This window comes from Papio anubis, chromosome 19, assembly GCF_008728515.1.
Source record: "Papio anubis isolate 15944 chromosome 19, Panubis1.0, whole genome shotgun sequence".
NCBI classification, from domain to species: Eukaryota; Metazoa; Chordata; class Mammalia; order Primates; family Cercopithecidae; genus Papio; species Papio anubis.
In genome coordinates this window covers 23,457,894-23,602,072 of record NC_044994.1, presented here as the reverse complement: position 1 = coordinate 23,602,072, position 144,179 = coordinate 23,457,894, and the positions used below count along the sequence as shown (strand labels likewise).

The 144,179-nt window shown below is 40.3% G+C and overlaps 2 protein-coding genes and 2 long non-coding RNA genes across 5 annotated transcripts; 2 read left to right on the top strand and 2 right to left on the bottom strand.

Moving 5' to 3' along the window:
• Positions 1–38,849: 38,849 nt before the first annotated feature.
• On the bottom strand, positions 38,850–92,463 carry DSG2 (desmoglein 2). Of its 2 annotated transcripts, none has more exons than XM_009192567.4 (15): positions 92,344–92,463; positions 69,249–69,284; positions 67,597–67,731; positions 66,570–66,731; positions 66,284–66,428; positions 65,285–65,451; positions 63,262–63,399; positions 62,963–63,148; positions 56,568–56,833; positions 52,453–52,595; positions 51,425–51,652; positions 48,939–49,166; positions 46,596–46,717; positions 45,046–45,378; positions 38,850–42,182 (listed from the first exon to the last, which is right to left on the bottom strand). In XM_009192567.4, exons 1-15 carry the CDS (start codon positions 92,446–92,448, stop codon positions 41,160–41,162), a joined length of 3,417 nt encoding a protein of 1,138 aa, XP_009190831.1. In that variant the 5' UTR covers positions 92,449–92,463; the 3' UTR covers positions 38,850–41,159. The 2 variants fall into 2 exon arrangements, with proteins under 2 accessions (XP_009190831.1, XP_003914320.1); XM_003914271.5 differs by lacking the exon at positions 92,344–92,463 and adding an exon at positions 91,783–92,081 and having other exon boundaries at positions 40,990–42,182.
• Positions 92,464–92,483: 20 nt separating this feature from the next.
• LOC103879649 lies at positions 92,484–106,927 on the top strand. The gene is made up of 3 exons (XR_640358.3): positions 92,484–92,587; positions 104,191–104,357; positions 106,335–106,927. It is a non-coding gene; the product is annotated as an uncharacterized LOC103879649 (long non-coding RNA).
• A 1,847-nt stretch (positions 106,928–108,774) lies between these two features.
• Positions 108,775–111,775, top strand: LOC110741789. Its single transcript, XR_002518662.2, has 2 exons — positions 108,775–109,580; positions 109,725–111,775. It is a non-coding gene; the product is annotated as an uncharacterized LOC110741789 (long non-coding RNA).
• DSG3 (desmoglein 3) lies at positions 110,952–142,999 on the bottom strand. Its single transcript, XM_003914270.5, has 16 exons — positions 141,756–142,999; positions 132,865–132,900; positions 132,223–132,354; positions 130,874–131,029; positions 130,296–130,440; positions 129,466–129,632; positions 128,515–128,643; positions 128,064–128,249; positions 125,024–125,295; positions 123,923–124,062; positions 122,603–122,827; positions 119,999–120,259; positions 116,956–117,095; positions 116,575–116,638; positions 114,957–115,240; positions 110,952–113,700 (listed from the first exon to the last, which is right to left on the bottom strand). Exons 1-16 carry the CDS (start codon positions 141,801–141,803, stop codon positions 113,086–113,088), a joined length of 3,000 nt encoding a protein of 999 aa, XP_003914319.2. The 5' UTR covers positions 141,804–142,999; the 3' UTR covers positions 110,952–113,085.
• Positions 143,000–144,179: the final 1,180 nt, after the last annotated feature.

The following is a 144,179-nucleotide window of genomic DNA, read 5'->3' as shown; positions in this document are numbered from 1 at the left end:
GTGAGAGAAAACCAAGGCTAAAGCATGAAGGAAAAAGCAAAAAACGGAGATGGAACGCATTATTTGTTAAATGAATGCTTGAATGGAACCAATGGCAATGACAAATACAAGAAAAATCCAATGTTTCTTGCCTAAGAAGCAATTTATGATAAGAGAGGGTTATAGGGCTAAACATATGCTCTCAAAGATAAGAAGGTCTTCCTTTCCTGTGTTTATTTGAGTTTGCGAAAGCTCTTTTCGGCGGATGGTTACAAAGGATCCATAAAGGGGAATGAATTAGGGTCAATGGTCACCACATTCCTGGAGGCCTAAGTGGTTGCTGCAGATACCGTGTACTTAGGCACGATCAGTGGCTATCAAGATCCAATGCCTTAAAACAAAAGGAGCTCCAGTGAAGCATTTCAGCTACAAGTGTATGTCTTTTCTTAGCCACGTACTGTTTTTCCTCTCAATCTGACTGTGGGGCTGTAGCGTAGATGTTTAATTGAGGTGAAAAAGATGAATTTGATGACAACATTTCTCCTCCTCCTACAGAATATGCTGTGATTAATGAACAAGTTGCCTGGCTCTTAGTTTAGGGTTCTTCTGCCCTCTTCCTTATAATGGGCAGGTTTATCTATGAAAATTTTTGATATTATAGATAAACTCTTTCTTCTTGGTTTATTTTCTGAGGGTGCATGTCCGCTGCCAGACAGTGATCTGTTGACACTGAAATGCCCACTAATATTAATGTGTCTAAGCTGATTACCCAGAGTGGGGCATAGATTACATGTAGGTAGTCTGGAGTCAAAGTGCTGGGACTCCGAGTGCTGAGACTGGGCCTCATGGTGGAGTTAGGGGAGAGTGGAAATGACAGTATTTGGGGGCCCTGGATCTTTGCAGGTTGAATAATTCAATTTTGTCAGCTCCCCTTGAGGTGAATAAGCCTCAGGGGTTTGATTAATGGTAAGCAAATCATAAAAGATTCATGTTAAAACCATAATACCAATTTAATTAATAGTTAGATGGTTGCTAGGTAAGCAAGAAATTGGAGCAAAGGGCCTGGGCTAATTTTTTGAGAGTATTTCATCTGGACTGCAGGAGACCCTAGGAAAATTATCTGACTTCTCTGTAGCACATACTTTTCTTGTGTTGGGAATGCCTGTGTCTGCCTTATCTGGCATGCCTCTCCTCCGCCAGTGTTGAATAAACACACAAAAAGCCTTTTCCCTTATCTTCCCTTCTTCCCTTGTCCATGTAGATAACCATCCAAGTAAAGGCAAACATTATCTAGGATATATTAATTAGGCCATATTTTATATTTGTTAATTGTAGTCTGAGTTTCTTGGTTGAATTTTGGGGGCCAACCTAGTTGGGAACAACCATTGAGAACTCCCTTGTGTAAGACTCTTCCACAACCCTTAGCCTGCAAGTTGCCATGCCCCATATTTGTGGACTGTATAACCAAGAGTGGCAACTTCAGTCCCACCCATGGCTTGAGAACACACCTGTCACACTCTGGGGGATTTTGCTGTGTATCAGTAGCTCTGATGATTCAGGCAGGACACCCATGGCTTGGTCCAGGTTCATATCTGTCTTAGTGATCACACACGTGTTAGAAGATTTTATCCACAAACAGTTACTAGACACAGTTAGAGTTTTGGCTTCTAGAGTTACTCAAAGCTCACCCACCCCTACCTATGAGGTGTATATGCAGACAAAAGAGGAAGTTTAAAATGTTAAGATATTTTTTTGAAAGAATCTAGTTGACAGGTTTCCTTTGGGCTTCTTTTTTTTTTTTTTTTTTTTTGCCCCTGCAACTCTCATGCAGCTAGTGTAGCAAAACAAGTTCGAGGTTGGAGGCTACCATGATCTGTGAAGGAAGGAGGAAGTGGGGTGTGGCCTTCTGGATACGTGATATGATATATACCATTTCCTCTCCAAACACATCCTTATGATGTGGAATAACTTACCCCATTTACCAGGAGACCGCACTAGAGTATGGGTCAATTGCACCAGCCAGAATTAAAGAGGATTTATTTGGTTGACTCTGTGTCTGTACTTACATATCCCTTAGATCAGCTATACTGATTCTGTGGCCATAATCCACTGTGCATGGTTCAGGATATAGATTTTGGTTACTTCTATTTTCTTTCAACCTTGGAACTGAGAGAGATATTTTAAATTCAGCAACTAATTTAAAATAAGCAACTATTAAGCATCTTATGTGAGTCAGTGTGCTAGCCATCACTGTGGGAGCTATCCAGAGAGGCATGGCCTTCAAATTGCTTATAATTTAATTATTAAGAAAATACACATATGAAAAAATGCTCAACATCACTGGTCCTTAGAGAAATGCAAATCAAAACTACACTGAGATAGCATCTCACACCCTTCAGAATGGCTACTATTAAAAAGTCAAAAAACAACAGATGCTGGTGAAGTTGCAGAGAAAAATGAATGCTTTTACACTGTTGGTGGGAGAGTAAATTGGTTCAACAATTGTGGAAGACAGTGTGGCAACTCCTCAAAGACCTAGAGGCAGAAATACCATTTGACCCAGGAATCCCATTACTGGGTATATACTCAAGGGAATATAAATCATTCTATTATAAAGACACATGCATGTATATGTTCATTGCAGCACTATTCACAATAGCAGAGATATGGAATCAATGCAAATGCCCATCAATGATAAACTGAATAAAGAAAATGTGGCACATACACACCATGGAATGCTATGCAGAAATAAAATAAAATAAAATAAAATAAAATGAGATCATGTTCTTTGCAGGGACATGGATGGAGTTGGAAGCCATTATCCTCAGCAAACTAACGCAGGAACAGAAGACCAAACACCACATGTTCTCACTTATAAGTGGGAGCTGAATGATGAAAACACATGGACACATGGGGGAACAACACACACTGGGGCCTCTTGGACGAGGGGCAAGTAGAGGAGGGAGAGCATCAGGAAGAATAGCTTAATACTTAGGTGATAGGATGATCTGTACAGCAAACCACCATGGCACACTTTTACCTATGTAACAAACCTGCACATCCTGCATATGTACCCCAGAACTTAATAAAAGTTAAAGAAGTAGGAAAAAATATGCCCAGTCAACAGGAAACAGTTGATGAGGTGGACGATAATTCACAGAGGGAAGAAGTAACTTTGGGGTCGTGGAAAGCGTCTGTGAAAAGGTGAGATTGAAGCTTGATCATCAAGGAGAAATACAATCTACAGAGGAAAAAGAGAACAGTGTGTGGAATTCCTCTCCCATACAAATGGGAAAGCATTTGAGAGCTTCAAGTTGTTGGGGATGGAAGAAGAAATTAATGGCGTGAGTGCTGTGGAACCAGGAATGAAGGAAAATCCAGAACCCAGGTGTAGTAACCAAGCATAGAATCTGATGAAACATAAGTGTTAATGGGCTAGGGTGAGAAGGTTGGACCAGGGGTGAGGCAGTGGGATAGTCCTGGAGACAATGGAACAAGCAGGTCAGGAGGGGTAGGAGTAGTTCTAGAGCCTGGGATCTGATGCATTCTGGGCCGTAGAGACATCTGAATGCTGTGCTTCTTCAGTTTTCCACATGCATAAAAATAATTTTTATATAGATAAAATTATATATATTATATATACACACATATTTATTTTGTGTGTGTGTGTGTGTGTGTGTGTGTGTGTGTGTGTGTGTGTATCAGCATTTTGGGATAAATAGAAGATGACTGCTCCATTTGGAGATAATGAGCCCAGGGAATCCAGCTGCCCCAGGCCTCATTTGGCAACTAAACCTGGTTTGGCAATTTCAGCATAACACACTGAGGCCTAGTTAAGAGTGTTTGGCTATGATATTTGTTATTGCTATCATAGATGTTATTGGACTCTTGGAGCCTCTTCAGAGAAGGAAGGATGAGGGAGTGTCTCTGAGCACTAAGTTTATAGGAAAAGACAATTTGTTTTTCAAGACGTAGAAACCAGAATGAGCACAGGTGCAGAAGCGGAAGAACACTAGGCGTGGCCTGAGAACAAGGAGTAGAGCAGGGCCTACCATGTGGATTAGATGAACCTAATGAGATGAGCCAGAGACGCCATTTGGAGTCAGACTGTGGAGGATCTTTAGTGCTCTCCTGAGAAGTTTGAGTTTTCTCTGTAAGTACGAACATAAACCTATCTGGTAATTCGGGCTGTTACCCACAGAGCACTCTACCTCATGAGGTGGGGTGCCCCGTTGCCACTAGGGTACCCAGGTAGAAGCTTGCTGACCCACAGGCAGGAGTACTAGGGATGGGGTTTGGCAGTGAGTCGGAGTTGGCAATTCATGACCTTCAAAGTCCTTTCCACTAACAAGCCTATATAAAGGGGTTATTGAGAGTTCTGAGAGTTCTGGGTTATTGACAGAACACAAAAAAAGGGTTATTGAGAGTTTTGGGTTATTGACAGAACAACAGGGTGGAAACTGGAGAGACTAAGCCTGGAGGAGGCTGGAGGAGAAAAATATACAGGCTAAGTGGCCATTTAGGACACTAATATGGTTGTATAATCAGTAGGGTCCAGCCTGTGGGTCAAGGTTACCTGCACCCCTGCCCTTCTGGAGTTATTGCAGATTCTCGAGTCTACATGCACACTTGTATTTTCTCAACAAAACGTTATTAAAAAGACCTCTATTATGTGAAGGTCTGAATATATTTTATCATACTTTTAAAAGATATATTGCACTATAATTTATGTATGGTAAAATTCTTTTTTAGGTGTACAGTTATATGAATTTTGACAGATGTATGTAAGTCATGTAATTAACAACAGAATCAAGAGTTGTAATATTTCCACCCAAAAAGTTTTCTCACACCATTTTGTAGTGAATGTCCTCCTTCCTCCCAGCCTCTGGCAACCACTGATTTGTTTTCTGCCTCTATAGTTTTGCCTGTTCCACAAAGTCATACCCATTGAGTCCTGCAGTAAACAGCCTTGTCAGTATGGCTGCTTGAAGTTGGCATAATTCCTTTTAATATTCCTCCATATTGTTGCAAGTTTTTCTTAACTTTTTCTTTAATTTGCTAGTAGTATTCAATGAGTAGATATAATGCAATTTATCAGTTCACCACTTAGCAGACATTTCAGTTTCCAGCTTTTGGTGATTGTCTCATACATTTGCAAATGTAAAAAACAATGTTTATGCAAAGATGGAGAATATACCTAATAACGATAGGTAGTATTTATGAAATGGAATGAGTTGCCCAAGAACTTAGAAACTGTGATGTGAGAAATACACTAGGAAATCAGCATGTCGTGAGAAAAGCAGAGCCATGCCACATCAGCTCAGTCGGGGCTCTTAACCCGGGCTCCACAGATCCTTGATGTCTGTGAGCAGAATTCAGGAAACCTGTGATTACTGGATGAGAAAAAAATTACATCTTTATACAAGACTTTGATTGCAGTTTAGCATTTTCTTAAATTATGAATGTAGATAATAAGCCAGAGTAGTTATGAGCAGTAACTGTGACTTTATCACCAATAGAAATCACAGATATACTCATATCACATACAGTTGATGGATACATTTTGAAATATTCTTTATGCTCATTGCTACTTTAAAATTATGACACCCAGGGCTACATTTTGTAACTAATAAAGATGCACATATATTACTATATGACAATTTAAAACATTTTAATAATGGCATTTCAACACATTTAGTTTCCTTTGTCATCCTCTGTATTTAATTTTTGCACAATAAGGTGAAGAACCTGGACACAGAGACAGAATAACCTCCCCCAGGCCATCAAGGCTTGACTGTAATAGAATGGAATCTACAAGCACGTGTAAAGAAAATGGCAGTCATCCCTGGGATTTGGTAGCAGTGGAAGGAAATAAAAAAGGAAGTTGTAGTGTGTTGGCTTTTTGGACTGAAGATTTACAGTCTTACGGGCAGGACTTTTGCTGGAGCAGGAAACACTGCTGCAAAGACTTCCTACACAGATATGCCAGAAAGAGAATATATTAGTCATTCTGGCCTGTGTGGCTGCAGGATTTCTTATGGAATATTACTACATTGAGATTCTTACTTATGCTTTAGCATTTGTGAGCTTGGTTAGTGAGTCCATTTCTGAAATTTCTAATGAAACTGTGATTCTGAGCCTCCCCAGTGGACTTTGGGCATTGGTCAGCCTGAATGAATTGGTAAATTCATCCAGGTAGCCCTGGAGAGAGAGTTAGCTGGCCTCCACTTGGAGACATTGACCTCAGTAAGCACCTCTCCTACAATGTCAACAATAGTAATCTCGGTGGGGGTAGTGCCACTGGTTATAGAAGGAAGGAATGGATGCAACAGACAGTGTTGAGCAAAGACTAACAGCAGAGAGACAGGGTGTTGAGGAAGGTGAAAGTCAGAATGATTCTTTAGTTTAGGACCCAAGAGGATTAGAGAGGGTCTCCCCGACAGAGACCCAAGAGAGTGAATCAAAGTAACATCCAAGTAAACTGAAGATTTCATTTATGACAAGGGAAGTCATTGACTATTTAAAGGCAGAAGCTTAGGAGACAATGCAAGTTTAACTTTAATTCAATGTCCTTGCAACAAACACATGCTTTCCTCAAACAAGGCCTTTGGTGTCCTGGAAGAGATAGTCTTAGACAAATGGACCATGAGAATGGAACAATAGAGGAATGCTTAGGCTGATCTACTTCATCCCTCAGAGATGGAGAAGTATGACTGGTTTTTCCAGTTGGCAGGATCCTGAGACCTGAGTGAACAAAAGGGATTGACCTACAAGTCAGGCTCCATTGCCTTCATCCTCACAGGTGCAAACTCCTCCCTCTTCCCTGACTTATCAGGCTTTCTGCTCTCTTGTGCTCCCTTAGACTCCTCCACTCAATCCTTGCACTGAGTACCAGACAACTTCAATCCCACTGTGGTCAAATTCACCAGTATCCTCAGTCAGTGCCCTAGGTGCTCTCTGTACTTCGTCTTAGTTGGGATCTGGGTTCTCCCAGCAAGTGCACTTCTCTTGAGCTTTCTTCAGTGGTACCAGTTCCCCCATCTGATCAAGAGATCCTGGAGCCCTCAGCACTCCTATTTGGGATTCGCTTATTTTCCCTATCAGCCTATGTCCCGTGATCAGTCGTTTTCTCACCTGGTACCCTAGATGCCTTCTGTCCTTAATCTTCCCCACCTTCTGACCGAAGAATATCCATGGGAGGAGGCAATGTGCTAAGCTTGCTTAAGGGAAAAGCAACAACGTTGTCTTGATCATGCCCTCAAAACATTCATTTAATTATCTAGATCATGCCCTCAAAACATTCATTTAATTCATGTATAACCCTTATTATAGCTTGGTAATTCGTACATTCATGTGCATACTGTATTTACTCCTTGTTGGATTTTCCACATATTTTTAAAGACTTACATTAAACATTCAACCTTCATTTCTTTCGTGAACCATTTCTTAACCCTTCTTTTGCTTTCCTCTCCCATTCAGAAGGAAGTTCATTGTTTCTTCTGTGTTACCCCCGTCTTTCATTCTTCCAGACTATTGTTCCTATTTTGACCTTGATCTTAATTTATTTGTCTTTTTCTAACATTATCTATTATCTACTCTCTATTGTCCTTTCTCCTTCTTTCTCCCTACCTTTTCTAGGTCTCTGTGCCTGAAAACTAATTAACGTCACCCCAAGGCAACACATCCTTCCCAATCTTTCTACAGCCTTTGACTAGGATTCTGCCTTTCTTACTTCTATCACTGCTGATGATTAATTTACTGTGCCACTTCTACTTTCTCATCATGAACAGCAGTGATGGCAGTCTAGTTTCCCCACCCCTTCTTCTTACAGGGCTTTTTCTACTTCAAGAGTGCTGGTATTCTTATCATCACCAATTACAAAAGCATTTTGGTCAGGCTTACACCTTGATCAGTTTCACCCAGAGCTGCTCTTCACCTCTAAGTAGGGCTGTGTGGCTCTGGTCTTTCTGTCCCAGCCTCACAATCTGAGTGCCTCAACTCTCTTAGCATTGCCAATAGTGCCTCAAGCGCAACATGCCTAAATCTGAACATTGCATTTCTTCATTCCCTTCTCCCCTCGCCCCATCATTCTTTCCCTAAGTGAAATCCCCATTCTCCTGGCTAGTCAAGGATAGAACCTCAAGAGTTAATGCTTGAATTCTGCCTCCCTTAACACCAGACTTCAAAAAGTAATACCAATTCTACTTCCAAAATATTTCCCCCATCTCTTACCTTCTGTTTCCACAACTGCCAACTGAATTCAAACCTTCCCTGTTAATCATATGGCCTTTTGCAATTATGTCCTAGCTGATCTCCTTACTGCTAATCTATTTTCCATATAATCTTTTCTATAAGCTACTGCCAAATTAATCTTCTTAATGCATACCTCTGATTATATCACATCTCTCTACAAAAGCTTTTCCGCACTCCTCATGGCCAGCCAAATAAAGTCAAATGTCCTTAGTCTGACATTCAGAGATGGCCATGACTTGGTTTTTTGCTTTGGCCCTTCAAAAACCAGTTGAATCCTGGGCAGAGCCTGTGACAGACCAGCCCAGGGCCCTTACCCTTTCCTTATCCATTCTCCCTCACACTTCTAATTGTCTGAAGGAGCCAAAGTAGTGGAGTGTTGCTGAAGGCAGTGGTTACAGAGAGAAAAGGCCAGGTGAGACACAGTTATGGGAGTAGGAATAAAAGATTCTGGTGACATCAGAAATGGAAAATGAGTGAGAAGAGCCAAAAATGTCTCGAGTATTTTATTTAGCCTGGAAGGATGTTTAGATAGAAAAGCCATTAGCTTATATGATTAAAAGTATGAAAGAAAATGAATCTGTTTTTGGACATGTTGAGATAAAAAGGTTGATATGTAGGTATCCATGCCTAGAGGACAGCTGGAAGTGACAGCCTAGGAGATGGAGCTTGGACGAAATCAGGCTGGAGATGAAGATTCAGCATGTGAGTTCAAATACAGCATTTGGAGGTCACCACTAGACTAAATTATTTTATTTTATTTTGTTTTATTTTATTTTATTTTATGGACAGGGTCTTGCTCTGTTGCCCAGGCTGGAGTGCAGTGGCATGACTATAGCTCACTGCACTCAAACTCCTGAGCTCAAGTGAGGCTCGTGCCACAACACCCAGCTAATTTATTTATTCACTTTTGTAGAGATGAGGGTCTCACTATGTTCCCCAGATTGGTCTTGAACTCTTGGCCTCAAGTAATCCTCCCACCTTGGCCTCCCAAAGCACTGGGATTACAGGCATAAATACCAGCCCTGACCCCAAAAGCCTTTAACAATAAGAAGTCCAAGGATAGAGCACTGGGGTAAACCAACCTTTGGCCAGTGATAAAAGCAAGAGAAACCTCAAGTAGAGGTTTCTCCAGGCAGAAGTTAACTCTCCTATGCAGTGCTTTGTACCTCTGTTGAACATTTATGCCATTCCATCAGAGTTGTTTGTTTTCACTATTTCTCTTTCTTGGGCAATGCCTTCTTACTTTTTGCATCCCCAGTCCTGGTGCAGGGCCTAGCATGCAGGAAATGCCCAGTAAATGCTTGCTGAATGATTCAATAAATGAATGAAGTCAGCTGCAATCACAGCTGGGTCTTGCTTTCTCTCTCAGTGAACCAACACTTGCACTGCCCTCTATCCTATTTCTGGCATTCCTGATTCCAGCTCAACAATCCAACTGCCATTTTCCCATGTTCTTGATTGCATGTGCCCAACTGAGCCAGACTGCTTCTGAGCCCCAGTGCTCCTTGTTCCATCCACTAGTCGTGTCCTCCTTTTCCCACTTGCATTAGTTCATTTTCACCAGGCTGATAAAGACATACCTGAGACTGGGTAATTTATGAAGTAAAAGAGGTTTAATGGACTCACAGTTCCATATGGCTGGGGAGGCCTCACAATCATGGCAGAAGGCAAAAGACACAACTAACATGGCAGCAGGCAAGAGAGCATGAGAGCCAAGGGAAAGGGGAAACCTCTCATAAAGACATCAGATCTCGTGAGACTTGTTCACTACCACGAGAACAGTATGGGGGAAACCGACCCCATGGTTCAATTGTTTCCTACTGGGTCCCTCCTACAACATGTGGGAATTAGGAGAGCTAAATTTCAAGATGAGATTTGGGTGGGGACACAGCCAAGCCATATCACCGCCCACACGCCTGTGCCCACCTTCCATTGCCACCCATCCTTTTCCCTGGGCTTCTATATTTGTCTGAGGATTATTTCTTCATCTTTAATTTTCAGACTCAAATGTAAAGCTTCTTTAGGATGGTTTAGCAGGATGAACAGAAGCCTTTCCCCCTGACATTTAAAAGCCTCTAAAATGTGCATTCTAGAAGATAAATTTCCCCAAACTTACATAGCCTAGAACAGATTTGGAAACTGGAACAAACTTCTTTGTTCTGAGTTTTTAGATAAAACTTTTGTGTCCGTGGGGTCAGATGAGCAACTTTTCCTTCCATCTAATCACACATGCTACCTCAGTGGATCTCCAAGTATGGACCCTAGGCCGAAAGTATCACCATTCCCCCAGGGAACTTGTTAGAAATGTAAATTCAAGGCCCCAGTCCAGAAACACTGAATCTGAAGCTCTGGGGGTGGGACCTGGCAATCTGTGTTTTAACAAGCCCTCCAGATGATTCTGATGCTAAAGTTTGAAGGCCATTGTCTTAGATGCAACCAATAAGCAGGAGTGAGGTTGGGCCATGGAATCCAGAGTCTGGTGTCTTTAAAAGCTTTGCCATCTCCTAGCTGGGTAACTTTGACCTAGCCACTTAACCTCCTTGGACCTTAGTTTTTTTCCTCTAGGAGATAAAATTTTTGAGTCAGTTGATCTCAAATTGTAGTTATTCTATGGCTTTGTGAGCACCTCTAAAGACAGCAGTGGCAAATTCCTATTTTGTTAACAGGGCAAAACTTCAGGGATGACTAGGCACATTAAAAAGGGTAAGCTGACTGGGGACCAGGTGCATAACTACCTCTGGTTTCCTCTGACTTTGCTTAGAAACAAATCCATTTGGCCTGGTGTCCAAGGAGGACATCTGGCCTCCGTTCATCTGATGCTAAAGTTCTGTGTTGAGAGAGGCAAAGCAAATGATCTGTGACACGTGGGTTCTACTGAATCAGGCTCTCTTTAGTCTGCACAGAAAGATTTGTTTGCAGACAGTACTAGCTTAGGAAGGCTAGTGCAAAAACAATGATCAACACAGGTTTCCACAGGCAGATGAGTTACCCAGATAGTGACTTGGTGCTGCTGTGTCATAGTTACTTATAAATTCACTAGAGGAGCTTGTTCATTGTGCTCTCAATTCAAAGAGTTTAAACTATAAGGTCACTCTGAAAATGAGTGCTGATTCTTCCAGAGAAGTAAACCATGTCATTAGCTGCTTGTGTGGTCAATACAATTCCCTCGGAACACAATACAGCTTCTGTTCTTTTAATGCATATTCATGCCAACACTATAATTCTTCAGTTGGGATAAATGTTTGCACAAGAAAACAAAATTAATTTATCCATAGCTTTATCTGAGTCATGTATAACCTCACTTGGCCTTCTCTCCACTACTTAGTTCTGAGAACTGCTCCAAAGTCATCCTGAAGATCAAGTGTGATTGCTGCTGATTGGGGTTCACAGTTTTCCTGATAGCACAGTTGCAGTCAGCCCACTGCTTTTACAGTCTCTTACCTCCATCCCTGTGGTGCTGTGGGGCTGAAGCCAGCTCCTGAAATGGGTGAGCTGTCCACCTTGCATTGTGCCCATCCCCTAGAGTCCTTCCTTCACTGCCCGCCTTTGTCTGGAGACCTCAAGGCGACAGACACAGCGTTTGTACTTGGAGCTCCATATGGTAACTCATTGCCGAGTTTTTAAGTTTACATGAGTGAGTAAGTGGAACATGTCTGTGCATATTTGGTTTTTAAAATCTCTGTCTTATCAGGGTCAGCTGAGGGAATATTGATTTAAAAACTCAGCTAGGACTTCTGTGGACAGGGGATAGTTTGAATTTTTGGTGTCAACACGTTTTTGAGCCTTCTAAACATCTCCCCACTTTCTTATACTAGAGCCATACACAGATCTGTCCACAACCACCCTGGCTGTAAGTGAAGGCTGCTAGGCAAAGAAATGATATTTCACCTGAGAGGCAAAGTAGTGTAAGAGGAATTTGTATGGGCTTTGGATTTTCGGAAAATGTTGGTCTGAGTCTGACTTTGCCTGAGTCTGATTTGTACTAGATTATTTACTTGTGTTTTCTTACACAGCCCACGAGGCTTAGTGCTCTTGTCTGTTAAACAGTGACAAGAATAGCATCTGCCTGTTAGGGAGGATTGAATTCAATAGTGGATAAGAAGCACAACACAGTTTATGGGCCATAGTCATTCATGAATACTAGTCCCATCAGGTAGAGGTGGAAATGGAGATTGGCAGACCTGCCCTAATTTTTATTTGATCACTTTAATCTTTGACTTTGTTTGTTGTTCAGTAGAGAAAGTTGCAAGCCCATGGCCGTCTGGATCCAGGCTCCAGCCTTTTGATAGCAATCACTTCATCATGACTCATTTTAAGACCCATTTCATTTTTGCTCTGAATGCAAATACAGTGTCAACAATATAATATGTAAATCCATCAGAAGTTGGACATTTATTAACTTGATAGTTGCCTCATGGTTTATAAGCATGTAGAAATGTAAGGAGTTAGTGTGGCATTTAAATGATGCTCCCATTTATTTTAGTGGGACACACTATGCTAAATGGCTATTGCGCCAAGCAGTTGGTGAAGATAAAGGCAGTGAATTGGGTCAAGGAAAGAGAGTTTTGTTGTGTCTGTTAATACCATGGAATATGAAACTTGGTCCTCACCTTTCCTAGCTATGCAAGGGTAGGGCTCTGAATAATCCTTGCTGGGGAGAGAGGAGGATTGGAGCTGGGCCTTATTGTTTATTATGAACTGAAATAGAACTATTTAAGTCATATTTATGGATTGTGCATGATTTCAGTTCCCAGCAAATTGGTCAAGAGTGACAGTTGCATCAGTTGCCTTTAAACTTTTCCCTAAGCTTTGAACTTCTGCAAATTCAGAAGCTAATTTTTGGCAGACTCAATGACTGTGTGTTCATAAACGGGGAACCTGGATTCTGGGCTGCAGCTAGCAGCATGCCACCTGACTGTGAATGAGGAGAGGAACAGCATTCATGTATGGATCAGTAGTTCCAAAATGTTCTAATATAACATTGAAATTCTTTCAAATGTCAAAAAATCCTGGGACCTGAACTTCTAATATCTACCCATTTAAAAATACGTTTATAACAAAATGTTAATAAAAAGTCAGCAATGGCTTAAAATGACTTTGTATTTTATTCTTTTAAATTATTATTTGAGACAGGGTCTCACTTTGTCATTCAGGCTGGAGTGGTGTCGTGTGAACACAGCTCACTGCAGCCTCGACTTCCTGGGCTCAAGCAAACCTCCCACCTGAGCCTCCCAATTAGCTGGTACCACAAGCATGCACTGCCATGCCTGGTTAATTTTTAAACAATTTTTTTTGTAAAGGCCATGCCTCTTGGCCAGGCATGGTGGCTCATGCCTGTAATCCCAGCACTTTGGGAAGCTGAGGCGGGTAGATCACCTGTGGTCAGGAGTTCAAGACCAGCCTGGCCAACATGGTGAAACCCTGTATCTACAAAAATACAAAAATTAGCTGGGCATGATGATGGGTGCTTGTAATCCCCACTACTTAAGAGACAGAGGTGGGAGAATCGCTTGAACCCAGGAGGTGAAGTTTGCAGTGAGCCGAGATCATGCCACTGCACTCCATCCAGCCTGGGTGACAGAGTGAGACTCCGTCTCAAAAAAAAAAAAAAAAAGAAAAGAAAAAGACAATCCCTTTTCATGTTGCCTAGGCTGGTCTCAATCTCCCGAACTCAAGCAATCCTCCTGCCTTGGTCTCCCAAAGTGCTGGGATTGGATACAGGCGTGAGTTCTCATGCCTGGCTTGTATTTCATAAATCAAATGTATGTATATGCGTTTAAAAAATAGTAACCCATTTCTGGATGAATGTCGGCTCCAGACCACCTGAAATGGTTAGGCCAAGGATTGGCAGGCCCTCTGCTGTACCTTTGTGCCCTCAGACTCTGGAAGCCCAGGGATGGGGAACGAGAGCACTGCCTTCCCTTGGTCCTGAAGGGAAGTTCTCGAGGGTTCTCCTGCCAGTGCCTACATAGATGAGAGCATGCTGGGACGTGGGGAGGGAGTTCAATCAGTGAGTGAATGCCCATCTTGAAGGGTGGAGTTCTGTCCTAGGTCTTGGCTACAAGGAAAGTGTCTAGCATAACTGTCCTTGAGCAAGTGAAGCCTCTTGTTTGGAGAGTGTCAGGAACCAAGGTTATATACTCGAAACCAGAGGCATGTGATTAACTGCTCTGTTGGAGCTTCCTACTGAAATTGCCCAACACACTTGGGAAAGGGAGAGCTCTCAGTATTCAGGTGTGGCATTAAAGAAGACTTTGTGGAGGAGATTTCACTGGGGTCTGGAGCAAATGATAAGATTCAAAGATACAGAAATGAAGCAGGGAGGAGAGGGGAGTTCGATCACTGAAATTTTCATTACCCTTTGGCCATCTAGAGACTGTTTGCACTTCCCCACTTTCCCTCCTTCCCTCTCTTTCCTTGTTTTCCCCCTTATCTCCCACATATCCATCCTGCGAGCTTGTTGTCACTTGTACCTTGCTAGTAGCTCTAGCAGAGACTGTGAGAAGCATAGAGAAGTAGATCTTCCACAAGAGTATATTAAGTCAGATGTGGTTTGCTCCTGCTTGGCTGGGATAGCAGGTTAAAGTAGGATCCTGGACCCTCTAGACCATCCAGGGGCTAGTGTCCATAGCCTCAATGCTCCGTTTTTAGAACCCTCGGCACAATTGTTCTGGAAACCCTCTCCTGTTAGATACTTCTTGATTTTGCCCCACAGTTATTGCACTGGGTGCTGCCTGAGCAGCTTTTATAGCCAAATCGGAGATTAAGATCCAAACCTTGACAGCAGCTAGACTGTGCCCTGACTTGGGCTCGCAGGAGGAATCTGCACTGTGCCTGCTGCCCTCACCCAGACCTCGTCTGGCCTGGAGGGAACCTCCTCACTTCCTCTAGGGCTGTCTGCACAGGCCCAAGGCCCAAGGCAGTCTGAGGAGGAATCGGCCTGGGAGCCGGTAGCTAGGAGGGAACAGGAAGCATGCTTGGGGCCCTGGTACACCATGTTCTCTTGGATTCTTGGCTGGGATTTGCCATTCAAAGTCATCAATTTTACTTCGTGTGTTCCTTCAGTCTAGGGCCTGAACTTTCTGGGAAAGCAGTACAAAAAATGGTACAAACGAAGTTGGGGGATTATCTGGGGATTTCAACAATGGTTGATTCCCTTTAAGAAGGATAATCTGGAATTGAATGTATAAGGGTTGCAATTTCAAGTCTTATGCAGGCTGCAGGGGGCTGAGTGAAAACAGTGAATACAAGAGAAATGTATACACAGAAGGGGATGTGTCTCTTCCTAGGACTGCGGAAAATTGATCTTCTCATTGTGGCTTCCTCTGAGCGCTAGGCTGGAGTTGCCAGATCAGCAAGGAATCTGCAGTGAGGGGCTCTCAGAAAACACCCCTCTTCTCTAAAGACAGCAGACTCATCATTCGATGCTGTCTTGCTGGCCTATCATTGTGACTGTGACGTTTTTGGGTGTTTGCATCGCTGTTTACCTCTGTGATTTCTCTCATTCATTAGGAGAATTCATTATCCTCTGTTCTTGCAGAGAAAATCTCCTTAGGCAGCTGCTAGGAATAACTGTTAAGTTGTTGCTAGTATTGCCATGGCTACCCCTGTCCCAAGTAGAAGACAAGCTGGGGTCTCCTGTAAGTAGATAAAGTCGGGTGGGGTGGAGGAAGGATCAGGAGCTGTGAGTCGGACCTCGTCCAAACCCTGCTGTTACCGCCTTCTAGGTGTGTAGATGAATCTCAGGTCTCCCAGAGTTTCTGGTTCCTCCTCTGCATTGCTGAAGATTGGTAAAGATTGGGAAGAACAAGGCCTAGAAAGCACGGTTTTAACAAAGAATTGGCTCTCAGTCTATCCTTACATTTCTTCCCTTGAGTGGCTTCTTACAAAACCTCTTTCCAATATGTTGCCTTCTTTCAGCCAAGTCTTGTTCTTTATCTCCTATATAGCATTTATCCCCTTTATCCACGTATCTCCTCAACTCTTCCACCTGACAGCTTCCCCGATGATAGACATCTTGCATCAGTGTGGTGCATTTGTTGTAACTGATAGCCAATATTGATGCATTACTCTCAACTGAAGCCCATGGTTTACATTAGGATCCACTTTGTGTTGAATGAGGTTTTGACAATTGTGTGATAACACATATCCACCATCACTGTATCATACGGAAGAGTTTCACTGCCCTGAAATCCCCTTGTTTTCCACCTATTTATCCCCCTCTCTTTTCCTACCTCCCCTGCAACCCCTGCCAACCACCGGTCATTTGACTGTCTCCATGGTTTTGCATTTTCCAGAATGTCAGATAGCTGGAATCATATAGTATGCAGCCTTTTCAGATTGGCTTCTTTCACTTAGTAATATGCATTTAAAATTTCTTCATGTCTTTTCATGGCCTGATACATCATTTCATTTTATCACTGAATCGTGTTTTGTTGTATGGATGCACTACAATTTGTTTATCCACTCACCTATTAAAGGGCAACTTGGTTGCTTCCAAGTTTTGGCATCAACAATGCCAAATTATAAATAGAGCTACTATAAATATTTATGTCCAGGTTTTTGTGTGCAGGTTTTGATTGGCAGCTAGAATGACTGACCTAGCTTTAAGAATAATCTTAGCTTCTCCAATTATATGTGTTTATTTTAGCATGGTATACTTCACCTGCTACACACAGGGATTTCTCAGTTCTCTGAGCACATGCTTCTTCGTTTAAAGAGAAACAATCATTGTCATATAACTGCAGGCATGGTGGCTCATGCTTGTAATCCCAGCACTTTGGGAGGCCAAGGCAGGAGGATCGCTTAAGGCTAGGAGTTCGAGACCAGCCTGCGCAGTGTAGTGAGACCTCATCTCTACCAAAAAAAAAAGTTAGCTGGGCATAGTGGCATGTCTCATAGTCCCAGCTACTTAGGAGGCTGAGGCAGGAGGATTGCTTGAGCTCAGGAGTGTGAGTCTGCAGTGAGCTGTGATCAAGCCACTGCACCCCACCCTGGGTGACTGAGTGAGACCCCTTCTCAATTAAAAAGAAAATTTAAATGAAAGTCATATAACTGGCAGAATTCTGAGATTCGGGAAACTCTCAGAGCCCAAGTCCACACAATATCCTCTCAGTTTCCAGGCTTGATTAGACTTAGGGGACTGTATCACTCTCAGAGAAATTAGCAACCATGGAGCTTTAGCCCAGAGAAAGGTCTCATGTGGGGGTTTCTGGAACATGGAAGGCCATTCATAGCACTTGGCCATAGGCTAGTTCCCTAGTGACTTTCAATCCCGCTGTTCCTTCTCCTAAAACTGGCTCAAGCAAGGAGAGCTTCTCACCAGCTAATGCACCCCAGAGCACTGCTCAGGTGTAGGTGAACAACTGTGAGAACTGTTAGGGAGGAGTTTTTACTGGTTGGGGACATAATCCACATGTAGACCAAGAGGGAAATACCTGAATCTTGTTTGCCCCTCCCTATTTAGGCAATAGGGCTGTGGAATCGGTTTCCTGATCACTCTGCTGACCTAGCCCTGCACTTTTCTTTTACTTGAGGGCTGAGACGGTAAGATTACCATTTTCTTTTCTTTTCCTTCTTTCTTCTTCCTCCTCTTCTTCTTCTTTTTTTTTTTTTTTTTTTTTGCTAGGCTAGAATGGAATGGCATGATCTTGGTTCACTGAAACCTCTGCCTTCCAGGTTCAAATAATTCTCCTGCCTCAGCCTCTTGAGTAGCTGGGATTACAGGTGGCCACCACCACACTCAGCTAATTTTTATTTTATTTTATTTTATTTTTGAGACGGAGTCTCACTCTGTGGCCCATGCTGGAGTGCAGTGGTGCAATCTCGGCTCACTGCAAGCTCTGCCTTCCAGGTTCATGCCATTCTCCCACCTCAGCCTCCTGAGTAGCTGGGACTACAGGCACCTGCCACCAGGCCTGGCTAATTTTTTTTGTATTTTTAATAGAGATGGGGTTTCACCGTTCATAGGATGGTCTCTATCTCCTGACCTCACGATCCACCTGCCTCAGCCTCCCAAAGTGTTGGGATTACAGGCGTAAGCCACCGCATCCGGCCAAATGTTTTGTATTTTTAGTACAGTCAGGGTTTTGCCATGTTGGCCAGGCTGGTCTTGAACTCCTGACCTCAGGTGATCCACCCACCTTGGCCTTCCAAAGTGTTGGGATTATAGTCATGAGCCACTGTGCCTGGACATTCTCATTTTCTATTTGCTCCTATTTTTACACAGCCATTTCTTCTCCTCTAACTTTTAATTGCCTCAATAAAAAAGAATCTTGCAGGCCAAGCATGGTAGCTCATGCTTATCATCCCAACACTTTGGGAGGTCGAGGTGGGCAGATCACTTGAGGTCAGGAGTTCGAGACCAGCCTGGCCAACGTGGTGAAACTCCATTTCTACTAAAAATACAAAAAATTAGCTGGGCATGGTTGTGTATACCTGTAATCCTAGCTACCCAGGAGGCTGAGGCAGGAGAATCACTGGAACCTGGGAGGCAGAGGTTGCAGTGAGCTGAGATGATACCACTGCACTCTAGCCTGAGTGACAGAGTGAGACTCCGCTCAAAAAAAAAAAAAAAAAAAAAAAAAGAATCTTGCTAGAAATAACTCCCCTCGATGGAGGTATTAGTAAACAAAATTAGTGTATACATGTTGTTCCAAGCTATTAGGTTTTTCTGTTTCTTATTAATTTTCATTCTTTTCAATAGTTTTAGTTAATTTTAAATGAAAATAAAAATATGGTCCCGAGGTTAATTGGGATTGATTTTCTTGGTTGATTGAATTAAAATGCCTCTTTCTTGAGTTGCTAGTATCAGAAATAAAGGAAGGAGCTGAGGTGAGCAAGGCAAACATAAAATGAAGCAGATGCTTTTTTCCTAGTGTATAGATAAAACAGCCCCAGTGACACACACATTCTAACAAGCTATGTGTGAAAATGCATGTATATATGTGTCTACATTTATAAACCTGGATGTCTAGGTGTCCTACTCCATTTTGTGTTGCCATAAAAGAATACCTAAAACTGGATAATTTATATAGAAAAGAGGTTTATTTGGCTCATAGTTCTGTAGGCTGTAGAAGAAGCATGGTGCCAGCATCTGGTTCTGGTGAGGGCCTCAGGCTGCTTCCGCTTATGGCAGAGGGTGAAGGGGAGCTGGTGTGTGCAGAGATCCCATGGCCAGAGAGGAAGCGAGAGAGAAAGGGGTGGTGCCAGGCTCTTTTTAACAAACAGTTGTCGTGGGAACTAAGGGTGAGAACTCACTCATCCTCAAAGGAGGGCATTCATCAATTCATGAGGGATTGGCCCCTATGACCCGAACACCTCCCACTAGGCCCCACACTGGAGATCAAATTTCCACATGAGGTTTGGAGGGGACAAATATCCAAACTATAGCACTAGGTGCAGTTTACCACTGAGAAACACCTACGTAGAGGGACCCAACCAGATATGGAGTAGCGGGTGGGTGTGAGGGTTGTGGGGGCAGAGGGTAGGCCAGGAGAAGAGGCAGCACTCAGAGACCTGGGTATGGATTCCCAGGGCAGGGAGCAGAATGGTAAACCTTGCCAGGCCTGCCTGCAGAGGTGACAGTGCTAGATCAGGGACTAGCTCAAGTGCAGGTAATGGGGAAATGCTGCACGGCCAGGCCCTGTTCTTCTCTAGCTAAATAAGGCAGTTAGAATAATTTGTGTACAAGTGTATTTAATTTAATGTCAGAGTTGAAGCCAAGATTAAAGTCCCCAACGAAGAAGGACAATTAACAAAATTCAGGCACCAAGAACCTGCTTACTTTTTATTGTGAAGTATAATGATGTGCAAACTCAAGACAGATTGGATGTCCTAATAATAACTCATAAATATTACAAATACTGACTGAGATCAGGGTTTAGCTTTGAAATTGATGGCAGTGAAATTTTCACCTGTGCCCACTGTGGAAGCTTAACTACATTCTCTATATTAATAATGACAGCATTTAGCATGTAGTGGAAGAAAAAAAATCGTTTGTCAAAGGCATGACATCCATTAACAGGTATCAGTATTGCCCCAATTCTTAGTGTAGAAGACCTCCACATAAACAAATACATGACTAGAACTAACATGGAGGAAGAGTCTGGGACTCTAATGAATTTGGTATTATTCCTTCTCTGGGCATTGATTTCTTCTTGGTACTATAGCTGATTTTCAAACTTTCCCCTTTCTGGTGTCTGTGCATTCAACTCTAAGGAATTATATAGGACAAAATATTGTTTTTAATTTTATTTTATTAATTTTTGAGACAGGGTCTCACTATATTGCCCTGGCTGGTCTTGAACTCCTGGCCTCAAGTGATCCTCTGCCTTGGCCTCTCAAAGTGCTGAGATTACAGACGTGAACCACTGCACGTTCAGCTGAAAATATATTGTGACTCTAGAAAAATTCCCATGAAGCTTTGTTATACACAGTCCTATGGACTAGCCCCACATGATCTCCATTCATCTTTTTTGTGCCCATAGGAGGAGTGGGTTGGGACAGGTTTGGTGGGCATGAGGTAGACCCAGCTTGGCAGTATCAAGTCTGGGGCATGAGGTTACCTGGGGTGCAAGGATGCATGGGGCAGGAAATCGAATTCTTATTCTGAAGGAGAACAAAGGGCAAAGTTGTGTTAATACATCCAAAGCCTGACGATTAAGAGTCAGCAGAAGCCAAGGTTCAGAGCAAATCTCTGGCAAGAGAAAGTAGCAAAGCCAGGAGGTGGCAGAGTCTGGCAGGAAACACGAGAGGCGGCCTGAGGAAAGCATGGAGATTGCATACAGAGCATGTGGATTTTTCTGTGGCCCTAAGTGGCCTTGCTTGGGCACCCTAGTTAAGTCCAGTGGGCTGTGAAAAAGCAGAGAATCCCTTGCAAAACGAGAAATGTTAAAAATGTATCAGGCATAAGTGTCAGTGTGCATCTACCCAAAAACGCCTACCCAAGAGTGCCTTGATCATTTGGCATGAGAGGAGTCAAGCGCGGGTGCTTGCAGGTTGTCTCACAATGTCAGTGGTGTCACAGGTCTGGGTTTTGCTTCTCTGTGATTCTCCTGACTTCTCTCACAGCTCTCAAGATGGCCACCAGAGCTGTCTTCTGCAGAAGCTTGAGGAGGGAAAAGGATGTTTCTTTTTATCAGGGAGAAAGCAACACCTTCTCACAACTTTCCCTCTGATACTGGGAGCCAGGATTGGGATACGAGGCAGGTCCTGGCTACCTGTGACAATAGGACAGCCAATGCCTGGCATTTTGGGCTTTTATCATCCAGAAAGGAAGATGGTCCAAGGAAATGGCTATTGTAAGAGTGAATGACAGCCACAGCATTTTAATGTTCTGCAGCCTTTAAGGTCTTGTTTAGAAAATATAAGGAAATTGCAGCCACACTGCTATTTCACGTCACAGCCAACCTTTTCAGTTGCTCTCCATCCTTGTTGAAAGAACAGTGATTGACTCACCAGAACTATTCTTGAAACCCTGAATGCGAGGCAGACAGGAAGCTTGGAATTTCCTCTTCCGCCACTGTTTGTGAATAACTGGAGGTGGCAGGTCCTGGTTGAGAACTCTCTGCTAAGGAAGAAGGAAGGTTTGGGGAAGATGTTGTTATCAATAGCAGAGCATGTGTAGGTCATGAATTATATTGCTCATCAGAGAATCTGTTACATGTCAGCTACTATGTGATGAATGTTCAGTGCATGAAAAAATTTTAGATAGAAAATACATTGGGTCCACTTCCAGAGTCAGCTTTTCCATGGCTTTCTCTGAATTCAACCAGTGCTATTTGGCACTGCCACATGTACATATGTGTAGTAACTTTAAAGTTATAAATCCTGGAGCAGGATTGAAATGTACTCAGTGTGCTGGATTGTTTCATAGTCACCTCTGGCTATGTTAGGAACTATGTTTTTCAGAATCCCTTCCCTCTATGAAGCCTAAATAGAGTTGGCCAAAAGAGACACTTGCATAAGATTTGAGAGGCAGAAGAGAAATTGTGGTCGTTTTTCTCTGGAACCCTTTGCAGGCTGATATTGTGGCTATCAGATGGGCAATGCCCTGTGGGTCCCAGCCCGTCTTTGCTCTTTTCATCCCCATGTAAAGGTCTTCTTTCTGATTGTTGGCCCAGCACCAGCCACTTGGCCGTAGACCTGCAGTGGCCAATACTCCCTACCCACACATTCCAGCTCTTCTACTGTCGTCCTATTTCAGCAGCCCAACGGCACTTGGCCTTCCTTCCCTGATATCTAGCAAGCTCTGATCCGGTCACTTGGCCAGGGCTTCAGGAGGACTGGACAGTGAGTGTTCTCTGATACTCTCACTTCCCTTTCCAGATCTCTGCCTTCCCAGCTTCTCCCACAGTTGTGTCAGGTCTAATCCCTATCCTAAGTCTCTTCTTCCACAATATCCACATACAGTGACTCTGCTTTCCTGAATACATGCTGATAGATACATGCTGTTATTCAAATCTGCATAGATTTGGCCTTCATTTATTTTCTGTAACTTCTGTTTAGAGCCCCATTTCTACCAATGCTGGAGGGTGGGGTGCGATACTATTTAAACTTGCCAAAGCAAGAAAATTCTGTTTCTTACAGGTTAAAACAGTCATTTATGACTTAACTTAAGCCGTCTTGCATCTGCCTCCTGTTTTCCTACAATGCCCCTGGGTGCAGGGAGAGACCTACCCATACTCCTGGTGGGACGGGCCTCTCCCAGCATGCTGGTCTCTGCTGTGGAATAGAGAAGCTGTCCCCGAATGTTCTGCACCATTCTTTCGTGAGATGTGTCTAATTGCACATGTCCTTTGGACCCAGATGCTGAGACTTGCTGCTGAATTTCAAGGCCTCTGATGTTTGCCTCTATTGGTGAGGGGGCCATCCTCTCTGGCCTCATCTCCTGACCCTAGGCCTCCCTTGGGCCACCTGTTCTCTCTGCATCTCCATGTTGCCCTCTGGGACACTCCTGGCTTCCCAAATTTCATGCCAAAGCTGTGAAGGAATCAGGGTGCTATCTCAGAACCACTTCGAGGGTGTCTGCAAGTTAGGGGGCATCTGTAAGCAGGGAGGAAAGGGTTTCTAGAAATCACCAGAAAGTGGAAGGGAAGAGGTGATGGGAATAGAGCCATACCCTGGGGCTTGAGATAGAGGTTTCTGAGGTGGAACAGTTTTAGGAGCTGACAGGCTCATGGATCTGGTCCAGGAGAGGGGAGTGAACTGGAGTATGCGGGGAAGTCCAATAATTAGAGTCATCAGACCTTGTCTGTGTGTCTAGGAGAGAGTTCAAGGAAAGCAGTGGGGAAGCACTAGAGTTTGCAGAGAAAGCAGAAGGGAGCTTAGGAGAGGAGAACAATTGTGAACTCTGTAAGTGAGCCTCCTGAGTTTAAATGTTGGCTCTAAGGTCAAGAGTGAATCCTTCCTTGAGCCTCCCATTCTCCAGGTGTTAAATGGCTAAAATGGTATCTCTTTTGCGGACAATTGTGAAATATTCAGCATATAGCAGGACTGGGTGCGTGGTAATTCCCATCATTAGCTGCACTCACCACTCATCATTAGCTGCCAACTGTTAGAAAGTAGTGAAAAATGAGCATATTTCCTTGAGATGCCCCTCACTTCTCCTAGGATTTCTAAAATCCAGATGATGTGTATATTTGTTGTATTTGTTTCCATTTTTGGTCTTTTTGTTCTCTTACTAAACCAATGGTGCATCTTACAATTTTTGATACCTTGAATCCAGGAAATATATTTCTTGTTCTCCTCCATGTAGATACAAGGATGCTGCTACAGTTTGGTGTTCTTTTTGTCTCATTTTGCCACCAGATGGCAAGCCCATTCTGTTATTCCTGCACCCCGCCCCCCGCCTCAACCCCATCAGTGGAAATGAATAAATTTTGCAATAAAATTATAGCTAAAAATTTGAAATGGAAAAATAAGGTAATCTCAAATGGACAGATACCAAAATGCAAAGTTGCAAAAACAAACAATGTCAGAACTTTACACAGTAACACTCTGCTGCCATCATTTCTTTAAACATCTACTTTACCCCATGAAAACATAAGCTCCTTGCAGCCAAGGGCCGTGTTATAAATCTTTCTATGTTCAGGACTTAGCAAGTCCAGTCCTGCTGCCAGGCCCAGTGGATTTAAAAATTGAACCTGGAGAAGAGAAAGGTCTTTATGAATTAATTACGCACATCAAGCAAGACTAAGATAACCCTTAAGAAAGATTGATGCCTCCTTTACGAAGAGTACAAGGAGAGATTAGCTTGAAATAGTAGCAAGAGGGACTCCAGTGAGACTTAAGAAAGAACTTCCTGATACAGATTCTGTGAACTCTGGGAGTGGATAACCGAGAATGATAGACAGTGGTCCCCTTTCTCCTTTCACTGGTTGGGAGGTATCTCCTAATGAGAGGATTGGATTAGTTGACCTCTCAAGCTTCTTTTAATTCTCTTTGTGATTGTAAATGTGTTTTCCCCACTTATTACAAATTATTGCTGTTATTTGCTCCACTGGTGGAAAATCTATTGTACAATTAATTTTTTTGTAGAGACTTCAAAGCATTTCATAGCCGATCTTCATTATCATGGGCTGGTGTAGATTTCTCCACTGAGCAAGCTGGGGACCCTCCCCCCAGTCTAGGATCTGTTCTCTTGCAAAGATCATATGTTTTATAAACCAAATAAACAAAGAAAACTTGTTTTGCTCTGAAGGAAAAAAACAAAAAAGACAAACCAAACCAAACCAAAATGAACAGCAACTTTGTCTGACCTTTCCTTCGCCTGTAAGCCTCAGAGCTGTTGGCCGTGTCTTGTAATAACTCTGATCTTTTGACTAAAAAAGCGTGCTAATCAGCCGGGCTTTGCCAACCTCCATTTGTTACCCAGTTGCTAAGTGATCGCTAAAGATTAGCCAGTCATAGGTGAATGGAAATTTCTACCCAGTGCTTTTTTTTAGAGATGAAATATAGCTTAGGGCATTTAAAGAAAAAAAACAAAAACAAACAAAAAAAAACCACTTGTATGTCTTTGGCTCTTGAATTGTTTTTAAACAGCCTTTCTCTGTCCCAACAAATCCAAAAATTGGAAGAGGCAACAAACGTTTTTCTGAAGTTCTGAAGTGCCCTTAACCTTGGCTTTTTTCTTGTTCCCGTCATCATTTCTTTAGCTGGGGTGAACTGTCTGATGATGCAAGAGCTACGAGACAAACCACCAGCTTTATATATTGTATATCTTCTCCCCGCCCATCAAATGGGGGCCAAATAATAGTACTCTTCCCTAGGACTGTTGTGAGGATCGAATCAGACGATAGTATGAGAAATGCTCAGCATAGGACCTGTCCAGAGAAGGTACCCAGTGCATACTGGATTCTTTATTAGTGGTGTGATCACCATCACCCTTGTTGTGCGCCAGGTTCTCTCTGTGCTTCGGAGTATTATTATTCCTAGGGGAAACGCACACTGAATTTTCTCTCTTAAAAACTACTTGCAGTAGAACACCCCTTGACCGGGATAAGAACCTTTGAGTAACAGAGGCCACTGTGTCCGAAAGCTTTACCTGTGTACAGGTGTGCCACAGTTTCATGAACCTCACCTTTGGCTTGCTCATCTAAAAAGCAGACCAATAAACCATGTGACTGACACACAAGTTTAGAAAGGTCAGATAGCGTGGTGGATAGATCTATTCCAGGTTCCCTTGCGATTACCAAAAGGAGTTTGGGAGGATCTCTGTCTTTTGTAACCTTCAATGCTTCATTAATCCACATGTAGCTCTGCACCGAGCTGATTTTTTTTTTTTTTTTTTGAGATGGAGTCTCGCTCTGTCACCCAGGCTGGAATGGAGTGGCGTGATCTCACTGCAAGCTCCACCTCCCGGGTTCAAGCAATTCTCCTGCCTCAACCACCTCAGTAGCTGAGATTACAGGCATCTGCCACCACACCGGGATAATTTTTGTATTTTTAGTAGAGACGGGATTTCACCATGTTGTCTAGGCTAATCTCGAACATCTGACCTCAGGTGATCCTCCCATCTTGGCCTCCTAAAGTGCTGGGATTATAGGTGTGAGCCAGCACGCTAGGCCCACAGCTCATTTGGAATGAACTCTACCAAAAACCTGCTGTTTACAATTTTTACATGATAAACAGCATAGTAACAAACATCCTTATATGTATATCTTTTCATAATTTTCAGACTCTTTCCTGAGGTAAGATCCTAGAAGTTGGGCTGAAGAACTTGGTTCTCTTTCCATGGGTCGGATCATTAGAATGTACAGAGGATGCACCTGGTAGCAGATGCTCTTCATCCCCAGTTATCAGGGCTGTGTCAGGAGTAGGGGAAAGAGATATGAGGAATTTGTTTGCCTCTATGTTTCTTTTACTTCCTTGATAGTTTGTCTTGGTTTATCCTATTTCTTTTTTCTAACCCCCTGGCTTTTCCTTATGGCCAAATATTACTGGAGTATGTATGACAGTAGAGGGAGACAGACGGGGCAGGCATGCAGGGAGCGGAAAAATTGAGCAAATATTCCTTTTAATCATTATCTTCATTTTTATTTCATCCCAGCTTCTCAATGTGGATCAGGTAGGTGGATTTTTCCAATTTTTAAGACTATAAATCCTAAACGAATTTCTCTAATTTTTAAGACTCTAAGTCCTGTACTAGCAACAATGTGGATTTTTCTACTTTTCCTTAGAGTGTTCTAGATTATGTGGGAATTTTATTTCTCTCTGTTTGCAAGAGAAACTCCTAAAGAGCTCATTCCTTAGAAAAGCATGAATTTCCACATGTCTCTTTAGCCATCAGTTTAACTGCTCTCAAAGAAATCTGAAGAATGCTTTGCTGTGTGTCTTTTCCCTTCTGTGTCCACTTTTAACTAAATGTCTCTTTCCAGTGTCTCCATTTCTAATTCTCAAGAAGGGAGTTAACTGGACTGATTATTCATCGTCATCCATTGTGGGCAGATCTTTGAACAGTCTATCTCTTGGGCTTCCAGACAACCTGTAGATGGCCACTTTTAGGTTCAGCACCTCTCTCATCCAGTAAGCTGCTGGTTGAGTGTGTGGTTGGGTGTGGATCATATGGAATGGAAAGATCCTCTGATGCTCTAGAATTCCGAGTGAGGTGAAGGGCATTCAGTGGACCCTGAATGCCCTTATTCAGGGATTTCTTTTAAATTGGCAAACTAGTCCAGGGGCAGTGCCTCACACCTGTAATCTCAGCAGTTTGGGAGGCTGAGGTGGGAGGATCACTTGAGCCCAGGAGTTCAAGACCAGCCTTGGTCACATAGCAAATCCCCGTCTCTACAAAAAATGAAAAAAAATTAGCGGGATGTGGTGGTGCCTGTGGTCCTAGCTACTCTGGAGGCGGAGGCAGGAGGATCACTTGAGTAGCAGATTGAGGCCGCAGTGAGCTATGATTACACCACTGCACTCTAGCCTGGGCAACAGAGTGAGACCTTGTCTCAAGAAAATAAATAAATAAATAAATTGGCAAACTAGGAGAGAAAAAGCCTGGTAAGTATAGCCTGGCATTTTGTTAAAAAAGAAAAAAAAAAAGCTTCTAGAAAATGCCTACACATACGTTTACCCTATGACCCGGCAATTTAGGTATTTGCCCCAGAGAAATGAAAACATATGGCCACCAAGGCTTGAACATGAATGTTTATAGTAGCTTCGTTTTTGATAACACAAAACTGGAGACAGTCTGGGTATCCATCAAAATGAGAATGGAAAATCAATTTTGACATAATTATACAATAGAATGCTACTGTATTCTGCTGCAAAATAATTTCTTCTCTACAAAAAGAAATGTATTACTGGTGCACACAACCTAGATGAATCTCAAAAAATTATGCTGAGTGATACAAGTGTATTCCAGAGTACACACTATATGACTCCATTTATATAAAGTTCTAGGAGAGGCAAAACTAAAAAAATTTAAATAAAAAAGTCATTGCTTCTTGGGGATAGAGATGAGGCCTGAACAGGAAGAGGCATTGGTATTTTCTGGGGTCATGGTCATTTTCACATCTTGAAAGGGGTTTGGTTACACGAGTGTAGGCATTCTCCAAGACTTAGCAAATGTACACTTAAAATTGGTGCATTTCATGCTATGTAATTTTGCCTCAGAAGAAAAAATGTAAATAAATCTTGAACTCTAATTCAACTCTGATGTGTTCAGCGCACTGATGTATTTAAGTAACTTATGGCTATAATTTAATTTGAAATTCATCTAGAGAAATAAGATGGACTGATGAATGGATAGAGACACGGATAGATATGTAATAAACCAAGAACAGTAAAATGTTAATGGTGAAATCTTGGCAGTAGAAATTCAAGTGTGCTCTGAAAATTCTTTCAGTTTGCTATGTGTGTGAAAAGTTTCCCAATAGAATGTTAGGGAAAATGTCTATTGATGTATGATATACCATTCAATTAACAACAAATAGTCATGCACCTGTCATATATAAAGCATTATGATATGTACTAAAGATACAAGAATGAAGAAAGACAAAGTTTTTGGCTCAGAGATTTCACAGTTTCATAAGGAGATCAAAGTACTAAATTGTTAGGGGAACAAACATGTCAACGGTTTTCTGGAATAGTCTAATTTCAAGTACTTTTATTTATTTTATATTTAAAAGAAATGCATTTTCTTATTATTTAAGTTTCTGTTTCTATTTTTATATAATTCAGGGGTACAAGTGCAGGATTTTTTTAATTTTCATTTTTTTAAAGCATAGTCCTCTGTCATCCAGGCTGGAGTACAGTGGCACAGTCATGGCTCACTGCAGCCTTCAATTCCTGGGCTCTAGTGATCTTCCCATGTCAGCCTCCCAAGTAGCTGAGACCACAGGTATACACCATAATGGCCAGCTAATTTCCTAAAATTTTTGTAAAGACGAGGTCTCATTATATTGCCCAGGCTGGTCTAGAACTCCTGGGCTCAAGCAATCCTGCTGCCTTAGCCTCCCAAAGTGATGAGATTACAGGCATATATTACCAAGCCCGGCTGCAGATTTTTTACATGTATAGATTGCATAACAGTTACGTCTAGGCTTTTTAGTGTACCCATCACCGGAATAGTGAACAATGTTCCCAAGAGGTAATTTTTCAATCCTTACTTTCTCCTACCTTCCTACCTTTTGGAATCCCCAGTATCTATTATTCCACTCTGTATGCCCACGTGTACCCACTGTTTAGCTTCCACTTATAAGTGAGAACATATGGTATTATGGTATTAGACTTCCTGTTTTGTTTGTTTGTTTGTTTGTTTGAGACAGAGTTTCACTCTTGTTGCCCAGGCTGGAGTGCAATGGTGCAATCTCGGTTCACCGCAACCTCCACCTCCTGGGTTCAAGCAATTCTCCTGCCTCAGCCTCCCGAGTAGCTGGGATTACAGGCATGTGCCACCACACCTGGCTAATTTTATATTTTTAGTAGAGACGACTCTTCTCCATGTTGGTAAGGCTGGTCTTGAACGGCTTTCTCTTTTTGAGTTATCTCACTTAGGTTAATGGCCTCCAGTTCCATCCATGTTGCTGCAGAAGACGTGATTTCATTCTTTTTTATGGCTGCTAGTATCCTGTGGTATGTATGTACCACAGTTTTATAATCCAATCCTCCGTTGATGGACGCTTAGGTTGATCCCATATTCAACTACTTTACTTTTAAACATAAGGAATTCTTTAAGTAAATGACTCCCTGTTATTTTGATTGACTAATTTTGTAAGTGTTTTTATCTAAACAAATTCACAAGTTAGGAAAAAAATCTTTCATCAAATGCTGTCGTCTAATTTTGTTTAGGGAAATGTTTTTGTCACAACCATATCTTGCCTGTCTGTTGCCTCTGTGACCTATTGACATAATATTTAAAATTTGCTTTATAGCAAGGAAAAGGGCACTGAAAATGCACGGAAAAGTCAATGAAAGTCAGAAGAAAAAAAGGTGAATATTTAAGGTTCACAGTGGTTGGAGTTATCTTCGACTTTCCCCCACCCTCTTCCTGCAGAATCTCCTCTTCCAGCTGAGGATTCTTTCTAAAACCTGGTTACAAGGTGTCTTGCTCACAATTGTCTGTGGCTCTCTATTGCAGAGAGTCTGGTCCCACAGCCTTAGCCGCTGTTCCAAGTCCTCCACAGGGTGGCCTGTATCTACCTCTTCACCCACACCTGCTGCTGCACTCACCGCCTCTAATCCCCTACCCCCTAGCCACCCTCACCTGTGTCAGGTAAGCTTCTGGTCTAGGTCGTCCCTCCTCCTGTTTACTTACTCTCTGGATGAGTTCATTTTTGCATTACTATAAAGAAATACCTGAGGCTGGTTATTTTTATTTATTTATTTATTGAGACGGAGTCTCATTCTGTCGCCCAGGCCGGAGTGCAGTGGCGTGATCTTGGCTCACTACAAGCTCCGCCTCCCACGTTCAAGCGATTCTCCTGCTTCAGCCTCCAGAGTAGCTGGGATTACAGACGCCCGCCATCATGCCCGGCTAATTTTTGCATTTTTAGTAGAGGTGGGGTTTCACCATGTTGGTCGGGCTGGTCTCGAACTCCTGACCTCAGGTGATCTGCCTGCCTCAGCCTCCCAAAGTGCTGGGATTACAGGTGTGAGCCACCACACCTGGCCTGAGACTGGTAGTTTATAAAGAAAAGAGGTTTAATTGGCTCGCGGTTCTGCAGGTGAACCAGAGGTGTGGTGCTGGCATCTGCTTCTGGTGGGGGCCTCAGGAAGCTTCCAATTATTGGCGGAAGGCGAAGGGGGTGTATCACATGGTGAGACCAGGATCAAGAGAGGGGAGAGAGGGGCTACAGTCTTTTAAAAAACAACCAGATCTCGCGTGAACTATCTGAGTGAGAACTGGCTCCTCACTAAGGGGATGGCACGAAGCCATTCATGAGGGATAGGTTCCCATCATCCAATACCTCCCACTAGACTCCACTTCCATCATTGGAGGTCACATTTCAACTGAGATTCAAAGGGGACCCATATCCTAACTATATCAACTTCCAATTTTCATCGAACGCTCACCTGTGTAAGAAGAGCTGCTAGACATTCCCTTTCCTCTTCAACTTGGAGGAATTGGGAATGACAAGGAGAAATTAATCAAAAGAAGAATTAATCTCTCCCATCAGCCTTGGCATTTTCTTTCTATCTTTGATGTGGTGTTTTTTTACAGGGTGTCTTGGTTTTCAGAATAAGCTATTTGTAACTACTTCCTCCACTATATTGTGAGCCTCCGGAGGGCAAGGGCTGGGTCTTACTCGTCTTTGAATAATTTTAAAGCCACTAAACAGGGCTCTGCACATAGTGAGAATTCAACATATGCTTAGTTGAATCTAATTTTTCAGAAAAAGTCAACATCTGTTCTTCAGATAGCCCACACCAGACTGACTGTGTTATTTGTAAATCCATTGGCCAGCGTCATTTCCTCCAAAGTACAGCATTTTTGATAGAGCCGAAGGCTCATGACTGACCTTCAGAAAGACGTTTTGTGTTTCACCATCAGAGTGGTACAGGTTTTATTAGACTTCCGTAATCCAGGTCTCGTTTCTCAGGCAGCTCTGAAGCATATCACACTTTATCTGAGAGGGTCACAGTTAGTGAAGGAAGGTATTGGCCTTTGCAAGTTTGTGTTGCTCAAGAACTTATTACTTAATTGCTTAATTTTTTGTTTTTCTTCCTAGCGTTGTTAGAGTGACTTTGCCTCTTTTACTGCATGCATAGTGCCATCTTGTGGCCATGAAGCATGTGACACTCATAGTTATGCCACAGCGCTTCTGCTGTTCCATCTTATTTCTGTAGTCCAGAGGCTAAGTGTAGAAACACATGGATTATTACTAGGTGAGCGTACATATAGTTTACTGCTAAGCCAATTCAATCTGGTACATCTGGGTAGGGTATATCTAGAAGCATTTAAGATGCTTGTATTTTGTGCGTTTTCCAACTTCTTTCATTGAAGAACCCCAATCCAGTGTTTTTCTTTGAAAAAGAACCCATGTAACCCAGGGAAATAATAGATGTGGTCCTTGGAGAGGCTGGAAAGAGAAACTCAAGATGACTTTAGAAGGGTCCAACTCAAGAGGGGTTGCAAAACCAAACTTGCTGCTAGAAGAAGCTGAAAGCAGTAGACGAGGGGCAGGGGAACACATAGGGTACGTCTTAATGTATAGCCTCGGGTAAAAAGAAAGAAGAATAAAACAGATTTTTAATACAGTGAGTAAAATCTCCAACAATCCAAGTAACCAGAATATAAGAACTGAAAGAGCTTTTGAACCATTGCAAATAGATCGTGTCCTGCACTGAAACCTCTGTAGTTTTCCTCAGAATCCCTCAAAGCCATTGAGAACCCATCGATTCAGACTTAACAATGAGAACTAACCTGGGATTGGGATGCAGCAGATTAAATGTTGCTAGTTAAATGAATCATGCACAGGTTTAGAAAACCAGTCTGAAAATTTTGTTTGGATTTTTGCAATTGTCTTGCTTGAATGTACCAAAAACCCCTACCCTCTGAGACAGGTAAATTCCTCCCACCACAGTTCACCATTCTTCCTATGACTGGCCCTCTGTTCATTCAGTCACCAACCATTTCTTTTGTTAGTTGATACTGGAGTAAGTATGAGATGACAAATATCAAAAAGGCCCATTCCTGCCTTCATTTATCTCAATACCCACTGACAGTATGCAGGGGAACAATGGGGGATGCAAATCAATTCTTCAACAGCCTTATGACCCTAACTCAGAGATTCTATCTATAGGAACAATGGGAATGCAAATGGTCAGTACCTGGTGCTACCTGACTTTTAGCAACAATGAAGTGGGCCAAAGTGCAGCTTGATTAATGTTTAATTACAAATATATTTGTATTCAGAACTCAGCATGCAATCCTTGTCAACACTGGGGGACAGTTTCAAGTCTGGTAATAATTGAGGAGGAGGCAACCACTACTAATAGGCCTACAGGAACAAGGAGAGAGCGTGGGTCCAGGAACTCAGAGAGGGAGTTGCTCTATAGAGAGATGCGTAACAGAGGGAGGAAGAGGGAGAGATGCCCTGACCTCATTTTTCTCTTTCTCACCAATCTCTAGCCAAGGCCATCACTGGCCAAGTCCATCTAAAAGCCAGAGTCAGCAAGCAGCGCCCGTTGAAATGTCCATAAAAGGTAAGCTCCTGGGCCTCAGAGCAGGTTGAAGGGCAGAGAGAGAGTATGAAGAGGCAAATGGAAAATACCTGGCCCAGGGCATATCTGGATTTTTAACAGATACATACATTCCTCATCACATTTTTTTCAATTTGGATAGGCGGGTTTTTGTAATCTGTGGAGCAATGTGAGTCCATCCACTGATGGACTTGATACTGTATGTTTCATATCATGGCAATAATGCATTATAGCAAGTGGGGCAGGGGTATGATGGAAGGTGTGAGGGACAGAAACAATGCTGAAAGCTTTTTGATTAGCGTAAGGGTAGAAAGAAAGTCAGAGATTGAATGGCATAGCAAGGTCCACAGAGTGAAAGCTCAAGGTTCACATGTATCATTTGTGAAATAGTAGAATATTTGAAGGTTGACTGTGATAAATTAAAGTTGCATATTGTAATTTCCAGAACCGTTGTAATCACCCAGTGGGTTCTTCCTGCACAGACAAAACCAATTCACTGCAGGGGGATAGGGGAATGGGTGCCGCTGATTGGTTGGGGATGCAATCACAGGGGTGTGGAAAACGGTCCTAGTGCACCAAGTCTGCTACAGGACGGGGGCCACAGGAGCAGTTGAGCCAAGAGTCATGGATATCCAGTCATCAAAAATGTAAAAGCCTGAAAAGACATCCCAAAAGGCCAATCTTATGTTCTATTATAATAATGTTATCTGCCGGAGTAATTGGGGAAGTTGCAAATTTTGTCACTTCCGGAAGAATGGATGGTAATTGTTTACATCTACACCTTAGCAGACTAGAAGCCCCTTTCATCCTCCTAACCTGGTGGGCTTTCATTAGTTTTATAAAGGTGGTTTAGTTTTCGGGAAAGGCTCTTATCATTTAAACTATAACCTAAACATCTCCCAAAGTTAGCTTAGCTCAAGCCCAGGAATGACCAAAGGCAGTTTGGAGGTTAAAGGCAAGGTAGGGGTTGGTTAGATCAGACCTCTTTTGTGTTGTGATTTTCTCATTGATATAATTTTTGCAAAGGTGGTTTCACTCTGAAGTTCCCCCCAGATCTACACAATGATATAAATATTCTAGATTTGTGCTGTCCAATTAGTTGGCAGCCGCTTGCACGTAGAGCATAGCCCTAGAGTGTAAGTACAAATGTAAATGGGAAAAAACTGAATTTTCCCTGGTGCAAAAAAGGGAAAATTTTCCCTTGCCATCTCTCATCTCTCTTTTCTTACAGTATTTAGTTTAAAGAACCTGCAGTTGTTAGCTCTTTCTCTATCTCCTTTGCCAGCTTTATAACCAGGGATGTCCTTCTGAAGGACCTGGGGCTGTCTCTTTGAAATGTTAACATCAAAGAAGCCAGCACCCCTATCTTCCCATCTCCATGGCTGCTTGCTCCAAATTATAACTAGCTACCTGTCAGAGAGACCTAAGAAGTTTTGTTATTTCTTTGAATAAAGGCAATTAGCAAACACAATAGCCACCTCAATTACCAGGTGAATTTAAGATGAGCTATGTATGACAAAATGGTGCTGTCAAATCCTGTGACTTGAGGACAAGCTATAGTTTATCTTGTGAACAGGTATGTTCTAAATGGCTATATAAAAAGCAAAAACTTTTTGCCTTTGCAATTTCTTTCTTTTTTTTTGAGATGGAGTTTCACTCTTGTTGCCAGGTTGGAGTGCAATGGGGTGATCTCGGCTCACCTCTACCTCTACCTCCTGGTTCAAGCGACTCTCCTGTCTCAGCCTCCCGAGTAGTTGGGATTACAGGTACCTGCCACCATGCCCAGCTAATTTTTGTATTTTTAGTAGAGAGGAGGTTTATCTGGTCAGGCTGGTCTCAAACTCCCGACCGCAGGTGATCTGCCTGCCTCAGCCTCCCAAAGTGCTGGGATTACAGGCGTGAGCCACTGCGCCCAGCCTGCAGTTTTTTTTTTTGTTTTTTTTTTTTTTAGATGGAGTCTCACACTGTTGCCCAGGCTGGAGTGCAGTGGCGCGATCTCGGCTCACTGTAAGCTCTGCCTCCCAGGTTCAAGCAATTCTCCTGTCTCAGCCTCCCAAGTAGCTGGGACTACAGGTGCCCGCTACCACACCTGGCTAATTGTTTGTGTTTTTAGTAGAGATGGGGTTTTACTTTGTTAGCCAGGATGGTCTTGATCTCCTGATCTAGTGATCCACCCGCCTCAGTCTCCCAAAGTGCTGGGATTACATAGGCGTGAGCCACCGCGCCCAGCCTGCAGTTTCTTTAGGAGCTACCTATGATCTGACTCACCTTCAGGACTTAATGCTTATTCAGTGATAAAACTGTTTTCTTTCTCCTGTACTTTGTGGAAAGGTTCCTTAGGTTGATAGGAAATTTTGTTGTTAGTTATATTTCCTCAATAAGAGCAACCAATTAAAAAGTAAACACAAGGGGGTGTAGGTGAAAGGTCAATAGAGGCACTACAGTGGAATCCTAAAACATGCAGTACACAAAAGAAGTCAGCAAACAAGAGTGGAGAAAACCAAAAAAAACCAACAAAAAACCCAGGTGGACAAAGAGAAAACAAATACAAAGATGGAAGCTTAAACTTATCCATATAAATAATTGCCGTAAAACCTTCTGATAAAAGTCAGAAATTGTCAAAACAGGAAAAGCCAAGACCTACCTGTATATTGTTTACAATAAACGTACTATAAAGGCACAGCCAGATGTCAAGCAAAAGGATCAAAAAGATATACCATGGAAGCACTAACCATAAGAAGGCTGGTGTGGCTGTATTAATGTTAGGCAAAGTAGATTTCAAGACAAAGAATGTGTTAGAAGAAAAACTTGAGACAAACTAAATTTTACAAAGTTGGCTGGGTGTGGTGGCTCACGCCTGTAATCCCAGCAGTTTGGGAGGCTGAGAGAGGTGGATCACTTGAGGCCAGGAGTTCGAGACCAGCCTGGGCAACATGGGGAATCTCCATCTCTACTTTAAAAAAAAAAAAAAATAATAAATTCAAAATTAGCTTGGTGTGGTGGCACACGCCTGTAATCCCAGCTACTCAAGAGGCTGAGAGAATCGCTTGAGCCTGGGAGGCAGAGGTTGCAGTGAGCTGAGATCCCGCCACTGCACTCTAGCCTGGGTGACAGAGTGAGACTCCATCTCCAAAATAATAAAATAAATACATAAATACATTTTACAAACTTTAGTTGAGCAAAGAATAATTCGCAAATTGGGCAGCTCCTAAACCAGAGTAGATTCAGAGCCATGCTGGCACTGCCACGTGACCAGAGAGGATTTATGGATAGAAAAAAGAGGTACAGAAATAGCAGGACTGGTTACAGCTCAGGGTTTGCCTTATTTGAATGCAGTTTGAACCGCTGGCTGCCTGTGAGTGGTTGAAGTACTGCGGCTGTGATTGCCTGAGACAAAAGTAGGTTACAGTCTGTTTACACATCCAGTTAGGTTACAGTTCACTAAGTATGGAGAAACTTTCAGGCCAAACTTAAAATATGTAAGGAGGGCTGGGTGTGGTGGTTCACGCCTGTAATCCCAGCACTTTGGGAGGCCGACGTGGGAGGAACCCCTGCGGTCGGGAGTTTGAGACCAGCCTGACCAATATGGAGAAACCCTGTCTCTATTAAAAATACAAAATTAGTTGGGCGTGGTGGTGTGTGCCTGTAATCCCAGTTACTTGGGAGGCTGTGGCAGGAGAATCACTTGAACCCGGGAGGTGGAGGTTGCGGTGAGCCGAGATTGCACCATTTCACTCCAGCCTGGGCAACAAGAACAAAACTCCGTCTCAAAAAAAAAAGAATGTAAGGAGGCAGCTTTAGGCTAAAGGTAATTGAAGAGAGGCATTTCATAATGATAAAACGATCAGTTCTTCAGGAACACAGTAATCCTAAATGTGTTTGTACCTAATAATACAGGCAAAATGTTCCAAAACACAGGAAACAAAAATAGGAAGAATTAAAGGGGGAAATAATCAAAGCCACACTTGGGAGACTTCAACCTCTTAGTAATTAATGGAAAAAGTAGACAAAGTAATTGGGAATGATATCGAGGATTAAAATAAAACATAATGAAACCAAGAAATTTTGGTTTGTTAAGAAAGTCAGATTTAGTGATTTGAAATGTCTCATTTTTAGGTGATGTTTAGTTAGCAACGTCCTATTGTAGACATTATGATATGGTGTTTGGAATATGGTCTGCAGAGATCAACCAGAAGTAGCTCCATGTGCCACTTGCAGTGGGAACTGAAGTCACAGGAATAAAACAGTCTTCACGCTTTAGGATGTCCTGATGTGCCAGTGTCATGAAATCTTCATTCATGAGACATTCCAGTTTACCGGCAGTGTAGACTAGAATATGCTACACCTCCCAAAATGTTTTGTTAGTATAAGGATTATTTTGAGCTGATTATTTTGAGAAATAGCAGACACAGGAGAAACTCTGAAGATAGAACATAAGTTTACCTTTTGTAAAGGGATTTACATTTATAAAGGAAATGTCCATTTGTAAGTCTGTATCCCTCTCTACCAGAAACACAGGATGACTATAAGTGACAAGGACATTAACTTAAATCTGCATAACAAATCTTATTTAAGCTTACCAGACTTTTCCTGGTCACCTTCCCATAACTTCTTTCCCCTGCCCAGAAGCCCTTAATCCCCTTTCCTTTGTTTTAGCCCAAGTTGGTATATTGTTAAATTAAAGTAAATTCGGCCTGAGGCTGTCTTCATACCTTGAGTCCCCACATGACCAACTGCAGCCTAGCTTGGTACATAAATGAACTGAAAGCCTAATTTAGGAGTATATTTTTGTAACACATAGCTGAGTGTCAATCAAACACAGCAGCTGAGTTTCAGCCAGTCACTGGCTGCCAACTGATCAGCCCACCTCCAATTAAGGCAAAGGCTCAGCTGTAACCAATCAAGCAGCTTCCCTACCTCACTTCCATTTTCTGTCTATAAATACTGCCTGCTCATTATTGTAGAACAGAGTTCTCTGAACCTTTTCTAGTTCTAGGGCAGCCCAATTTTGTGAATCATTCTTTGCTTAAATAAACTGTTAGATTTAATTTGTTTAAAGCTCTTCTTGTAACATTTTACTCCCAAGTTCTAACCACCCCTTTGAGCTGCTCTTCCCAGTTACTGCAAAGCATGCATGAGATACACATGTTAATAGACTAATGTTTGTTTTTCTCTTGTTAATCTGTGTTTTGTTACAGAGCCCCAGCTGGGGACCTAGAAGAAAAAGATTTGCTTTTCTTCTCTTACAGCAGCAACTCTGATCTTTTCCCTTCTAAACTATGACAAGCAATTAAAACAGCCTCTCAAACATTGGTAGAATGATTTCATCTCTTTGCGTTAGATATACTAGTTTTCTCCAGCCAAATCCAGCGGATTTCTCCAGCGTTACTCTGGGCAGAGAGCGACCTTCAATACCTTAGGAACAAGGTTGCCAAAGTTGGAAAATGAAAATGCCGAGTACTCAGATAAACTTGAATTTTAGATAACCGGTAACTTTTTTTATTGCAAGCAGATCTAATTAAATAACAAAGTCCAAGAGGCACCTGCCTTTACGGCACGCTCCCTAACAAACTGAGCTATATTCCTTGCAAAATATAATAGAGAAACAAAAATCTGTGGGGAAAGGGTCACTCTAAAGGTAGTCTTTTTATTTAAATATTTTATGATGATACGCATACAAATATAATCTCCCAAAAAACAAATGCAAAACTAATACAAATCACTTTTTCGGGAACAAAGAAAATCATTTAGAAAATGTGATTATGCTACAAGAGGCAGGTTAGGTTTCCAAGGCAGGTTAGGTTTCCAAGGTTAGGTTTCCAAGGCAGGTTAGGTTTCCTCAAGGAGGAAGCTTAAGACCAACTTTTGTTTGAGTACAGGGGTGATATTTACATTTTCACATACTAGTGATATTCCTGTTGCATACTTGGCAAAATAAAACTGTTAGTAGGTCTACAATAATAATAAAAGAAACAACAATTACTAAGTAAACAATTCTAGATCATGGAAGAGTAACCTCCATTTACACTATAGATTTAGATGTCTTAAAATATGTGCCCTGATCTGTACACAGTTAGTGGAAGCACACTATATAAATACTTTGCATAACACCATTCAATGATATTTTTTAAAGTCTACAACATTTTAAAGTTTGACTTCCCTAGCAAAATATCTTCAGTCAGGAAATTAGTCTTTGAAAATTATTGTGTTGTGGGAAATAGTTATATAAATTATTACTGATAATGCACATATATTTTGAAACATTATTTCTAGGAGCAATAAAATATAACCTATTTAGGAGCTAACCAATCCAAATAATTTGTAAAAAAAATTAACTTGTAGAAAAGGGAGCGATGTTGTGCAAAATCAAGTCAATTATTTGAGGTTTTTATAATATTGAGTACTTAGGTACTAAGCCCCACCCGACCAGTCAATAACTGACAAATCAAAACAAAATAATAATTTCAAAGACAGAATTACAGAAATATAGGGCTTTTTGAGATTTTTGGCAATTGTAAACAAAAATGAATGGTTTGTACAACTCAGTGTAATTCTACAAATATTTATTTGGCACCCATGTTAGGCACTGAGGATACACAGCAGTGAAATAGGCCTAGTTGTTCTCACAACTAGAGAACATAGTTGGTTAATGTAGCTGCACTAAATTGTAGCTGTTTAGAAGATAACATACCCTGAGGTTTTTTTTAAAGTATACTATTACTGTAAGTAAAATTATTTTATATTTATAAATTTTGTTTTTGATTATTCAACTGAATTTGGAGTGTTCAAAATTTTCATGGCGGTTGAGACGAGTAAGAGGTATAATGCTTTTTTTTTTTTGAGATGGAATCTCACTGTTGCCCAGGCTGGAGTGCAATGCTGCGATCTCGGCTCACTGCAACCTCCGCCTCCCAGGTCCAAGTGATTCTCCTGCCTCAGCCTCCCAAGAAGATGGGATTACAGGTGGCCACTACCACGCCCAGGTACTTTTTGTATTATTAGTAGAGATGGGGTTTCACCAGGTTGGCCTGGCTGATCTCAAACTCCTGACCTCAAGTGATCCACCTGCCTTGGCCTCCCAAAGTGCTGGATTACAGGCATGAGCCACTGCCCCTGGCCAGTATAATGCTATTTTTAAGACTATACAGTATATACGTGCACACACATACACACACATATATACACACGAGTCATGTGCACAGAAACATACAATGTGTATTCTTATCATCAATGGGCCAATTTAATGAATCACACTCAGATTAAAAGGGTTCAAGTCTTAAGGAAAACCAAAACTGGTGCTCAGACTGTGCATATATCTTTGGATCAATGAGTTGTTGAAAATCTGCTAGATGCAGTAAAGTATAGAATACAGAACATCAATGTTTAATGTTAATATGGTGGACAAAGAGACCCAATCAATCAGTTTCCTGGGTTGCTCTACTGGACGGCTGATGAACTAGATACTCTGTTCATTTGCTAAACTCTCAGAAGCCAGACTGACTCTCTATGTATCTTCTCAGGATTGTTTGCATAGCTTGCTAAAAGGCACGTAAGAAGCAGCATCATCTCTATGTCCTCAGTAAATCATGGAGCATTTCTAAAATACACTCCTGGAAGCAGAGACAGTGTGGTCCTTTGCATTATCAGTGACTGAGAAACATTTTAAGATCAATGCGTGTGTGTGTGTGTGTCTGTAAGGCTCATGAAAAATCAGGTACATTGGAAACATGAAATTTGTCACTGCTAATTAAACTCGGGGTCAGTTTGTGGCTGACTGATGTTTAGGAGTAAGAATGCTGTACAGTGCTATGCTTGGTGACTCTGGTGGAAGATGTGGTTATGGTAGAATTAGAATGACCAGATTCCTCTAAACCAAAATCAGGCAGAGGGCCAGGGACTCCAGCTCCAGACACCATGGTGTTCCTAGCCTTCAGAGAGTTTTCAGTGGGAATCTGGTAACTGGATTGCAGAGTGGAAGCCGGTGCTAGAACTCTTTCTGTCACTGTCACATTCTGTCCTACTGCTATATTAGGCATGGCCAGAGTAGGTTGCACACCTGAGCTGGGGGCAAGGAAGCTCTCTCTTTCCCTCACCATGACATAAGGTGCATCCTGCAGATGCTGAGTGCCTTCCAGAGGATTCGATCCACCCCCATGAGGCTGTATTACTCTTTCAGTGACCACAACTGTACCTTCATTAGCATAAGGCTGATCTACCAAGGCAGAAGCTGGAGCATACACCCTCTCGGTCACAATAAGGCTCTGTGGCTGTCTAGGACCCAGAATCACAGTGCTTGGTGGCATAGTGGACCCTGTGACATAGGAAGTTTCTGTTGCTATGATATTTCTAGAAGCCACTGGGTCAGGAAGAGGTGTAGCTACCTTTTGCGCCTGCCTAGAAGACACAGATCTTTCAGTGACTATTTCCTGAGTTACCTTCTCTGCATTTGCTTCTTGCAAAGATTTTGGAACTGGGAAGCTACTGCCAGAGGAGTAGGTATTCTCTGAATTAACCATAGTTTGCTCATAGGCTGAACGTGAAGCTGTGTTCATACTTGTTTCTGTGGCAGGTTTTTGCCTCTGCTCAATTTCCATATTTATATCTATTTTTTGACCCAGGCAAACTTCAGCTAGTGTCTTGAATTTAAGTCCCAAATCATCTAAGAAGCGGTCATCTAGCTCTCCTTCAATAAAACTGCAACAACCAATAGAAGCATTCAGCGATTCAGTTTCTTCCTGAGAATAGACCAGAAGGCAATCTTTGGCTGTGTGATTTTCATTCTCCTCAGTGTAAGAGGCCGCTTTCTAAAATGAAAACAAACACAAAACAGACCAATAATTAGTAATACAAATTCATTTAAAAACAAGACTCTATATTCCTGTTCAAAATGCAGTAATGTGAATTTAATTACAAGGAACCATCAGGGAAGCACAAATTGAGAGAGACCCTACAACACAACTGGTCTGTATTCTTAAAAATATATTAATATCAGGGAAAAAAATAGAAAGGCAGAAGGGACTGTTTCAGATTAAAGGAGACTAAAGTGTCAGGACAACTAAATGGAATGCAAGATCCTGAGAAAAAAACTGCTATAAAATATATTGTGATGGTTGGCTAAATTGAAATACGGACTGTGTCAATGTTAAAGTTCTACATTTGTTAACTGTACCATAGTAATGTAAGTCAGTGAATGTGCGTCAGTGAGAGAGAAAATGGAAAAGCAAATAGCAAATGTGGCAAAATATTAATTGGGTCCAAAATTTCTACTATTCTTGCACATTTTCTGATAATTTTGAAATTACTTCCAAATCAAAAGTTAGTACATACATACATAACCAAGAATGACTGGAGCAGGATTAGCGTGGAGGGAAAACATATCAAAGGAAAACAAACAGGATGCTAGAATTGAGCTTAGCGGTGAGACAGGAAAGGCCAAGAAGTGGATTTGCTTGACACCAACAACATCCCTGTTAAGCTGATACTTGGAGGGGGGTGAAGGATGGTATGAAAGACGGGAGGGTGGAAAGGAGCAGAAAGTGGGAAAGCTCGCTAATAATTTCAAATGTAGAAGAGAGGACAGAAGTAACTTGCCTCCTCTCTCAATGGAAGCCCCTCCCCTTACTCCTCTCTAGGGCCCTTCAGATGCCTTATATTCCAACTCTGCCCGTTCTCATGCCCATTCTCATGAGCGCACAGGGCCTTGTTCTCAAGAAAACCACCCAATTCTGTTTTTTTTTTAAAGTATTCTTACTATGTCTGTAGGATCTGTAGTAAAGTTCTTTATCTTATTTCTGATATCCATAGTTTGTGTTTATTCTCTTAATATCCTAATTAGTTTGGTAAAATGTTGATCAATTTTATTGACCTCTTTAAATAATCAGCTTATGGTTTCAATTTTTTTTCTATTGCTTTTTGCTAAATATTTCATTGATTTCTGCTCTAAAATTCATTATGACCTTATTTCTGCTTGTTCTGGGTTTAATTTGCTCTTCTAACTTCTGAGCGTGGAAGCTTAGGTCACTAACTTGAGACCCATCTTCTAAATAACCATTTTTGCCACAATTTCCCTTCAAGCATCACTTTAGTAGTTCCCCACACATTTTCATAAATAACGTGTAATTTAATTTGCAGTCATGTGTATTTATAAATATTTGAGTATATTTTATATATCTCTTTGTTACTCATCTCTGGTTTTAATTTTTTTTGTCATGAGAGTACATGGTATGACTGCAGTTCTTTAAAAGTTATTTACATTTATTTTATGTCCTAGAACAGAGTCTATATGAAAAAGCATGTGTATTCTTCTGCTTCTGTTGCATAGAGTGTTCTGTCAATGTCAACTAGATCCATTGGGTTCATAGTACTAAGTTTTCTATATGCTTCCTATTCTGTCTACTTGTTCTTTCATTTACTGATAGAACAGGTTGAATCCTCCAACTATCAACTATCATTATGAATTTGTCTATTTCTCTTTGAGTTGTTTCTGCTTTAAGTTTTACAAATTTCTGTTATTAGGTTCTGACATATTCAGGTCTCCTGATGAACTGACCCACTTTTCATTATGAACTATCCCTCATTATTCCTGGTCATATTCCTTGTTCTGAAGTATACTTTATGTTACACTTTTTTTTTTTTTTTAAGACAGAGTTTCACTCTGTTGCTCAGGCTGGAGTGTAGTGGTATGATCACAGCTCACTGCATCCTTGGCTTCCCAGGCTCAAGTGATCCTCCTACCTCAGCCTTCTGAGTAGCTGGGACTACAGGTGTGTGCCAGCATGCCTGGCTAATTTTTTGTATTTTTGGAGAGATAGGGTTTCACCATATTGCCTACGCTGGTCTTGAACTTCTGGGCTCAAGTGATCTGCTTGAGCCTTGGTCTCCCACAGTATTGGGATCACAGGCATGAGCCACTGTGCCTGACCTCTACAGTATACTTTTATCTTCAGTCCTGCTTCTAATTCCTTAATTCTAGCATGAGCTTCCTTACTGCATCTGATCATCTTCCTGGAACGTTTCTCATCATTTTTTGGTGAACCCTCATAACAGCAAAGCCAAGTACTCACATACAGAAGGTAAAATTTAAATGCACTTAATAGATTGTGTTTTTTAGGTTATATATTCTCTGCCTCTCCTACGGAGCTCATCCCTACCAAGCCTGCGCCTACAGAAGGATGGGACTTTCCGAACCACTGGCATCTGTCTTGGTCCTACGACGTGCTTTGGTCAATGAAATGTGAGTGTAAAAAGGTGGACGCTTTGAGAGCCATTGCCTGGTTCTGCCTTGTTCTTTTCTTTGGGTCACAAGGACAGCAGCTTCCCAGGTACAATCTGCTCTCTCAGCGGGCATCTTGATATGAAGACATCATGAAGCAGAGCAGAGCTGAGCTGACTGGCAAAAACATAACTGTAAGTGAGAAATATGCCTGTGTGAGAACTAAGATCATGGGGTCACTTGTTACTGCAGCATAATTTAGCTAACACTGACTGATTCTGTGGGTCCCATTTCTCTTTCCTTATTGCCTGTAAGTATTCCCTGAAAAAAGAAAAAAAAAAAAAACCCAAAGTCTCATTTGGATCCAAGGCAATGATTACCCTAATAATAACACAGTCACATACAAATGTTCCCTTCACGCCCCCCTCACCCCAATACATAAAGCCCATCCTTACATCACTGAAATAATTTCTTAAGAATTCTTCGTTCAGCGCAACAGCAGCTGCCTGAGCTCCGGCCATGTCTCTGGAAGCCCCTGTGGCTCTTGTGGTCTTCGTGGTTTCAGTGGTCATGATAGCGCCTGTGGCCCCTGTAACCTGGGTAGCTCTACCAGAAAGCAGGCTTCTGTATTCTTCCCACCTTCCGTCCATCTCAGACATCTCATGCTGCCCTTTGGCAAAGGAAGCAGAGCTACTTCCTTTCATGGTGGCTTCCTTGACCATACCTCCTACTCCATTTCTTCCTCCTAGACTTTCCCCTTGATCCACTGGTAGAAATGATGGCACCACCTGTGAGAGCAAACACAGCTAAGAACTGAGTCAGAAGGATGGAGGGAATCCTTCATCCTTGGTAGAAGGATCCGAGCCAAGTGGGCATAGGAAGGTATAAGCTATTTCCACTGAGGCCAATTAGAAAACATATTTTGAGTTGAATAACTTACATAAGTCTTATGCAGATCTCCTTTCTTCTATCTTCTTGTTTTATAGCTGGATAGAGCCCAAAGAGGAAACAAAGCCCCCACAGTCACATAGGGTCTCAGCTCCTTTACTCTATGGGCACCAATGGCATTTCCATCTTCCTCTACAGTTTGATACCTTCTTCTATAGTCATAGGATTCTTAATTTTGTTTTGACCTGGGTCCATGGCCACCCAAAATAAAGACTCTATTTCCAAGCCTCTGATGCCACTAGATATAGCCACCTGACTAAGCTGTGGTCAATGTGAATGAAGCAGAAATGGTGTATGCAAGTTCTGGGAAGTGTGCTTAAAGAGGGTTCCTCACTTTTCTCCTATCTGCTGGTTAGAATGTGGGGACGGCAGCTAGGTAGCTAGAACTGGGACAGGAGGACAGTGTGGGAATGGAACTCAGCCATGGAAGAGAAACAGGGAAGAGAGGGAGCTGGGGACCATGCTGTGGATGAATCATGATGTTGATCTTGGAATGCCCATTTGAGGGTTAAGCCACTGTTATTCTGAGTTCTCTGCCACCTGATGTTAAATTCTATCCTATTAGAAATGGTGCTCGTAACAGATGGTGGTGAGAGGTCCAGGGTGAAGATGCAATAGAGAGACAAAGGGATATGGTTATGAAGTAGTTGGGAAAGAGGGTTTTGCAACATTTTACAACTGTCATGGGGGTTGTGGGGTTACCTCTGCAAACCCTATGTATTGAGGGGAATGGAAATGAAGCAGTTCCTGGTTGTGAAAACTGCCCATTTAATGTTGGGACAAAAGACTTAGATCCCTACACACTCTGCTCTTCCTGAACCTTGCTCTACATTCTCTACAACATGGGAAGTGTCAAAACAGAGTAAAACTATCTCAATTCTGCCCCAGCAACAAACACAAAATATGCCGTCATTTGAACCCTTTGCTTAACAAAGGCACATGAGTGAAATCCATAGTGACCACTTTACTCACGCAACCAAAAATGTAAGAAACACTTCCCGAGGCCCCTTTAAAACCCAAAAAGAAGACAAGTCATATTGACATCTGATCCACTGACCTTGTCTTCAGGTGGTGCTCCTTCATTATTCCAAGGATGCAGCATCTCTATGGTGCCAGGTATGGGGGTAAAGCCTTTGCCGCCCTTTCCGCAATGGCACATCAGCAGTAAAAGTGGTACCACTGTACAGACACAAAATTGAACACAGATAAGGTTAATCTTGACATATCTCTAAATTTATATTGCTTAATTTTGGAATTTTCATGTCCCTTCCTAGAATTGTCTTCACTTATTTACAGCCCAATTTTTCTTTTCTTCACCCTGATCCAACCTTACCAAGCTTGTTTTGGGCGAGTTACTCCAAAACCCGAAGGCAGGATGAGGGAGTCTTACAGATTCAAGGCCTTGTTCATCAAAAAGAGCCTGTCTGTGGTTGCTGAGTGCACTACCAAGACTAGGTCACATAGTATCCAAATCATCACAACCAGCTTAAAGATTAAATTTTTTTAAACTATGGTCCAATTAAAAAAAAAGTCACTGTTGCAAAAATATATGTCTTATTAAAAACAGTAATTAGAAATAATAAAGTGAAACATATAACAATTTCAGAGCCCTCTTCTTAGATTTTATTTTACTGCTAGGAGGAGGCAAAGACCAAGGCTGACCCCTTGATCAGTGCAGCAAAGAATTAAACGTATCTGCATGCCCATCTGCCACTCCCATTTGGCAGCTTCCAGTGATGAACTGGCAACTGCCTAGATTCATTTTTATGTCGAACAGTCAACAGCACATTAACTATAGCTACTATGTCGAATAAGAAGACTGAACTCAGCCAGTGGCAATTCAACAATTTTAACAAACATACCTCAAGTGTCTATTATGTGCCAAGTACCACGTTAGGCTCCAGGGAATCTGAGATGAGAAAGCAGTGCAAGGAATCCCTGAGCAAAAGATACAGTCCCAGCTCCAGTACCTACCTACAAACTTGGTAAGCTGAGACAAGTCATTTACCGTTATGTATCTGTATATGTAGCCATAGCATGGACACGATGGTATAAAAGTACACTGCAGACTGTTGAGTGCTGTGCATTCAGTTGAACATCTACCAATGGCTCTAACACAGTAGTCCCCAACCTTTTTGGCACCAGGGACTGGTTTCATGGAAGACAGTTTTTCCACAAGGAAGTTAGGGGTGGGGGCGTTGATTTTGGGATGACTCAAGTGCATTACATTTATTGTGTACTTTATTTCGATTATTATTACGTTGTAATATATAATGAAATAATTATACAACACACCATAATGCAGAATCAGTGGGAGCCCTGAGCTTATTTTCCTGCAACTAGATGGTCCCATCTGGGGGTGGTGGGAGACAGTGACAGATCATCAGGCATTACATTCTCATAAGGAGTGCACAACCTGGATCCCTTGCACGAGTAGTTCACAATAGAGTTTGAGCTCCTATAAGAATCAAACGCCAGCACTGATCTGACAGGAGGCAGAGCTCAGATGGTAACACAAGCAATGAGGAGTGGCTGTAAATACAGATGAAGCTTCACTCACTCACCCACCACTCACCTCCTGCTGTGTGGCCTGGTTCCTAACAGGCCACAGACAGGTGCTGGTCTGTGGCCTGGGAGTTGGGGACCCCTTGTCTAACAGACCCCTCCTCTGTCACTGCACTAGCCTGGGCTGCCTTGGAGGTGGCCCTCTGTCCATGTTCAGTGGTCAAGTAGAGTGGTATTTCATGTGACCTCAGGATGCAATCCCTTGTTCTTTTATAAATGGAAACCCGAGGTCTTTGGAGGGTGGGTAGGGCAGGCAGGACTGGTTGAGAACATCTTACAGTCAGGAAGGACAGGAAGTGCTCAGGGGGTCTGCCTACTTTTGGTGCTGGTGAAGAAACAAGCCAAGCGGGGAATACCAGGGAGGTGGAGCTCTGACAAGTTGACTGTACAAAGCAGAATCCATTGGAATAAACTGGGTTTGTAAAAAACCTTGCACCCATAACCCAAAGTCATGCAGCACATCTTTTCTGAGCGCTTACTACATACATGCAAGGCTCTGTTCTACACAATGGGAATACAGCAGTGAAGAGAACAGACACCACACTGCCCTCACAGAGCTCATCGAAATGGGAATACCAGCGAAGTTTATGCCAAAGAGTAGTTCCTAAGTTACTGAAATCGGAACATGATATACATTTATAAAACAAATTTCTGAAGACTCCTATATTATGCTTTGGTGATTTGCCAATCATCAGTTGTTTCCCTGTTCACTCTCAAAGTGCTCTAGTGTGGTTAAAGAATAACGGTGAAGAAATCAATGACTACCATAGTAACACAACTCCAGTAGTGCACTCAAATTCCTAAAAGCACTACAGAGTGGCTTTTACAGACTTACACAGAAGGAGCAGAAAGGCCAAAATCATGAGTGCGATTGCTGCGGGTCCCAGGCCCACGTAGGAGTCACGCTGCGCTTCCCTGCAGCCGCTGCCATGCAGACACTCACAAACCGTGAGTGTGAGCATCTGCTTTTCAGGGCAACTAAAACCCTGGTTGTCTGAAATCAGGAACTGAATTTCACTTCTCCCAAGCTTTTTCTCGCTTTGCTGCAGCAGCACACTGGTACCTGTAAGGTCGGGCAGCAGAAGGAAATAAAAACAAATGATTACCAAGGATGAGGCAACATTAAATTCCAGAAATGTTCTTTCATTGCTGATTATATTTAGCTCCAATTAGATACGTTGTTCTTCCTTCACTTCTCATTGAAGTGTGCTCGTTAAAATTTGTCTATAGGCCCTGAACATGCACTTAAATAGGAAAGGGTCAGACCCGGACACCTTACTTTCATGATGATTAGCTGTAACCAATGTGTGTGGGTCTAGGATAGCTAGGAACTGTTCCATATACTGGGAATACAGTGACAAACAAGTGGTGAGTTAATATTTCTACTGAATGACCTTTATTTTACCATTTCTTTAAAAAAAAACTTTATTAAGGTGATTTTTCAAACATAGTAACAGAGAGAAGAGCATAACCGCCATGGTACCCATCCTCAGCTGTAATCGTTTCCAACAATGGGCCGATCTTGTTTTCTCTAGTCCCATCTTTTTTTTTGTTCTCAACACTATATATTTTCAAAATTGAAAAAAAATTCAAACCTACAGAAAAGTTGAAAGAATATTTTAGTGAATATTAACAAACTATTTACTAACTGTTTATATTTTGCAACAGTGCTTTTTTGCCCTCTATATATCCACTTTTTCTTTAAGTTTCTGAACTGTTTCAAGGTAAGTTACAGATAGCATGACATTCTTCAGCATGCACCTTCTAAGATCAAGGAACATTAGCACTCTTAAACTTATTTTTTGAAATGGAGTCTCGTTCTGTTGCCCAGGCTGGAGTGCTGTGCTGCCATCTTGGCTCACTGCAACCTCCGCCTCCCAGGTTCAAGCGACTCACCTGCCTCAGCCTTCTGAGTAGCTGGGATTATAGGCGCCCACCACCATGCCCAGCTAATTTTTGTAATTATAGTAGAGATGGGGTTTCACCATGTTGGCCAGGCTGGTCTCAAACTCCTGACCGCCGTGCCTGGCTTCAACTTATTATTGGTAATATTCTTTAATATACAACTCAATGTATTTGTAAGTTAAATTTACTAGAATGTTAGAGTATAAGCATCAAAGGGAGGGTTTTTTTTTTTTTAATTTCTCCAGATGGAGTCTCGCTGTGTCACCCAGGCTGAAGTGCAGTGGCAAGATCTCGGCTCACTGCAAGCTCTGCCTCCTGGGTTCACGCCATTCTCCTGCCTCAGCCTCCTGAGTAGCTGGGACTGCAGGCACCCACCACCACGCCTGGCTAATTTCTTGTATTTTTAGTAAAGACGGGGTTTCACTGTGTTAGCCAGGATGGTCTTAATCTCCTGACTTTGTGATCTGCCCGCCTCGGCCTCCCAAAGTGCTGGGATTACAGGCATGAGCCACTGCGCCTGGCTGGGAGGTTTTGTTAATTCAGATCACTGAAATATATAAGAAAGGAAACTAAATATATTAAATTTGTAAATACAGTTTGAAATATTGATGGTTTAATTTGTTAATTGCACTAAACATTATTCAAACCCTCTTAAAATGATTTCAAACATTTGCTAGACTTAACACAATAAAGCTGTAAATTAAAAACAAACAAACAAACAAAAACCTGACCATTATCTATGAAATTTTTCTGAAATGAACCCTAATTGTTTAAAACACAATAGTTTTCTGGATAGACTTTTCTGCATTCAAAACCACCCTGAAGGACATCTGAAAACTCACATCAACACATCATATGTTCCATGTGTCTAGATGTCCCGGATATGGACGTATGGACATGTCCACTGCCATGGGGAAAGGGGAGTCAGACAATCCACTGTCACGTCGTTTCTATCATGTTCTAGCTTTGAGCTTTCCTTACTTAAACCAAGGTATCCTCAGCTTTAATCAGGGAATAATGCTAGAAGTAAGGATTAAATATGGTAATATGTAGGATGGGCTAGCAGAGTGCCTGGCACACAGCAAGTGCCCAGTAAATGTTGTTTTGAATGGAATTGTTGTTACTACACTTCAAGATTTTTAGAAGGCACCTACTACAATTGTGGTGCTGAGAAAGGCTTGGTACTCCTCATCTTACCAGACAAAACTACTTCAAGAGCTATTAGATTATTTTTCTTCTCTCCATAAGCATATAAAAGATATTACATGCCAGTAGGTTCAGGGCCTCGTTTCATAAACTCCTTTAAAAAACTATATTGGAAATACAATTTATGAGAAGAAATAGAACTTACAAATATTTTAGATATCTATCATGCTTAATATTTAGATTTCAATGTAGTTCAGTGATTTTGCTTACTTTCTTGGTGTACTATTTTCCATTTTTCTGCCATGCCAGGTGGTTTGTCAATGACAGAGAAACTGAAAGGGCCACTGTTTGGGTGTCCATCCAGGTCCTCTGCAGTAACATTCACATACTGGGCATCATTACAGATTGTCTGCACAGGCTCTATCAGTGTGGGACAGTTGTCGTTGATGTCTTCAACGTAGATAAGGACGGTGCCAGTGATGGTTTTTCTAGGATAATCTTAAGACAGAAAAATTATGTACATTCTGTTCTTATTGCTGACAACAGACATAGTTTGAATTCCCTTGCCAATTTGGAGTGGAAAAGGTACTAACCACTTAGGACATTTTCTATCCTAGATATGTTTCAAATTTGGACCAAATAGTATCTTCTAATCCACTTACCAAGTAGAAATGTGAGGTTTATCTACTGGAGAAATTATGTGCTTATTTCATCTTATTAAAAAAATCTTTTAAACATCTGTTTTTAAATTTTATCCACCCTTCCTTTTTTTTTTTTTTTTTTTGGAGATGGCGTCTTCCTTTGTTGCCCGGGCTGGTCTCAAACTCCTGGCCTCAAGTGTTCCTGCCATCTCAGTTGTCTAAGTAGCTGGGATTACAGACAGAAGCAACTGTGCTGGGCTGAGATTAGGTTTTTTATTTTTGAGTTGGAGTCTCGCTTTGTCACCAGGCTGGAGTGCAGTGGCGTGATCTCTGCTCACTGCAACCTCCACCTCCCGGGTTCAAGTGATTCCCCTGCCTCAGCCTCCCTAGTAGCTGGGACTATAGGTGCATACCACCATACCCGGCTTTTGTATTTTCAGTAGAGATGGGGTTTCACCATGTTGGCCAGAATGGTCTTGATCTCTCGACCTTGTGATCCACCTGCCTCAGGCTCCCAAAGTGTTGGGGTTACAGGCGTGAGCCACTGCTCCTGGCTGAGATTAGGTTTTTATACACAATCAAAACAAAGGTTTCTGATGTTGGAAAATAAAAATCTAAATACATACAACCAAGAAAAGGATCTATTTAATAACTCACCTTCTGATATGGCCACAATCTTTACAGTATATGTGCCATTTTGAACATATCTAGATTCAAAATCAGGAAGTTTTGCAAGTTTAATTTCAGATGTGACAGAATCCAGAGAGATCCAATTATCTCTATCTTCTAATTTTACATATCTGTCATAAAACAAACATAAAATTAATTTTGAATTCTGCATGAACTGGAAATCTCTAACATCTACAGCTCTTTCAAGCTTACTTTTCTTCTCATTAAATATGTTCTTATTACAGGCATTTGTTTGAATGTTGTTAATTTTGTAAAACCATCCTAAAAGCCCCTCTCGTTACCGCACGTCACACGTAAATTGGACCTTCCTTATTCCTGTAACATATCCAAGACATAAAATTAAGGGTGATTCTCTTCAGTCCACTAACCACTAACCCAAGTTTTTAAGTTGCTCTGCAGTCTGTCCTATGGCATTTGATTTAGTGTCCCTTAAATTTGGGTTAAACTTTTGGGGAATAACTTAGTCATACAATAAGGACTGGTGGAGAAGAGCAGTCTTATGTCCTGTTGTTTATTGGGGGTGTTAGCAACATTTATAAACATCAACTTTAAAAACCAGTGATCCCAGGGGTCGGCCGCGGTGGCTCACGCCTATAATGCCAGCACATTGGGAGGCTGAGGCGGGTGGATCACTTGAGGTCAGGAGTTTGAGACCAGCCTGGTCAACACAGTGAAACCCCATCTCTACTAAAAACACAAAAAATGCTGGGCATGGTGGCGTGTGCCTGTAATCCCAGCTCCTCAGGAGGCTGTGGCAGGAGAATTGCTTGAACCCAGGAGGTGGAGGTTGCAGTGAGCCGAGATCATGCCACTGCACTCTAGCCTGGGTGACAGAGCAAAACTCTGTCTGAAAAAAAAAAAAAACCAAAAACAAAAATGGAAGCATCTAAAAATTTTCAGACACTGTTGACTATTGGGGTAATAATTTTCTTTCAGGTAGATATGGTTAAAAGTGGAAACAATGCTGATAAAATAATGTATGGGTTTCTTTCCTTAAAGCAAGAAGAATTAGTGTGGAAGGAGCCAATGCTGGGAGAGCAAGGCAAATGTCCATAATATGTTTTCAGAAATGTATGTAATTGGCCGAGTGTGGTGGCTCACGCCTATAATCCCAGCACTTCGGGAGGCCGAGGCGGGTGGATCACCTGAGGTCAGGAGTTCAAGACCAGCCTGACCAAGAGGGTAAAACTCCATCTCTACTAAAAATACAAAAATTATCTGGGCGTGGTGGTGGGTGCCTGTAATTCCAGCTATTTGGGAGGCTTTAGCAGAACTGCTTGAACCTGGGAAGCAGAGCTTGCAGTGAGCCGAGATCGTGCCACTGTACTCCAGCCTGGGCGACAGAGCGAGACTCAGTCTCAAAGAAAAAAAAAAAGTATGTAATTAGTTCATTAATACCAATGAGTTTAACATACAAATACCAGTACCAACCAAACATATGAGTATGTTGCTTTGCTCAATCAAATTGTTAATTTATTTTCTGTTAAGTGGCTTCAAGGCACACAGGAATGAGTGGCTAATTTACAGCAATATTTATTTATAGTGCTATTTCCAATTATACACTTGAACTAAGTTTTTCTGCCTCTTAATATTGCTACCAGTAAATAATAATACATTTTGATTTTCACAATTAGTTTTGAATTTCATGTCTGAAATTTTAAAGCTTGGACATGAGTCGCTGTCTATGGTTTACCAACATTCATACTGATAATAAAGGCAGAGTCTTAGGAATAGGGATTACATTTCACAATGTGATGCTTTGTTTAATGTAAGAAATTTTCTGTTCTCTGTTGTAAAAGCTAGACATCATTCAAGTAGCATAGCTGCTTATGTGTTATAGCAAATATCTGTAAACAACTGATACACATGAATAATCAATAAAACAGTAAATTATGACAAAGAGTCTGGAGTGCAGTGGTGTGATGGCAACTCACTGGAACCTTGAACTCCAAGACTTAAGCAATCCCCCTGCGTAAGCCTCCCCAGTAGTGGGGACTACAAACATGTGCCACCACACCTGGCAAATTTAAAAAAAAATTTTTTTTTTTGGAGAGACAAGGTCTTGCTGTGTTGCCCAGGTTGGTCTTGAACTCCTGGCCTCAAGTGATCCTCCTGCCTCAGATTCTTGAGTGTGAGATGCCAGGCATGAACCCACCGTGCCCAGCTCCTTATCAATGTTTCAAAATAACAACCACTAATTAGTTAGGCGAACGTTTGGAAAATAATTTAACTTGGCTGTGCCTCCATTCCTTATCTGTAAAATAGTAGGTTCGAGCTGGTCTTTAAGATCTTTTCTTTCTAAAATTCTGTAACTGTGCTCTAAAGAATACAATCAAACACTAAGAAATGAAAGAGGCAGGGTTCATTATTCTTCCAGGCAGAACACACATCTTTTGATGTATTCATGGCCCCTAAAAAAAAAAAAACAAAAAACAGCAGCCAAAAGTAAATAATTTGGTGGGAAACAGAAGCTTCAATAAGTGGCCACATATTATTGGCATATAATTAGTTTGAAGATACAAGTTTCTATGTAGACAGCAGTGAGAAATGATCATATAGAAAATTCATCCTCAATTTTGGGAATTCAGTTAGGGTATATTGTCTTGTGAGGTATAGAGCTGAGAAAATTAAAACTAGACCAACTAGACCACATAAGAGAAGCAGAGCGGGCCAAAGAATGTCACCAAGGCACTACAGAAAACATGGTGGAAGCTGTTTGTTAACATTATTTTGGAAAAAACGTTATTTAAGGAATTCCATGAAAAGGAGATTCAGTAAAAGGAAAAAGGTTGTTGAGGAGCTTCTTCCACATTTTCATTCTTGCTACACTTGGCGAGGCACTTAAATACAATGTTTTATGAAGCACTGGTACACAGGGACTGCTTTGATTTTAATGTTTGTAACCCTTGGAAATTCTTATGTTGGAGCCTAATACCCAATATTATCATATTAAGAGGTGGGGCTTTTGGTAAGTGATTAAGTCATGAGGGCACCACCGTCAAGAATGGAATTAGTGCTCTTAAAAAAGAGGCTCCAATGAGTTTCCCTGCTCCTTTAGCCACGTGAGGATGCAGCAAGATGGTGCCATCTTGGAAGCACACAGCGAGACTCACCAGATACCAAATCTGTTGGCTGGTGCCTTGATGGACTTCCTAGCCTTCAGAACTGTGAGTAACGAATCTGTTGTTTATAAATTACTCGGTCTAATGTATTTTTGTTACAGCAGCTCAAACGGAGTAAGACAGGGACACAGGTGCATAAGGACACTCAAGCAACCAGGCAGCTCTGGCACTGAGCAGGAAGTCACTAACGTTGTGTCTGGGACAGCAGGTGGGGATTCTTTAAATTCAACTGCAATAACAGTAACTAGAGCTCCATAAATAACAGCTCTGTAGAGAATGGTCTTTCCGTGGCATGGCACTGAGATCTAAGATGTACATTTACTTTGAAAATTTGAAAGCATCACACAATAAGGTGCCACTACAGAGTGGACACAAGCCAGTCTCTTCTAACACAGTGAGCGTCTTGTATGTTCTCAATAAATGTACTCTGAGTAAAGGTCACCATGATCAAGACAAACATAAACAGTGCAGAAGGCTCATTCATCTCTGAAACAAATAGGTTTAAACGAAGATTCATTCCCAAGATTTATGGGTTAAGTAAAGCTGGTTTCCCCATATTAAAATACATTACGTAACTTGTGTAAAGTAAATCTTGTGGCTGCTATCTGGTATGTTCTTACCCTCCAATAATAATCTTTTAGGAAATAAGACAGGTTTTAAAAAGTTTTCTCCTGAACTTTTCCTTTGTTGCTTTTTAGCCGTCTCTAGCCAGAACTGTTTCAGAGGTGAGTAAACCAGCTTCCTCCTCACACACAGGTGGTTGAGGAAGGTGGATTCTGGTGAATATTCCCCCCCATCTCTCAGTTATAGACACATCTTTGGAAAATTTAACTTGTAGACCTTTGGGGAACTATAATGCTGAATTTGAAGGAATGAAGTGTTCAGATTTCATTATGATTTTTGAAAATAGACACTGAAAATAATTTAAAATAAAGAAATACACGTGTCACTCTCTCTTACCTTGCACGGGCTAGTAGTCCAGTGTCCTCATCAAAAGCTTGAAATTTTCCAATTATTTGGCCTTTGCTTGATTTGTCCATGCTCTCGCTAACGTAAGTTGAGATGACACTGCTTTTAAAATGAATGCCTTCTTTCACATTTTTCACTTTAACCTTGATGGGAATGGGTGTAGGCTTGTATTTACTCCTAATTGACTTGTGAAAAGCTGCTTTATTAGTGACAATAACACTGAAGTCAAGATTCTTCATTTCTTCATAATCTACTTCCTAAAAGGGAAAACCAAAGGGAATTCTTTTCAAAGAGAAAACAGAAGACACACACACATATACATATACATGTGTGGTTTTAATGTTAGATATAATAATTTAACGCACAGGAAATATAGCAGCACTGAATATTCCAACTCTGACACTGACACCAAGCAAATAAAAATTCTCTGTCAATCCGGATAGTCATAAATGTTAAGGATGTTTAGGAAGCATTACCAATTTATTTTTCTAAATGTTGAAATCATTGTAAATATATATATATTTTGTTCAGGCATGGTGGCTCATGCCTGTAATCCCAGCACTTTGGGAAGCCGAGGCAGGTAGATCACTTGAGCCCAGAAGTTTGAGACCAGCCTGGGCAACATAGGGAGTTCCCATCTGTACAAAAAATACAAAAATTAGCTGGGCATGATAGCTCGTGCCTGTGGTCCTAGCTACTCAGGAGGCTGAGGTGGGAGGATTGCTTGAGCCCAGGGGGTTGAGGCTGCAGTGAGCCATGATCATGCCACTGCACTTCTGCCTGGGCAATACAGCGAGACCCTGTCTCAAAACATACACACACATTCATCTGTATATATGTGTGTGTGTGCATATATATTTATCTTTAACAATCTGAAGTGATTTTTTTTCTAATGTAAAAAAATAGTGGGCATTCAGTATAAATCAATATTCCTTAAAATGTGTTCCATGGGTTTATTTCAGTGAAAATAAGTAGTGATAGCTCTGTGAGCTCTGTCCCTCTAATATAGCTATGTATTGCACATTAGCATATTAAAATACTTGAACTCCTGGAGTAAAGAAGAAACCTAGAGTTTTCAAATTTGTTTAAACAGAGAACCCCACTCTCCTCCTTTTTTAGCATAATATATATTAATATCTGGTTTGCTGTTAATTCCATAAAAGATTAACCTTTCTTCAAATAGTTCTTTGTAATAGCACATTTTCCATTTGAAATAATCAGTTCATTACTGTATACATATTTTATGGTCCAACTTTTCAATGTTTCTTTTTATAAACATTTCCATAGTATTCTACTACTTAGATATAGACAGTCATTCTATAATTAGGCATTTGGGCTATCACAATTTCTAAATATAATTAATGCTGCTGTCAACATTTTTTTACACATTATTTTTCCTCTGTTGACCTATATCCTATTACTAAAAGAATTACCTAGTTAAAGTTTACTTAGGTCCTGTTGCTTTTTATTTCTAGTGTCTCTGACCGTTTAGATGCACTGAACATTTTTGCTTGTTTCTTCGGTATAAAATTAAATATATTAGGCATGTTTACATGAATTACAGCAAAGCAAAGCTTTTCATTTGTTTTTTGGAGGATTCATTGTGAATTTCCTTCCTTTGGAGCTACCACTACTTATTTACACCAAAATCAATCAGTTTTCCTCTCTACTGGGCTCTGGATGGATCACAACTTCTGTCCCCTTTGAAGATATGGATCACTGTGATTTTGAGACAAGGACACAGGAGACAAAGACTAGAGAAAATACATCCTTTGTGATTGTCATATCTTTGTGAAAGCTTGTTAGTTTATTTAAGTCACTCTTGCACTTGACATGCTTGTTTCATGGCATGATCTATGCCGGATGAGAAACAAAATCTTCCACCCAGATGTCATTAGTATCCAAAGGCCAAGACAATGAAAAAAAAAAAAAAAGCTAGATACTGGGGCGATGTGTTTCATAATGTTTTCCATAAATAGCCATAATGCTCCAAAGCAAATGGAACATTTTCAGTATCAAGAGTACTGTGTGAAGGAAGAGACCTCTATTTTTTATAATTCTGTAAACTTATTTTATCATTTCCATTTTTGCTATTTTTTAATAACATTAAAGATGGTAAGTTTGTTAATCTGTTAACAAAGCTGTGAATTTTTCTCATGTGACTATTTACCATCTCTATTTCCATATTGAAAAATATCTGCTCATCTCCTTTAGCCTTTTTGGACAGCTTCATTCAGGTATAACTTATATCCAGTAAAATCCACCCGCTTTAAGTGTACAGCATGATGAGTTCTGGATTTGCAGTCATCACTATGGTCCAGTTTTAGAACACCCCATTACCCCCAAAAGTTCCTTTATGTGTGTTCGTAGTCAGTCCCCACTCACGCTCCCCACTCTAAGCAATCCCAATCTGCTTTCTATCCCCATTGTTTCGCCTTTTCTAGAAATTTCAAGTAAATGGAATCATATAATATGTAGTATTTTGTGTCTGGCTCCTTATACACAGCATAATCAGCATTTTTTTTTTTTTTGAGATGGAGTCTCACTCTGTCTCTTAGACTGGGATGCTGTGACGTGATGCTGGCTCACAGCAATCTCTGCCTCCCGGGTTCAAGCGATTCTCCTGCTTCAGCCTCCCAAGCATCTGGAATTACAGGCGTGCACTACCACATCTGGCTAATTTTTTGTGTTTTTAGTAGAGACAGGGTTTCACCGTGTTGCCCAGGCTGGTCTCAAACTCCTGAGCTCAGGTGATTCCCCAACCTTGGCCTCCCAAAGTGCTGGGATTACAGGCGGGAGCCACCATGCCTGGTCCATAGCATAATGTTTTTGAGGTTCATCCGTGTTGTAGCTTGTATGAGTACTTCATTCCTTTTTATTGCTCATGAGTATTCCATTATATGAATACACCACATTCTGTTTATCTACTCACCAGCTGATGGACATTTGGACCTGCTATTAGTTTTTTTATTATTATGACAAATGCTGCCATGAACATTTGCATACATGTCTTTGTATAGACATGTTTTTATTTTTCTTGGGTGAAAACCTAAGAATCAAATCACTGGGTCATATAACTACTCTTGTGTAACTTTTAAAAGAAACTGTCAAACCGCCTGTATCATTTTACAATTCCACCAGCAATCCAGTTTCTCTATATTTTTGCCAATAATTGGTGTTGTCAATCTTGTTGACTGCTATTGTCTAAATGTTTGTGTCCCCTTAAAACTCATGTGCTGAAATCCTGACTCTCAAAGTGATGATATTAAGAGTGGGGCTTTTCGGAGACCCTGGGATCGATGTTCTTTTAAAAGATGCCCAGTGGAGCTTGTTGGATGTTCCGCTATGTGACCATACAACAAGGCGGCACTGTGTATGAGCCAGAAAGCAGGACCTGCCCAGACACTGCATCTGCTTTGATCTTGGGCTTTCCAGCCTCCAGAACTGTGAGAAATAAATTTGTTGTTAATAAGCTACCCAGATAATGGCATTTTGTTGTAGTAGCCCAAACGGACTAAGACATTCATTTCTGCCATTCTAGAAGGTAAAGTGATATCTCTTATAGTTTTAATTTGATTTTCCCTAATGACTAATGGTGTTGGCACCTTTTCATGTGGGTATTTGCTACTTGCGTATCTTTTCTGTCTAAATTCCTTTCAATGGAATCTGATTGCTGCCCGTATAATTTGGAAGCAATTCATTATATAATTGAGACAGTGACTTTGTAATTATCTCACTCGGTTGCTTTCATTTTAATACTCATTTTATTATTATTTTTTATCTACATCCTTCTTGATAGAAACAACTATATCCCTTTTTTGTGCTATCATAGTACACTAAAAACACAGTCATGCATTGCTTAATGATTTGAGAAATGCATTGTCTAGCAATTTTGTTTAGGTGCAAACATCACAGAGTGAACTCACACATACCTAGATGGTAAAGCCTACTATACACCTACACTATATGGTATAGTCTATTGCTCCTATGCTACAAACCTGTATAGCATGTTACCGTACTGAATATTGCAGGCAATTATAATACAATAGTAAGTATTTGTGTACTTAAACATGCTTAAATATAGAAAAGGTATAGTAAAAATATGATAGTAAAGATTTGAAAAATGGTACAGCTGTATAGAACACTCACCGTAAGTGGTGCTTGCAAGACTGGAAGTTACTGTGAGTGAGTGAGTGGATGGATATGAAGGCCTAAGACATTACCATACGCTACTGTAGACTGTAAGTACTGTACCTAGGCTACACTAAATTAAAAAAATACTTTCTTTCTCCAATAATAAATTAGCCTTAGCTTACCATAACTCTATAAACCTTTTAATATTTTCTTAACTTTTTGACTCTTTTGTAATGAGCCTTAGCTTAAGACACAAACACACTGTGCATCTATACAAAACGATTTTCTTCCTTTACATCCTTCCTCCGTATTTTTCAGCTCCATTATAATTTTACAGGGCCATCGTCATATATGTAATCTGTCACTGACTGAAACGTTCATATGTGGCACATGACAATTCTATGCTAGCACCTGTCATTCATCAATATCTGTTTCTCCTTGTGTGTGCAATTGGCTTTTCTATCTCAGGTATCTGGCATGGTCATACCTATAACTGACGGCTAAAATTATATTTATACACAAGCAGATAAACTGATTTTGTCTCGAATGACATGATCCATTTCTTCAATAATCATGAGTTCTTCCCTTTAAACATGAGGTAATGTTATTCAATTTTCCTCTGCTTTTAAAAAGGTAGCTTAAACACATATAGTAGCTGTCAATAAGTAGTGCTCAATTATCATGAAACCTCAAATTAATGCTTCTCTATTCTGTTATACATTTAGATCACCATTATTCCTCTTTCCACTGTCAGAGTTTTACCCAGTCTGTTATATATTAAGTTTTCGTAAGAATTTAGAAACTTCTGGAATCAATTTTTGCCTATGTGTAACTTAATGAAATAGTATTTTGGAACTGTAGCTTTGCATTTTATTTTAAAATCTGGTAAGGCAATTCTAATATAAGCTACTTAAAATACACTGATATTATTCCTTACCTATTTTGTGACATACAAATCCATCCTGTTTTTTATATATATATATATATGTATTTCTTGAGACAGAGTCTCACTCTATTGCCCAGGCTTGAGGGCAATGGCACAACCTCGGCTCACTGCAACCTCTGCTTCCGAGATTCAAGTGATTCTCCTGCCTCAGCCTCCTGAGAAGCTGTGATTACAGGCACGCATTACCATGCTTGGCTAATTTTTGTATTTCTGGTACTAGAGATGGGGTTTCACCATGTTGGCCAGGCTGGTCTCGAACTCCTGACCTCGTGATCCGCCATCCTCAGCCTCCCAAAGTGCTGGGATGGGATTACAGGCGTAGGCCACCGCGCCCAGCCCATCCTGTAATTTGACATAAACGCTTAATATCCCTATTTAGTTCAATTTTCCCTTCATTGACTCAATTAAGCACAAGAACTTAGTATACTATATTTCCAAATGTGAGCCTCATACTAATATTAGAATCACAAGTGGATTTTTGTTAAAAAGACAAGTTCCTGAAACCTGCCCAATGAAACTTTTTGTTGATGAGACCAGGAACCTGCATTTTTGGCATGCAGTTTTATGAGGTGATTCTTAGGCACACTTAACTATCAAGTTATCACAGCTTTTATTTTTAGATGTTATTAGTGAGGTCTGGGTTTACTGGTTTTGTTTCAGGTTTTTTATTTTTATTTTTTTGAGACAGGGTCTCTGTTGCCCAGGCTGGAGTGCAGCGGTGTGAGCACGGCTCACTGCAGCCTCCACTTCCTGGGTTCAAGCTATTCTCCCACCTAAGCCTCCTTAGTAGCTGGGACTACAGGCATGTGCCGCTTTGCCCAGCTAATTTTTGTATTTTTTTTGGTAGAAGCGGGGATTTGCCATGTTGTCCAGGCTGGTCTCGAACTCCTGGGTTCAAGCGATCTGCCTGCCTTGGATTCTCAAAGTGTGGGGCCTGGCTTTACTCTTAAGTAAATAAAATCAGAGGTAGTAATCGAGGGGATACTCATAGAGGCAAGAGGTTGTGATGTGAGAATGTGATCACCAGCTATGAGCTGCAGGAAAGCCTGGAAATGAGCTAAGCAGTAATGATGCTGGTTCCATGCTGTCTGGCTAGGATTAGAGTCCCCTGATATGAATTTGAACCATAATGTGACCACTTCCTAACCATAGAACTTGGGTAAATAGGGATGGCTCCTTTCTCAAACAACTGTAGTGCTAGTTAATTGAGTATGTAAAGTACTTCTAAGTGTTCAGGGCTTAGATACATTAGATTCCTTTCCAGCACCAACTTGGCCCATGCCAGTTATGAATACTTAGTACTTACCTTAATAAGGGTCACAATTCCTTCATTAGTTTGAGCATCTGTTTCTATGTGGAAATAACCCCCTTCATTTCCTGATGCAAATGTAAAATTTGCTAGCCAATTATCAGAACCTATTTCGTCTGCGTCGAATACTTTTATGCGTGTAACTTCTACATTGACTTGATTTTCTTCAACCATCCCTTCAAGCTGCAAAACATGAACACATGATTTTTCAATGAAATACAAATATAAGTGATATATTTTTAGTTAGGACTAAAATATAAATAAATAGGTACAGTTATTATAAGAATAATAGTTACCACTTTATTTTCTACTACAGGTATATTGTCATTGACATCCAAAATACGAATCTGAACTTGAGCTTGTTTTACAGGCTTGTCAGTAACTTCTCCATTGCCATCTCTTGCTTCTACCGTCAAAGTGTAGCTGCTGTGTTCCTGCAGAGCAACAAAAAATGTCCAGCTGGGTGAAAAGAGTCACTCTTAAATCTGGCTTTCTGGTTTTAGTCCAGTTTATCATGTACCACAGTAGATTTTATTTACAAATCAGTTTTATGATCTGCTATTATTTGTGTGAAGATACTATTTACTTGCAGTCAGAGCTTTTGCAGAAGAACAGAAAAGCCTCAGGAGTTGCATATAGTCAAATTCTTCAATATGTCATTGGTGATATTATCAGGAGAAGTCTGCACAAAGGAGCCACGGTTGAAAATGTAGCTTATTCTCTGCTGAAAGTGAGGTGGAACTGTAGGAATTGGTTCTTTCTGTCCCGCACTTCATTCTCAGTGAGGAAAACCTGGTCCTAAATAAACTTGGCTAGTGAAGGCAAAACTGGGTGAACTTTGTCCAGAATTCCCCAGAGATTTGATTCTTATAGTACGTGTCCTAGACAACGGCTTCTCAGATGTCACTTCTTTTCTTCCATGAGGTCTCCTTACTATGGTTCTGTTCAGTGTGGCTGGAATTTAGGACGGCAGGTAGTGCCAGGGATTGGGGTCCTGCATAGGGCAGAAGCACTCAGTGCACAGCAGGACACCAGGACCCTGGAGCCAGCTGCCTGGGTTCCAATTCTGGCATTGTCACTTACTGACTGTGTTGGACACGCACTTAATCCCTTTGACCTTTGGGTTCTTTATGTATAAGATGAGGATAATAAGTGAATCTGCCTCACAGGGTTTCTATGTGGATTAAATGGGTTAATCCATAAAAAGGCTTAGAACAGTACCTGGCAGAAGGTAAATGCCCAGTAAGTTAACAGCCATTATTATTGGTTAAACTTTCTGTCCTTTAGAAACAGCAGCTTGTTAAAAATCACACTACCAATGCAAAGTAACACGTTTCCATTCTAATTTTATGTGAAAAGGTATAGAGTAGAATTTTAGATGAATCATATTCTTTAATTTTACAAACATCCCCTTAAGCCTATTGGGCGCAATCCTTCCAATTTGGGCAGAATTAAATCATTTTTCTAAGAAATACTGAATGTAGTGCATTTGGATGATGATTTATATCTGATGACAAAGAGTGTATCTTTAGGATCAATGACACTTTACTCTTGTACCCTGTTAAAACCTTTACGTATACAGCATTTAAAAAATCTTCTATCTCCCCTTTTTATTTAAAAATTTCCCTTTGAGTTAAACAAAGTGAAATGTTTGAGAGAAACGCCTTCCTAGTAAACCTACTCAAATTTTCCTTCAATTTGGGATTTAGAGTAATTCTCTCCTTTACAGATACTTTATTCTCTAACTAGGATTCCTGTTTTCATCCCTTTCCTCATCATCTTCTATGTACTAGCAGTGCAGGAGCCTCCTAATGTTTCATTAGAGAACTGCAAACTGAGAAATGTTTTAGGAATCTCTAGTAAACAGAATGCTGATAGGAGAGGCCCTAGAAGGGTGCTGTCTTTATGTAATTTTAAATCTTCTAGTAGTCACATTTTAAAAAGAAACATGTGATAACAATTTTAAACAAGTATATTTTATGTAATCCATGATATCTAAAATATTATTTTAACATGCAATGATCACAAAAAACATTAACGTCATATTCTGCATTTTTCATATAAAGTTTTTCAAATCTGGTGCATATATTACATATTCAACACGCATAAAGCACATTACAATTTGGGCCAGTCACATTTTAAGTGCTCAATAGTCACATGGCCCATATTGGACAGCCCATCCCTAAAAGAGAGTAATTCCAAGAGTTATCCTATGGATAAGGAATACAGAACAAAATAAGAAAATTAGAAAAGAAAAAGAGAGGAGAAACTGGAAAGGATAGAGAGTTTAAAGATGGGCAACATAACATATTAATTTACCTCTCTGTCCAAGGTAACACTGGTTGTATAAATCTCTCCTGTATCTTTATTTAGGTAGAACACTGGAGGATAAGCAGGCTCCAGAGATACGATCCTATAGGAAATTTTAGAATTCAGGGTATTGGGCTCATCTGCATCTGTTGCATTGATTTTCATCACAAGTGTATCTGGCATTAGAAATAAAGATGTCTAAGATGAAACTCAACTTTAAGCATACTTACCTGTTATTTTATTTATAATTTTAGCTTGTTCCAAAAAAGATTTCAGGTGCTTATCAAAATCACATGCAGTTGACCACAATATAACATTTAACTGGATGAGGATGTAAGCGTGAATGGAATACAACAATAGGAAAAACAAGACAAAGGCAAGGCTGAGGGTGGAGTCCTGAAAAATTGCTATATAAGGTGACAGATTTGTTTATAATAGTATTAGTAGCCAATACAAAGAAAGTAACATGAACAGGTACATGATCCTGATATTTATTAAGATACAAACAAATCAGGAGAAGCGTATTCTTTGTATCATGGTCCAAAAGAAAATCTCTCATTCGAGTCCTCATGAAGAGCACTGTGTTGAACAATGTTGTGAATAAACCTTACAGTAAAAATAATACAAGTTATAGGTCAGCAAACTATAGCCAAAGCTGTAGGGCCAAAGCTAACCAGCCACCTGTTTTTGTAAATAAAGTTTTATTGGAACACAGCTAGGCTCATTTGTTTACATATTATCTATGGTGCTTTCCTGCAGAGAGCAGAGTTGAGTAGTTGCTACAGAGACCTTATCTGTCACATTAATCTACCCTATCTGTTCTGAGGGTAAAAGCAATGGCATGTAAAGTCCTTTAAACCTATAAGGAAAGCAATTCTGAACCTAGAGTGAAAGGTTTCTTATTTGTTCTGTAGGTAATACTCAACTTTAGCTAAGATATGAAATTTAGTGTTTATTTACAGTGGGGATAAAATAATCTTAGTATTTAAAAAAAAAAAAGACTCTTACGTGCTGCACTCAACTCTTCAACAGACCCAACAAAGACATCCTGTGTGAACACTGGTTCATTGTCATTGATATCGAGAACCTTAATGCGTAGCTCTAAGGGTTTCTCTACATTGTTTCCTCTTTCATCCAAAGCGTAACCTGTTAGCTGAAATCATGACATAAATAATAAATAAGATTAGATTTAAGCTAAGAAAACTAAATTACCATACTATGAAAAAAAAAAACAAATGATACTTATTATGAAAGGAAAACTACAAACTAATAAATGTAAAATTATTCTTCTTACCAGAAAAAATGGTGTTTCTTCTCGATCAAGAATGCTGGTAATATTCAGTTCTCCAGTGTCTTTATTAAAGACAAATATACCAAAAGGTGGCTCTGTAATCCCTTTTCCAGTGTATTTGTAAGTAACTTTGAGTCCTCTTTCTTCTGTAAGATCAGAATGTATCTGACATAAAAATAACAGGAATGTTTCAGGTTGAACTCTCTGTAATTTACTAGATTTGATCTTAGCCAAAAGCCTGAGAAGAGATTCTCTGTAATTTATAGGTATATATTTGTATGGACAATTTCCTTCTGAAGTTCTTTGGTAATACAGGCCAGAGATGACAAGACTTGGACTAGGGGAATGACAGTGGAGTTGAAGAGAAGCAGCAGATTTGGAATATATTTTTGGAATAGAACTGATAGTGTGTGGTACATTTTTGGCTTGAAAAACGGGAGAGAATTATAGCGTCAATTACCAAAATGGGTAGAACTTACGAAGAAAAGCTTTGGGGGGAGAAAAATGAAGGGTTTATGTTTGTGCATGCCAACTTTGAAATATAGAGTAGCAACACTATCACATAATTTATCAAAAAAACTCGACCCCTTGAGAGTGAAAACACAGATATTAATTATTAAGCCAGGACCACAGGCATGAACCATGACTGTCTCAGGCAAATGAAGATGGTCACCTTACCTAGTAATAGACACCAGGTCATCTTGAAAATGACATTTTATGACATCTTCTTTTGAGCACTGAACACTCTGTGTTACCAGTGCCAAATCCCTTTACTCTTAGTTAAATCAAAGCTTAGAGTTATCTATATTTTTGCCAATGATGCTGCATCTTCCGGAATAGGAAAGAGAATCTTAAAGTTGATACTTTATGCTAAAAAGTAAGCTCTGCTAATTTTCAGATATCTCTTGAATATTTAAAAATTCTGTAAGCACATTCTAAATTTTCCTTAAATCTTAAAGTAGACATAAAAGTCCTCTCATACCACATTTTAGTCATATGCATATATTTCATGTTCCTCTTTAGGAGATACCTTGGCAATTGGATTCTTTTTGGACAGATCCTCTCCCTCCCGAAGAGCCACGGGGGCGGTGATCCAGGCGCGCTTTTGCCGCACTAAATGAGGATGTTTAGGAAGCAGCTTATTTTCATTTCTTGTGCTTGAGACCTACAACAATAGAATATTGTGAAAATTTATTATGTGTCATAAATATAGAACGTTAGTATGGTGTCCTATAACATATTAAACTGTTAAATAGTGCAAATTTTAAGGTATGCTTTGTATTTCCTATGAGGCTTCATTGTCTAAAAGGGAATATATATATTCCAGCAAACTGCATAGGGCCTAAAGAGATTATCTCCAAGCTGGTAAAGTGGTAGGGTTTTTTTCTGGTTTATTTTTTCTTTTGAGACAGGGTCTCACTTTGTCACCCAGGCTGGAGTGCAGTGGCATGATCTTGGCTCACTGTAGCCTTGACTTCCCCGGCTCAAGCCATCTTCCTGCCTCAGCCTCCCAAGAAGCTGAGATTACAGGCATGCACCACCACATCTGTCTAATTTTTGTATTTTTAGTAGAGACGGGGTTTCACCACGTTGCCTAGGCTGGTCTTAAACTCCTAGACTCAAGTCTTAAGCAATCCACCTGCCTCCGTCTCCCAAAGTGCTGGGATTACAAGTGCGAGCCACTGTGCCCAGCCAGTAGAATTTTGTTTTTAACTGTAAGAAATGATTTCCCAGAGTGAGAGTAAAGAATCATTTAGTAGCCTTACAAATTGGCAAAGTAAAAAATAACAGATCATGTCAAAAACGTTTTTTCTTATTAACTGAAAATGAAGTTTCATTTTTCTGTGGTGGCTTGTGATTTAAAAATAAATTACTAAATGTTTTTTAAGACTAAATCTTAGTAATCTATTGATATAAATTTGACTAAAACTAGGGAAACTGTCAGTTAATGAATTTATTGTTTTCAGGATTGGGTAAAGAATGAAATTTCCCATTTCATTTTCAGAACCTTAGGGAGAAAACCATTCTATACATTTCCAGTTGGGTTTTATAGGTGCATATATATTTTATCCAAGGCAAATTTCAATACAGCTGACCTGGGATCTTAAGATCAGAAATAATCCTTATACTAGGTTTGCTTTATCATTTTACTCATTTTGTTGCTCTATGTAGTAGGTATTTTACTTCGAAATATTTACACGGGTTATCACTAGGTCCTTGATTTTTTTTTTACTTGCACAAAATTTTCTATGTCAAAAAAACTGAAATTACTTTTTCACTTATACTTCACGAAGTATTCATTGTTAACAGCTTAATATCTTTTATGATTTTTCATAACTATACAGTTGCACATATATACACAGATGTATAAAGGTCTTTTTGCTATAAAAATGGATTTATACTATATATCTCATTTTACCCCGATTTTCATTCAGCACCTCGTCATGGACATTCTGCTATGTACCATAAATGGTTTTAACATTCACCTATTGGTGGATACTTACATTGTTAAAAACTGCTGCACTGAACACCCCTGGATAAGCTCCTCTACACTTGTTTGAATGGGAATCGCTGGGTCTAATACAATGTGTGTCTTTAATCTCGTAAAGCCCAGACAACCTGTTTGCCATGGAATTAAGCCTCCTGAGTCAAAAGGCAGAAATAAATCCTTTATTTCCTCACCTGTAAGTGAAGTCCACTTCCAACATTAAAGCAGATCTGTAAAATAAAATTATTAGATATTTAGCCAACTTACTGCTCAATTCAGTGTGAAAACATTGTTCATGAATAACGTACCACATTAAATATTATAGACATAAAAAAAGTTTAACCACTACTACTATCCCTTGTCAAGAGGAAACAAATTTAATTTTTCCCTTTGCCTTCCCTAATGGCCAGTGCCAGAGGAGAAATCTATATCCTCCTGGATCCATACTGACTCCTCCAGAAAACAGTATCTTAAAAAACAAACAAAATAATCTGCCTTGTGACATCTTAGTCATTCTCCCATCCTTTTCTCCCCACCCTATGGTTTTTATCTTGTGTTCTCCAGGACCTGCTTACCTTTCCTCAGGGCCACCAGTATGTTATGTACCCCACACCCAGCTAACTCCCACCATCCCTATGGATGTGTGTGCATTACACACACACACACACACACCACACACATGGACAGCCCATGTTCTGACTTTTCGGTTCCTCAGTATCCTCAGTCCCACCAACTCTTTTCTTTGGTTCTTCATAGGCACTGTCACACCGGGGACTTCATCATGACATAGTACTGTTCTAAATACAGTTATGTTTACTCTTAAATTTGCCCAAAAAACTCCCATCTTGCTTTCTGAATATTTTGCACTCTAAAAAAAAATTTTAAAAACTGATGCATTAAAGATGTGCATAGTTTTGGAATATATGTGATAATTTAATACATTCATATAATTTGTAAAGATAGTGTACTTGGGATGTCAATTACCTTAAATACTTGTCTTTTCATTATGCTAGAAACATTCGAATAATTCTCTTCTAGCTGCTTTGAAATGTATAATAGGTTACTGTAAACTACAGTCACCCTGCTAATCTATCAAACTAGTGTTCTTACTTCTAATTAGTGGTCTTCTTTCTTCTATCAAACCATCTATTTGTACCCATTAATCAATTACCTTTCCCAGTTTCTGGATTCTATCATTCTATTCTCTATGCCCATGAGATCAAAACTTTTAGCTCCCACATATGAGTGAGAACACGTATTTGTCTTTCTGTGCCTGGCTTATTCAGTTAACATAATGACCTCCAGTTCCAGCCACGTTGTTGTGCCGCAAATGGCAGGATTTCCTCACAGTTCATTAATCTCCCTGCTGGCTTCATTCTTCTCTTGGCTCAATCTGAACCAGCACTTTCTAATATGGTAGCTACATGTGGCTATTTGGATTTTAACTGAAATTATTTGAAATGAATAATCCAGTTGCTCAACAGCCACATGTGCTAAGGGCTACCCATCTGGACAGGGTGGACAGAAAACATTTCCATCACTGCACACAGTTCTACCAGACCAGTGCTAGCAGACTGCTGCCTGCCACTCTGAAGATGTTGTCAGTGATCACCAGGGAGCATTCATTTTCATGACTCTTGCTATTCCTGCCTCACTTTTCCTCTCAAATCTAGAAACCTATTTAGTACTGACCACACACTGGCAATATTGCTAGAGGGGCCACAGTGGCTGAATAAATCTCTTACACATTCATGCTCTCAAATAGCTGTTCTTTCAGTGGGGTGACGGTTCCTTTCTAGAGTGACCATATGTCTGCATTTGCCCAAAGAGTCTAGGTTGACACCTGCTGTGAGGCATTCCATCTGTTAGCAACCCTTTCATCCTCAAAAGTATGCTCACACTATAAATTGTATCGTCACCTTGTCATTGCTTTACCCTTATTGCATTTCTAAAATAGGCATTCCAAACTTTAGGAAATGACGCTAGTCACACCTCCATACCTATTCACTCTTATGAGATGACCCCACATATTATTTGACTGACACTATCTTCAGTCATCCTCTCCTTCCTTTCATTCCCCAGGGAAGAGGTGTCCTGACTCCTTTCCAAGGCAAACCATCATTTGTGTGCTTTATTTGCAACTCTATTTGTTCTCTCACATTTATCTTCAAGAACCTTAATCCTTCCACTAACCTTTTATCATCCTTCTCCACTGGCTAATCAACACATTTATTTCCTTCTGATTGACAAACCAAATATATTTCGGTTTTCCTTCTCTTAAAAAAGAAAACGAGATCCCTCTCTTGTTTCTGTTAACAATCTATTGCTCTATATCCCTCTCTTACTTATAATTCCAAACTGAAATTATTGTCTATATGTATTGCCCCCACTACTCCACCTTCCATTTATGCATTAATTCACTGGACTCTGTCTTTGGTGTAGATTGTCTCAGTTGTTTGCCTTTTCCCATCTGCATGGTCACATGGATCCATGAAGCCCTACTTGGTACATCATGGGGAACAAGGCATTCCCTAAAATTTCAGTCTCTTTCACATCCTTTGCATTCATTTGAAAGCTTCCCGTAGGGTCCATTCCACATGTGAATCCTTCAGCCTCTTTCTTTCCTTTCCATTGTCAGTTCATGTTCTTGGCTCTCCATTCCAAAAAGAAACTCAGGGAGAGGAGATGTTCAGCTTCTAGTGTGGGCTTCTCTGGGGCAGATGAACAATCATGGCTAATTCTCTATTTTATGATCAGATCTATGATCTCTTCTTCATTCTCTCTACTATTAATTTGCCCAGCTAGCAGTGGCCAGAGATGTCTCTAACCAAGGTGGTACTCCCCAAATGTATGTATTTTCAAAGGTGGCATGGTATGAAAAGCAAGGGAAAGCAATGCTGAGATAGAACACTTCTCTCTGCATGTTCCCTGGGTGGGAATTTTCAAAGGGAAAGATCAGTGCCTGGATCAGAGAGGTCCCAGTGTCCACATCATCAGGGAACAGTCTTCAAATTTAGTATATGTCGGCCGGGTACAGTGGCTCACGCCTGTAATCCCGGCACTTAGGGAGGCCGAGGCAGGCGGATCATGGGGTCAGGAGATCGAGACCATCCTGGCTAACGCGGTGAAACCCCGTCTCTACTAAAAATACAAAAAAAAAAATATTAGCTGGCCATGGTGGTGGGCGCCTGTAGTCCCAGCTACTTGGGAGGCTGAGGCAGGAGAAGGGCGTGAACCTGGGAGGTGGAGCTTACAGTGAGCCGATATCGCGCCACTACACTCCAACCTGGGAGACAGAGTGATACTCGGTCTCAAACAAACAAGCAAATGAAAATTTAATATATTTCTTGCCCATCTTTCTAACCATCAGACTCTTCTCTTTGATACAGGCCATATTAAGGAGTTGGCTGCACTGAATATTTGCTACTTTTATTCTTCCCTACAATCTTACTGGCCCTAGCAAGAGGGTATAATTTACATGTTATTTTAACTAAATATTATTATTCTGACCAAGTGTCATCTGTTTTACTAGGGTATAAGAAAATGGAAGTAATTTATAGTCCTCTAGTCAAAGGTAAATTCATCATATGAGCCTATTCACTGATTTTTATTGGAATTTACTTTCTAGATGTGATTTGCTCAGAAATGCAGAAAATCGCATGGTTACCAACAGTGCTTCTTAAACTTTAATGTGTATTATGTTCACTGGGGACCTTGTTAAAATGAAGATTCCAATTCAGTAGGTCTAGAGGTCAGCCTTACACTTTACATTTCTAACAAGATCTCAGATGATAGCAATGTTGTGGGTTCTTGGACCAAATTTTGAGGAGCAAGATTATAGAATGTGACATGAAATATCATTTGTTTGTTTACGTACAAACAACAGTCAATGAAGTGTGCCTTATTCATTATTGTTTCAGTAGTCAGCACAAGAATTATTGTGACTCTTGACTGCTGGTATCTCGAAGGCAGAAATTCATAAAATATATTTCATTATGTATGTATTTTTAACATTAAAATCATTTTAAATTGCAAACATGTATAAAAGCGGAGCGAACAGTACAATGAACACCCACATAGCTAACATCCAGTTTCAACAATTACCTAGTACACATTTCTTTTAAAATATGTTTTTACTTATGAATAATTTTAGATTTACACAAATGTTGCAAAGATAGTAACAGCAGTTCCTTTCTCCACTTTCCTCGTATGTTAACATCTTAAATAGCTACTGTATATTTGTCAAAATTAAGAGATTAACATTGGTGCATTTAGTTAATGCACTGTTATCTAAATTCCATACTTTATTCGGATTTTACCATTTCCCCCACTAATGTTATTTTGCTGTTCCAGGATCCAATCTACCATTCCACACTGCATTTGGTAATCACATCTCCTTTATATCCTCTGGGTTTTTGACAGTTTCCCAGTCTTTGTTTCTCATGACCTTGATGGTTTTGAGGAATACTGGCTGAGTATCCTGCATAATGTCCTCCAATTTGGGTTTACCCGTTGTTTTTCTCATGATCAGACCAGTATTAGGTGTTTTTGGAAAGAACATCACAGAGCTTAAGTGCCCTTTTCATCACACCATACTAGCTGGTATGTAATATCCACATGACACCACGGGCTAAGGTACTGATTGCAGTTTCTCTGCTGTAAAGTTACTATTTTTCCCTGTCCTTATTCCATTCTTCGGGAGTGAGTCATTAAGTCTAACCCATCCTTAGGGCAGAGGGAAGCGGGGAAGAGATTCTGCCAGATAAGGTGCTTTAGTCTGAATTTCCTTATCTGTAACAGCAGAGTAATACATATGTGGCAGACATTTTTAATTGTCTAGCTTATTGGCATTCTCTCTCATCTTCAGTGTTCATAAGACTCTATTTTGTACTCTCAGGTAGACCCTGCCTAGCTCATGGAGCTGAATGACTGGTATGACAAAACAGGGTATGTATGCCTGTTTACTTTGATAGTGGCTGGTTTAGGCATAAATGTATAAGAGAATTTTGGCTAATGAGGTATCAGGAGACCCTACAAAAGATTCTCCTCACTGATTATAAGAGAAGCGCATGCATAACCTCCCTGTTTAAGTGCCTCTGGAGACTGCTGAGTGAGGAAGTGACTTTTGGAATAGCTACAGCCATGCTGTGACCATGAGGGGAGAGCTAACGAAATGCTAGAGAAGCCAAACTGAAACCATAAAGGCTTTAAGTTACAGAATCATTCAAATCTGGACCAACTCTCTCTCCAGACCCTTTCTTATGAGATATTCAATATTCTTTTCTTTAACCTAGTTTTAGTTGGGTTTTGTTACTTGCATCTGATAGCCACCTAACTAGGACACATCCGTTTTGCAGGGCTGATGTGCAAATTAAAGAAATACATGAAATGTAACTATTGCAGTGACTGGCATTCAATAAATAGAATTTATGAGACATTTCCTCAATTGTAAGTCTTGCATGGTCCTCATCTTAAAATTTCTGCAAGTTTGAATTAATTCATAACTTCAATTTCCTGAGCTTGTAGGATATGGTAAGTGTTTGGGTGAGGGAGAAAGGACAAGATGGAGGAAGGTGAAGAAGAAGGCACAATCCATGTTGCTTCCGGGTTCTTCCTCACCAACTTTCCCACGCCCAGGAAGATGCAGATCAACCAAGCATGCGCCAGGTGACGTCAATCCGAAGAGATAGAAACTTACCCAGCCATGCCTACGGAGACGCCCTGATCACGCCCTTATCCCGCCCACTGCCCTCCCCCTTCCAGTACCAATGCATAAAAGTCCACTGCCGGCAGGAGCCAGCGTGACTTCTTCGGCCCCTCCTACTTGTGGACCGGAGAACCTCACCCGAGAGTGCCGGCGTGACTTCCCTGGCCCCATACCTGAGGACCGGAGAACCTCGCCCGAGAGTGTGTGCATACTTGCAATAAAAGACTGCCACTTTCTTATGTACTTTGGCCTCATGTTTAATTATTTAGCTCTCCTAAATTAAGTATTAAATTAAGACAATTATTAAACTAAATTAAATTAAGACAGTTCACAACTGGGCATTGGGCAAAAAGGTGTCCAAATCCTCGCCCACCTACCACGCCGTGCCCAACCTGCCAACAGGAGAAACATTGGAAGTCTGATTGCCCCGCCAGCAGGGCAGGCATTGCGCCTCAACGTGGTGCCTCTCCTCAAAGGCCGGAAGGCTCCTTCCAGCTCGTACACCTGGACGACGACTGACAGTGCCCACACTCGGAGACCCCGGTCACCCTCGCTGAGCCTAGGGTAACTCTACAGGTAGCGGGTAAGCCAATTTCTTTTCTCATCAATACGGAAGCTACCTATTCTGTTTTGTCAACCTATGGAGGTCCTAGCCAGCCATCCACTATCTCAGTAGTTGGGGTAGACAGTAAACCGTCTAACCCTCGCCAGACCCCAGTGTTAAATTACTGCCTGGACTATGCATGCTTTGCCCGCTCTTTCCTCATCATGCCCTCTTGTCCCACCCCCCTCTTGGGATGAGACATCTTAACCTAACTCAAAACATCTATTCCCCTTCCCTTTCTCCAGGTGACCAGGTTCTACTCAAGGATCAACACCCTCCTCAAATTTTCCCGCTTCCTCACTATTAACTGACTTTTCCCTCATAAACCCCATAGACATCCTCCTTCCCAACCCATTCCAACCAGTAGGTTTCCCAACTTTTTACTCTCATAGAAGACCTAGCTTGGCAGGGTGCCCTTTGTGATTTCCTAATTCCCATACTAATCCTCTGCCTTGCCTTATGTTTTGCTCCCATTTTAATAAAATTTCTCCAAGCCAAGGTCCAAGAAATCACCTGAGTCACCTTCAACCAAATGCTCCTGCATCCCTACATCCAACTGCCAACCTCAGACCCTAACTACGCCCCTTAACAGCAGAAAGCAGCCAGACGGACAATGGTGCCCCAAATTCTTATAACCAATAAGAGGTTGGACTGTTTGGGTGAGGGAGAAAGGACAAGATGGAGGAAGGTGAAGAAGAAGGCACAATCCATGTTGCTTCCGGGTTCTTCCTCACCAACTTTCCCGCACGCGGGAAAATGCAGCCGGCGCCTGGGAAGATGCAGATCAACCAAGCATGTGCCAGGTGACGTCAGTCCGAAGAGATCGAAACTTACCCAGCCACACCTATGGAGATGCCCCTATCACGCCCTTATCCCGCCCACTGCCCTCCCCCTTCCAGTACCAATGCATAAAAGTCCGCTGCCGGCAGGAGCCAGCGTGACTTCTTCGGCCCCTCCTACTTGTGGACCGGAGAACCTCACCCGAGAGCACCAGCGCGACTTCCCTGGCCCCATACCTGAGGACTGCAGAACCTCACCTGAGAGTGTGTGCATACTTGCAATAAAAGACTGCCGCTTTCTTATGTACTTTGGCCTCATGTTTAATTATTTAGCTCTCCTAAATTAAGTATTAAGACAATTATTAAATTAAATTAAATTAAAACAGTAAGTAACACAATATTCTTACCCTGTTGGATGCTTACATACTGGGGAGACAGACAAAGACAGACCAGGTTTCGGTAGGAGCTACAAAAAAATTAAAACAGGGCCAGGAGAGTAGAGAATGATTTGAATGTGTGGAAAAACTCTCAGAAGGGGCTGCATCTGCACAGAGACCTGAATGGTATGAGGAAGCCAGTCAGGCAGAGCCCGGCAAAAGGAACGCCCAGGCCATGCGGTGATGAATCACTGATGATGATGTCACAGGGATAATAGGCCAGTACCCAGTCAGGGAGAGGACTTCGGGTTTTATCCTGAGTGTGAGAGGAAGCCACTGGAAGCTTTTATGTTTGGAAACGATACAAATCAGTTTATGTTTGAAAAAGCTCACTGCTGCTACTGTACAGAGAACAGACCATAAAGGGACAAAAACAAACATATGGAGACCAGACTGTAGTCACTGCATCATTGCAGGAGCGGTGCAATAGATAACACTAGCTTAAACCCTGGGGGTTGCAGTAAAGATGAAAGAAAGTAGATACCTCTAGTGTTTATTTTGAAGGCAGAGGCAACAGAGACCTGTGAATGGAGTGAATGAGGGCGAATAGTCAAGATGACCCTTAGAATTTTGACCCCGAACACCTGGGTGAGTGAAGGCACCATTTCCAGAGATGAGACAGAATGGGGAGAGGGATGGAGTAAGCTGAAGGTGGGGCGGGGGGGGGGGGTGGTGTTGAGGGAGGGGTGAAATGGGAGGTAAGAGCTGTTTTTATGTGTTCTATGTGAATGGCCTTTTGGATATAGGAGTTAGTAGCTCAGAAAAGAAGTTATGCCTGGAGATAAACATTTGGGAGTCATCAGTCGGTTTTAGTTACGGAACTGGGATGCATATTAGAGGTCTTGTACATCTTTAATGTAATGTTTCTTTTCTTCTCTCAAAAGGCTGGTATTAAATTGCTGAGCATCTAGGGAGTCAGTGTAACACAGGCAAGGCTAATCTGCTGTGAATCTGGACAGTGGCTATCAGGGGGCTCATAGGGACTGAAGGGAGCACAAGGGGCCTTCTGGGATGCTGGCAATCTGTTTCTTCATCTGGTAACTGGTGACATGGTGTTTTCAGTTTGTGAAGATTCAGTGCACTCGTGATATGCGCACTTTTCTGTATGGATGTTACACTAAAACATAAAAAATTGATGTGCATCCTCAAGTCAAGGTTGTCTTGGAATCTAGGTAACAGGGTTCTGCTATCTGCATTTTTTATAGCACCTATTGCAGTAGCATGTTTTTAATAAGGTGTGATGGACTGAAATATTTGCTTCATTCATTGTACAAAAAAGAAAAAAGAACTGCACTAACATTTTGTCAATTGTGGAACTGTTTGTTTATTTGACTAAGCAAACAGTTAAGATCTCAGCCACTGCTTTCTAAATAATTTGGATCTGGTTCCTTTAGATCCTGTATCTCACAGAACACATTCTTAATTTAGACCAATCGTTCTCCACTAGGGACAGTTTTGCCCTGCCCCGCTCCTCCTGCCACTGGGGATATTTGGTAATTCTGGACACATTTCTGGTTGTCAAACCAGGTTTGGGCTTGAGGTCGGGCAGATAAATGCCAGTGGCATCTAGTGGGTAGAAACCAGAGATGCTGTCAAACATCCTACAATGCACACGATAGCCCTTACAACTGTTATCTGGCTCCAACTGGCAAAGTGCTGAGGTTAAGAAACCATGGCTGTGTTTCTCTGATTGGAAGCTACTGTAGTACCTAGGGTCAGTACAGTCATACAAGCTGCAGAGGACTGTGGAGATTCTGTACATCTCCAGTGGGTAGTATACTGCAAATAACATGAATGGAATAAGCAGAAACTTTCTGCCTTAGTCTTCCATTCCCACTCCCTGGCACTTTAAAAAAAACCTGTCCACTCTGTAAGTTTGAGTCACTTCCTGTGGGGATGCTGTATAGGGGTTTCAAGCATCGGAAGGATGGCTGGACAAGATGGCCGATATGGTTTCCTCCAAACACTAAATGTGTGACTTTTTTTCTCACCAGGAACTTGGTGACAGAAAAATATCACCTGCAACATGCCTTTAAGACTAATGAGGAAAAGTAAGCTGCTAGTTCCTGTATCCAAAGCAGTGTTTTCAGATGAACCAAAAAATTCTGCAAAAGCTTTTCTAATTTGCTAACTCTAAAAAAGTTACTTTATTTTAACTAGCTTTGCTGCTTTGAAAAACACGTAAAAAAATTTCCTACCATTGGATCCTGCACATCTTATAAAAACTGGACTTCCTGGTATCTGGCAAAATATATATATATATATTTTTTTTTTGCAGAGGCATGAGGGAATACCAAACAGCATCAATCAATGTAGTCATTGTTTTCAAGGTCAGCACTTTTAGAAAAGACTTTCTGTTCTGAAGTCACCTTGATGAGTTTAAACACGAAGAATCCAGGAGGACTCATGAGTCACTGGATGGCAGCTCCTCCTGGCTGACAGATTCTCTATCAGAAGCCTTTCCTTTAAAGTAGAGAATCTTGAAGTGTTCGGTGGTTTTACGGTGAGGTAATCCCTTAAACTTTAATAACTCAGACTAAGAGATATCTTATTAAAAATGGATGTAGAGAAATACAAATTAGTTTAAAACATTATTTCAACTTTGAGTCCCTATAATGGCTTCTAATGTCCATTCAGTGAGAAATTACTAGAAGGTAAGCAGTGTGCTCAACGGACTCTCTTTAGAACTTAAACACAGAGGACGTGGCACTTGCCAGTGGTTCTTTAAATTCATGCCCATCTCAGGCCCATCATCTAACATCTGTGTTATTTTCTTTCCTTATGTTACTCAACCTTCCAACCAGGCAGAATGTTTTATAACTCTTTTGTTTCTCCCTTTTATTGTACAGGAGGTCAAATCAAAAACTGCCCAGAAGATCCCTGGTTTATCCCCAATTCATTCTTAAAGAGTTTTCAACTTTGGCTGAAATAATCTGAAAGAAATAAAACGAGATAAAATAAAGGGAGTGGATGCCACTTGTTTATTTCTTCCGGTCACACATCCTGATTTTTCTATTTGTATTGGCAGAGCTGGTGGTCTGGTCTGCAGTAGTCTCTGTAGCCACAAAGAAGGCTCTGTAGTCTATAGTCATAGAAATGTACACATTCACAAGAGTTCCAGTGACCCAGTGCAGTCACGGTGGACCAATGATTTTGGTGATCTGCTCTGATAAATCTGACGTGGGTCAGGTTTATGTTAGAATTCACCTACTGCACTTTTTTCTTCTTAATCTTATTTTGGGGATGGGAGGAAGAAAAGGCAGTTTTTATAAAATTTATTTTAAGGCTAACCAGCACAACTTATTTAGAAAATTCCAACTTAAAAGTCCAACTTACAGATGATCTAGACATTTCTATATTCCTATAGCAGTCTCACTCAACAGCTGATTTAAATACGTAATTATATTTTTCACAATTGCTAATTTTAAAAAAACAAGAGCAATATTTTGAACTTTCAATTTTTGAACTCTGAATTTGAACGTTAGATAATAAATATTTTAAATCTGACAGTAATAAAGTATATGACTTATCAACATCTTTCACCTGTTCTTGGGATGTTTGGGCTAATCTGAATGTAACAAATATAATTTTAGGTGAGTCATATTGAAGTTAGTTACAAAGAGGAAGACAGTTTCTTTGAAAACTTTTTATTAACTCATAGAATTTTAAAACATGCATTTAGCAATGCTTTGCTACCCTTGACTTGTTCATGCATGCTGTGAATTCTTATTTCAGGTAACATTTGGTATACTCATGGACAGTTCCTATTTTTTCCCTTGGCATAGGGCTTTTTATTATTTAATCTTCTTTTCTACTCCATTTATTTTTATTTTCTAATTGGGATGTTAACAGTGGTTTTCAAGCTTGAGTAGCATTAGAATCACCTTGATAAAACACAGATTACTGAGCCCCGCCTTAGAGTGTCTGACTCAGTAGGTCTGGATGGGGTCCAAGAATTTGTATCTAACAAGTTTCCTGGGGATGCTGATGCTGCTTGGTCCCAAAGGTGGGACCACACTTTCGGAAACCACTGTGTAAAATCACATGGCAGCATAGGAAAGGGAAGAGGAGAGCCTGGATAATTCATAAACTGGATAATGAGCCCCTAGTTACGGAGAGACGTGTGGAAAGATGTCTTCTAAATCAGGCAATTCAGGCTGGGCTCAGTGGCTCACGCCTGTAAGCTTGCACCTGTAAGTTCACACCTGTAATCCCAGCACTTTGGAAGGCAGAGGTGGGTGGATCACCTGTGATCAGGAGTTCAAGACCAACCTGGCCAACACAGTGAAACCCTGTCTCTACTGAAAATACAAAAATTAGCCACGTGTGGTGGTGCATGCCTGTAATCTCAGCTACTCGGGAGGCTGAGGCACAAGAATCACTTGAACCCAGGAGGAGAAGTTGCAGTGAGCCGAGATGGTGCCACTGCACTCCAGCCAGGGTGACAGAGTGAAACTCTGTCTCAAGAATAAATAAAATAAAATAAAATAAATCGGGCAGTTCAGTAACTGTGAATTCTCATCACAAAAAGATTTTTCATTTTACAAGTATTCATCAACTACAATTGAATTACTTTAGGTAGTGTTTTCCCTGGTTTATACCTCTTCTTCTAGTTCAACTTTTACTGGTCCTAAGCATTTGTCACTTAAAAAATACTTTACCATTTTATGGTGTTGGGAAAACTGGCTAGCCACATGCAGAAAACTGAAACGGGACCCCTTCCTTATACCTCGTACAAAAATTAACTCAAGATGGATTAAAGACTTAAATGTAAGACCTAAGACCATAAAAACCCTAGAAGAACACCTAGGCAATACCATTCAGGACATAGGCATGGGCAAGGACTTCACGACTAAAACACCAAAAGCAATGGCAACAAAAGCCAAAATTGACAAACAGGATCTAACTAAACTAAAGAGCTTCTCGGCAGCAAAAGAAACTATCATTAGCATGAACAGGCAACCTACAGAATGGGAGAAAATTTTTGCAATCTATCCATCTGACAAAGGGCTAATATCCAGAATCTACAAGGAACTTAAACAAATTTACCAGAAAATAACACTCAACCCTATCAAAAAGTGGGCGAAGGATATGAACAGACACTTCTCAAAAGAAGACATTTATGCAGACAACAAACATGAAACAAAGCTCACCATCACTGGTCATTAGAGAAATGCAAATCAAAACCACAATGAGATACCATTTCATGCCAGTTAGAATGGCGATCATTAAAAAGTTAGGAAACAACAGATGCTGGAGAGGATGTTGAGAAATAGGAATATTTTTACACTGTTGGTGGGAGTGTAAATTAGTTCAGCCACTGTGGAAGACAGTGTGGTGATTCATCAAGGATCTAGAACCAGAAATACCACTTGACTCAGCCATCCCATTACTGGGTATATACCCAAAAGATTATAAATTATTCTACTATAAAGACACATGCACATGTATGTTTACTGTGGCACTATTCACAATAGCAAAAACTTGGAACCAATCCAAATGCCCATCAGTGATAGACTGGATAAAGAAAATGTGGCACATATACACCATGGAATACTATGCAGCCATAAAAAAGGATGAGCTCATGTCCTTTGCAGGGACATGGATGAAGCTAGAAACCATCATTCTCAGCAAACTATCACAAGAACAGAAAACCAAACACCGCATGTTCTCTCTCATAAGTGGGAGCTGAACAATGAGAACACATGGACACAGGGAGGGGAACATTACACACTGGGGCCTGTTGGGGCTAGGGGGGAGGGGAGAGATAGTATTAGGAGAAATACCTAATACAGATGATGGGTTGATGGGTGCAGCAAACCACCATGGCATGTGTAAACCTATGTAACAAACCTGCACGTTCTGCACATGTACCCCAGAACTTAAAGTATAATTAAAAAAAAAAAAAGAAAAACAATACTTTTTCTTTTCATTGAAGTCATTGTTGGGTTGCTCAAACAAGCAAACCTAACTAAAATACAATTTCAATTCAAAATAGCATTTATTAAATGACTAGAAATGTAAAAAAAAAATACCGTTTTATTGGTAGGTGTTTTCTGTAATGGCCACACATGCTTTTGGAATTAGGCAAAATATAAATAAATCTGTACAACAGACTTCACAAAATTTGATAAACAAAAAGTATAGGCTGTTTCCACTTTTTTGCTGCAGTATATTCCTGACACTACACTAAAAAGTAAAATGAAGACAATGATTTCTTTTCACTGAGAAGTTTAAGAAAACCAAGAGCTTCAGACTGTCCTTTTTAACCATTAGATGGCACTGGCCTGTCAGTAAGGCAAACTGCAGGAACTACCAGAAATTAACCCACAGGAGACTCCAAGGTCCAAAGTGGGAAGCAAGCATTTCATTAGTCTCAAATAAGTGGATCAGCAAAATTGAAGAGAGTGAAAATCAAGGGCTTTAGAAAGTTGTATGTACAGTTTTGCAGGATTCTCTCTCTGAAATGAGGTAAATCTTAATTTACATTTCTTCTCTTTTTCCTCTCTAGAATGATTCTAATTTGCAGTGAAATAAATTATCTAGTTCCAGAAGTTCAGATCTTATTGATGACTCACTGTAGCAAACTGCTGTAAGGGGAATTCTCGATGATGTCTCTGGATTGACAGGCATTTGGTGCCAGGTGAACCTGGGTTTGATTCAATTTCACCCATTATTAACTTTCACTAAATCCAGTGACTGGCACACAGCAGATATTAAAAAAATGTCAAGTTCTTGTCCTTACACTCCTTTCTCCACTGTAAGCTCCAGGATTGCAGGGGGCAGTTCACATGCCCTTCGAAGACTGTTGGTCATATAGCGGATGCCCAATTTGTGACTGCTAAATGCATAAGAGTTAAACAAAAATTTACGACTTGGCCGGGTGCAGTGGCTCATGCCTGTAATCCCAGCACTTTGGGAGGCCAAGGCAGGCCAGATCACAAGGTCACAAAATGGAGACCATTCTGGCCAACATGGTGAAACTCTGTCTCTACTAAAAATACGAAAATTAGATAGGCGTGGTGGTATGCACCACGCTACTACCAGCTACTTGGGAGGCTGAGTCAGGAGGATCGCATGAACCCGGGAGATGGAGGTTGCAGTGAGCCGAGACTGCACCACTGCACTCCAGCCTGGTGAAAGAGAGAGACTCTGCCTAAAAAAAAAAAAAAAAATTACTACTCAACCCACCTGGGCATTAAATAATTCTCTTAAACACATGAAAATCATATCATTATTCCAGCTTTTCTAAACATAGAAAGATACTTTAACTCAGGTTTTTAAAGAATACATCTGTGCCCAAGGCATTTAGCTAGTTTATAGATAAAAGATACAAATATCTTGCTCTGAAGAAGCTTACAGTTTAATAGGAGGATCAAACTACTGTGAGGTAAGAAACCTTAATTGTATAACTGACGGCTATAAAAATAGTTCTGGGGAACTCAGAAAAGGCAAGATTACTTCCTTGTGGGGAATTCAGGAGAGGTTTAGCAAGGAGATAGCAATGGTCTTGGCCTTGGAAATGGAAGATAATCTGTTTCTGTGCATATAGGAGGAAGGAAAACGCACAGATGAGAGACTGCATGTGCCAGAACATGGAGATATTTGGACAAAAAATAAGAAGTAGTGTAGTTTTGGCACCTAGAACTATACAATGGTGGCAAGTAGAAAATAAGGACAAAGGCTGGGCGCAGTTACTCACGCCTGCAATCCCAGCACTTTGGGAGGCCGAAGCGGGCAGATCACGAGGTCAGGAGACTGAGACCATCCTGGCTAACACGGTGAAACCCCGTCTCTACTAATAATACAAAAAACTAGCTGGGCGTGGTGGCGGGTGCCTGTAGTCCCAGTTACTTGGGAGGCTGAGGCAGGAGAATGGCGTGAACCCAGGAGGCGGAGCTTGCAGTGAACCGAGATCGTGCCACTTCTCTCCAGCCTGGGCGACAGAGCGAGATTCCATCTCAAAAAAACAAAACAAAACAAAAAAAAACAAAAAGAAAAGAAGGACAAAGGGTTGAGCTGAGGTTCTTCACTGATCTTATAAGGAGTGGAGAGTCACTGGCAGCTTCTCATTAGGGAGACTATGTCGCTAGTGATTCTGAAAGATTTTCTGGCAGTACAGTGCAAGATAAAAGGCAGGAGACAGTTCAGAGATTAAAGTACTAAGTTAGGGAGATGGAATGAGGAACAGCATCGGGGAATGGCAAAGAGATAGACGGGTCGAAGTAGGAGCCTTTATGAGGACAAAAATCCTTGGCAATGCCCTGTGTGGGGATAACAGGGAAGGAGTCAGAGGGTGTCAAGGTTTTCGGTCTGAGTAGCTAGAAAGATGCAATTCCCAGAGCACAGACTGTAGACATGTTAAGCTCAGGTCCTTGGGAAAGTATTTGAGTAGGGAAGAGAGATGCTAGGTAACAGAGAGCAGGGCAGTGTGGCTCAATGACGGGTATGGATTGCCTGGCCGCTGGGGACGTTCTCAACAACCACACACACACTGTCCTGAGGGCAGCATCCTCTTGGTCACTGCCATTCTCTCCTACCCCTACTTGATGTCTCCTAGTGATATATGTACTGTGTACCCCTGCACCTGCCCCATTGTGCTTGGCCAGAAAAAAAAGGGGTGAGAAGCACTGCAGGTTCCTGTAAGTGAAAGGAACCCCAGAATACTGAGGAAGCAGAGGAAGGTGATATCTGAACAAGAAATGATATGATTAATGGTGTTAAAAGGAGATGATGACTGAGCTAGTACCCTTGCCCAGTTTCTCAATTAGCACTTTTGGGGTCTAAGGAGACTGGATCATTAAAATGAGGCAGTGGGTATCAAACATTTAGTTTAATGTTTTTGTTTGCATTGTAGGGGGCTTGAAAGAGTGGTTAGATGGAGGTGTTTTAGAACAAGGGAAATCTAAACGGTCTCATCTCCTCTCATCTCCATCCAAAACACTCCCCAGTCAGCCAGTTGGCAACTTCTTGACTGATGAAAATAATCCACAGTCAGGCGTGATTTCGAGGTGAGACCTGGAACAGGGCTTGGCACAGAGTAGGTGCTCAATATTTGTTGAGTGGACGAATGTATCAAGGTGTAATCAACCCAAGAGATATTTGCCTTTCAAAAAGAGGGTCCAGACAAGTAAAATAAATCCCTACTTAGAACCTCTTACTATTTGCCTATCACTGTTTCTCAATGTGGGTGCTATAAGCATTTTGGATAGAAAAATTCTTCACATGTGCCCAATTCTTGAAGGTTCTACAGAATGTAGGAGACTTAGTGTCCCTGGGCTTTGGGAACTAAATACCAGGGGCATCCTCAGGCACTGTGACAACCAAAATGCCTTCCCACCCCTTTGGCTCCCAAACCAATCTCCCTATGGCAGCCAGGCTGCTTCTCCTCCCAGGTACCCCATGGTCTGTGGGCTTTTCTGCCTGGCTTTGATCTCAGCTTACCAAGTCCTCAATGCCTCTTGCCTCTCTTTTTAACCAGGCAAAATTATACTTAATCACTCAAATCCTATAAAATCCTATCTCTTCTTTCTTGACCCTTTCCTGACCATCTCAACCAAAGCCCATCTTTTCATTTATTTAGTGATGCGAATACCTCCCTAAAAACACTTCCTTGGCAATTAGCTTTTTTGGGCTTCTGTTGGCTTGAAGGCCTATCTTCCTATACATTCTTCTGCCTCACTTTCTATGTTCAAGCAACAATGAACGTTTAGGTTCCTCTGCAGAACCATAACCTGTTGTTTTCAGTCCTTTGTAGATGCTCTTCTCTCTACCTAGAATCTATTTCTCTTCTTATCATCTCATTAATTTGTAATTATTCTCAGATACTAGCTGGGATACCCAGTGCTGAGACAGTTGCTCCTTCTGTAGGCTCCATGGTATTATGTTTCTCTATTATTACTCTTCTTACTCTATTGTTACCCATTTGGAAGTTAACCATTTACTTGCTGCACCATTCATTAGACTGTAAGCACCATGTGGGCAGAACATGTCTGGCTTTTTTATAGTTCCCCAGTGTTTAGCACGTTGCCTAGCATCAAGCAGGGATTCACTAAATAGGGGTCATGTGTGTTTGGTTTCTTTTCTTATGGACATTTCTCATCTCACTATAGACCATGGTATGAATTCTGTTGTTCCAGCTGCTTCACTCTAATCATCAAGCTTTGCATATGATAAAAACTTAATAAAAAACAAAACTGAGAAGATAGTTTTTCATCATATACAGACTATATGTTTATAAGCTGTTATCAAAGCTACTGAAATCTGTGGCAGAGTGAAAGGGGAAAAAAACTGTGATTAAAAATTGCTCAAATAGATCTAAAAGTCCTTTATGCTTTCAATTAAAATTTCTTCCTTCCTTTTTTTTTTTTTTTTTTTGAGACGGAGTCTGGCTCTGTCGCCCAGGCTGGAGTGCAGTGGCCGGATCTCAGCTCACTGCAAGCTCCGCCTCCCGGGTTCCCGCCATTCTCCTGCCTCAGCCTCCCGAGTAGCTGGGACCACAGGCGCCGCCACCACGCCCGGCTAGTTTTTTGTATTTTTTTTTAGTAGAGACGGGGTTTCACCGTGTTAGCCAGGATGGTCTCGATCTCCTGACCTCGTGATCCACCCGTCTTGGCCTCCCAAAGTGCTGGGATTACAGGCTTGAGCCACCGCGCCCGGCCTCTTCCTTCCTTTCTTCCTTCTTCCCTCCCTCCTTTCCTTTCTTCCCTCCTTCCTTCCTTCTTTTTTTTTGACAGAGTCCCCCTGTCACCCAGGCTGGAGTGCAGTGGCACAATCTCGGCTCACTGCAACCTTCGCCTCCCAGGTTGAAGTGATTCTCGTGCCTCAGCCTCCTGAGAAGCTGGGACTACAGGCATGCGTCATCACACCTGGCTAATTTTTTGTATTTTTAGTCGAGGCGGGGTTTCACCCTGCTGGCCAGGCTGGTCTCAAACTCTCTGACTTCAGGTGATCCGCCCACCTTGGCCTCCCAAAGTGCTGGGATTACAGGCATGAGTCACCGTGCCCAGCCTAAAGTTTCTAATTTTAATTACAATTTGACAGTTTTCAAAAATACCAATCCGTATTCAATGTGTAATTTTTCCCATGTAAATTTTTCTATGTCATAAACTATTTTGCAAAATATAGACCAGTAATTCTCATGCTTACAACTGTCTGACAATTAGATCAATTGGGAAGTTTCTATAAATACGTATTTATATTGTAGTGAGCCTGCCCCAGGGCTCACTACACCCACACACCACAGAATATTAGCCTTGGAAATTTTAATCTAGCTTATCGGGGATTTCTAATAATCAGAGAGAATGTAGACCAATGAATGCTCATGTCTTTTTGTAAAGTACTTGCCTTAAGTTAAAATTAAAGAAAATTTTTGTTAAGAGCTGCCATTTTCCCATTACCTACTAACTTTTAGAAACAAAAACCAGCAAGAAATCCATGTTTCTAAAATCCTTGGATATGATAATTGATTATTCTTATGGCTTCAATATTCACCATCTAATTTATACTTAAATGTATTCTTTAATATGTGCTATTCAGTTGTATATTAGAACACTAAGCATAACTCTAATATTATTGATAATTTATAGATAGTTGAATCCACTTGTTATGGATCAAATTATGACCTCTAAAAGATAATATATTGAAGTGCTAACCACCAGTACCTCAGAATGTGACCTTATTTGGAAATAGGGTCTCTGTAGATTTAACCAAGTTGAGGTCATTATTTTGGGGTATAATCCAGTACAACCGATGTTCTTATAAAATGGGGAAATTTGGAGAAGGACACAGACATGCACAGAGGCAAGACGATATAAAGAGACAAAAGAGAGAATGCCATGCGCAGATGGAGGATTGGAGTAATGAATGCACCTACAAGAGGAGGAATGCCAAAGATTGCCAACAAACCAGCACACACTTGGAAGAGGAAAGGAAGGAAACTGGTTTCAGAGGGAGCATGGCCCTGCCCACACCTTGATTTTGGATTTCTAGCCTCTGGAACTGTGAGATCACACATTTTTGTTATTTTAAGCCACCCAGTTTTTAGCACTTTGTTACAGCAGTCCTAGCAAACTAACACCCTACTAAATATGGCTGCTCACAGTGTGATCTGCTGCCATTGAATCCTTAAAATGTAGTTAGACTTTGAAGCACAAGCTTCATTCGTCGAACCCAAACCTGAAGCAACCATCAGGAAATCTCTCACCCACGAGCCCTCCTTGGCAATTTGGCGAGGCCTCTGAACCCCTTCTCAGATTAACAATTTCAAATTTATAAAATAAAATACAGGGGATTATCAATGAACCCAATTATATTGAAATAGTTATCAGCATTTTAAAAATACCAATTTGTGATACAGCAATATCATGTATTTTGTTATTAACGTATCAACTAAAAGATCTAGTAGAAAGTCTATTAGTGATGTTGAGAATAAATGGTATTTTGAGATCACCATAAGAAGATATAAAGGTATTTGTAAATTCTATTTTGATAGTCACAGCTACTGCTCACACTACTATGGCAGTGTCTTCCCCACACTCATCATTTAAAGAAATACTACATTTCAGTCAGAAGGTAGTTAAAATATATATGTAATTAATTCCTTGCCATCTCTAGGAACCCCTTGAATTCTATCTGTGAACCATTTGGGAGTCGATGGATTGCAGACAAAGAACGCTTGAAAAGGAAACATTCTCTAATTTTACTCAGAAAATTATTTCTTTTTCCCATTTTGATACAGCTGGCCTAAATGTGTGATAGCTATGTGGGTGACACAGCTACCTTCTGGTGTGTCTCCCTGTACTGCTGAGGAAAGCAAAAGGCCATGTGTCATAGACTCCACTGCAGGCTTCGTTCTGAATGGGGTTTGGGTTCAATCAGTATTTACATGAGATTTGAAAGAAGGAAGTGAAACAGAGCTCTGTGCCTGCTGTTTTTCCTGGCAAGCAGATGTGGATATAAGGAGCTGTTTCTTTGTAGTCATCTTGTTATGGCTCTAGTTATTAGATTCGTGAACACCAAGAGGCAAGGTACAAGCATCCATGTTGTTATGCATCCTAGCAGATGTGGCATGCATGGGTCTGCAGGTGGTAGCCAAAGTAGCACCCTGATCACAGCAGTTTCCAGACTGTGGGAGTGGCAGGGCAGTTCCTGGTCACAGGAGAGGCAGCAGTTCCCTAAGCAGTGTGGCACTGCTGTGTGGCTTTGAAGTCATTACTGACAGCTCAAATGGGAGTCTTCTCAATCCTTCCTACACTTAGGTAGTCAGTTTAGTGCCCCGAAATAAACCTATTCTTACTTTAAATAGCTAGAGTAAATTCCGTTACCTGCAACTGAACTCTGACCTAACAGACTACAATTTATATTCCTTCCAGTGAAGGACCTGTTTCCTTGGCAACTACTTCTGTCAGATGAGTTGCTTTCCTTTTTTTTTTTTTAACCAAAAAACTACAACTGCAAACACACTGAGGGTAAAATGCTGCATTGCCCACTATTCTCTGGACAAAAATAAACATATTCAAATTTATACTGCAGAAAGTTTTATAGAAAATACATAGAACAGTCCAAGAATTTTGCTCCTGTTCCATTGGCTATAGTCACTTTCTAAAGATGTTTATTACTGCCCAATAAGGTAAAAGTATCAAATTGCTAAAGTGAAAGATATGCCTAATTTGTTTACCTGCTACTCTGTGAGTGTACAAATTGGCCTGATTGCTATATTATTTGAAGATTAAAGGTCTTTTGTTTTCATATATGGAAAGAATATGTAACTCTCAAAGTGAGCAAGGTGTCACACTAGCTTGGAAATTCTTCTTAACCAAGGAAACATCAAGGTGAGAGGATTAGTTGTTTTGCCATCCCGGAGGCTAAAAACGAAGCCCCAAATCATGTTTTAGAAAAGTTTTGTCAACAAAATGAACTTTCATTGAAAGTTACCTCAAAGTTACCTGGGCAAAACGAAATGGATAAATAGAACACGAAAATGAACTGTGTGCTAGGCCTGGACGTCCTAATTATCATGCTCTTCCACCTGAAAGTTCATGGAAATCTCTAGACTGGATTTAGTCACGCCTTTTTCCGTTTTGAGACACACACACACACACACACACACACACACACACACGATTTTCTTCCATATCACACCAAAACTCTAGGATAGAAGGGCTCATGTTTTGGAAGTTAGAACTTTGAATACAGTGAATGTATTTGCGTTTTTAATTATTACATAAGAAAACAGAGTATGATTTTGCATCTAATCTCTGTAAACACATATTTGTGAACTCTCTGGAAGGTGAACTCACACCTATATTTTCAGAATAACTGTCACTTTATTAAAACCCATTTAGTAAACCCCTATCAGCGACACACATACGCGCAACCACTTAAACAAACAAAAAACCAACAGTTTAAAATCCAATTTGAGCATAAGAACTCTAGATCCAGGGGCTGAACGTCGTCTCCGGGGGTTGAGGGGTGGGGCGTGGGGGAGGGGACGCTACACTTCCATTTTCTGTAACCTTTTAAACGAATAAGTCTTCAAACTATTACATATGTTTATTATCTTAAATACTGGAAAACTTGTGAAACACCGACTCCATGAACTTTAAGTTAAAACTATATGTGGGTGATCCACTTATAAGCTTTGTAAATTACACCTTTTTAAAAAAAGAAACTACTTTTAGCCAACTTTTTGCACTCTAAGAATACAAGTATGTTCCTGGTTTCCCCAGTGCACCGGCTTGTGTCGGCGGCTAGAGGAGCTGGGGAATTCTAGGGAAATTCAAGGAACGTGGAAGTGGCGCGAGGTTGTTCCCTACTGCCCCCAGGTTTCTCATCCCGGAGACTAAACAAAGCCCCCGACTCCCAACAATGGTGTTCCCCGCCCCAGGGCTCACTACACCCGCACACCACAGAAAAGGGCGCTGGGGCCTGGGTGACGCGGGAAGGAAAACACAACTTCGACAGGTCGCAACCTACTCTCCTGGCTCCAGCCAAGAGGTTTTTCCGAAGCCCCAGGTCGGAACTCGCCGCAGCCTGCCCGGCCCTTTCCCACCTCGGGCAGCAGGAGGGAGCGCCGGGCTGGCGGGCGGCCGGGCGGCTAACGCGCACAAGGGCGGCGGGCAAGTCTGGGCGCGAGCTCTAGACCTTGCCCACCGACGCCCTCCCCGGCGGGGGCTCCCCTGCCCCGTTCGCGGCACTTACCAGGAGAAGCAACAGGGCGTACGCGCGTCCCGGGCTCCGCGCCATCGCACCCTCGCCTCCGCCTCCCGCCGTTGCACCGCTCCGCGCCGCCGCCTGCCCCGAGCGCGCACTCGGCTCCTCCCTGGCCCCGGGCCCCCCGGCCCGGCCAGGCCAACCACCCTCTCCCTCCCCGCCCCGAGGCAGTCTTCCCCGTGGCTGCCGCGCGGCCCAGCCCAGCCCAACCCTAAGGCGCGGCTCCAGGTGTGGCCGCTGCGAGAAAATGGAGCCCGGGGCCGGCCCGGGCCGCTCTTACACAGGTGGGGAGTTCCGCAGAGGAGGGAGGCGCAGGGTGGACTCCCGCCCCCTCGCACTCGCACTCGCACCTGGGACCGTGACGTCCCTGGGTTGCGGACTGTGGGTGGCTGGCCCCGCCCCGCCGTTCTTTCCTTCCCGACCCCCTCCTTTCTGGAGAATGGCGGGAGGAGGGACCCTCCTGGAGGGGCTCGAGCTTGGTAGCGCGCGGATTGCAGGGCCCCGGCCCAAGGACAAAAGCTCCACAGAGCAGAGTCCTGCGGGACTAACCTGCCCAGTGGCTGCGGGGCCAGGACGCCCAGCGCCGCCCAAAGGTCCCGCGCTTTGTGATTGTGCTTTGTGATCTGCCCGGAGCGCAGGTGGCGCTGGTGACATGGGGACCCGCGTTCTCAGGGAAGCTGCGACCGCGGTGCGTTCGGCCCCATCTCCGGGAGCTTAGGTCGTGGAGCAGAATTTCAGGTGGCTGTCTCCGCAAAGGCTGCTCTTCCCTACGGCCCTTCACTGCTTCCAACAGGTTTGCAGCTTATCTGGCTCAGGGAGAAACAATCCCCAGAGGTCAAAAAGGACAATTCTTGGCCTGGGAGAAAACTCTAGGTTTTACGGGACATAGGTATACTCTTTGATATGATTTACAAATTCTATTACACCACTAGCTAGATCAGAGGCCCCGCTCCAAGAGTAACTAGCTGGGTGGCCTGGACTAGCCTCTTTGAGCCTCAGTTTCCAGATCTGTCAAATGGGATTAATACCGACCAACGCACAGGGATGTTTTGAGAACGAAATTGGAACTTAAGCGTTCAATAAATAATTGTTAAAATTAGAACAGTATGGTTGCGAGGTAAGATGTTACATTGAAATCTTCTTGAAAAGCAGAAACTTAGTATGGGCATCCAAACACTAGAATCAGCGCGGGATTAGGAAACTTGCAAGAAATGTAACGACTGGAAGTAGCTGACGAGCCTATTGTTCTGTGCGGGCAAGGGGAGAAGACCAGACGCAGACACACAATACCTTTAAGGGTAAACAACCTTTATCCCAATTACATGGCAATGCGGATATAATAAGCGAACGATATACTAAGCAAATTGCAATGGGAAGGGGAGAAGGGAAAAGATATATTTATATTTACACTCACCAGACTGTGGAGGATTCGCCACCAGACCCGGAAGCAACAGCCTGGGCTCCAGAGGCGGACACTACACTCACCAGACTACAGAGGATTCTCGAAGTTTCTACATGCTCTGGGACCCTAGCTCTTTTTGTAACCAGTTGTTTGGCATGAGACCCAGTGACAAGGGCCCTTCCCGACTGGGCTCAAGGAACACAAAAAGGTCAACTTGTTTTTGCGATTGTCTGTTGTTTAACAACAACTAACAAATAGGAATAGATTAAATAGAGATTTCTTTGAAATAGAGCTGGATGAATTCCTCAAGGGGCTCACACTTGGTGACCATTGTTCCTGTCCATGTTCAGTTGAGTTCAAATTTAATATTTAACTTTTCCTCCACGTTCAGCTTCAATTTGATAATCAATTGCAGGAAAATACCCCTACAGATACATGGGGAAGGCATAGTTGATCTAGATTACAGATACAGGGTAAACACAGGAGAATTAAAAGCAACAATAATAACCACACCCACCATGGCTTTGCAAGGAGAGTAATATGGTGAGAATTGTCAGGGATATACCCATAATATCCAGTACGCAGTAAGGCGCAAACCCCTCCTTGGGTTGCAGTAAGCATATCTAATGCCATTCCATTTGCAACACAACAGTACGCAGCTGAGCAAATTCATCTGCTAACAACATACGTCCAGTGCTACTATCATTAAGAGCTTTTCTTAGAAGTAAGCTTAATATTTTAATTGGTTGCTGAAGCAGGATTACATCGGCCGCAGGGGAGAATACTGTGATAGGGTACCACCTCTAGGGAGTCGGGTGCACTCGTAACCAGAGATGTTTGTGAGCATCTAGATTACTGGGGAGGGCAATATTATCCCGGATGGTGAATGGAATTAATGGCTATCCCAAAGTGCATCTCCCCATCCAATGTGGGGGCAGGTATTGCCACCCATAGGATCCGCACACCCAGAGGGCCCCCCAGGGGATAGCAATGGAATTACTGTAATCATACTGTACTCATGTGTTATAAAAGTAGGAAAAAGACTGTGTTTCACTGGGGATAATGTTGATTTGGAGCATGTGTTGACAGTGTCTGGCAGTAGAAACCCCAGAGCACCAAGCCTTGGTTTGGTCAAAGAAAGTCCAGGTTGGATTGCAAGTGTTGTTGTTGTGGTCCCATTTGTAGCGACATAGTCATTCAGAAATGTTAGCAGGGAGGATTCTCCAAGGTAGCCCATTCCCAGCGGCCTCCAGCAACTCAACGCATAGCCAACATAGACTGCGATTGGCTTCTTCTGCAGCGGTGGCTACCCAGTTGATGAATTTAATCTTGGCCTCAGACACAAAGACACAGGTGCCGACCATTAGTAGATAGGTTATTCCCTGTGATAACAAAAACGGAGGGGAATATGATATTGTTTTTCATCTTTAGGAAATTGTACTCTGCTTCATTTTCTGCTCCTATAGCTACAAGGTCACCAGTCTTAAGGGTGGGACCTGATGGATGCTCTACCCAAATTTTGGCTCCAGGATTTTGGCTCCAGGATCTGCATTCCCCAGTTCTGTGTGTAGCCTCTGTTGGGGCAGAGATTTCCTCAGGGGTAATTGTAGACAAGGTTCCACTAACAATTGAGCAACCAGCATCTGAGGTTTTATAGCAAAAGAATCTGGAGTGGTATTGTATAAAACGACCTTTAACTCTCCCTGGTAATCACTATCAATTATACCATACATTATGAAGCCTCTCATTGCAAGTCTTGAACATGTTGTAATCCATTCGTCCGCATTCAAGTTTGCAGTTATGGTGGAAATTTTGGCCTGTTGATCTGCCTGCTGATGAAATAGTCTTTCAAGAGAAAACAGAGACGCATGAGCATCAACATGGAAAACAGTGATAATGGTAGTGTGTGCCAGGATTCAGATGTCTTCCCCGTATTGTTTACCCCAAACCTCTTTGTTCCCAATTAACCATTTGTTTTGTTACTGTTGGGGCATCCAGGTAGGAAGAACATTTGCTACTTACCAAGAGTCGGTATTCAAGTGACAAATCCCTCTGGCCTCCTCCTGAATAGCTCAGAGGACCACTACTAGTTCAGCCAACTGGCTGCTCCCACCCCTTCCTTCATCAGAAATGCTTATGCTTTTTAACAGGGTTATGAGCCATCACCTTCTAGCATCGGGTCCCATCAATGTATTTGGTAGATCCATCAGTAAACCAAGCATGTTTCTGATCCTCTGGGCTTAGTTCTTTAAAGGATTTGCCCCATTGGACGGGGGAGGTTTCCTTCCCTATCTGTAGGACTTGCTTGGTGATTTCCTGAACTGGCAAGTTTTGTATATCCTCATGTAAAAGTGATACCCCCGTTGGTTTTGGCTTAGCCTGGTCTTGTATGTACCATTTCCATTTGATGATGCTACTTTCCCTATCTGGTGAGCTTTGGGGGAACTCGTGACCCAAGTCATAATAGGAATTTCAGGCCTCATAAAGACATCATGGTTGAAGCAGAGGTGCGCCATTCCAGCAAAGCCCTATAGCAAGCTAACAATTACTTCTAGAAAGGTGTATAAGCTTTGTCATCCTCTGGCAGTTTTCAGGTCCAAAACCCCACAGGTACTGTCTTCCCATCTTGTTTCTGCCTAAGGCTCTGATTAGCATGTTGATCTAGGACAGTTACTTGCAGTTCTGCTGGGCCATCCTGTATGGGCCATAGATCCAGGACCAGTTGCACTGCTTGTTTAGCTTGTTCAAAAGCCATGCTCTTTTCGTCTCCCCAGTGAAAGTCATAGCCTTTTCTAGTGACTGCGTGCAGAGGTTGTAAAATGTTACCCAAGTGGGGAATATAATGTCTCCAGAATCCAAGCAAGGCAATAAATTTCTGGACCTCCTTTTTAGTGGTAGGAGTTGCAAATTCTAGTATTTTAGCTTAGCCTTTGGTAAAATGGACTATTTCCCTGCATTCCATAGGATGCCAAGAAATTTTACAATTTGTGTAGGTCCTTGAATTTTACTGGGGTTAATTTCCCATTCTTGAGACAGGAGCTGGGTTTTACCTGCTCCAATCCCCAGCTCACTAGTTTTTCAGTTTTACCCTGGCTGGGCCACTTGAACAACTGCTTTTTTTAGCAATAGTCTGATAGCTTTGAGCCTGATTAGTCAAGACATAGGCCTGGCATTGGGCCAGGGTGAGTCTGGAAGTCAGATTAGCATTTTCCTTTTCCAGCTTACATTTCTCTTGTAGCAACCAGTCCTTATCTTGATACATTAACTTATAAGCAGTAAGCAAGCACCATCCACACCAGGAAATTCCCTCAGTTTCTTCTTTACCAACTGAGATTCCCTCCAGCACCTCATGCACAGCCAATGGCTCAGAATGCACTAATTTATATTCCCAATTTTCACACAGTCCAGTTCCGTTAGATCACTCAGTGACCAAGGAGGAGAAGTCGGTGAGTTCCCATCCCAGGATATGGGGACCTCCCAGCCCGATCCTTGTGGTGGAAAAATGGCATGTTTTCACTTTCGGATCCTGTTCATGACCACAAAAATGTTTTGTGCTGGAGACCTGCGAGGGGAGAAGGCATGCACAATACTTTTAACAGTAAACAACCTTTATCCCACGTAAATGGCAATGCAGATATAATAAACAAATGATACAATAAGCCAATGATATAATAAGAAAATTGATATAATAAGCAAATTGCAATGGGAAGGAGAGAAGGGAAAAGATAAATATATATGTATATGTATATATGTGTGTGTGTATATATATATTTATATTACCTAGACTATGGAGGATTCATCACCAGACAGGGAAGCAACAGCCTGGTCTCCAGAGTCGGCCACTCATCCGTACACTGACAAGGAGATGTCTCATGAAGCTTCGGTGCAGTCTGGGACTGTAACCAGTTGTTTGACATGAGGCCCAGTCACCAGGGCCCTTCACGACTGGGCTCAAGTAACACAAAAGGTCAACTTGTTTTTGCGATTGTCTGTTGTTTTTCAATAACTGATGTATAGGTATAGATTGAAATAGAGATTTCTTCAAAACAGTGCTGGATGAATTCCTCAAGGGGCTCACACAACCTCTTCCAGGACTTGATGACCATTGTTTGTGTCCATGTTCAACTGAGTTCAAATGTAATATTTAACTTTTTTCCCCATGCCTATATAAGCATAAAGGGTTATTTGGAGACTAGAAAGAGAGGTTTGGCATTAAATTTGGCTCAAATAGTAGAGTTACTTCTGTGGTCCAAAGTGCCCCCTCACCCTCTGGCAGCATCTCCCAAGTGCCAATCTTCAAGATCTAGTAAGGTCACCACCTCCTCTTTACACTCTTTCTTCCCAGGCCCCCAAGGACCACTGCCTATTTGAGCTGAGAGAAGCACATTGTCCGTATGTTTGGGGCTTAGCTGCTGAGTAGATTTTCTCATGCAGTTACTTAAGTGACGGTGGCTGAATTAGTTGAGGACTTAGCTCATCACTCTGCTCAGAAGTGCCCCAGACTGTGCTGTGTACTGTGGGATACTCTCAGTAAACTTTTTAACATAATTGAATCTGGAGAAAATATGTCTCAATTTCCACTGCTTTCTCTTGAGCTAGATGGGGGTATTAGCACACCTTGGTGACACTTCTCATTTGCCATCATGCTGGGAGCACTCCTGATTTAAGAAGTGAGGCTTTTACCAAATCACTTGCAGAAATAATTGTAGGAAACTGTATGTCAGTCCTGCCTTAAATTTGTGCCCTTGCAATTGAGTCCTATAGAGAAGTATTTATGCTTCATTATTAAGACTTTGGTTTCTATTCAGCAATGAAGATAAACGTAGCTTCCAGAATGAGAAATAGCCAATGCAAACTTTATTTCTGTTGTATTTTCAACCTCCCCTGAAGGCTGTCAAAGTTAGTTTCAAGGTAGTATTCCTTCTATAAGACATTTTCCCCAGGACTTTGAGAGAAGGTGCCAATATGTCATCCAATGCCATGTCACTTCTGAATTAGTTCTACTTTAAAAAATCTAAAACTTATGACTCAGGGAGCTGAAGGGACTTCTTGAGAATCAGATGTTTCACAGCTATCTCTCTGGCTCCTAACTTCTTTATGCTAGGGTTAGAGTAAATCTCTTTTGTACATCTCTGTGCACAAAAATAAATGTAACCATTACCAACAAAGGACTAAGGATTTGTTTACAATAAATTGAAGTGTTAATAGGATGTGAAAATTTTAACTTTCATGTTTTCCTCCCCTAAGTTAGTTGAACATTATGGTAAATGTACTTTTCTTAAGACATTTAGAATGGATTGGTTCAAAACATAATTTATGCAAATAATAATTACCTTTAACATCTAGATAGATTCAAAATGTCTACCTAAATTTATGTTTTCCAGAATACTTTGCTTCACACACATACACAGATGAGAATCATCTTCAAGTGATTAGCTCATTAAAATCACCTCTTTAATATGATCTAAAACAAAAAATACTTTAAAGGGTTTCAGAAAGATCAATGAAAATTAATATATCTCTTTTCTACTAACACTTCCTCCTTACTCCCAACACATCCTAACATTAAATATTACTATAAAAATGGACAGTTCTTTGCTAAAGGTCTGATAAGTGGCTGATCACTTAATTCCAGTGAAAATTTCATGAGTATATGTATTAGATTTAATGTTTCAGAGGTGAGAGCTAAATCTGGTTGCTATCCTTTTAAAATGCCTTATAAACAAATCATAGAGTTGTGTAGCTGTTATAAAAAAAGGTTATCATGGTCAGGAGGATTACTCATAGAATGTTGATTACTAAAGGGCGTATGGGCACAGGACAAAATATGAAATACTCCCAGGTAATCTGAGAAGGGAAATACAAAAAATCTGTTTTTTGGTTTAGCTCTACTAGTTTATTCAATATTTACCTTGTCCCTGTTCAACAAACATTTAATTTTCATTTTATTGGGAATGCAAAATTAAATGTTTTCCCGTATCCAAAGAAACAAGAATATGTGCTTATAAAATAATATAACTATAATTACTTATAAAATAATATAACCGCCGTGGTAGAACTACACATGCAGTATAATATGAACAATGAAGAAGTTTCCTACCTCACACTTTGGACTATGGGATTAGAAAAGGCTTCTTGGAGGAAGTTTGGTGAAGTGATTCTTAAAGGATGAGTAATTGTGAACCAGGTGTTGAACCTGCCTGGGCAGAGGAACTCAAAGCGTAGACGCTGTTGATGAAGAGTCAGGGCTTTTGCTTTAGCTGTGAAAAAAGCCTTCTTTTCATCATGATGACACAAAAAGGGAAATCAGAAGTAAACACTTCTCTTTTGGTAAAAACATGTTGAATTTGAGACATTAGAACAAAATCCAATTCGAAAAGCCTAGCAAGTCATTTGAAATGAGAAAGGACAACTGTACTGCAAATAGATTTGGGTAGCAGAAATAGTCACCTTATTTTGTTCCCATCTCACTGACTGTTCTTTCTCAATCCATTTCTTACCCTTTGCTGCTTGTAAAATGTGTGTGTCTTCTGAGTTCTGTACTTTGCTTCTTTTCTTCTTACTTAGTAGCAGGTATGATTCTGTGGTCACTTCCATTGTGTAAACTTAGCTTTCTTTCTCAAGCTCGAATCATGGGACATCACTACTTGGATATTTCATGGGAACCTCACACTTTCATAGTAATTTTGTAGGGATATCAAATAGCATATTGACAAAAAAGCATTCCCTCTGATATGGTTTGGCTGTGTCCCCCACCTAAATGTCATCTTGAATTTTAGCTCCCATAATTCCCATGGTTTGTGGGAGGGACCTGGTGGGAGATAATTGAATCATGGGTGCGGTTTCCCCCATGCTGTTCTCATGGTAGTGAATAAGTCTCACTAGATCTGATGGTTTTATAATGGGTTTCTTCTTTCGCTTGACTGTCATTCTCTCTTGTCTCCCTTCATGTAAGATATGCCTTTGCTTCTCTTTTGCCACGATTGTGAGGCCTCCCCAGCCACGTAGAACTGTGAGCTTACTAAACCTCTTTCCTTTATAAATTACCCAGTCCCAGGTATGTCTTTATTAGCAGCACGAGAACAGATTCATACATCCTCTCTTTACTATCTCTCTAGTGCAAGCTTGCTACTTCCTCATATGCCCCACTCAGTCAATGGCAGCCTTGCAAACTTGGCCACTCATGCTAGGACCTGAGTGGCATCCTGTATTTCTTTTTCTATACTCTCCGTGTCTAGTTACTTACCTCTCCTTCAGTGCACTGTGGCTCTATCCCAGATGACTCATACAACCTGCATAGCAGCAATCACATCGTAGTTTATGGTTATTTCATCCACGTCTACTACTCCACCCATTTCTTTTTCTCAAAGCTGTTCCTTCTTTGAGAGCAGAGGCCGTATGATATTCACAGTGGGCCCAACCCTCAGCATCCAGCACATATCTGATGATCAATTAAGATTTGTTGAAATAAGACCACACAGGAAGGGATTAATTTTAACTGAAAAAGGAGTATTATGAGGAAAAGTGTTTGGAATATCCACTGTGGGTGAATTAGCAGAGGCTCTGGTAAGAAAATGTTGGTCTGTGATATGTGTGTGTACATGCATTTGCACACACATGCACACATGTTAGTTGTGTACATGTGTTTTCCCTAACACTGCAGCCCAGGGCAGAATAAGGATGGCAGCTGGTAGGTGTAAGTCAGGGTTGTAGAGGGGCCTGACGGACAGTTAAGAGGTGTAAGTATCCAGGAAAGATCAACTATTATTTTGATGTTTTTCTAGGTCCACATTGACAACATCTTATGGAAATATCTATGTAAAACATCTATAAAGAGAACTGAGCTAGGCACTGAGGACAATATCACACATACAAAAATGATAAACAAGATCTATAACAAAAGGCTGAAAGTGCTGGGAATATTTAACCTAGTAAAGAATAAAGTGGTCAGGTGCAGTGGCTCAAGCCCGTAATCCCAGCACTTTGGGAGACCTAGGTGGGTGAACCACCTGAGATCAGTAGTTGAAGACCAGCCCAACCAGAAACCCCATCTCTGCTAAATATAAAAAATTAGCTGAGCGTGATGGCGCATGCCTGTAATCCCAGCTACTTGGGAGGCTGAGGCAGGAGAATTGCTTGAACCTGGGAGGTGAAGGTTGCAGTGAGTCGAGATTGCACCTGTGCACTCCAGCCTGAGCAACAAGAGTGAAACTCCGTCTCAAAAAAAAACAAAAAAAAAGAATAAAGTGACAGTATCAGAAAAAGAATATAAAAGCCCTAAAAATCATTTCTGTAAGGAATATATTCCTATTGCTTCTTTAAGAGGAAATATGTTTAAGTTTCAGAGGAAAAGGTTTAGGTTAGAAACTGTAACTTTCCATTCCATAAAAAAAGCTTTATGAAAAGAAAAGAAAAAAGGTATAAGTATTCAGGATACTCCTGGAATTGAGTGTGGTCACGAGGAAGACAGACAGGGTAAATGAAGCTGGAGGAGCTCAGGGGCCAGCTGAGAATAGACAGTTTGTTACATTGGCCCTGGAGAAATGGGAGAGGATCGTCCTTCCCCTCAATCCTGGAGAAAGACCCATGATCCTATTCCATGTAAGACAAGGCATGGATGACTGCACCAACATTTGGAGTCAGGACCTTGAAATTCTTATGGACTGTCCAGTTAGATGGACCGAGAGCTGCTTCTGCCTTAGGTGGCGAGAACTTGGCCAACTTGGGGGTGGAGGAGGCCTCTAATAAAGAGAGTGGGAAAAGTTATGTTGACTTTCCCAGTTAGAACTCCCAGGATAATAAAGCCCAGCAGACTAGAAGCCCTATTTTCTAGCACAGAGAAACCAGCACGTCCTTAATGAACAGTCCCCACATTCTGGGGGAGCAAAAATAGGCAGCCCTGAGATCACAGCCACAGACGTCAATATCCCGAAAGAGTGAGAGTCCCAGTGCCGTGAGTCACAGTGTCTCACTGAGCTTTCCCCATGTGTTCCTCCTGGTGAGTCAGTATACATGGACTGACTGCTTTGGATGCAAAGTCTCTGAGCCAAGCTGTTTTAAGGAAATCGTTAACATTGTTCATGAGGTAGAGGAGAATTAGGGAAAAACAATGATAGTTGCACAATAGGATTTGGTGCAGTAGGGGAAACAAAATGGTCTATTCTTGGGAATCAGTAGGGTGTTGAACACATCTCATGCAATCTTTTTTGAACTAAGTCACACTAGTTTAAAAATGTGATCAGAATATAATAATGCTGGATTGAGGCAATTATGAAACAGGCAACTGCCTGGGAAACCCCAGCAAGGCCTGGAGGCCCCAACATAAGGCCTCTCCCGTTCACTGATTAATGTTGGCATTCCTTCAGCAGAAGGCTTCCTTGGAGTGCGTATTACTGGGAGGGCAGCATGCTGATCCATTGTCAGTTACTTACATCTTAGTCTGATGCCACAGGTTCACCAGGCATGCCTCACCTCGGAGGCTTGCATTTGTGGTTCCTTTTCCCTGGAAGGTTCTGCTCCAGAAATGTACAAGGTCTTTTCCATCGCTCTTCACTTTTCTCCCCTCAAATATGACCTTCTCAGTAAGGACATTCCCTGACCAATGATTTTTAAAATTGTAATTACCCCCGTCCCCCACCCCGCCACCTGCCCGTGCCCAGAGCTCCCCATCCTCTTTTTCTCTTCTAAAAGACTGTTTTAACTTATTTGTTATCTGTTGCCATTCCCTAGGATGTAAACTTTGTGAGGGCTGGGATTTTTCCCTGTGAACTGCCATGTATCCTGCAAATAAAACAGTGCCTGGCCCAATGTAGGCCTTTAGTAAATCCCAGCCGAATGTGTAAATAAATGAGTAAGTGAAGAAATTTTCAAGGTTATTTTGGAAGAGAGAGAGAGAGTAAAATGAGGGTAAAGGGGAAAAGGAGAAGAGAATGTTGGATTCATGGAATCCAACTCATGAGTGACTGTCACCAAACCGGGGCGGGGGTGTGATGGGGGAGGCCTGGCTCACTGTGGACAAAATTGCTCTACCTCACAATTTCATCAAGAGTGGGCATTGCTAAGACTGCTGGGACAGGGTGAAGTGGAGGAGTTCAGAGGCCAGTGGAGAACACTGCTGTGTTCTTCCTCTGCTTTAAGGCTCCCTTCCTCGCAGGGGGAACCAAGGAAGAAAACATTAACGACATGAAAAATCCTCTTCTCCCTGGAAATGAACAAAGCGTGCATCCACTAAAGGAGTGCAACACTGGGGAAAGCTGGTTTTATCTACTCATGACAAATCTATTATTTTGGTTTCACCCTAGGTTTTGTTTATGGAAGTTCTTGGAAAGATAAGGGAAATAGCAAAGAAAGAGAGCAGGGGAGTCCTCGGTTGCTAACAACAGTCCTGGACTGGAATCCATCACCAGCATGACAGGGCTTGCAGGGTTTTAGGGCAGGCACAGCAGTACTTACTGAGTGTCAGACAGAAACCACCACACTGACCCATTGTGACTAATGAGCTTAGGGAGATACCCAGAAATAAATAAATAAATAACCCTCAGAAGACAGAAAAAACAAACAAAACTGGTTTTTGGCAATTATTTCATTAGTTCGTACATAGACAATGACATTCTTATGTGCGAGGAAAAAGTGAAATAGAAGCCATGCAGTGGCTTTGGAGAGTGAACCCGGAAGTAAAATAGTGGGTTTAAAAATCTTTCCAAATGACCTAGAATGATCATTGTAAGTACTTTGGTTGAGAGATACACAATTTCAAAAGTACATGATTTTCATTCTGAAGAAAAAACAAGAATTTAAAGTAATTAATTATTTATTTTAATTGACTTTACAAATTAGTCTTTTTGGTGGTGGCTTGAAAATTTCAGTCAATGTACTAATTTGTTAATAGTAACAGTCTGAAATTTGTGAAGGATTTACTTTGTTAAAATGATTGGAGCACATTTAAGGCTATTCAATAATGAACTTACCCACTTGTGTTCTGCTATTCTTCTCAGGTTGAGGAGGAACATGGGTTCCATCAGGGAAGGAGATGGGAACCTTAGCCTTGATCACAGGGCTTCTCCATCTGAGGGTGTGAGCTTGTGAATGTCATCTACTTTGGAGGACATACTTCATGAACTGTGCTGACTACAATTACGATATTGTTATTCTTGAATCCCAGGTTGGATATTGTGAATGGCAAATTATTTCTATCTAGTAACTTTACTTCTGTAGCAAAAGTAGTTGAAAACCCCGTAACATGATAAATAATAATTTAATTAACTTAGTTATCTGTACACAGCCAGGGAACTGGAGAGTCGAAGTAGTCTTTCAGATATTATAATAGAAGAGAACCAAAACATTGTCTCTGGTGTCTAGAATTTCAGGAAAGTTTTTTTTTTTTTTTTTTTTTTTTTTTTTGAGACAGAGTCTTGCTGTCTCGCCCAGGCTGGAATACAGTGGCACGATCTCAGCTCACTGCAACCTCTGCTTCCCGAGTGCAGTGGCACAATCTCAGCTCACTGCAGCTTCCGCCTCCCAGGTTTAAGTGGTTCTCCTGCCTCAGCCTCCTGAGTAGCTGGGATTACAGGCACATGACACCACGCTTGGCTAATTTTTGTATTTTTAGTAGAGACGGGGTTTCACCATGTTGGTCAGGCTGGTCTTGAACTCATGACCTCGTGATCCACCCACCTTGGCCTCCCAGAGTGCTGGGATTACAGGCGTGAGCCACTGCGCCTGGCTGAAAATATTTGTTTTTAAACCAATTTTGTTCAAATTATATAGCCTTTTTTTTTTTTTTTTTTTTTTTAGTAGACCTAGATTGAGTTATATCACCTCTTCTAATTCTCACTCCAAGTGGAGGTTTTATGAGACAGAGATATGTTTAAAGATTAAGCAAACTGATTAAGCAAAAAAAGTTTGATACAAAGAAGGCAATGGGAAAAAAATTGCTCTAGATAGTTTAGATGTAATGCTCACAATGACCCTTTTCAGCTTGTCCGAGGACAATTGTGGTTAAAATTTTAAAAAAATGACTGTGTTCACTATGAACATTACTGTGTATCTTGAAAGCTGACCCCTTACTTAGCTAGGCAATCTTCTGCACATTTACTGTAATGTCTTCCTCCTCCCAATGGCCGTCTCTGCAGCTGGAACAATATGTGAATGACATTATACCTTTGGAGAGAGTTACACCCATTTGATGCAGAATCAGCTACAATAAAGTTACGTCAGTCAACGAAGACTGCTTATGATTAATTCTCTTATGAGTATGAGAGAGGAAGAAAGTGTATCATTGTACTTCTTTCTTAACTGTGGGATTAGAACATTAATCTAAAGTAAGTAGTAAAGTTGATGACAGCAGGTTAAGCAGAACAGTATTACAGAAAAGATTCGGAGTTGGATAATGTGAAATCCATGTAAAACCTCATGTGAAGAATTGCTGTATGGTTCATAAAATTGCCATGGCGAGTTTTCATTGTCTGACACTGTGGGAGAATCGGTCTACTCTATACCCCAGAATTTTCAATATTTGAAATCTTGAGTCTACAGAGTATGCTCAATGGGTCAGAATGTGAGGCCTTTGTCCCCGGTGCACAGAAGTGGTCTACATGGACAGATGTGAAATGTGCAATTGGAGGGATGCTGGATAGTGTGAGTTCTCAAGTTGCTTTACCTCCTAACCTATTGCTTAATGATAATGAAAATTCACTTTGTTTATGCAGTCAACAAATATTCTAAACATTAAAGACACACACTTCAGAGAAAAGTAACAAAGTGCTTTTTGTGATTTATACCTTACTGTGAATTAATTTCTCAAACATTAAAAAACTTATCAACTAGTTATGGCCAGTTTTTAGAGGAAGCAGGTAGCAGTGAATATGAAGACATCAGGCATGTCATGTGCTAGAAATAAAGAATAAACATGCAAAGGTAAAGACAGATTTCACTTCCTTCCATTTTATGATGGGTCAGCTGGCATTTGCAAATAAGCTCATTTTTCACTTGCCCAGCAGTGATAATGATCCATAAATCATATAGAAACTGAACATAAAATGTGGTCTTTTTTCATGCAGTTTGTCACTATTCTAGTAACAGTAAAATATATATCCAATGGAAGTGGGGTCGATTAGCGTCACTGTTTTTTTTTTTCCAGAGCCATCTGGCTGTCCCATCTAGCTGGTAGACATTTCTAGTAAGAAGAAGAAGAAAGAAGCCATCCATCCTGCCCATGACCCTATTGCAACATGATAGAAACAACCTACACCACCCTGTCACATTCAATATCCACCTGAACACAGGAATTCAATTAGAAGCCTAAATTCACTTTTCCAAGGAAGCTGAACCGAAAAATGGCAATCTCTGGTGATTCTGATCAGTTTGGGTATACAAGATAACAATTTGTTATGAACTGGCACATCTCCATTGGACTGTGTATTCATCGGAATTTCCAGTGCTGAGAAGACTAGGACAATCCTTGTGGCTAAGGCAAAAAATTAATAAAAAAGACATATTGTGGTGGCAGTAGCAGAAAGAGAATCAGCCTAGCCAATTCTTAACTCTGAAATTCATCCCCGAGTTACTTCTCAGCCTCAATTTAAGCATCCATATAAAAGGAGGGCTTTGGATCATACAATAGGGATATTTCGAGATTCTGTGGTTTCAGTAGTTTGTACATTAGAACTCTTAACTTTGAGATGATTGAGTTCATCTTGAAGATTTAAAATACAGTAAAAAAATGAAAACAAATCTTTATGAGCATTTACTATGTTCAAAGTGCATTCTTGTAACTTTACAGAAACTGTGTGAAATAGAAGCTATTATTATCTTCATAATAATAGTCCAGAGATGTTCAGAGAGATAAAGAAACTTGCCCCAAACCATAAAGTTAGTAAGTTGGGAAACGGGGATTTGAACTCAAGTATGTGGTATGTCTCCAAAGCCTGAACTCTTAACCATTAACTTAAATGCACACAAAAAAAACAAAATAGAAACCTTTTCAAGTTTAATTTTTGTTAATCATTAAAATATAGTTATTTTGATTGACTAATAGATGGAGTGAGATTTTTAAAAATTCTCTTAGCTCCTTTGGTAGTGGTTTCATTGTTTGTTTTTTGTTTTTTGTAAACTTTAATAGGTTTTCTTAGGTTGACAACCCATTCTCTATATTCCCGAACATCTCCTGACTTGTTCCTTCAGTAGAGATACCCTTTTCTAGCCAGCGTTGGCAAAAGTAGCAATAGCATGCACCGGCTTGTTTGACAGGCCCTGGGTGAGCCTTTGTTGCATGAAGTAGGAGGTCTGTTATTGTCTTGGTAGCATATGCCTTCATTATAAGTTTGCCTCTTTGAAAGAATATTCAAAGACCAGCACGAAAGAGAACATTTCCAGGATCCAAGAGAGTGTATGTAGAAACAGTGGCAAGTTAGAAAATCAACTTAGATATCAGATAGTTAGCAGCCACAAAATATGTTCTGAGGAAAAATTCATAGCAATGTATAACAGCTGAGAAAAAGAGGGAAGATGCAGGAAGGTAGATATTGTCAGAACTTACTAGACTAAGGATTTATTGCATATTTTTTACTAATTAAATGTTGGGGATGTCAGACCTGGTTGAAAATAATTGAAAGTCTGGTTAAATAAGGCTTTTTGCCATAGCTTACCTAAAGAAATTTAGGTGCAAAATCTAGGTGATTATTATTATTTTCTAAAATAATAAAGCTAGATAGGAGAATTCTTAAATGTGGAAACTTTGTGTCTGCAATGTACACTAAGCATTAGCATCTGGTCCATGTATTTGATAATGGAAAGACCCTGCTTTAGCTATGCCAAGTCATGAGGTTACCTGAGGCAAGAATGTGGGTGTGTGTGTATTTCATCTGAGTTACGATCAAATAAATCTTATTATCAGTAGAAGTCAGTTGGACATGAGGAGACATGACTGAAGTTAATCTCATATTTTGTGTTTAAATACTCATTTTTCACTTAGTAACAATGTCTCCTTGCAGGATTGAAAATCACGTCATTATGTCATTTGAATAAATACAGGATTACCTGATTCTTCTCTGCTTTATAATCAGGAAAGTTCCTTCCAATCCTTCTTTTGATTATGAAAGAACATAAATACTTCTTCTGCCTTCTGGGAAAATGAGGACATACACATTGTTTCAATATCAGTGTTTTGCTTATATTATCATTTGATTCTCTGTGTTGTCACATAAAATTCACTGTTTGCTAACTTAGTAATGATGAATTCCGCACACAGAAAACATCAGAGATGTTCTGAGGCGTAAAATTGAAAATATAGTGGTACCATGTTCTTTAGGAAAATCAAAGTAGAAATGAAACTGACTTCAAGGAGTAAAAAATTTGTAGTTGTTAAAACATGTTCTTTTCCACAAATCATGGAAACACTGAGCTGGAAGGACCTGTTTAAGGTAATCATTTCATATCTGGATACATTTCATACAACCTCTTCTAAATAGTGTTTTATCAAAGTAATTCTTAGGGAGTTTACTGAGAAAGAGATTCCAGGTAGTTTTTTTCAGTACTTACATCAGTTATAATTGTATAAAATTGCATTTTAATTTTGTATTAAAATACAAAAATTGTAATTTAAATTCAGCTAAATACTTGTTTCTGCAATTTAGGCTTTTGGCTCATTCTTATTAGTTATTGGTTGTGGAAGAGACCTGGTCACTGACCCCTGAAAGGAAAACCTCCGCATGTACTTCAAAATAGCAGCAAATCATGTATTAGCATTCTCTCTCTGTCTCTCTCTCTCTCTGTCACTCTCTCTCTCTCCTTCCCACACACACATATGCCTACATTATATTACTTCTTTAATCTTTAAAATTACATCTAGATTTCTAATTCTTTTTATAATTTTCACTTTCTTTGTATTCTTTTTAATTTTTAATGTTCTACTCAAGTCTTAGACTGGAAGTGAACAGATTATTCTGAGAGTAATAGTTATTATTTCCGGACAACTATTTATCAACTTTCACATTTGTGCCACTTATTGTGCAACCTTGAGAAGGTTACTTTGCTTCTCTGAGTCTCTGTTTCCATGCCTGTAATCTAAGGATTACTCTAGAATTGAATTAGAGTATGTAGCTCTCTTGACCACTTGGTAACCTTCACTAATGTCTCTTTTCTTCTTGCTCTGATAACCGTATCCATTTGTACTTGTTCTTCAGACCTTATCCTCTTGAGTTTTAATTATATCTCTATTGTGTCTACATTTTTTTGTTTTGTATTTGTAAAAATGAGTCAAACTGTAGAAGAAAAAGGAAGTAAAGACACCAATCAGACAACAGCCTGATGTCTTTGGCCACGGAGGTAATCTCAGCACACTCTGGACAGCAAAGCAAGAGGAGTCTCAGCGTTCATCATGGAAAACGTCTGTGGTTTCTGGCTTCTGGAATTTAAATGATTTTTTATCTTCTTGTCTTATCAATCATCCCCTGTACATAAAACCATCTAAGACTATGTTATTGAACACTGTTAAACCGTATAATCTCTAATTCAGTATTCCTCTTTGTAGACCCAGAAGAAGATACGAGACAACATGGAAATGCAAGAACAAGAAGGATTCTTAACTTTTAATTGTTTCTAAATTGTTAGTTGCATTGAAACTAGTCAGTCGAACGTGTTCCATTCACACTCTTACCTCATGTATGAAGGTCCTCAAGTTAAATTAACCAATTTTGTCACTTTTGTTCCTTGAACTTTCTATGAATAGAAGAAGCTAGTAATATTTTTGGATTTTATCTACATGACTTTCATTTTCCTGGAATTGATTTGAAACATTTGAGTTAAGCCAACTACCATTCTTTACTCAATATTTGCTTTAATCCATTTTTTTTTCTCCCTATACTCCATGTCCAAACCTCATTATCCATATTTAAGGAGGAAGGTCAGCCAGAAGAAAGTTCTGAAGCATCGGAGGGACTTATTCTGTGGCATCTTTTAAAAGGAGGCCTATGGACTTTAGCATTTACGGAAAAACAGTTCCACTTCTGGGGCTGATGGCTTTCACCAGTGACATGGTACATGTTTTTCATCAGGCTAGATTGTAAACATTACTTTATCTTTATTCCAACTTTTCTCTCCAAGTCATCTTAGAATGTCACAACTTTTGAATGTCACAACAATGATCTCTCAGTTACCCAAGAGACAATTGCAACTTCCAAAATAAACAGCAAATGACTTAAAGCATCCAGTTAGTAAAGGCCCTCTGCCCTGACCTCATCCAACACTTTCTCCTGTACTATGTCCACCTGGAGTCATCCTGAATCTCAAGATCCTTCCTTCCTGCCTGGAAGATGCAGAAAAGGAATCAGCTAGAAAAAATCGTTAAAATACTGATAAAAATACATATGTGAGTCATTTTATATCAGGGGTCCCCAACCCCTCCCCCACCCCCACCCCCAACAGTACCTGGCTGTGGCCTGTTAGGAACCAGGCCGTAGCAGGATGTGAGCTGCGGGCAAGTGAGCAATCCAGCTTGAGCTCTGCCTCCTGTCTGATCAGCAGTGGCATTAGATTCTCACAGGAGCGTGAACCCTATTGTCAACTGCGCGTATGCAGGATCTAGGTTGCCTGCTTCTTATGATAATACCTGATGATCTGAGGTGGAATAGTTTCATCCTGAAACCATCCCTGCCGCCGTCTGTGGAAAAATCGTCTTCCACAAAAGTGGTTCCTGGTGCTGGAAGGGTTGGGGACTGCTGTTTTATAATCATATTTCTTAATAACTATTAATATAGAGAGTAGTTCATTTTTTACTTATAAATTTATTGCTGGTTTTATTATAACAACGTTACACTGTTTATGGTTTAATACATATGGTTCAAAATGTATAATACATCAAGTAGTAAAGTTTTAAAATTTTCTGCTTAAAACAAGTTTTGTATAAAAAATGCAGATACATTTTACATGGCAAATCAATTTTTAAGTCATCCTAAAGGCTGATTTTTTTTGAAATTTAAAAACATTTAATTTCAATTTCTCTCTTATATAAGCTTTATTACTATAGCATGATTTCCTCTGCAGTTTAACAATGCAGCAAAATTCCCATTTCATGGTAAATTGGGTTTTAAGAGGCAAGGTTAAAATGCTTGGAGGATCCTGAATACACCTTTGAACTTCCAATAGGGGTTATGGTTGTTAATTTAACCCTCATGCATAAGCAGAGGCACAAGTTAGCTGCATGTGCTCTAGACCCCAGAGCGAGCCAACATTGAGAAAGCAAAGAGCGGCAGCAGGAAGAGCAATGAAACCTCCTCAGGACTTACCGGGCTGCTGCACAGGATCTAGCTTCTCTCCCGTAAGACGGGCGCATTGAAAGCCTTGTTGCAGCAGCACCGCCGTCTGTGGAAGCACAGGCTGCCTCACTTCTCCAGCTGCTCTAGCACCTGCCTTCCTGGTAGTCAGGGTACCAGGGAGAGGGAGGAGCACCAGGGTGGGGAATATTTAGGGGACCTCTTTCTTTCAGGACCACACCCTTCTAGGTGAAAGCACAAACACTTGATTACTTTGCATTCCACCTGCAAAAACAAATTTAGGTTTTGAATATGGCAAAAAAAGAAGAAAGGAAAATATAAAACTCTGTATTTTATATACAATAAGGAATCATGGAGGTTGATAATGATCTTGTGATCAGCTAAAACAATATCAGTAAGCACGTGAGGTAGGGTGCTCTCTATGGGCAAAAGGGCGAATATCTTGAATGACCAGAAATGACTCGAAGAGCTGCATTACTATCATGGTAGCATGCATGAAGTAATACATCTAAACCTTTGCTAAGCTAACATTATTACTCTCAAGCTTTATTACCCTCAAGCCTTAAATGGCTGTAGCTGTTTAATTTAAAAGCAAGGCTTAAAAAAATAGAGGTTACTCATAAGTGCCTTTCCATATCCCTTTTTGACTTGAAAATTATTTCACCAACTTCTTTTCTGAAATGCTGCTTATAATGCATATTCACAGATTGCCCCATGTGTTATTCTAGTCATTGGCCCTTTTTTCTTATAAAAAAGGCCATGTTTTGTATTCCTACAAAATCTGCAGACATTGTTAACATAATACACGTCATTATACATCATATGTATGCTACATCTATTCACTGACATTTAAAAAATAAGGAGCTATTTTCAAAGACTAACACAGGATCTGTTACTGAGACGTGTGTAGGAAGGAGCTCAATGTAAAATATTTTCTTTGCATAGATCCTTTCAAAGTGATTAAAACACGCAAAATATTATTTATACTAAACTTTCTTAAATGTTCTATGATATTTCTATTTCAAAATTCTCTTATTGTGAGAATATGTGAAATATAGATGTAGCAAATTTAATGCATAAGCTTATACCCCTTAGCTTGAGGAAAAGACCCATGTATGGCCTCCCAGCACCAAAAAGATGGAAGAACCTCTACTGCAACTATTTCCCTTTCTCCAAGCAGCTCAAAATGCTTTAGCAAATACCTTGTGATTCTTACATCATTATCAATGATATAAGAAAAGGCAACGGAGATAAGAACCAGCGCTCCTGCTTAATCCACTAAACCACATTGCATTTTAAAATGATAAACACCTTCCTTTGGCAGTGGAAAAATAGAAGCTTAAGAATGTTTAGGAAAATTTCCTGGCGAATATGATCTTAAGGGTTTTGAAAAACTTTAAGATTTACTACAATTTGAATAGTACTTGAGAATTAGGAGTGACAACATAATCGCTTTTGGGGTATGAACCCAAACATTTAATTTATAATCGTGATCAGTTTATGAGAGAAGCTAGTAAGTGCCAAATTATTAGCCCAATACAGTGAGCTTTGCTATGCTATTTTGAATAATTTAGTCCAAAGATCCAGATTTGGTTAGTGTGCTATTCCAGCTCATTCTAGTCATATTAGACGGGAGCAAGGATCCTCTGTACAGAGCATAGTGTGTGACTCTCGTAGCTGCGTTGGGCCAGCTAGGTTGCCAGGAACACTGGAAATGGGACAGATCACCCTTTCTGTCACTATCACATTTTGCGTGAGAAGTGGATCAAAGCCTGCAGTGGAAGGTTGCACAAGGGAACCAGAAGCCGAGTAAGTCTCCGTTACCAAATAGTTACCATGCTGCAGAGGGTCAGGGATGGAAACAGCTGGCTGGACAGACCCAGAGGCGGACAAAGCAGAAGCTCCTTGACCTCCTGACAAAGTCTGGCACTTAATAAATCCTGACTGCTGGACTTCTGTGGAACGGCCACAGGATTCAATCCCATAACCACTGTCTTTAGAGGGTGGCTGAACTTGTTTGCCTTCACCATCAACACCGAGGCTTATCTCTGCAAGTTTTTTAAATTTCGGGCCAAGTGAGTCCAAGAAGCTGTCATCCAGGTCATCAGCAATAAAACTGCAACAACCCACGGAGCCCACAGGAGAACCAGTAGCATCTGCGCCTTCATTATCATAGATCAACAAGCAGTCATTTGCTTCCTGGCCATCGTCTTCCTCCGCACAGGCAAACGCTTTCTAAGACAGAGAAAAAGTGGGAAAAAAATGAATTTTAAGAAAGAGTCAATTGAACAATATAATACTGTTTGTAGAACTCATTTGGATTATGAATACCCAAATTAGGTAATCCATATAAGTAAAGGACACTGTGTACTAACAATCTTGTTCAAAAAATTATCTGGTGTTTGGACAAAAGTATGGTTGACATTCCCTCAAAATTGGGCTAGAACCTTTGTCTAGATTCTACAAACCTTGTGGGAGCCTGACCTGTGGCTGTAACACACATCCCACCTAGAAATATCCCAAGAATCCTCATCTCAAACAATCCCTCCCTTTCTCCCCTTCCCCGCAGTCTTTCTTCAAACACAATATCACTCTTTTTCTGCTTGGATACTAGGTCAAACCTTGGCACTTACCAGTATCAATACCAAAACTCAATGTGAGATCCATTCTAACCATGCCTGTCTACCCACTAATCTTTGGTTATCAAATGAGAGGCAAGCATCCTACTTTTCAAAGTCTTGTCTGTTTTGTACCCATGTTCCTTTTCTGTTCTATGCTTCCTGACATGTCATTCCTCCCATCACTGATCTTCCATCCTGTTCTTTTTGCCTCCCCTTTTTTGGGGGTCATTAATTCAGTGGTTCTTCAACTTTTTTAGACCGAGACTCTTTTGATAATGTGAATACTATACCACTCTCTCAGGAAAATATACACACGGGTATTTGGATATCCTTTATGATATAGGAAATACAAAGTGAACTGATTTGTATTCCTAAAGAAGATGCTGGAAATTCTCATATAAAAGAGATTTGCCCTCAGTTGTTTGTTCAGTTGGAGGAATGAGATGCTACTTGCTATATGCTTTCATGTTGTGGTTATCTACTCATTCTTCTTTTATTATTAATTTGTTTATTTTAGAGACGAAGTCTCACTCTGTTACCCAGGCTGGAGTGTAGTGGTGCCATCATAGCTCACTACAGCCTCTACCTCCTGGGGGCAAGCAATCCTCCCACCTCAGCCTCCCGAGTAGCTGGGACTGCAGGCATGTACCACTATGCTTGGCTCCCATTCTTCTTTTCATCAGTGATCCAATTTTGACAGCTACCTTAGGTTATCTGTATTATTTTGGCAAAAAAACTAACAAACCACTTTTTTCTTACATTTTAACAAGCTGTAAATAAAAAGAACCACAAAACTGAAGTATATAATAAAATAAAAAGATCTCTAATGTAAATAAGATAACCAAGAAACAAAATTTTTCATCAAATTACCTGAGAAAAGTAGGAGTCCAGAAAATTCATGCTTATTGCCCCTTCAGCATAGTCCTTATTGGTTCCTCCAGTGGAATGCCTTGTTCTCATGGTTCCAGACTGCCCTGAGGAACAGATGCCAACTCCAGTGACTGCTCCGAATCCTGAAGCAGCCGCTGACACTGTCCCTGTTGCAAAGCCTGCAGCACCTCCGGATTCAGTGGCTGCCCCAAGCTTAGTGGTCATTTCCATTCCCGAAGTGCCTTCCACCGCTGTCCCTCTGGCATACGTACTTGTACAAACTTCTAAAAACAAGGGAGAACATTCTGTAATATCTTATGCTGTTATTTGTTGCGTTTTTATAGAACGGGTCTTGGGTGTCTATAAGCAGTCACCACGTAAAGCAAGTAAGTGGGAGAAAATACAATTATATGACTAGAGATGATAACATCCCACAGTGTGTTAAGTGAGAGTCATAAAGGGGGGCATATAAGTGGGTGAAAAAGCTCTACAAATATACTAATTTTAAAAATGTACAAAGAAATAAGATTTTCAGTGACAACAGCCAGAAATAGAAAAGACAGGCTATTTAGTACCCAGCTATGGGAAGCTTCTAATGCAATGCTTGTATGTTTTAATGAAAAAACATTATAATTCAGCAGTCATATGAGCTCAGTATGGAAACCAAAGAGGAAACATACATAATGTAATCATGCAAGTTAGCATGTCTTGGTACCTAAAGAGAATTTAATAAATCACGACTATTCAGCCTGTTACCTTTACATTATGCTTTCATGGAAAGTTATTTTTTCTAGATAATTCTTTATATAGCTCTTGCTATGTAATTCTAATGGGAAAAGCAGGTGAGGATTGGAGCATCTGATAAAGGAAGACAGTTACATATTTGGGGAAATCTCATGTGGATTGTGCAGGATGGACACTTGAAAACAATCTAAGTATGGAATTAAGCAAAACTTTAATATTAGGCATTATTATTGTTCTTTTAGTTCACTGAGTAGTTGTGGCACTCAGATAATATTAATGAAATAGCCACTTGATAAAACCAAAGAAATAAACAAATTCACCTGTATGACCTGTATGACAACATAAGTGACCGTGTCCTATTATGACTGAATGAAGGAATTAGTGATTGAACTGAAATCAGGATACTGTTAGTTCTGGGGAAGGAAGAAGGAGAACAGGATTGAGGATGTGCACACGAGACTTTAACTGAAAATGTGACCAATGTTTGGAATAGACAAAGTTGGGTGGTAGATACATAGATGTTTGTTATATTTTCCCTTACATTTTTCTATATGTGTGAAGTCTTTCCTAATTAAAAAACTAGTAATTGATTGAGAACTATACTTCACTAAAGTTTGGAAAAAGTATAACAAATCTTTAGATATTGAAAATGGTGGCATCAATGGATAAATTAATTTATTGAAGCCAGACATGTCAGGGAATTGACTAATATAAGAATATTAAAACAACTTTTCTCCATTTCAGTGGTAACAGCTCCTGACATGTGCACACAGATGAAATTATTAAGAAGATAATTTTAATTTTAACCACTTCTTATTTTTGAATATCTCTCACTTAACTCACCATTGCTTTCAAATATTTTATGTCCACTTACCAGAACTTTCCATGAAATCGGCTCCATTGGCTGTTATAGGAGGCACACAAATATTTGTGATTTCCTGCAAACCATGTGAAAAATAAATTAATTTAAAAGTGCGCTAGATTTCAGAACAATATAGTGACATGTGGCCCCTTGCAAATTTGCAAATGATAACATTACAACAAGTGCAAATTCTTGCAGGGATAACCATTTTTATGATTTTGACATCTGAAGAGCTAAAATCCTAAAAGCCTGCATCTATTCAGCACTGACTCTCAAACTGAAGGTCAAGAAATCTCTTATTTTTATGTCTCTTTGCCTCTTTTCCTATCTCAATGTAAATCAAACATTTTTTCTATTTAATTGAAATAAATAATTTATGAACTGGATGTTTACCTTGTCTTCAGGATGGGCTCCTTCAATTCCCCACTGATGAATTGTTCCTTCTGAGCCATCAGGAACTGGGATAAAACCACCTGTCACTCCCCCAGTAGAACCTGCCCCACAGTCACAGGTCAACAGCAGAAGGGGGGCCACTAATGGAAAACAAAACAAAACATCAGAACACTTGACTAATTTAGGAACTATTTAACATGACAATTGTCAGAAATGTTACAAAGAAAATACAGTATCTTAAATACTTGTAGAAAATTCCTAATGAAAGCCAAAATTAGTTTCTACAAATGAAACTTGGTACAGTAAGCACACTAAAATTTCATGTGATTATGAAATTGAAGGAGACAGATCAGATCATTTCTTTTTTTTTTTTTTTTTTTGGTATGTTGTCTTAAGATAGGCACTGATGTATGGTGAAAGTGGCTGTTTGGCTCCTCAATCCTTTTCTTTTATATGTTTTTATGATTATTGCATTTATTTGCACATTTGGGGCTATGTGTATTGTGTCAGGTGAATACACAGATAAATATATGACCAGAATGGTCCAGATTTTAGGTGGGCACAATGGTGTTTTGGCAATCTAGTCTCTAATTATCTCTTAGTAAACAGTAATTAACCAGAAAACTCCCTCAGTAACTAGAGTGATAACCTAATAAATGGCTATCAATGCATTCTTAATTGTGATTTAAGAATTTCTTAGTTGTGGCTTGAGCTTGGCGGGCTCTTCTGGCAGTGTAAATATCTTTCTGTGCACATCCGTGCCAATAAAGATTAACGTCATACTCATGTTGACTGACCAAGAGTGAAATACTTTTTCTTGAAAGCAGGTGTTTCCTATACTTTGTTGTCAGTGGCCCTACTGCCACCTCTGCCCTGCCAAGGCCACCTGAATCCTAATGTTTCAACTCTCTTCACTTAGAGGCAGCTTAGTGAGGGGTTTAAGCACACAGCCTCTGGAGTCAGATTCTAGGGTTTAAATTTTGGCTGTACCACTTAACAGCTATGTAATGTTGGGCATGTGATATCATCTTTCTTTGCTCAGTTAACTCATCCATAAAATGGGGCAATAAATAGTATCTACATCATAGGTTGTTGTGAGGATTGAATTAATATAGGTAAAGGCCCCACTCGTTAATACTATTGCATTAGGGTTTATGTTTCAACATATGAATTTTTTTGGGGGGGACACACACATTCAGACTATAGCAATTCATCTCCCAGTCCTCTCCAGGGGCCACTGTAATGCACTGCACACTTGTCCTTTCTTTTCCAGTCTCATGTCACAGCTCTGAATTTGACCTGCATCATCTCTTTCGAACTCTTACAATGACCTCTTAAGTGTTCTTTCCTTTCTAATTTACCGTACACACTGTTGCCAGGGTTGTCTTTCTAAAATACAAATATGATCATGTTAGTCTTTTATTCAAATGCTTTTAGCAGCTCCTCTTTCTCATAGGATAAAGCACAAACACCACAGCATGTGTATGCAGGCCTTTCAAATTAGTCCCAATGCATTCTCTGTTTCTCCTTCACTTTCCACAATTTCCCCATGTTTTAGCCTTCCAAGGCTGTATGATTCCTAAAACAGAAAATATTAAGTGTTTTCTGGCCTTGGCTGATGCTGTCAATTTTTGGAAATGCCTTTTCCATTTTTTATACTGATTATATCCTAATCATTCTTCAAGGCTCAATTGAATTAAGCCTCTATTCCGTAAAATCTTCTGTAATTACCCCTTTGTAGTAATTTCTATTATAGCTTTATCATGGTATTTTTTTCCCCTATAGTTAGATATGCATGAAAACCAAAATCAAGTTTCCTTTTCAGCTAGAAGCTAGCATAGTGATTCACATAGAGGTACTTAAAATTTTTTGATTCTTCTACTCGATTAATATGATATCGAAAAACCAAATCTCTGAGTGTCAATTTCAGCTCTTAAACTAAATGGTATATAATAACTTTAGAATAGTAAATGCTTTTGGAGAATAAGGAAGGGAAAAACATAGCATGTGTGGCAATTAGCTGTTATCTATAGCAATTTATTTCTTTTCAAAACAGACTTGAAAAATATTGCAAAACATTAATATCTGTTCAGTTGAAGTGATGGTTATACATGTAGTTGTCTACACATTTTCTCTACTTTTTGTGGTTTTAAAATTAATAATCATAAAATTAATTTTAACTCTAAAAGTCTGTGATTTTTATAATAAATTAAGAACGTGTGAATTTAGCAAGGATTTCTCTTGTTTATACAAGAATTAGTCAGGAAGTTCTTTTAAATAGCACCCTCTTACAATCAAAATACTACTTGATTTACAAGATTTTGATTCAAATACAACTTTTCAGAAACCTATCTATTGAATAAATTTTACCTTTATTGAAAAAGGATACTTATGCATAGTTTTCTAAATGTGTTTAATAAACTTAGTCATATTAAATGTGAAGGTCTTAAAGGGGATGCGTATTCAGATGGTAATCTATTTTGAGGAAATGCTAGATGAAGCAATAACTTCTCAGAACCTATGCTATCTTAATAGCATATGATGTTAATATTAACATCATTAATAACATATGATGTTAATATTAGCATCATATGCTATTAATTAATATTAGCCTATGATACCCTATTTGTATTTCCCTAAGTTTGACTAGTGTTCTCTTTTTATCTTAGAATCTCATGAGATGAAATGAATATGGAGAAAACATCTTAGAAAGTGTCACACTCATGGATAAAGCCATAATTTTGACCATGAACATTACTAACAGTGTATAGAAAGTCTTCATGATTCGCTTTTCTCTTGATTAACTCGTGCTGTCTTCTAAATGTCTGACATATATAACTTGTGTTGCTATATTAATATAGACTGTTAGCAAGTGACATGTTACACATTTCAGATTCTTTCTGAAAATGCCATTTCCCCCTAGCTTTACCTATAAAACATCAGAGAATGTTCTTTCCCCGTTGCACAGATGAGCAGGGTAGCATGGAGGCCTTTGCAAATGAGGACACCCCATCCAACAGAGAATGAAACATTGGCTACTCACACAGCAGCAGCAGGAGTCCAAGGAGCAGCAGGCCGATGGCGGCAGGCCCCAGCCTCCCTGAGGGCGGCCTGCCGTATCTGGTCCCAGGCCATGTGGTTGGGTAAGAAGTTCCACAGACGCCCCTGTTGTCACACTGACAGACTTCCAGTGTCAAGCTGCCTGGCATCTCACACCGATTGTTCTGAGTGTCTGTAAGTACCAGGGAGATGTGGTATACTCCAGGAGCTATCTGTTCCTGGGCTCTGAGGAGGGCCGAGGTAGCTGTAGAGAAAGAATCATGCAAACCAACAGTGGGACGAGGCGTCTTTTCAGTCTGTTTTGTGTTGCTATAACAGAATGTCACAGACTGGATAATTCATAAAGAAAATACATTTATTTCTCACAGTTCTGAAAGCTGGGAAGTTCAATATCAAGGTGTCAGAATCTGATAAAGGCCTTTGAACTTCATCATCCCATGGTGGAAGGCAGAAGGACAAGAGAGCAGGAGAGCAAGTGGGGGCTGAACTCACCCTTAAAACAACTCACTCTTACTGTAATGAACCCACTCCCATGGTAACACCATTAATCCATGCATGAGGACAGAGACTTCATGACCTCATTGCATCTTACAGGTCTCACCTCTCAACACTGTTGCAGTGGGGATTAAGTTTTCAACACACGAGCTTTGGAAGACCTGTTCCAACCGCAGCAGTGTCTTACGCTCTAACTACTTATTTTCATTAGCAGAGTTAGAATTGCCACAAACAGTAGGGTTGATAATAGAGAGAGGTTTGAGCAGTGATGAGGGCTATAATGGGTTCAAGTGGGTAAATCTGTCTATACCTGCCTCCTTGTCCTCTCTGCTGCAGGTAGGCCCATTATCCTCCCCCATGAAACTCAGTTCTACTCTGCTTTTCCCACTAAAGAAGATGGGCAGCATCATTTAGAGTCAGGCACTCCTCTTCTGGGGCTTAACCACTCTCTTGTATGTCTGCACCCATCCTTGGACTTGTGTGGCCCTCTGAGTGTGTATGTGTTCCTGACTCTGTGTTCTTGTGTTTCACTTATCAAGACTTTCAACTTTAGCTGCTACTACCTCAACTGCTCTTCCCAGTTCTTAGACCATGAGCTGCAGGTCTATGATATGGGATTTCCTTGTGGTGATGGCCTATTGCCTATCTGAGTCCTGAGAATAGACTGTTTTCTATCTCCCATTGCTATGTTGCCTTTTTTTAAGTGGACCCCACAACAGTTCCTGTAAGGTTCAGTATTGCATTTCTTGAATCCTTTCTGATCCCACCATACCCTTTGACATTGTGCCTTGCCCACCTAGTCTAATCACTGTTGCCTTGCCCAGTCACACTTGGGCAGGTGTGTCTTGTGCCACATCCTGGCCCTCTCTGATCTTTTTTTGGCAGCCTCTTCATTGGTCACGTATCCAGTAAACTCATTTGGAGCAAAATGCTACATGCACAGTTTGGAGATAGATCTTTATGCCAGAAGTGTGAGGACCCAAGGGAAGATGACCATGGAGACCAAGATCCTTTTGGTAACTCTGGCAGTGGCTGCTACTTAGGACTGAAGGGCATGCTTTAACAGCATGTACATTCATGAAAGGAAGCAAGGCTGGTTCAGAAAGGAGTTAGGGAAAAGTGAGTTTACTAAGGGTTTGAAGTGATCCCATCATCACTATAAAATCCAGAAAGGACAGAAACTTTTAGGAAGTCTAATGTCTATTTCTATGACACTTCTGGAAAGCACAAACAATGTAAAATAAGTATGATAAAGGTTAGGAAAGAGAAAGAATGAATTAGTTCCTCCCTGTTGGATAAAGGGTTTGCAAATTTCAGTCCACTATGCTCTCAAGGTTCCTGACTAGTGACAGTGTAAGTGGCACTCCCTGTGAGCCTTGAGCAGGCTGACTTCTTCATGCTACATGTCTGCTCATAGACTGCTCCATTAGAATAAGTTTATGTATTTAGTATTTAGAGATCTAAACAGCTCTGTGATAAATAGATATCTGACTTTTTTTTTTGAGATGGAGTTTTCACTCTGGTTGCCCAGACTGGAGTGCAGTGGCACAATCTCAGCTCACTGCAATCTCTGCCTCCTGGGTTCAAGTGATTCTTCTGCCTCAGTCTCCTGAGTAGCTGGGATTACACACATGCGCCACCACACCTAGCTAATTTTTGTATTTTTAGTAGAAATGGAGTTTCACCATGTTGGCCAGGCTGGTCTCGAACTCCTCACCTCAGGTGATCGTCTCACCTTGGCCTCCCAAAGTACTGGGATTACGGGCATGAGCCACCATGCCCCACCTAGATGCCTGACTCTAATCTTTTTTTGGGGTGCACTATGGAAGTAGAAATAAACAGATTTAAAATGTTAAAATATCAAATGAACCCTAAAAAGGATTCAAAATAAAATATTGAATGGTGCTAACAGCATATCATTCCTTTTCTCTTCTGAAAAGAGAAATAATTCACAAGGCTACAACCACATCTTCATTGCAAAGAATTTTTCAAGTTACTTTTGGAAGGACCTGCTCTTAAATGATCTTCCTTATCCTTCTGGAAATATAAAGGAGCAGTTTGCATTTGTAGAAGCAACTTTACTGTTACTCACCATTGAGGGTTGTGATACTCCATATAGCAGGCAACTTCACAGGTTGATCTTCCAGTGCAAATGTATAGGGGCCAGTGTATCTATTATTCAGAGTTCTAGCGGAGACAACCACGGAAGGAGAAGAACTGCAAATCGCATCTTTATCGAGGACAGCTGTTGGACAATTGTCACTGAAACCGGGTACTGTAACATATACCGTGCCTGTAGAAGTTCTACCTGTGTATTCTGTAAGAACAACGTTTTAGAGTTAAAGAAATGTATAGAACAAAGTTGTACAAAAAAGGAGAATCTTTACATTTCTCTTTTCTGCAGCCAACTTAGTGTGTCTTCTCATGAAATACTATATTATCCTCAGAAGTAAAAAAAGTCATCCTATTTCTGCATCTTGTAAAAAGCAAATTGAAATTTACCAAACAGGCTGATGTCTCCAATTATAATTAATTGAAAAATAATATAAGATACTTGAACCCAAGACCGGTAAGATGATGAATTCACCAATTTCAAATGAAATCAGCACAAAAATAATAACTTTCTTAAATGTGTTGATTTCACTTGTAATCAATGTGTGAAAGGTTTTTGCTTCTAAAGCACATATTTTTTATTTGGAATAAAAAATTATGTATTTTTATTACTGAAGATATAAAAGTTTATTAAATAAAAATTTTAAATGTTGAAAATAAAATATAATGAAGTAAAAATCTCTCTGTGGGGGCATTATAAGTCATTTCTGTTGTTACCCTTACTACTTTTTTTCCTGTTTTCCCAAATGGAAATATTTTTGATATTTTTTTTTTGGGGGGGGGTTATGTTTTTTATTACCTTCAACATAAATTAATTTTATACTTGGGGAAACACATACACTCAATGAATATTATTTTAAAACATTCTAGAAGAGGAAATTGCATTGTTCAATGATAAAAGTACATGAGGTTTCTATAGGTACCTCACTAAAGCACCTCACATTCAAGTTGAGCTTCCCTGATTTTTTTTTGTCTACGAATCCTCACCCATCCCCTCACACCCAGGGATTTCTGTTGGTCAAAAAATTTCTGCTTCAACCACTGCAAACCATAGGGACCTAACACAGAATTTGCTGGTTCAAACTCCACTGAGAAGTTGGAACTCTTAGTTTTCTCTCCTGGATTCAGTTGCCTCAGACTTGAGGCCCAATGCTCCTAAGATAATTCTCTCTCTAGTGGTAAAGATAATTCTCTCTCTCTAGTGGTAAAGATAATATGTTGAATAATCATAATCATCTATGCATAGAGAAACATCAATTACAATAACATTTCTCTAAAATGATTCAAATATTTTTCTTACCGTCTATGGCCAGAACCTCAGCTGTGATTGTTTGGTTAACTATGAAAGTGGAATCTCGGTCCATATTTTTGACAAATTTGATTTCAGCAGTTTTTGAATCAATCATTAGGTAACCACCATTGTTACGTCCCATGACATACCTGTTTCATAATATTAAAAAAAAATAGTTTTCTTTCAAATGTAGAATGTTACATATTTAATGAAAATGACTCATTTTATATTTAGTATATTCATATTTAATATATGTTGACATGGAAATATGCTTTTATAAAAAGCAACAGAAAATTAACATAGCATGGATGAGCCATATTTCATAATTCTTTTTTTTGAGATGGAGTTTTGCTCTTGTTGCCCAGGCTGCAGTGCAATGGTGTGATCTCAGCTCACCACAACCTCTGCCTCCTGGGTTCAAATGATTCTCCTGCCTCAGCCTCCTGAGTAGCTGGGATTACAGGCGTGCACCACCATGCACAGCTAATTTTGTATTTTTAGTAGAGATGGGGTTTCTTCATGTTGGTCAGGCAGGTCTTGAACTCCTGACCTCAGGTGATCCGTCTACCTCGGCCTCCCAAAGTGCTGGGATTACAGGTGTGAGCCACTGTGCCAGGCCCATATTTCATAATTTTTAAGCATATATTAGCTGAGTTTTCCAACTCTGCTGTGCACAATAAAATAAAATACCTGTGTACTTGCTCCACATAATATAGCAATTATTTTGCATGGTGCCGTTATATTTTAGGCATATATGTCCTTGTATGTGCTGCTTTATATGATTAAAACATGTTCTTATGGTGCACTTCTACTCCTTTGTAAGACTCAACTGTAAGTTTCCATGAGACATGTTCCCAATTTCTGTTGATAGGCTAAGGCATTCTTCTCTTGGTTTCCACTGTAACTTATGCTTACGTTATCTTTGCTTCCAATACAGTTAGATGATCACCTAATGATTTAGCTAAATGTTACTTCTTGAGTTACCCAGTTTCTTGTTTTTATCAATGTCATATCTCTATTCTTGGTGCATGATAGTTTATGTGTTATGTTGTGATAGCTTATAGATTAAAACCTCATCAAGAAATAAGATATAAATAAAAATAGTCTTACCTGACATTTGAGGCAGCTTTGCCAGTGTCCTCATCGATGGCTTGATATGTTCCCAGGATATAATCCACCAATTTTTTGCTACTTATGCCTTTTTGCACAGTAAATGTCTTGGAAGCAGGACGGAATGCTATTCCTTCTCTTACATTTATTACGTGAATTGTGACTGGGGTTGACTGAACTCGGTATCGGGAGATTACTGATTGGTGAAATTCAGCTTTGTTTTTGACAGCAATACTAAGTTTCACATTTTGTAGTTGTTCATAATCTAGAGCCTGGAGAAAAAATAGAATTAGAAGGCAGTTTCACAAAAATATACTCCCGCAAACCCAGTAGATGATGACAGCACACTATGCAAGATGCTGTGAATGAATTCTTTTGTTTTTAAACAGCAAAACAGCCTCAGAAATTATTGTAATGTTGAGATAGAGAAAGCTTTCGAATTCTTAACTCATGAGACCTCAGTTTGGTACTGATTATTACAAAGCAGGGTACCTCTTTCAGACTAGCGAGACATCATCATAGTCTCTTTAGGCTATGAGGTGCAGTGGAAAGAACCCAGTGTTTGCTATGGTAACATAATTTGAATCCTGGTTCTGCTGCTTAATAGCTGTGTGACTCAGAGAACAATGTTTGGTTTCTCTGATCCTCACCTCTCTACTTCTCAAAAAAAAGCCTTACCTCATCAGGGTGTAGTGAGGACTGAACAAATCAAGCCCCCTAATACATTCTTATAACTGGCAGTTATGGTCATTTGCAGAATCTTCACTGGATTTATGTGCAATGGTGTCTTTCCTGACTTTAAAAAATCCTAGGTGGGAAAGGCAAACTATTTTCACAGTCTTGGTTGGCAAATAGGCCCCTGCAAAGCAGTGAGTGGGTGGCCCAGCAACTCTTTGTAGACCCATTTTCAGAAGGTCTTGCATGATAGCCATTTGTTTGATCCCCTTATTGAGGTGGCCCAAATCAAGGCCTGAGGAATCCCAGGATAACTTTTCTTCATTCACTAGTAAATTTTTTTTGAGAGTGATGAGATGAGAAAATGCTCATATTGGTTACACCTGTATATCACTAAAAGTGATTCAAGTAAGAGATCTGGATTTAAGTTTTAACTTTGCAATGACTGGCTTTGTGTGCTGAAGCATTTTCCAGTGAAACGGAAGAGAAAGATGTCTAAACAGGGAACTATAATACAAAGGGTAAGAGGCAAAAGAGATTATAGGGTCTGGGTGTGAAAGCAAAGGAATAATTTTACTTAGGAGGGCTATGAAGGGTTCCTGAGCGGTATTCATCTAAGCTGGGTGTTGAAGGATGCCGGGAAATTACCCAGGCATAGGTGAAAGCAGTTGCAGGCTGAATACAGATAGCAAATTGTCTTGTGAATTTCATCTTAAAGGGCTAGCAGCTAGCAACCCTGGCTGACCATAGAGTCATCTGAGGAGCCTTAAGGACCCACTGCTGCCTGGGCTTCTCCAATAGTTCCTACACTCTTACTGTCCGGGGAAAGTTGCAGGTGACTTGAGTTGGTAATTAGGGTTGAGGGCCAACTGCATAGCCAATGTAGAGCTAGGGATGGTTTTAAAGAGAAGAGTAAGGGATCCAAACTGTTTTTAAGAAAACTGTGGTGGCGAACTGGTAAGAATGAGGAGAACAAAGTCAATAGAGACAAGAGGTAGGGATATCTATTAGGAGGCACTGCAATCATCTAAGAGAAGAGAGGCAAAGCCAGTCCAGGGCACAGGCAGTAAGAAGGCAGAGGAGGGTCAGATTTCAAAGACAATTTCTAAGGCTGTATGTTGTGAGGAAATGCCATGATTCAGGGGTAAGGGCCACGTTTCTAGTTTGGGAGACTGAATGACACCAATACATGAGATAGAGAATAGCTCACTCCCAGGCATTGCTGGGAGTTTATAACAAAACCTTTGCAAGTGGGGATGGCTGTAGCACTAGTCCTGAAGAGTAGAGTAACAAAGGTCTGCATGTACAGCTTTCAGCAGCCCCTTGTTAAGGCGTTATATGGTCTGTCACTCAACTGGATTTAAGGTTTTAAATAAGGATGCTCCCACGGAATCCAAAATGCTGTACCAAAGGCCGGGTGCAGTGGCTCATGCCTGTAATCCCAGCACTTTGGGAGGCCGAGGTGGGTGGATCACTTGAGGTCAGGAGTTCAAGACCAGTCTGAACAATATGGTGAAACCTCATTTCTACTAAAACTATAAAAATTAGCTGGGCATGGTATCACACAATGTGGACCCAGCTACTCAGGAGGCTGAGGCGGGAGGATCACTGGAGCCTGAGAGGTGAAGGCTACAGTGATCACACCACTGTACTCTCACTTGGGTGACAGAGTGAGACTTTGTCTCACACACACAAAAAAATAACAACAACAACAAAAAAAAAAACAACCCAAAAACGCAAAAACCAACCAACCAAACAAACCAAAGTGCTGTACCAAGGAAGGGGCCCAGGTCACACTCTCAGATAAGGAGTCTGTCATAGCCAAGCATATTAAAACCTTTACTCAATTATTTGTCTTTTATTTTGCAGATTTTGTTCATACATTCCCATTTTGTAGGAAGAGTAGCAATTTCTTCTCTACTGGCTGTAGCTAATCCATTTAAAACAGATTGACAAATTGGCAAGCCATGATTCCACCTATTCTTATCTCATCCTAACTTCAATCTGATTGCTGCGAATGAGATTAAGTCAAGAAATGTGTTTTACTTTCTTGTGCTTAAAGTATGGACAGCCATAATATATTACTATGTGCTTAAAGTAAACATAGTCACTCCCATAGCATATTAGTGTGTTTGTGTTTACTATAGAAAGTTCAATAGCTTGGAAAGAGTTCAAGATGTTAAGAGAGGTTGTCCTCAGGTTATGGGGCTCTATGGGGATTAAAAAAAATTCAATCTACTTCTATGTGTTTTCTATAATGAAGTGATATTAACAAATAAATACGTTTTATCTGCAGAAATGATCGTTTTGGTTAATACAGATTTTTTTTTTTTTTTTTTACCAGTGAAGGGAAATCAGACCTTACCTTCACCACTTTCAGGATGCCTTCATTAGTTCTGGGATCAGTTTGTATTTCAAACCAATTTCCTTCATTCCCAGAGGTAAAGAAATATACTGCAAGCCAATTATCTGTGTACTCTTCATCCAAATCTGTTACTTGAAATCGAATTAATTCAGAACTTAAGGTATTTTCTTCAATACGTGCTGAATACTGAAAAGGTGAGAAGCAGAATTAAAGACTCAATGACAGGTTTTACATGAAGGGATTATGTTTTTTCTAGGTAATCCTTATTTCTCAAATTCTGTATTTCCTTCTTCTGATTCCCAAATTCTTTTATTTTTAAAAAAGTGTATTTCTTTAAAGATAAGTGCAGAGAACTTAAATAAGAGCCAACAAACAGGCAAGTACTGGATTAGGATTTCAAAGTATTAAAAAATATATATATAAATGATTCTTTAAGGAGCAATGGGTGTACCTGAGAGTCTCTAAACATTGGGAAGTTATCGTTGACATCTTTCACTTTAATACTACATTCACATTGAGTTGATAGTCCTTCTCCATCTTTGTCTGCACCACTCACAACCAGACGATAGCTGCTAGCTTGCTAAATTTGGGTAAAAAATAAAGAAAAATAATTAATCTCTAAGAATTATAATTGGAAACTACTTGATTCCTATGGGTAAGGAGGTATAAATATTCAAGTTTATGTAGAAGACATTTGCGGGGCTCTGGATGGTTGGGTGGAGGTCTTTAAGGGGCTAGGGCAGGTTTTCTGTTTTTGAGAGCTTCTTACGGCAGGACAGTACTGTATCCTTAGAGCAAAAATGGGCAGTGAGTAGGGTGGGAGGGAGTAATAAGCTCACTGATGGAGCTTCTCTGTTAGTCTGTTGGGAAAGTCATTTGTACAAAAATAATATGGAGTCTGACAGGGTAGCTTGAGGTAGTGGAGATAGAAGGTGCTGGTGGTAAGTAATGAGGGAGATTGGAGAAGGAGATTCTTTAGTGCTCTGGAAGCAGGGATAAAATTAAAAGGAGTCAGGAGAAAAAGTGTGATATAAAAGAAGGTTTTATTCCAGATAGAAATTTCTCCCTTCATCTAAGATGCTTGCTTCTCCTCCATCACATGAGGAGTTAGTCGTAGTTCAATCTTTGTCCATGTATGTTTATGTCAATGCTTTCTTTCACCGCCCGTGTTTAACTACCATTGGTATGTTCAGGGTACAATTGATTTTGCAGTTGCCCAGTACACATCTTGCCTCACCAGAATCACACTCAAAAATGCAAACAATTTCCCTAGATTAGCCCAGTTAGGTACTGAGAACCTCTTTTCTTTTTTTTATTTTCAGGTGAAATGGAGTCACCTCTCTTGGTTTTCTTATAATCAAACCCTTTATTCTTGAATGTTCCCCCAAGTGCTTTGCTGTACCTCTCGGTCAAGAGAATTGGTCAAAGTACGGACTTCCCCAGTGTTTCTGCTTAGAAGGAACATGGGTGTGCCTGCTGGTTCCTGAGAGACAATTTTGAAGGCAATTTTGGAATTCAAGTGGTTTGGTTCATCTGCATCTGTGGCATTTAGTATCATCACCAGTGAGTCTAGGAATACAGGAAAATGTTTGTTAAAGAATATGTAACAATTGACATTGTGTTTACTTTAAATATTCAAAACAAGTTCACATTGATGCCTATTTCTAAATATCCTTAAATCATCTATATGTTCAAAAAATTGCATATCACTTGTGATACCTCTTTCCGTCTCTCCCAACCAGGTAGAACTGCGCTTCCTTCCATAAAAACCCTTCAGTTCTCTCTAAGCCTTACCTTTGTTGAGATTGAGGCTATATTCTATCTCAATTTTCTCCCTTGATAGATTGTCATAACTCTCCCCTTTCCACAAATTATCCAAGTAATGTGAGTGTGTCTCTGTCCCTTACAACCTAAAAGAGCCCAGCTGATGCATCCAGGCTACCCAAGGCTGCCTGTTTAGCTTTGTGACTGCCAAATGCTCATATAAATTGTATATATAGAATAAGATACTATTGACCTGATAACCAGACTATAACCTAGAAATACAATGATAGTAAATAATTAGCTCAAATACACATTTTAGAAAGGAAGACCCAGATTTATCTTAATGAATTTTAGTTTTCAAAACAACTGATTAAGAGCATAAATTAGTTTATAAGAATGACATATTGTAGTGGTACTCATATTTGAAAGCAGATAAATTGAAAGTGGTAAGTATCGTAAAAGACTTACTTGAGGCACTATTTTCTTCAATTTCACCCATGAAAATTTGTTGTGAAAATACTGGAGGATTATCATTAATATCCAAAATTTTAACCGTTAGTATAAGTGGCTTCTCTACATCTAGTCCTTGAGCGTTTAGAGCCCGACATGTGATCTAGGAACAGAGGGAAATGTGGATTATGACTCTGCAATCTTAGTTTTCATACTATTAAAACTTGTAGAAATAAGGCCTCTGTTGGCATGTACATAAATTTTGTGCAAAGAATAAATGTTTCCCCAAAGGGTAGACAAAGTGGAAAAAAGTGCCTGCTCTGGGCAGACCAATTGGGCAAATTGCTCCTTCCACCAGGCTAATGCTGTGTCATGGCAAACTGAAGCACTTGGCATGCTAGATTTCAACCCTCACTCATGCACCCTCTGCTGTGTTCCCTCAGGCGAGGCTCTGTGGAGGGACTAATATTGTTATTTGCTGGTGGACTGATTAATGTACTGAACTCTCCTCTAAATTTACCAGTAGAAAAGTGTCACTTTCTAAAGCGATGGTATACAAGGAGAAGGGTAGCCCAATGTTGAGGACCCAAACTTACCAGGAAGCTTGGAGTTTCCTCTCGGTCAACTATCGCTGTTATGTTAATATCGCCAGTGTTTTTGTCAACAACAAAGATTCCAAAAGGCGGCTGATCAATTCCCACTCCAGAGATTCGGTAGGTAATTTTCTGGGTTGCTTGGTAATCTGAAGTAATCTACAGCCCCAAATACCCAAAATGTTGAGGTGACCATTACTCAAGCCTTTCCCTCTCCACCCCCACTTCCATAGTCTAAAGTCAACTGTTTATTCGATTCACTCTTTTTGACATTGTGCCATTTACATTTTGCCTTGATAGATACTAGGAATATGAAATAAAATCAAACTGTTGCTTTCGACGACCAGCCTGAACCAATGTGTGCTAATCGTTTTGGTGTTAGAATATTTGCACGGACTATGGCCACATGATAGTGTTAAAATGTTAAAAGAAAGTCAGACATTTAATATTGACAAGGCTACTCCTGAAGGCTCCCTCTTTACCTGACAATATTAAAAAACAAAAGATATTTATTTAGTTTAAATAGGGGGAAGTGGAGAGACAAAAAGGGAAAGAGATCATATGGTAGGGTTAAAATATGTATTAAAATAATCTACTTTTTATTATGGTAATTTTAAAGCTTTTTAACATGAAAAATGTGAAATATATATAAAGTTAGAATAGTATAACAAGCCGGGTGCGGTGGCTCACGCCTGTAATCCAAGCACTTTGGGAGGCCGAGGCGGGCAGATCATGAGGTCAGAAGTTTGAGACCAGCCTGACCAATATGGTGAAACCCTGTCTCTACTAAAAATGCAAAAACAATTAGCTGGGCATGGTGGCGCACTCCTATAATCCCAACTACTCAGGAGGCTGAGGCAGGAGAATTGCTTGAACCCGAGAGGAGGAGGTCGCAGTAAGCCGAGATCACGCCACTGCACTCCAGCCTAGGCAGCAGAGTGACTCCATCTCGGGGGGAAAAAAAAAGAATAGTATAACAAACCTGATACATCCTATCACTGAGCTTCAACAATTATCAATACATAGCCAATCCAAATTTTGCTCCCAACCATTTCTTTGTCTTATACATGCATTATTTTTCCTATTTGTTTGCTACACCCTGTATCCAAGTAAGCCTTCTATGTTAAAATTGGTTAATATGTCTCAATTCTTTTTCATAACCCTAGAAGCTACCTTCCTCTCTCTCTTTCTCTCATTATTATTATTATTGTACTATTTTGTTGAGGATAGCAGTTCACTTGTTCTGTGGACTCCCCAGTCTTCATTTTGTTTTTGGAATTGCCATATTATTTTAATTTATACCTTATACATTTATTCTAAAAACTCATACTGCCCCTGTCGATATAACTTACCTTGGCAATTGGGTTTCTTTTTGAGTTATCTTCTCCTTCTCTGCAGGGTTTGGCAAATTTCACCCATTCACGTTTCTGCCTTCTTTTAGCTTGTTGCACAGTCATCTCTTCTTCGTCATATTGACCTTTCGTCTTATGTAAAAAGGGATTCCATTTGTTATGCAAATTAATGGTAATTTTTACTTAGCATATTCATTACAGACACCTAGGTTGAGGAACCCCCTATGTTTCAAGATCTCTAAGACTGTTAGGTGTCTAATTAGCTCTCCTTGATACTTTGTCAAGCAAGTGATAAATGTTAAATAACTAAAATAATTACAAAGCTGTATGATTTTTAATATTAGCATTTAGTCATATTTTATATTTTCTTTTTATACTCCACAGTATCTTACTGGGCCCATAGGGTTTGACCAGTTGATTTGCTTAAGATAAGAAGAAAAGAATGCATGAAATAAATTATAATAATGACATTTATAGATGACTAGTGTTTAAATATTGTTGTCAGTTACTAGAATTTTAGTTCTATTTATTTTCACAATTATTGAATAATTTTAGATATTAACTATTTATTTCTCCTAAACACAATTTAATTTTTTAAACTAAACTATTATTTTAAGTACAAAAACCTTTTTCATACTTTACCTCTATTCGCAATTCTCCATGAACCAATATGACCACCTGCAGACATTTAAATAAAGTCAAATTAAATGTGAATTCTTCAAATAAGGAATTACATACAATGAATAATCCAGATTATTATATTCCATTGTTCATATTGTGATTTGTTTCTACTTCAAAAGAAGTAAGTTTCAAGAAACAATAATCAAAGGGTAAGTTCCTACTAGGAAAAGGAATATTACTGTTAATATAAACACATTTTTAATTGACTACAGAATTTTGATGATATAAAGAAGAACCTACTGGACTTTGCAAAAACGATGCCTAATAGTCAGTTGCAGTAACCAGACAATTCTTACCTGGCTGCTTTGCATACAGTTCCCAGAAGCTATGAAAGTCATCACTTTGAGAAACATTGGTAAGCACCATTGTGAAATGCTTCAGAACGGGGCCACAGGGGATTATTAAAAACCATCAGCCACCCAACTCATTTGTAGGAAGGCGATCCTGTATTAGTCCTCTGCAATTACGGAACATTTTCTCTAATTGTACAAGTGAAAAGAATGGAATGGAACCAGTCTGGTTTAGAGAACAAAACAGAAAAGATGAGGATCTGCTATTCCAGTCACAAACCCTGTTTGCAGTGAGGCATGGATCTGTTCGTCTCTGCTCTGTTACTTCACTTTAAATATTGAACTTAATTTTCAGATTGGTCCAAAAAAATTTAAATGAGAGTAAAACGAAGCCATGTAAGCTAGGGTCTTCACCTTCTCAAGAGTATATGAGATGTTCATCTGCGTCATTTTTCATCTTCTGTTCTGCCTGGCATGCATTACCTCTTTCTACTCCACCCACTTAAATATTGCTCATCCTTTCAGATCCATCAAGTTTCAACAACCTCCCTGAAACTGTCTTTACTGATGTCTCTTTTTCTGAGTTTGTATAATACATATTCTGTACAACGAAATTTAGCCCATGATGGTTTACCACAGTTTATTATTTCTTGTTTTATGAGCATGAAAGAATTTCTGTGCTAAGCCAGGAGAATTGTAAACTTTCCAATTCAGTGCTGTTAGTTTTTTTTTTTTTTTTTTCTTGTAACCCTCACAGGTACTTAACAAGTATTTGCTAATCCACTGATTATCTGATGAATCTGTAGAAAAATAATGGTGGAAAATCAGTTAAAAGGAAAAAAAAAACTGGAAGAGTAATAACAGTAGCTAATGTTTTTTGTGTAGTTTCGGTATCAGCTGCTATTTCCTAGAGCTTTATACTTATTGCCTCATGTAATACTTACAGCAGGCACCTGAAGGAGATTCTAGTATTATAATCCATAGTATAAGGATGAAGAATTGGAGATGTGAGGGAATGAATACTTTGCCCTAGCTAGTAGCCATAATAGGATAGCAACCGCAGCAGCCTAACTCCAGAGCATGTACCTCTGGTACCTACTACTAAATTCTTTTTTTCGCTCTTTTTGCCCTGGCTGGAGTGCAATGGCATGATCTCGACTCACTGCAACTTCCATCTCCCGGGTTCAAGGGATTCTCCTGCCTCAGCCTCCCGAGTAACTGGGATTACAGGCATGGGCACACCACCACACCTGGCTAATTTTGTGTCTTTAGTAGAGACGGGATTTCACCATGTTGGCCAGGCTGGTCTCGAACTCCTGACCTCAGGTGATCCACCTGCCTTGGCCTCCCAAAGTGCTGGGATTACAGGTGTGAGCCAACTACTGCTAAGTTCTAACGAAAGCTGTCATAAATAGAAAACAAACAAACAAAAAAACAAGCAAACAAAAACTAATGGTACAAAGACAATTATATGACAGTCAATTTAGATTTCTATTTGGCCAAAGGCTGTGGTTGCTCCTGAAACAATGTAGATTTATTACATTGTTTATTTTCTGGGGTTATAATGAATAGACTAGTCCAAGTCTGAACCAAACGAGTAATTATGTCAGACATAAGAAGTCAGAACTCTTCCATTCTAGACATTCCAGCTGAAACCTTGATTCCAAAGAGTGTGTGTTCAAATTTGTCATGGAAAAGAACCATTACCTGTGGTTATAACATGTCTCAAAATGATTTTCCAACGTTGTTGCTCTTTTTTAAAGCAATACCTTGAGTTACTTGGTAGAAAAGACCACAGCGAGGTAGTAACTGCACAATTCCTTTCTCAGAGAATAAGAACGACTCAGCTACACGTGAGAGGAGGGATGGGCCAGGCAGGCTCCCCTTTACAGGAAAGCTGGAGAGTCATCCCGAAAATATGAATCATGCTTGGACTAGCCCCACAGAGAATGATTCTTCTAATAGACAATAAGGTACCATTTCTGTTTTCCTGGGAAGTAGGTGACAGGAGACATTTCTGAATATTGCAATGATCTTTAGATTTTTAGAGGACATCACAGCCTTACATTATTTTCAATAGTATTTTTTAAAAAACAAATTATTTTAGTTAATTAATATTTATATAAGGGCTACTTGTTTTAGTTAATTTACTAATATAATAATTTTGGATATTTTAAAAACAATTTATGTGTTTTTATTTGTAAATCTGTTTCTTTTCATTGGCAAAATTGTATATATTTATCATGTACATGTTTTGAGGTATGTATAAATGGTGGAATGACTAAATCAAGCTAATAAATGTTTACGTAGTTTTCTGATGATTTGAATGAACTACGTTGACTCTTTGGTGGCCTGGATTGGAAGTACCAATGTGGAGTAAACCTCCCTTATCTTGAGAATTACTGTACTTTTGTTTATTTTTGTTTTCTGGTTATTTTGTAAATTTTAATTATATGATTTTTAAAGCATTGATATAGCCTTAATGTCTTGGTATAGATATGAGTTACAAATATTATCAAAAGCAAATCTAATTATTAAATTTAAAAAATATATGAAATAAAGCAATTTGATATCCATATGCTCTATTTGTTAATAAAAAGGTATATGGTTATATCATTAAGGTTCCTATTGAATATGGTATGTACACAATAAATATAATCTGAGGATATGGGTAGCTAGATTAAACAAAAAGCAACTATAATAGCACCTGCTCTTTAGTTTGGCTGCGATCTTGTTTAGGGTTATCTCATACTTTAGTGTGGCAGGGGACAGAACATAAGACTATGGATTAGATGCAGGGAGCTCATCCCAGCCAGGCCTAGGGCCTGACTACGCTTCTGATTTCTAGAATGGGGATTCTTGTGGAAATTTGTAGAATGAATTAAATAATTCAAATAAATCAGTCAAATTTAAAACATGATTTTGTATTTATTAAACTTTTTTGGGAAAAATATCATGAACCATACACAGGCAAGTAATATCATTCATATTAGCATATTTCATAATATCTCACAGCTTTCTATATATGTTGAAATTTAAAATGTAAAAACCCTAAACATTGTGATAAACGTTGTGTTTATCAAGGCAAATTCCTTAATTGAACAAAGTTGATATACGTCTAATTGCATGGAAACTATTTGTGAAGAATTCAATTTCCAATAACTGATTTTTAGAGTAAACTCAATTAATTTAGAAAGTTAAGCCTTGTATCATGACAGAATGCTAGAAAAATAAATATCCTTGGATATTCTTAAATGCTCATTTGAAATGCTGTGTAGGCTGCAGTCAAGTATGATAATATAAAATTGGATACTGGATTCTGAATCACTGAATTTAAATCCAGCTCTCAACCATGTACTAGCATATAACTTGAGAACATTCCTTAATCTTTCAGTTTCTTCATCTGTACAACAGGAATATTAATTTTACTTACCTTATAGGTTTGTTGTGCGGATTAAATAAATTAATTAGGTGTAAAGCACATAGGTGAGCCCTAGCCCATAGTAAGTTAGTTTTATTAAATTGACATTGACATTTAATGAAATGTTAATGCAATTCTGTCACCAAACTTCAAAAAGAGGTATAAAAGGCTTTTTTTGAGACAGAGTCTCACTCTGTCGCAAGGCTGGAGTGCAGTGGCACCATCTCAGCTCACTGCAACCTCCGCCTCCCGGGTTCAAGCGATTCTCCTTCCTCAGCCTCCCGAGTAGCTGAGACTACAGATGTGTGCCACCAAGTCCAGCTAATTTTTGTATTTTTAGTAGAGATGGGGCTTCACCATGTTGGCCAGGATGGTCTCAATCTCTTGACCTCGTGATCTGCCTGCCTTGGCCTCCCAAAGTGCTGGGATTACAGGTGTGAGCCACTGCACCCAGCCTAAAAGAGCCATTTTTATATGAAGTGACCAGTTATTATTCATTATCAAGGTACATAAGAATGTTCTCTTTCTTGACCATGAGAAAGAGAAAAGAAATAGTACTCCACTGTACAACTGTGTAGGTTGCTCCTTGAATAATGCCAGGGCACTGTTCACACTGTAGTTTATGTGAATGCACCTCCTGGAGTTGTGCAGTGTACAACCTAGCCAGCTGCACAGCAGCTCTCCAAGAAAAAGGTATGTATTAGATAGATTCAAATATTCATCTCATGATTATGGATAGTAACCAATTGTCTACGTAATTTTCTTATGATGAACTACTCAAGGCAAGGCCTCACCTTAGGCTACCAGATTGACTCTTAACTGGACAGAAAGAGCCAAAGGCTAAAAGGTTTGTGAGAAACCTCATGAGCACTGAATGTTCTAGCTCCAGATGAAAACCAGTTTCAGGTATGAAGCAAGAGGGAGTGCTAATTGGTACAAGTAATTACATCTTTCCCGACTTCTGCCCAAGTAGGCAGGGCTGGAAGAACCACTTGGCAAGGTTATTCTGATTTTAGAATATTAACTTTTTGAGAGGTTCAGTAGGACATTTATTTTTCTATGTATTAGCAGTGCTGGAAACTGGGTCAATCAGAAGAAGAGATACCTCAGAGATTTTTCATTTTGTTAAACATTTGGGCCATTTAGCCTAAAATTCTTTTTCTAAAGATTTTCTTTTTTAGATATTTTATAGAAAACAAAGTGGTTGAAGATAGTTGTGCTCTATTTAGAACACTTGCTAACTCAAACTTGGTATTTAAACTACTTCTCTCTTTTTTTTCCTACCACCAACTTCTTTAAAAAAAATTGTACTCTAAAAATCTTTAGATTTCAAACATCTCTATTAATTTTTAGTGAGGAAAGCTTTACCTAATATAGGAACATGAAGTTATATAGCAAATTGTTCAAATGCTCATAGAAGTGTTGGATGACAAACTGTTCTGGATTTCGTGAACTATGAAACACAATGGTTTCCTTTGAAAATAATTTTTGTTTTCGAAAGATTAAATCTCTGAAGATAAGCATTTTCAACCATGAGTCCTTTCCTCAAAAACGTTTATTTTACATTGCATAAAATGGATCAAACAAGCACAAGAAACTGATAAATACTGCATTTTTTTCAACGTAGACAGTTATTCCCCATGCCTTCTCCTCCCAAATATAGCTTTTATTTTTTCCTGTCAATTTAAAATTTGATGTGACAACTGTTTTTGATATACTCTTTAGCTGAAGACAAATGTAGGCCCTTTCTTGACTTAGTAACACTGGTATCCATGGTTATTTAAGATAGTAAGACACAATATGAAGAAGATATCAAGAATTACCCCATTACTAAAAATAGTACAAATGATAAAAATTAGACAGTACAAACCACTTCATCTTTCTCACAGCACTTTTAAATTGTTTTGCATGCGCTGCTGTTTTATTCTCACTATGGCCATTTTCATTAGGCAGGGGGTGGGGTATGATTCGTATTTGACAGTTGAGGAAACAAAGCCTATAGTGAGTCAGTGGCATAGCCAGAGATTTAAGTCTATGACTTTGCTATTATTTCTCACTGTTCTAGGCCACCCATGTATGGATGGTGAATTATTACAAAACCTTTAAACACATCTGCCAACTTTCAGACCCCACCTGCAACAACAAAAGATGAGCATTCCCACTTGAGAATGCTTTAGAAAACATTGCTTTTCCCCCCCATAACCACATTGTTTCAAAACTCTGGGTGGCTCCCTACTTGTAAAAGGTTTCCACGAGCCTTCACAGAATGCACCTTTCAATCTAATCCTCAGCTGCCTTTCCAATTCATGTCCAGATTCTCCAAAGCAAACTGTCATTCTAGTCAAACCGGTGTGTCCATTTCCCCTAGGCAAATGTCCTAACTGTGCCTGCCTTTGATTATACTCTTCTGACAACCCACGAGATCTCCTTTTGGCCTGCGCGTCTATACTTATCCCAAATCAGCTCAAATTTCACTGAATCCATAAGGACTTGATTGCCTCACTCCTAACTGACACTGCCTTCTATCAATAGCATTAATAGTAGACCAGTACTGTCCAATAGAAAGATAAGAATCACAAATGCGAGCCACATATAATTTAAAAATTTAGTCACATTTAAAACATTTTTAAAAGGTGAAATGCACTTTAACAATATATTTAATCTAATGCATCCAAAATACTACCATTTCAACATGTAATCAACATAAAAAGTTACTAATGATATATTTTACATTCTTTTGTTCATTCAAAGTCTTCTTCCAATTATGATGTATATTTTGTGTTAAACAGCACACCTCAATTCAGACCAACCACATTTCAAGTGGTTTAAAACCACATGTGGCTAGTGGGCCCTATTGGACAGAGTAGGTCGAGACCACTCAGTTGAACAATTATGTATGAAGTGATATTGTTGGTTAAATAGCGTGTATGTGTATGTAAAATTTTCCTGAGTGGAGCCAAGTGTATGTCATTTCATAGTTTCCTTTATGACTAGAATTATAGGGACATTGTGGGGGAGGTTTATTGTTTAGAGAGGTTTATTGTTTAGAGAGGTTTATTGTTTTGGCCGGGCGCAGTGGCTCAAGCCTGTAATCCCAGCACTTTGGGAGGCCGAGGCGGGCGGATCACGAGGTCAGGAGATCAAGACCATCCTGGCTAACATGGTGAAACCCCGTCTCTACTGAAAATACAAAAAACTAGCCGGGCGTGGTGGCGGGCGCCTGTAGTCCCAGCTACTCGGAGGCTGAGGCAGGAGAATGGCCTGAACCTGGGAGGCGGAGCTTGCAGTGAGCCGAGATCGCGCCACTGCACTCCAGCCTGGGTGACACAGCGCGAGACTCCGTCTCAAAAAAAAAAAAAAAAAAAAAAGAGAGGGTTCATTAAATCATTCACTTGTTCATTCTTCAAACAATTGCATGTCCACTCTAAGATAGATATAATAAGCATTGGGAATATAAAAATAAAAATTAGCCTCAATATAAGGATGTCACAGTCACTCCAGAATCAGAGGGGTAATTGAGAGTGGCCTATATGTCAAAGCAGAAAAAAAAGAGGCCTCCTTAGCTTGTGGTGGCCCAATCCTATGTCCTCATGGCAACACTATCCCGACAGCCCATGCTGCATGGCCCCTAACTTCCCGAGCTTTGCCACTGGCTTGGACATAGGGGTTATCAGACTACCCGGAGTGCAGCCCCGACATTTCCCATCTGGAAAGGTGGGAAAGTCATACAACTGTCACATTTCTCTTGAACAACATCCTCCTTTCAAATAAACTCATCAGGTACTGAAAACAGTTACATTGTTGTAATAGAAATAGAATTTTAGAGGCTAGGTGCAGAGGCTCACACCTGTAATCCCAGCATTTTGGGAGGCCGAGGTGGGTGGATTCATTGAGGCCAGGAGTTTGGGACTAGACTGGTCAACATGGCAAAACCCCATCTCTACTAAAAATACAAACAAATTAGCTGGTTGTGGTGGTACACACCTGTAATCTCAGCTACTTAGGAGGCTGAGGCACGAGAATAGCTTGAACCCTGGAGGTGGAGATTGTAGTGAGCTGAGATCGCACCACTGCACTCCAGCCTGGGTGACAGAGCCAGACCTTGTCTCAAAAAAAAAAAAAAAAAAAAGAAAGAAAATAATAATAATAATAATTTCAGGGAGAGCTAAGAAAGCCCTTTCCCGAGATCTAGCTCCGTGTGACTTCTTGAAGTCCATTTCTCTCAATGTTTTTAGATGAAGAAATGAGGTAAATTGATGCCTAGGCCAACCCAGCTTATCATAGAAACCATTAGAATTAGCATTAGAAATTGTTTTGATGTTCATTTTTAAGGTATGTTTAACTACTTTGATATCTCCATATAACAGATAATATTGTGACTTTTTTTTTTTTTTTTTTTTTTTTTTTGCTATAAGAACACAGTTAAGGAGTAAGTTAAACTGTAACATCCAGGTTTTAAATAGTCTGTAACATTCCGTTTCTCTTTTAGATAATACTATGTACAACTTTCTCAATCAACAGAAGTATTTCTCTTCTGAAAAAACGGCTTTAAAATGTTCTATGTCTTTACCCCCACTCCCAAAGGCTGACATTTTCTTTTGGCACATAATAGCTAAACATAAATACTTACTTAATAATCCTCCCAACTTCTCTAGAGTCAAACACTGCTTTGATTTTAATTCTGCGACTTTTTACTTTTAAAAGCATGTCAGGTATCAAGCCCAGGCGTGTAGAGTTCTTAGCTATATGCTAAGAGACATGTAATCTTGGGAAACAGAAGTGGCTCCTGTGTTCTTGTTTGTGGGTTAGAAAAGCTAATAAAAGCATAACTTTAAAGAAAGTGAAAATGTTGTGGAAAATATAACCTGTGATTAAGATTACTTAATTCATTAACTAAAAAGAAATTCCAAACGGTTTTTAAAACTCATTTCTTTCTGGTTTATTTTTCTATGTAAAATACAACATAGACAGAAAACAACAAAAGAAGGAAATTGGTAATCTTCACAATTTCATTTTAAAGTGTGGATTTGCACTGCTCTCCTTTTAGAACTTATAATAAAGATTGAGCAATCAAATATAATATTCTTTAACAAGAGATGAAGCAGGGAAGTTTGTGATTATTAGGAAAATACAGGACTTACCATGAAGATGGCCAGAGCCCCTGTGGTTGTGGGCAAGAGCCCCATCATTGTCTCTGATTTCCCTGGTGAACAAGTCCAAGTGAGCCGCTGCTTCTATCCTGCCAGCCGTCTGCAGATGATGGCTAAGAAAAGCCGTCAGTGGCGTCTCGTCTCTGCTGCCTTCTGAAGGAGTCTACAGATGGTCTGTTATGCGGTCCCTCCCCACCCTAAACCAAGGGTAGGTCTCACCAGAAACGCTTGCATCACCTTTGCTCCCAGGTAAAAACTTAGCCACACCTCAATTCCTAAAGCAATGAAATCCTTTGTTGGAAGCTGAAAGAAAAGTTCACAGGCTAAAGACAAAGTTTAATAGGAAGGTACCAGATGAATAGTAAATTAATCATGATGTGGAAGTGCAAAAGCTAGTCCGGACTACACTTTGTCAGTGTTGATGTCTTATGGCTGAATCTAGTTGACTATGGTTACAATGAAAACCGAAAAGCAAAGCAAAACATACAAAATCCCCCAAAATCTAACTTGTAAAAGAGCATTTATTTTCAGCCTGAGTATGTGTGGGTAGATCTAAAGTTAAGCAAAATGTAGATGTTAAGAAATGATATATTTTATTGAAAGGCACTAAAAATATGAAGAAAAGAAAAACATCCCATTAAGCAACTACGAATGTAGGCTTTGAATTAAAAAAAAAAAAGAAATAAAGTTGAACAGTTGTATGGTGCTTTGGATATTTGAAATATATAAATAATGCATTGCAAAATTACTCCACTAATATTCAAATGACATCTTTTATGCTGTATTTCTTTTCATTTATAACTTTCAAAAAAGCCTAGATTGCCTAATAAGGTAGATTATCTTGGTGCTCTTTTCATTACTCAAGACATTTTCCCCAGTGTGGTGAACCTGCTTGCTGTTACATAGTTGGAGGTGCTTAAATATTTCGACTCTAACTCAAGATAAAGCAGAGGGGAAAAATTACCAGCCCCATTTTAGCTACTTTGCTTATAACATTAGAATTTAAAGTACTTTTTACAGTTTCAGAAATATTGAAAGAAAGGTTTGGTGGAAGAGCAATTTTATCTTTGAAGTATTACACATCAGGTTTTAGAAACCACTTAATCACAGAGTGTTTTTGTTTTTTGCTTTTTTTGAATTGGGGTCTTGGTCTGTCGTCCAGACTGCAGAGCGGTGGTGCGATCTCGGCTCACTGCAACCTCTGCCTCTCGGGTTCAAGCAATTCTCCTGCCTCAGTCTCCCGAGTAGTACAGACAAAGGAATTTCCTTCCTTCCTTCCTTCCTTCCTTCCTTCCTTCCTTCCTTCCTTCCTTCCTTCCTTCCTTCCCTCCCTCCCTCCCTCCCTCCTTCCTTCCTTCCTTCTTCCCTCCCTCCCTCTCTCCCTCCCTCCCTCTCTCCCTTTCTTCCTTCCCTCTCTCCCTCCCTCCCCTTCCCTTCCTCCCCTTTCTCTCTCTCTCTTTCTTTCTTCTTTCTTTCTTTGCTCTTCTTTCTTTCTTTTCTTCTGATGGAGTCTAGCGCTGTTGCCCAAGCTAGAGTGCAATGGCACGACCTCGGCTCACTGCAACCTCCGCCTCCCGGGTTCAAGTGATTCTCCTGCCTCAGCGTCCTGAGTAGCTGGGATTACAGGCACGCGCCACCACGCACGACTAATTTTTGTACTTTTAGTAGAGACGGGGTTTAGCCATGTTGACCAGGATGGTCTCTAACTCCCGACCTCAGGCGATCCACCCGCCTCGGCCTCCCAAAGTTCTGGGATTACAGGAGTGAGTCACTGCACCCAACCAATCACAGAGTATTTTAAGCAGAAAGGATTGTGTAGTCTAGGAGTTAGAAAAAATATCTCGTGAGCAAAACTTTGTTTTTGTTACTTTTTAAATTGTGGTAAAATATACATAACATAAAATCTATCATTTCAACTATTTTCAAGTGTACAAATCAGTGGTACTAAATACATTCACATTGTTGTGCAACCACGACCGTCACCACCCTTCATTTCCAGAAAAGTCTTGTTTTTGAAATAAAGCCTTTGTAAATAAAGTTTTATTGGAACACAGCCATGCCCATTTGTTCATGCATTGTGAATGGCTGCTTTTGTGTTGGAACAACAGAGTTGATATGGACAGAGACTGTACGGCCACAAAGTCAAAAATATTTTCTTGTTCTTTACAGAAAAAAAGAAAAGTTGCTCATCTCTGAGTGATACCATATATCTTAAATGGTATTTGTGACAAATCTGATGAGTGTTGATGGTAACAGAGAAATAATTAGGGAACCCTTAAAATCTGCTTCCACTAGGAAGGAAAATTTCAAAAGACCAGATTTGGTGTTCTTTGTAGAGTTCCTGCTAAATTCTATATATCATATTTTATGCACTTTTTGACTAAGATCAAAAAGTGAACTACTACTGAATCCTTT

Bases quoted from the DNA above. Each gene is read 5' to 3' on its own strand.
- DSG3 (XM_003914270.5), bottom strand. From the start codon at position 141,803: ATGATGGGGCTCTTGCCCACAACCACAGGGGCTCTGGCCATCTTCATG. The intron at 128,644-129,465 runs GTACAGCAAAGC...ACCCAAATTTAG, and splicing joins CCAATTCTCTTGACCGAGAG to CAAGCTAGCAGCTATCGTCT. The intron at 120,260-122,602 runs GTGAGTAACAGT...CTTTCTCTACAG, and splicing joins GAGTATCACAACCCTCAATG to CTACCTCGGCCCTCCTCAGA.
- DSG2 (XM_009192567.4), bottom strand. From the start codon at position 92,448: ATGTCACCAGCGCCACCTGCGCTCCGGGCAGATCACAAAGCACAATCA. The intron at 69,285-92,343 runs GTTAGTCCCGCA...TTTATTTTACAG, and splicing joins GCCCCGCAGCCACTGGGCAG to ATCTGCTTTAATGTTGGAAG. The intron at 63,149-63,261 runs GTAACTATTATT...CATGTTTTGCAG, and splicing joins CTGTAGTAGAAAATAAAGTG to CTTGAAGGGATGGTTGAAGA.